The sequence below is a fragment of the Heptranchias perlo genome, chromosome 16, assembly GCF_035084215.1.
Source record: "Heptranchias perlo isolate sHepPer1 chromosome 16, sHepPer1.hap1, whole genome shotgun sequence".
Lineage (NCBI taxonomy): Eukaryota > Metazoa > Chordata > Chondrichthyes > Hexanchiformes > Hexanchidae > Heptranchias > Heptranchias perlo.
In genome coordinates this window covers 61,759,091-61,894,492 of record NC_090340.1, presented here as the reverse complement: position 1 = coordinate 61,894,492, position 135,402 = coordinate 61,759,091, and the positions used below count along the sequence as shown (strand labels likewise).

At 47.7% G+C, this 135,402-nt stretch overlaps 2 protein-coding genes across 2 annotated transcripts; both read right to left on the bottom strand.

Moving 5' to 3' along the window:
• Positions 1-4,445: 4,445 nt before the first annotated feature.
• On the bottom strand, positions 4,446-29,654 carry si:ch211-189a15.5 (uncharacterized). Its single transcript, XM_067998170.1, has 2 exons — positions 29,067-29,654; positions 4,446-9,037 (listed from the first exon to the last, which is right to left on the bottom strand). Exons 1-2 carry the CDS (start codon positions 29,385-29,387, stop codon positions 7,445-7,447), a joined length of 1,914 nt encoding a protein of 637 aa, XP_067854271.1. The 5' UTR covers positions 29,388-29,654; the 3' UTR covers positions 4,446-7,444.
• A 16,862-nt stretch (positions 29,655-46,516) lies between these two features.
• bean1 (brain expressed, associated with NEDD4, 1) lies at positions 46,517-130,918 on the bottom strand. Its single transcript, XM_067997588.1, has 6 exons — positions 130,891-130,918; positions 128,521-128,595; positions 122,552-122,686; positions 75,028-75,237; positions 69,458-69,599; positions 46,517-46,868 (listed from the first exon to the last, which is right to left on the bottom strand). The coding sequence occupies exons 1-6, from the start codon at positions 130,916-130,918 to the stop codon at positions 46,517-46,519; spliced, it is 942 nt and encodes a 313-aa protein (XP_067853689.1).
• Positions 130,919-135,402: the final 4,484 nt, after the last annotated feature.

Sequence of the window (135,402 nt, the reverse complement as noted above, 5' to 3'; positions counted from 1 at the left end):
GTGCGTGCGAGCGTTTGCCGCGTTATAGAAAATGGCTCTGATCTGATGCAGCCCTCCTGAGGTTGAACAACCCGGCTCACCCATGCTTCTAGGCTAGCACGTGACGAATGGCCACCTTGGCGCGGGGTCGAGGTGGGGGGGCGCTCACGGAGGGCCGTCAGCAGCCATCGGACCGTCCCCCGGGAAGAGTCCGTGGCTTGAGGAGAGGGGGGGAAATAACCTCCTGTGCGGGAGTGGCAGCGAGACCACAGGTTCCAGACTCTGACTTGTGCTGCAGTGGAAGGTGTTGCAATTACCCTCGTCTGGGATGCTAGCTGGATGGGCCGTGCGATGGTCACCCCTGCCATCTTGGGTCGGGAATGCCGGGGTGGGGGGAAGACTGGTGGGAAACCATCTCCCCCACCCCCCAAACCATTGCCAATCTGACTAACAGACGGACCCCATTCCTCCAGTGTGGGGTAGTCAGTGCTGAGGATTTGTTGGGGAGCGAGCTGTACCTCTCCTGCAGAACTGGAAGAAGAGCAGGAGCTGGGGGAGATGGAAACAGTGGTCCCTGGTGGGGTGGGAGGTTATTTTTCTAAACATCCCCTTTTGTTGCTCTCGCAGGGACAGCTCGTCTTAAACCGTATCTCAGAATCTCTCCCATGAACGTTGTGCACAAAATGTTGCTAAGATGGAGTGTAAATGTTAAAGATAATTCAGGATTCGTGTGTGGTTTATTTGCCGGTGGCACTGAAGAAATAAATTTGGTGTTGGGATGTTTGGTGGTGGAAATTGATGCAGTGCAACTCTGTGCTTCAGCTCTGGGACTGGGCTTCAAATCCAGCCCATGAGGCTCCTCCTCCTGTTAGCTGCAAGGCCTCTCGGTGAAATGCCAGTCTCACCTCCCTAATGTCTGATCTTCCATTCAATGTAAATAAACTCTAAATAAAAAAAAACAGAAAATGCTGGAAAACACTCAGCAGGTCCAGCAGCATCTGTAGAGAGAGAGAGAGAGAGAGAGATAACGTTTCAGGTCAATGGCCTTTCGTCAGAGCTGGAAGAAGTTGGAGATTTAACAGCTTTTAAGCAAGTGCTAGAGCCAGGAAAAAGTGGGGGAGGGAACAAAAGGGCAGGAGTGATGAAATGACAAAAGGGAAGATGGTGCAATGCAAAAGGGAGCGGTAATGGGACAAGGAACAAAAGATGGGTCTAGAGGATCTGTAAATGACAAAAGCAGAACCATTACCATAAAATGGGAGCAGTGTTTATGATCTGAAATTATTGAAATCAGTGTTGAGTTCGGAAGGTTGTAAAGTGCCTAATCGCAAGGTGAGCTGCTGTTCCTCGAGCTTCTGTTCCTCGAGCTTCTGTTGAGCTTCATTGGAACTGTGTAAGAGGCTGAGGACAGAGTGGGAGAGGGACGGGGAATTAAAATGGCAAGCGACGGGCAGGTCGGGGGTCACGCTTGCGGACTGAGTGGAGGCGTTCAGCAAAGCGATCGCCCAATCTGTGTTGGGTCTCCTCGAAGTAAATAAACCCTAAACTGCTGGTTTTCTGTTTCCACCGGCCATCCTGTGGACTAAGTCACCCCATCGCTGGTGCAGCAGAGACTGCTACTTCTCTGGTTTAGGTTTGAGGGTGAGGCATTGAGTCAGGAGCTTTCCTCTGCGTCTAAATGCCGCTGTGCCCAGAGACGCCAGCTTTCCATATTTACTATGGAGATTCTGAGTTTTTCTAGCAGTTTCTTCGAGTTTGCATTGTGAAATCTTCTGCTTACAGGGAGGGAGTTACATATTCTGACTCACACCAAGCCCCGTTCACCCATCATCCCCTGTGCTCGCTGACCAACATTGACTCCCAGTCCGGCAACGCCTCGATTTTTAAAATTCTCATCCTCATGTTCAAATCCCTCCATGGCCCTCGCCCCTCCCTACCTCTGTAACCTCTGACAACCCTCCGCGATCTCTGCGTTCCTCCAATTCTGGCCTCTTGCACATCCCCGATTTCCATCGCTCCACCATTGGCGGCCGTGCCTTCAGCTGCCGAGGCCCTAAACTCTGGAATTCCCTCCCTAAACCTCTCCGCCCTGCTCTCTTTTAAGACGCTCCTTAAAACCTACCTCACCTGTCCTAATATCCCCTTATGTGGCTCGGTGTCAAATTTTGTCCAATAACGCTCCTGTGAAGCGTGTTGGGACGTTTTACTACGTTAAAGTCGCTATATTAATGCAAGTTTTTGTTGTTAAGTTTGCAATGTGGGACATGCATGGTCCCACCAACCCACAGACCCCCCCCCCCCTCCCCCACTCCGATCCTGGAGCCTTGTGACCAATTCTGGCCCAACTCTATCTGCCCAGGGTCTGTACTGAGGGGAGGAGGCAGAGGGGGCACGTGATCTGGACGAGGACTTTTAACTGTAAATTGAATTTTATTTACTGTGCTGAGATTATTATGGGGTGACTGAATTGTTTGTATTTAGCAATGCGCATCCTCAGCCCAACCACTTTACATAAGAACATAAAAAATAGGAGCAGGAGCAGGCCAAATGGCCCCTCGAGCCTGCTCCGCCCATTCAAATAAGACCATGGCTGATCTTCAACCTCAACTCCACTTTCCCGCCCAATCCCCATATCCCTAGATTCTCCTGGAATCCAAAAATCTATCGATCTCAGCCTTGAATATACTCAATGACTCATTATCCACAGCCCTCTGGGGTAGAGAATTGCAAAGACTCACAGCCCTCTGAGTGAAGAAATTCCTCCTCATCTCAGTCTTAAATGGCCGACCCCTTATCCTGAGACTATGCCCCCTAGTTCTAAACTCTCCAGCCAGGAGAAACAATCTCTCAGCATCTACCCTGGAAAGCCCCCTCAGAATCTTGTATGTTTCAATGAGATCACCTCTCATTCTTCTAAACTCCAGAGGGTATAGGCCCATTCTACTCAATCTCTCCATCATAAGATCAGGAGTGGGACTGTTCGCTGATGATTCCAGTGTTCAGCGCCATCCATAACTCCTCTGAGTTTGGAGCAGCCCATGGACAACATCTAGACTTGGCCTGACAAACGGCAAATAACATTCGTGCCACATAAGTGTCTGGTAATGACCAGCAACAGCACCACCGAGTCCCCCACCATCAACATTGAGCTCATCCAAAATTCTGCTGCCCGTATCCTAACTCGCACCAAGTCCCGTTCACCCATCACCCCCTGTGCTCGCTGACCTACATTGGCTCCCAGTCCGGCAAAGCCTCGATTTTTAACATTTTCATCCTTGTTTTCAAATCCCTCCATGGCCTCGCCTCTCCCTATTTCTGTAACCTCCTCCAGCCTACAACCCTCTGAGATCTCTGAACTCCTCCAATTCTGGCCTCTTGCGCATCCCTGATTTTCATCGCTCCACCATTGGCGGCCGTGCCATCAGCTGCCTAGGCCCTAAGCTCTGGAATTCCCTCCCTAAACCTCTCCACCTCTCCTCCTTTAAGACGCTCCTTAAAACCTACCTCTTTGACCAAGCTTTTAGCCACCTGTCCTAATATCTCATGTGGTTCGGTGTCAAATTTTGTCTGATAATTACTCCTGTGAAGCGCCTTGGGACGTTTTACTACATTAAAGGCGCTGTATAAATGCAAGTCGTTGTTGTGATCATTGACCAGAAGCTTAACTGCAGCAGCCACATCAACCGTAGCTACAAGAGCAGAGTTGAGGTGGGTACCCTGTGACCCCTTAGGCTCACCTCCTGACCCCTAAAACACCATCCAGCATCTACAAGCCTCGAGTCAGGAGTGTGATGGTTCAGGGTGCAGCTGCAATGACACCAACCAGGACAGAGCCGTCTGATCAACATCTCATTCATTGTCACCTCACTGTACAGTAACACGACAGGAGTGAATCGTTCCCTTTTTACCCGGTGTGTACTGTACATGTACAGGAGCTGATACTAAGACACAAGCGGGCTGTAAAGTACCAGACGGGAGTGAATCGTTCCCTTTTACCCACTGTGTGCTGTACATGCACAGGAGCTCACACTGAGACATACACACGAGCCATACAGATCCAGACAGGAGTGAGTCGTTCCTTTTTACCTGGTGCGTACTGTGCATGTACAGGAGCTGATACTAAGACACAAGCGGGCTGTAAAGTACCAGACAGAACTGAATCGTTCCCTTTGACCTGTGTACTGTACATGTACAGGAGCTGGTATTGAGACACATACGGGCCATACAGTACCAGACGGGAGTGAATCGTTCCCTTTTACCTGGTGTGTATGTGCACATACCAGGACCTGACACTGAGACTCTAAGAGGAAATTAATTGTGACCTTTTTACCCATCATTCATCTTGCCTGACGTATGGTATTTGTAAAAATGTTCTATGGGGGGAGGGGTCAGAAACTCTCCCCTCCCTATCCCCCCCCGTCAGACTTTGAAGGACTGCAGGAAGAAACGCTCAGTTAAAGCAAGTATCACTTTTTAATATTTATTAGGCATTATTGAACAAAATCAACAATAAAAACGTACAGAGCATTTCAGCAGAGGTTCAAACCCTTGTGTTGGTTTACACACGCGTGTGAACACAGCCTTACTCGTGTGTGTGCACAACTACCCCCCACACACACACACACTGTCTCAAGCTGACATAACCGGGCAGCAAGTTTGCAAAAATTGAATTACAAGATTGGACAAATTTATTAAATGTTTGAACACACACACACAAAAAAAAGCAAACGGAGCTCTGTGATTTGGGGGGGTCTGCGCTGGTTATCTGGGTACACACTTTATCCATTTCCCAGTCCAGGAATTGACTGGGTGGAGCATTTAAAAAGCGAGAGCTTGCTACATGTACTTCTAAAAGGAAATAAGAGGGATAAATTATGAGGACAGGTTGCATAGACTAGGCTTGTATTCCCTTGAATATAGAAGATTAAGGGGTGATCTAATTGAGGTGTTTAAGATGATTAAAGGAGTTGATAGGGTAGATAGAGAGAAACTATTTCCTCTGGTGGGAGAGTCCAGAACAAGTGGGAATAACCTTAAAATGAGAGCTCGGCCGTTCAGGGGTGATGTCAGGAAGCACTTCTTCACACAAAGGGGAGTGGAAATCTGGAACTCTCTCCCCCAAAAAGCTGTTGAGGCTGGGGGTCAATTGAAAATGTCAAAACTGAGATCGATAGATTTTTGTTAGGCAAGGGTATTAACGGTTACGGAACCAAGGCGGTTAAATGGAGTTAAGATACAGATCAGCCATGATCTAATTGAATGGCGGAACAGGCTCGAGGGGCTGAATGGCCCACTCCTGTTCCTACGTTCCTAAAACTGGGCTGGTGGCTGTGCATAGCCTTGTTTAAAAGGCAGCCCCCCCTGATAACTGGACTTTCTCTGTCACGAGTTTCAATCATCAAAAGGATTCCCAGAATCAGACAGCACGGGTCATCCCGGGAGGGAACAGGTCTGATGATATTCCTGCACTTCTCCCTTGTTTGTAAGGTGCATTTTACAGACAAATCTGTGTGTGGGTTTGACGGCACACTAAGTAGGCAGTATTTAGTATCATTGTCTAGTAAAAAGTCGTGACCCCCAAACCACAAAGCAAATGTCGTTCCTGTGACCCTTAAAAGGGCAACGCCACGAATATTTCCAGGAAGGGCGAGGCACCTATCCAAAATAACTTTTTAAAATTTAAATAACAAAGTAAAATATGGGGGGGGGGGGGGGGGAAAAATCAATAAACTAATATTGCAGGCTGTGCCCATTGGTGACAGGGGGGGTGGGAGGGGGTGGTGGAGTTGGGGGGGGCGCAGTTTCTATGGGATAGGGCACGACAGAGGAATTTTGGATGAGTTGCAGTTTGAGTAGGATGGAGCGGAGGAAAGCAGCGAGAGCACCACTGGAGGTTGAGCTGGAGACGATCAAGGCTTAGGTGAGGCTTTCAGCGAAGGTGAGGGTGGGGGGGGGAGAGGTAGGGGCAGAGGTGGTCACCTCTGTGCCTGGGGACATGGCGATGTTAGTAATTAAGGCTATCGGTGACTTTTCATCAGCAGAGGTGCAGAGGGGAAAGTTTGAGAGACTCTGCTCCCAGTATAGGAGCATCGCTAGATGTGGGGGGGGGGGGGGGGGGTCACAGAATTGGCCCTACAGGGTTATGGCCTCAACTCTGACCCATACTCTGGCCTCGTGAGGGAGCCTGGCTTGGCAAAGAGTCACCATAGAACTCAACCCATGAGACCACCAGCTATCAACCCCAAGTTTATTCTTGCCTCACCCCCCTCCAGACCCCCCTCCCACTTCGCTTTCGCCCATCTGCTCTTGGGCCTGGCAAAAGGTGCTGATCCAATTCACTAAACAGGGGCACTAAACCAGTTGAGGAAAGAGACTCTGCTCTCATGGATGATCCACAGTCCACCTCCATTGCTGTCCTGGTGATGTTACTGGACTATTAATCCAGAGAACGTGAGTTCAAACCCCAGTTTGAGAATTTGAATTCAGTTTTTTAAAAAAAAAATCAGGAAATAAAAAAAGATGGCGTCAGTAAAGGTGACCATGAAGCCGTGGGATTGTCATTAAAAACCACAACTGGTTCATTAATGATCCTTTAGGGAAGGAAACCTGCCGTCCTTACCCGGTCTGGGCCTGTATGTGACTCCAGTCCCCACACCAACGTGGTTGACTCTTAACTGCCCTCTGTAGGGGCCTAGCAAGGCACTCGGTTGTATCAAAAACCACTACCAGCGGTTCAAGGCGGCGGCCCATCACCAACCTCCTCCGGGGCAACTAGGGATGGGCGATAAATGCCGGTCTTTCCAGCGACGCCCACATCAATGAACTAAAAACAAAAGGCTCATCTTCCTCAATGATCAGCAGTTACATCACTTACCTCATCCTTCTCCTCACTCTTTATCATGGCTGCTCCCTATAGCAAGCTGGGACTCAGCCTTTTCTCTGGGTTTCTCAATGAAAACATAAAGGTTGACTAGTTAGCACAAATTGACAGAAGGAATCATTGGGGGCAAAGGATCTATTTTGGCTAAAATGGCCATAAAGGAGGGTCCACTCACTGAGGCATTCAATGGCAATTGGCTGTCATGTTTCGATCAGTATGTTGCTGTTAATTTCTCCCCTCCTCTGCTGAAGGCGATGACCAGGGTATTCCAGCACCCTCAGTACCTCACCCAAATGGCCATTTTTCTTGTGCAGGACTAGGCTATTTGTCTCTAGGGGGCGTCACCTGACAACCACATGCGCGCATTTTCCAAACAGCATTCACTTGTTAGGCAGCAGGAGCAGGAACCCTGGCCGATTTTCCCCTCCCTATCCCAGGGGCCAAATGTAGCCCCTTCTGCAAGCAAGCAGGCCGAGATCAGCTGACTCAGCAGAGTCTGGGAATTGCACCCCTGAGACATTCCCCCAGTCAGTTTGGCTCAGTTACCAGCTCAACCATCAAGGAAGCCCCATCGAGGAGCTGGCTCTAAAGGCCTCCGCCTTTCTTGCAGCGGTTGCATCTTATGGACTCTCCCTCACCGAGATCGACTTTCCTACCCTTCAACTTGCTCACGTAGAGATAGGTGTCGGTGGTATCGCCAACCTCCTGGATTTGAAGACATTCCGTGGTGAGTGTCTGACACTGGCCTGCGGTGAGCTCCGAGTTGCAGTTGGGGCAGATCGGAGTCCCACAAGTATTGCAAGACATGGCCGAGGGTGCCTTCCCCTCCATGCTGCCGGGCGGGATGTAGAAAGACTGCGGGGGCTCCCTGACAATCTTGCCCCCGCTCTCCTGCGTCGAGTTGGCCGCGAGGTGGGGGTGGTCGAGCAGCGGCCGCCCCCCGAGCAGCTCCGCCGGGGAGCACACGCAGCACTCAGGGACGCTGGAGGGTCGGCAAGCTGACAACTGGGGGCCAGCGAGACTCTGCTGGTTCTGAAGAGGTTTGGCAGCAGGTGGCTCAGGGTGACTCAATCGCACACATTGGGAGTCAGGGGCTCTGAAGTGGTCAGTGTGGTGGAAGAGAGCTGGCCCTGCAGTCTCGGCTATTGGGTAGGGCAGTTTATCTGCCTCTATGTTCTTCAGCTCAATTTCAACGGCAGAGACGTAGCCTTTTTTCCGACTGTTGGCATTCCCATTCATGAAGCCCGCATACTTGAGCGAGGAGACGCTGTCCAACAGCTGATAGCTTTTACCAGACCAGTTGTCCTCTGGATACTTCTGGCTGGGAGCATCTAGCAGACCAGGCTTCAGTGGGCACTTCTGGTCCAGGGCCTCCCAGTCTTTATTCTTCGGATTCTTATTTTCCGATGAGGTTGCAACGACGGTCGAGTTGGAGAAGGGGCTCAAGGAGAGAGGCCCAGTTTTCCCCGGGGACAGTTTTACGAGAGATTCCGCTTGGGCTTTTCGCATCAGAGACTCATCCAGGACCAGAAGAGAATTGCCCTGCTCCAATTCTCCACCTGGGCACCCGGCTTCGGACAACTTCTGAGCCAAAGCTTCCGGGTATACTAAGTCGGTGGCGATGGCAATATCGGTGTATTCGCTGTACAGGTCGATGCTGTCCGGTGGCAATCTCGAGGTGGACAGTGGATCGATAGCCGCTTCGGACTCCCCATCCTCGGGGGGAGCAGCCCGCAGCCCGAGGGTTTCTTCGCGCTTGACATCGGCCAGCGGCAAAGGCGCACTCGGCGACTCTGGCTCGGCGGGGCGGTGGTCGGCGGAACGCAGGCCCTCGTTTCCCAGGGCGTCACCTTCGCCTGGCGTTGCTGCTCCGGTTGCCGTGGCGTTCAAGCGTTTCACGCAGTCGGCCTGATTAAGGGGCAGCCTGGACCTTATCTGGACGATCTCCCCACAACCGCTCTGCGTTGCTTGGCCCAGCATTTCCTGCATCACTTCACACTCTGCCCTCGCCAGGAAAAATTCAAAGCCAAGCTGACCAACTTCCTCCTTGTTGACTTGCTTTGACATGACATACTCGCTGGCACCTTTCTGAGTGTATCCCATCTTTTCCAAAATCCCTTGGAGAACGTCATGAGGAAACACAGGTTGGATGAAGTAGACAAAAGCTCCTGTGAAAGTCTGAAGTAAATACCACTGCGTTAGTTTTTCCAAGCAACGATAATCAAAAGTTTTATCTCCTTCTCTTCTGACCCCCAATTTTCTCCCCCTGCCTGCTCTCCTGAAGGCACCAGCTCTGCTGCCCCGTATCCTGACTCGCACCAAGTCCCGTTCACCCATCACCCCCCGTTGCTCGCTGACCTACATCGGCTCCCGGTCCGGCAACGCCTCGATTTAAAAATTTGCCTCCTTGTTTTCGAATCCCTCCATGGCCTCACCCCTTCCCTATCTCTGTAACCTCCTCCAGCCCTACAACCCTCCGAGATCTCTGCGCTCCTCCAACTCTGGCCTCTTGCACATCCCTGATTTCCATCGCTCCACCATTGGCGGCCGTGCCTTCAGCTGTCTAGGCCCTAAGCTCTGGAATTCCCTCCCTTAATCTCTCCACCTCTCTCTCCTCCTTTAAGACGCTCCTTAAAACCTGCCTCTTTGACCAAGCTTTTGGTCACCTGTCCTAATATCTCCTTATGTGGCTCCTTTTGTTTGATAATCGCTCCTATGAAGCACCTTGGGATGTTTCACTACATTAAAGGCGCTATATAAATGCAAGTTGTTGTTGTCAAGAGGCCACTCTTCAAGGGCGAGCCTAGACATCAAAGCCTGGATTTTCCAATCGGGCCTTCCAAATTTGCTGGCGGGAAAATCGGGCGAGCCAATCGGGGCCAAACCCACCTGGGACGACGATGCCACACACTGGGCTGGCACTGTAGGAGTCAGGTGCTGCCTGAGAATTTGGCTCCTCCACCTTGCAAGGGACGGGCGTCGTGGAATGACAGGGAGGGCAACCTTACTTGAGACCACCTCGTGTAGCAACCAGCCCCACCCCAATCGCCATTAAACAGGGAATCAGGTGCCCCTCACTTGCCCCTCACTTCTCAGCTTCACCTCACCCCCCCTCAGCTTTGGGGGGGGGGGCGGGGTGGGGAAGCTAAGAAACGCTCCTAATGGTTTGAGATGTCTTTACAGTCTTTTCAAAGGCTTCCAGGATTTTTGCCACCTTAATGTGACACTCCCCTTTAATTGGCACATTCCCTTTAAATTTTGCTTGAATGCTTTTTTCCTGCTCCCTTTTAATGGTAGGGGTCTATTTAAATGATAGGGGTCTATAAAAATATAAACTAAATGGTACAATTTTACAGGGGGTGCAGGAACAGAGCGACCTGTGGGTGCACATACAGAAATGTTGGAAGGTGGCAGGACAGGTTGAGAAGGCTGTTAAAAAAGCTAATGGGATCCTGGGCTTTATTAATAGAGGCATAGGGTACAAAAGCAAGGAAGTTATGCTCAACCTTTGTAAATCACTGGTTAGGCCACAGCTGAAGTATTGTGTTCAATTCTGGGCACCACACTTTAGGAAGGATGTCAAGGCCGTGGAGAGGGTGCAGAGGAGATTTACCAGAATGGTGCCAGGGATGAGGGACCTCAGTTATGTGGATAGACTGGAGAAGTTGGGATTGTTCTCCTCAGAGCAGAGAAGGTTAAGGGGAGATTTAATAGAGATGTTCAAAATTATGATGGGTTTTGAAACTGTTTCCAGTGGCAGGAGGGTCGGTAACCAGAGGACACAGATTTAAGATAATTGGCAAAAGAACCAGAGGGGAGATGAGGAGAAATAATTTTACGCAGCGAGTTGTTATGATCTGGAATGCGCTGCCCGAAAGGGTGGTGGAAGCAGATTCAATAGTAACTTTCAGAAGGGAATTGGATAAATAGTTGAAAAGGAAAAATTTGCAGGGTTTAAGGGGAAAGAACAGGGGGAGGGGGACCGAGTGGATAGATCTTTCAAAGAGCCGGCACAGGCACGATGGGCCAAATGGCCTCTTTCTGTGCTGTAAGATTCTATGAAATGACAGAAGTCTATTTAAATGATAGACAACTATATAAATGCAGCTCTGTCTTGTGATTGTCCAGTCAGACAAAGTAAATGAACCCAAGTAAATTTGGTAGTTTTACCACTAAACTGAAAGTGTGTCTTTATATAAAGTCTAGTAAAAGGTGGGATAGAATATTGTGGAATTAACCATTTGACAGCACGCTGCTGGAGTGAGCTGCAGGGATCCCCAGAAGCTTTGGGACGCTTCCACTTAAGTGAGTTTGTTACGTACTGACCCAAACGTCCGTGTCAGCAGCGCTCCCTGTGGAACCAGTGTGAGAATCCCAGTTCCCTCTGTGGCTCAGTGGGCAGCACTCTCTCCTGTAAGTCAGCAGGTCGTGGGTTCGAGCCCCACTCCAGGGACTTGAGCAAGTAATCTAGGCCGACACCCCCTGAGGGAGTGCTGCACTGTTGGAGCTGCTGTCTTTCGGATGTGACATTAAAACTGAGGCCCTGTCTGCCCTCTCGGATGTACGTAAAAGATCCCACAGACACTATCTTGAAGAAGAGCAGGGGGAGTTCTCCCCGGTATCCTGGCCAATATTTATCCCTCAACCAACATCACTAAAAAACAAATTATCACATTGCTGTTTGTGGGATCTTGCTGTGTGCAAATTGGCTGCTGCGTTTCCTACATTACAACAGTGACTACACTTCAAAAAGTACTTATAGAATCATAGAAGTTTACAACATGGAAACAGGCCCTTCGGCCCAATATGTCCATGTCGCCCAGTTTATACCACTAAGCTAGTCCCAATTGCCTGCACTTGGCCCATATCCCTCTACACCCATCTTACCCATGTAACTGTCCAAATGCTTTTTAAAAGACAAAATTGTACCCGCCTCTACTACTGCCTCTGGCAGCTCGTTCCAGACACTCACCACCCTTTGAGTGAAAAAATTGCCCCCCTGGACCCTTTTGTATCTCACCCCTCTCACCTTAAATCTATGTCCCCTCGTTATAGACTCCCCTACCTTTGGGAAAAGATTTTGACTATCTACCTTATCTATGCCCCTCATTATTTTATAGACTTCTATAAGATCACCCCTAAACCTCCTACTCTCCAGGGAAAAAAGTCTCAGTCTATCCAACCTCTCCCTATAAGTCAAACCATCAAGTCCCGGTAGCATCCTTAATTGTCTGTGAAGTGCTTTGGGGGCGTTCTCAGGTCATGAAAGGCGTTATAGAAATGCAAGTCTTTCTTTCTTTCACCAGCCATCCTGGAGTGTGGAGAGAGTGATGGAAAGTTTGTGTGGAAAAACCAAAACAGAAAACATTAAAAAGATAAATAAAAAGCAAAATACTGCAGATGCTGGAAATCTGAAACAAAAACAGAAAATGCTGGAAATACTCAGTACATCAGGCAGCAACTTTGGAGAAAGAAACAGAGTTAACGTTTCAGGTCATCAGAACTGGAAGAAGTTGTAGATTAGACTGTTTTTAAGCAAGTACAGAGCCTGAGAAAGGTGTGGGGGAGGGGGAGAGGAGGAAAGAACAAAAGGGAGGGTCTGTGATAGGGTGGAGGGCGGGAGTGATTAAATGACAAAAGGGACGATGGTGCAAGGCGAGGAGGGTGGGAATGGGACAGGTAAAGAAACAAAAGATGAGTCCAGAGGAGGTGTAAATGGTCACATCAGAACCGTTACCAGCACCTGCTGTCCGAAAAAACGGGAGCAGTGGTTCTGATCTGAAGTTATTGAAATCAGTGTTGAGTCCGGAAGGTTGTAAAGTGCCTAATCGAAAGATGAGGTGCTGTTCCTCGAGCTTCCGTTGAGCTCCATTGGAACAGTGTAAGAGGCCGAGGACAGAGAGGTCAGAGTGGGAGAAGGACGGGGGAGTTAAAATGGCAGGTCAGGGTCACCCTCGCGGACTGAGTGGAGGTGTTCAGCAAAGCGATCGCCCAATCTGCGTCTGAGATAAACAGCAAGATAAAAGAAACAGCAAAATATCACAGTTGCTATAAATCCGAAATAAAAGCAGCAAAATGCTGGAAACACTCAGCGGGTCGGGGGAGGAAGGTGGGGATAATGTTTCAGGTTGATGACCTTTTGCGATAAACCAATTCTAGCGAAACATTAACCCCACGTTCCTCTCTCCAGACAAGCTGAACGACTTGCTGAGTGTTTCTGTCCTTACTGGAGAGACAAATAGTTCTGAGTGCGGGGAGAGGGTTCCTGCTGACTCAGGTTCCAGTGTCAGGGGTGCAGTTTATTTGGATTGGACAGTTCACCGGAAGCGGGGGATTGGGGGGGGGGTGGGGTCTTCCGCATCTCCTGGTATTTGAGGCATTCGTTGTAGCGATTCCTCCCCTCCCCTGAGGTACAGAGGGATCTGGGTGTCCGAGTACATGAATCACAAAATGTTAGTATGCAGGTACAGCAAGCGATTAGGGCGGCAAATGGGATGTTGTCATTTATTGCAAGGGGGAATGGAATATAAAAGTCGAGATGTTTTGCTACAGTTGTACAGGGCATTGGTGAGACCACATCTAGAATACTGTGTGCAGTTTTGGTCTCCTTATTTAAGAAAGGACATAATTGGTTTAGAGGCAGTTCAGAGAAGGTTCACTCGACTGATTCGTGGGATGAGGGGATTATCTTATGTGGAAAGATTGGACAAGTTGGGCCTGTATACATTGGAGTTTAGAAGAATGAGAGGTGATCTTATTGAAACATATAAGATCCTGAGGGGACTAGAAGGGGTAGATGCTGAGGGGATGTTTCCTCTTGTGGGAGAGACTAGAACTGGGGGCCACAGTTTAAAAATAAGGGGTCTCCCATTTAAGGCGGAGAGGAGGAGAAATTTTTTCTCTCAGAGGGTCGTGAGTCTGTGGAACTCGCTTCCCCAGAGAGCGGTGGAGGCAGGGTCATTGAATATTTTAAGGCTGAGTTAGATAGATTCCTGATTAACAAGGGAGTCAAAGGTTATAGTGGGTAGACGGGAAAGTAGGGTTAAGGTCGCAATCAGATCAACCATGATCTTATCAAATGGCAGAGCAGGCTCGAGGGGCCGAATGGCCTCCTCCTGCTCTTAATTCGTAAGTTCGTATGTCCCCCGGAGGCCTTTATGTTTGCAAGAGTTGCTCGTAACGTCATGAAACTGAACCTGTTGGTGATTCGCGATGAGGAGGTGGGGAAATTCCCCTCTGCCCTCTGCCCTTTCAATGTCAATGCATTCGTGTGGGCGGAGTTGACTGGATGGTTAACTGGGCCGTCCTGTAACATCAGCGAGCTTCATAAAAACCTTTTAAAAGAAGAGTGACTTTAGCTGAGGAGGAGGAGGAGGAGGGCTGGTTTCTAATCTCCTCTTCCTCCCGTACCCCGTACCCCCACCAACCCCCCCACCACCCCCACCCCCGCCCAGTGTAATGCCCGAGATCTGGATCCGCTCTGTGCACTGACTCTTTCCATGGCAACGGCATGCTGGGATGTAATAACTATTCTATTCTATTGTTGGTACGTATGGCGGCTTTAAAGAGAAACTAATCTCTGTACTGCACCTTATAGAGTTTCTCAGAAATGTCCCACAGCGCTTCCCATGCTATGAATTACTTTGAAGTGCAGTCACCACCATTACGAAGCCAAATAGAATTACATAGAATTTACAGCACAGAAACAGGCCATTCAGCCCAACTGGTCTATGCTGGTGTTTATGCTCCACACGAACCTCCTCCCTCCCTACTTCATCTCACCCTATAAACATATCCTTCACTTCCTTTCTCCCTCGTGTTTATCGAGCTTCCCCTTAAACGAGTCTATGTTAGTCGCTTAAACTACTCCTTGTGGTAGCGAGTGCCAGATTCTCTCTGGGTAAAGAAGTTTCTCCTGAATTCCCCATTGGATTTATTAGTGACTGTCTTATTTTTATGGCCCCCTAGTTTTGAAATACGACAGACATTCGTCACGACTGCCCAAACAGCAATGAGATGATCGGCCCGTTTATCTGTTCCCCATGGATTGGCTTGAGGGACGAATATTGGCCTCAGGACACCGGGGAGAACTCCCCTGCTCTTCTTCAAAATAATGCCACGGGATCTTTTACATCCACCTGAACAGGCAGACAGGGCCTCAGCTTAATGTCTCACCCGACAATGCAGCACTCCCTGGAGTGTCAGCCTAGGTTATGTGCTCAGGTCCTGGAGTGAAGGCTTAAACCCACAACCAACTGAGCTACAGTCGCACTTCATTAGGGTCTAGGGTTGCCAACCCTCCAGGATTGGCCTGGAGTCTCCAGGAATTAAAGACCAATCTCCAGGACAGGGCTGCAAAACAACCCAGAAGAAAAATTCACTGGGGCATTTAAAAAAAAATGGGGTGTTTTTTACGTTTTCTTTGAATACTTTTATTAGTCACAAAAATATCGGTGATGTTTGGCTGTTTGACTGACAGTCAAATACCATCCAATCGGGAAAGGCAGAATCTGTTCACTTTCCAATTGGCCGTGGGATGGGCGGCGCCCTATGAGGATGGACATGTCGGGCGACCAATGGCAGGAGGGTGGGGGTGGGGCGGTTCGAGGCAGGAGGTCATGTGATGAAACTTCCTGGAATACGGCCAACCAGAGTTGGCGACTCTATTGACAGCGAATGATATATTTTTTTTGCACAGCAGGTCAGCTGTATGTTTTGGATACAAGACTTTTATGATGAGGTGAGTACTATTTGGCTCGATGGGGCTGGTGCCTTTCCACCCTAGTTTTTGCCTCCCTCTTCGATAGACGCTCACCGCCCGCAGGAGCCAACCGCCATCCTACACCTCCTCACCTGCGAGCTCGCCAAGGAGTGCGGACTGGCTGCTCGACCACAGGGAGCATCACAGCAGAGACCCAACCCTGTCCTCGCCTAACACGCACTTTCGCACAACCGCCAGCAGTGGGAACCCTGGTTGAATTCTTTTCCCCTCCTCCCGAGCTTGGGGCTGCTGAGGCCCAATTGTAGCGCCTGAATTGTTGGCTCAGTTGCAATCCGCTAACTCTCAAGAGGTTGGAGGTGGGATCTTCCTGCTCTGTATGAGCGTGCTCCACACCGGGTGGTGCTACACAACAACAACGTGCATTTATACAGCGCCTTTAATGTAGTAAAACGTCCCAAGGCGCTTCAGAGGAGTGTAATCAGACAAGATATTAAGGGGAACGGATAGGGTGGATGGAGAGAAACTATTTCCGCTGGTTGGGGATTTTAGGAGTAGGGGGCACAGTCTAAAAATTAGAGCCAGACCTTTCAAGAGTGAGATTAGAAAACATTTCTACACACAAAGGGTTGTAGAAGTTTGGAACTCTCTTCCGCAAACGGCAATTGATACTAGCTCAATTGCTAATTTTAAATGTGAGATAGATAGCTTTTTGGCAACCAAAGGTATTAAGGGATATGGGCCAAAGGCAGGTATATGGAGTTAGATCACAGATCAGCCACGATCTTATCAAATGGCGGAGCAGGCACGAGGGGCTGAATAGCCTACTCCTGTTCCTATAAGGAGATATTAGGACAGGTGACCAAAAGCTTGGTCAAAGTGGTAGGTTTTAAGGAGCATCTTAAAGGAGGAGAGCGAGGCGGAGAGGTTCAGGAAGGGAATTCCAGAGCTTAGGGCCTTGACAGCCAAAGGCACGGCTGCCAATGATGCAGCGATGAAAATCGGGGAATGCAGAGATCCCGGAGGGCTGTAGGAGGTTACAGAGATAGGGAGGGGCGAGGGCCATGGAGGGATTTGAAAACAGGGATGTGAATTTTAAAATTTAGGCTTTGCTGGACTGGCAGCCGATGTAAGTTAGCATAAAGTACTTAACTTTTTTTTCCACATCTCACCCCCGCCATTTCTCTCCCGTCTCCACATTGCCCCCGAAGAGCCAATATTCCGATTCCACAATACTGCTGCACCTGCCCACGATTTTCCGTCTCCATTGATTTTAACGGATGGAAGATTGCAGTAATTCCCCTGCCCGCCAAATGCAAACTCAGAAAATTTGCCCCCAAGTCACCTCTCGAATCCTTCAGCACATGGAACAATTTGCCAGGAACAAATTTGTTAAATTTCCCCTCGTAACCCAGATAGAACAGGTAGGGCAGTGTAGTGATCATGTCACTGACTAATAATCCAGAGGACGCGAGTTCAAATCCCACCGTAACAGTTTCAGAATTTAAATTCAGTTTAAAAATATCTGGGGAATAAAACGCTGGCGTCAGTAAAAGTGACCACAAAACCGTCGGATTATCGTAAAAACTCAACTGGTGCACGGATATCCTTTAGGGAAGGAAACCTGCTGTCCTTACCCAGTCTGGGCCTATACGTGACTCCAGTCCCCACACCAACGTGACTGACTCTTAACCATTCTCTGAAATTGCTCTCTACAGATGGAAAATAGCGTAACTAGTGGGGACAAAAAGAGGTAACTAGGGGCAAGTTTGCAGAGTTTGCATTTAGGAGACTGGGGAATTACCCACAATTTTCCACCCGTTAAGAGCCATTTCAGTCAGCCACTCAGTTATATCAAAGCTCCTACCAGTGGTTCAAGAAGGCGGCCCACCACCAACCTTCTCAGGGGCAACTAGGGATGGGCAATAAATGCCGGCGACAGCCCACATCCCGAGAATGAATGATTAAAAAAAATAATAATGAGCTTCAGCGACTGGGAATTGCTGTAAACATCACATACCTCAGGTTCTATCAGCAGCCTCTGCTCTATTGTGTAAACAGAGAGTTCCAGGCTGTCTGCCAGAGTAAAGACACCGTAAGATGAGCGAGTGGTGCCTCGCCACATCTGTCTGCTTTCAGAATCCATAACTCAACAACAACTTGCATCAACGTAGTTAAAACGTCCCAAGGTGCTTCACAGGAGCGTAATCAGACAAAATCTGACACCGAGCCACATAAGGCGATATTAGGACAGGTGACCAAAAGCTTGGTCAAAGAGGCAGGTTTTAAGGAGCGTCTTAAAGGAGGAGAGAGAGGCGGAGAGGTTTAGGGAGGGAATTCCAGAGCTTAGGGCCGAGAAAGTTGAAGGCACGGCCGCCAATGGTGGAGCGATGAAAATCGGGGATGTGCAAGAGGCCAGAATTGGAGGAGCGCAGAGATCTCGGAGGGTTGTAGGGCTGGAGGAGGTTACAGAGATAGGGAGGGACGAGGGCCATGGAGGGATTTGAACAGAAACACAAGAATTTTAAAATCGAGGTGTTCCCGGACCGGGAGTCAATGTCGGTCAGCGAGCGGAGAGGGTGATGGATGAGTGGGACTTGGTGCCAGTTAGCAGAATTATGGATTTAAAAAAAAATGTTTCTCCTTACCTCAAGGCACAGCCACGTGCTGGGGTACAGTTCTACTGGGACTGGATGCCCTCCAATACCTCGCATGGGTGGCAATTCTTCACTTGCCATCTCATACAGCGAGTGTCAGCAGGCAATTTGACTGTGGTGGGCATCACAACTGAACCTGTTTCTGCCTTTGCATTCCAGGAGGGGTCAGTTGATAGCTGTCTGGAAAGAGAGCTTCAGCTGATCCTCCCCCCTCTGGACCAGTGGCACTGAGGCCAAATGTAGCTCCTTCACTGACGTCCTGGCTGAGATCTGAAAACTCAGCACAGACTTGGGAAGGAACCCGAAACCTTCCTGATCTGTTTGTGCTCAGAATTCACACAACACTTAAAGGTGGCACTCGCCATTATTCTGGGTCTATTTGTCAATGGCACAAGTAGTCTTAACACATGGCAAAGCGTCAATTACACAAGTTTAAGGTCTTGACGTAGATTTACTGTTGGATACAACGGTGCTGGTCACCCTGTAAGTGTTCTGAGCGTCTTATTTTCAGGAGTGTGCCTGCACTACCCAATATCTAACGGCACAATAGCGAATCTCAGGAGCGCGACAGTTTTGATCGCAATCGCTTATCTCAAGTAGTGCAACTCATCTTTGCATAATAATACAAAATAATGAACACGCTACGCTTCCCCACAGCAGTAGGCTGTCTTGCTTGACAAACAAAATAACGTCTAGCTACCCTCCTGCATCCGAACCTTCAGAGTCTGGGTGAAAGCTTGTCCGAGCAGCTTTCTGTTTAACAACCTATCAGTCAGTGCGTCTACGTTTTACTACATTAAAGGCGCTATATAAATGCAATTTGTTGTTGTTCACATTCTCATGCACACACACACTCTCTCGGTGAGCGGCGGGAGAGAGCGAGACCAGAGCGGGGATAAAAACAGCGCGGAGAGAGCGAGAGTTCAGTCGGTGAGCGGCGGGAGAGAGCGAGACCAGAGCGGGGATAAAAACAGCGCGGAGAGAGCGAGAGTTCAGTCGGTGAGCGGCGGGAGAGAGCGAGACCAGAGCGGGGATAAAAACAGCGCGGAGAGAGCGAGAGTTCAGTCGGTGAGCGGCGGGAGAGAGCGAGACCAGAGCTTACTCTGAGAGCGAGACTCTGAGACCAGCGGCAGTTCGGGGTGACGTCACCAGTCAGAAAGTGACGCGGCACAGGGGAGGCAGCTGATTGGTGAGTAGGTTCAGGTGAGTATTTCTACCATTTTACTGTAAGTAAAGTAATAAGAAAGGGAAGATCTGCAGGTTTTATAGCAGGTCGTGTTTTTTTTTTAGTGAACCTAGGTCCCTAGTATAGTTAACATTTTCTAATTTCAACGTAATTTAAAAGGGGTAACTCAGCTAAGGCAAGTCATGGCAGCAGACCTCGCACCCGTGATATGCTCCTCCTGCAAGATGTGGGAAGTCATGGACACTGCCAGTGTCCCTGCCGACCATGTGTGCGGGAAGTGTGTCCACCTGCAGCTACTGACCGATCGTATCTCGGAGCTGGAGCTGCGGGTGGACTCACTGTGGAGCATCCGCGATGCAGAGAAACTCGTGGATAGCACATTTAGCGAGTTGGTCACACCGCAGGTAAAGGGTATACAGGCAGGAAGTGAATGGGTGACCACCAGGAAGAGTAAGAGGTGCAGGCAGGTAGTGCAGGGGTCCCCTGTGGCCATCCCCCTCTCAAACAGATATGCCACTTTGGATGCTGTTGTGGGGGATGACTTATCAGGGGAAGGCAGCAGCAGCCAACTTCCTGGCACCATGGGTAGCTCTGCTGCACAGGCTGGGAGGAAAAAGAGTGAAAGAGATATAGTGATAGGGGACTCAATTGTAAGGGGAATAGACAGGCGTTTCTGCGGCCGCAACCGAGACTCCAGGATGGTGTGTTGCCTCCCTGGTGCAAGGATCAAGGACGTCTCGGAGCGGCTAAAGAACATTTTGGAGGGGGAGGGCGAACAGCCAGCTGTCGTGGTGCACATAGGCACCAACGATATAGGTAAAAAAGGGGATGAGGTCCTAAAAGCAGAATATAGGGAGTTAGGAGTTAAATTAAAAAATAGGACCTCAAAGGTAGTAATCTCAGGATTGCTGCCAGTGCCACGTGCTAGTCAGAGTAGAAATAGGAGGATATTTCAAATGAATACGTGGCTAGAGGAATGGTGCAAGGGGGAGGGATTCAAATTCCTGGGACACTGGAAACGGTTCTGGGGGAGGTGGGACCAGTACAAACCGGACGGTCTGCACCTGGGCAGGGCCGGGACCGCTGTCCTAGGAGGAGTGTTTGCTAGTGCTGTTGGGGAGGGTTTAAACTAAAGTGGCAGGGGGTTGGGAACCTGAGCAGGGAGAGAGAGGAAAGCGTAACAGGAACGGACAGAAGGTATGGAGTAATAGGTAAAGTGTTAAAAAAGGAAAAAGCAGGAACTAAGCGTCACAAAACAGATTTGAAAGTTCTTTATCTGAATGCACGTAGCATTCGTAACAAAATGGACGAGTTAATGGCACAAATAACTACGTATGGGTATGATCTTGTGGCCATTACAGAAACATGGCTGCAGGGTGACAACGACTGGGAATTAAATATGCCAGGGTATTTAACAATCAGGAAGGACAGGCAGGAAGGAAGGGGAGGTGGGGTGGCTATGTTAATAAAGGAAGGAATCACTGTAATACAGATAAATGATATTGGGACAAAGCATCAAGATAATGAAACAGTTTGGGTGGAGATAAGGAATAATAAGGGGAAAAAAACATTAGTGGGCGTAGTATATAGGCCTCCTAATAGTTGCAACTCTGCTGGAAGAAGTATTAATCAGGAAATAGTCGGGGCATGTAATAAGGGAACAGCTATAATTATGGGGGATTTTAATTATCATATTAACTGGACAAATCAAATTGGGCAGAGCAGCCTTGAGGACGAGTTCATTGAGTGCATCAGGGATGGATTTCTTGAGCAGTATGTAACTGATCCTACAAGGGGGCAGGCAACCTTGGACCTGGTCCTGTGTAATGAGTCAGGATTAATTAATAATGTCCTAGTTAAGGATCCCCTTGGAACGAGCGACCACAACATGGTTGAATTCCATATCCAATTAGAGGGTGAGAAGGTTGATTCTCAAACAAGCATACTGAGCTTGAATAAAGGAGACTATGATGGTATGAGAGCGGAATTGATTAAAGTGGACTGGGAAAATAGATTAAAGGGTAAGACGGTACATGAGCAGTGGTGTTCATTTAGGGAGTTATTTTACAACTTTCAAAATAAATATATTCCACTGAGGAAAAAAGGGTGTAAAAGAAATGACAGCCATCCGTGGCTAAGTAAAGAAATCAAGGATAGTATCCGACTAAAAACAAGGACATATAAGGTAGCCAAACTTAGTGGGAGGATAGAAGATTGGGAATTCTTCAAAAGACAGCAAAAAGTAACTAAAGGATTGATTAAAAAAGGGAAGTTAGATTATGAAAAGAAATTAGCAAAAAATATAAAAACAGATAGCAAGAGTTTCTATAGTTATATAAAAAGAAAAAGGGTGGCTAAGGCAAACGTAGGTCCCTTAGAGGATGAGACCGGGAAATTAATGGTGGGAAACATGGAGATGGCAAAAATGCTGAACAAATATTTTGTTTCAGTCTTTACAGTAGAGGACACTAAGAATATCCCAACACTGGACAAACAGGGGACTCTACGGGGGGAGGAGCTAAATACGATTAAAATCACTCAGGAGATGGTACTCAGTAAAATAATGGGACTCAAAGCGGATAAATCCCCTGGACCTGATGGCTTCCATCCTAGGGTCTTGAGGGAAGTGGCAGTAGGGATTGTGGATGCTTTGGTGATAGTTTTCCAAAATTCCCTGGACTCAGGAGAGGTCCCGGCAGATTGGAAAACTGCTAATGTAACACCGTTATTTAAAAAGGGTAGTAGGCAGAAGGCTGGAAATTATAGGCCAGTTAGCTTAACATCTGTGGTGGGTAAAATTTTGGAGTCTATTATTAAGGAGACAGTAACGGAACATTTAGATAAGCATAATTTAATAGGACAAAGTCAGCATGGCTTTATGAAGGGGAAGTCATGTCTGACAAATTTGCTTGAGTTCTTTGAGGATATAACGTACAGGGTGGATAAAAGGGAACCAGTGGACATAGTGTATTTAGACTTCCAGAAGGCATTCGACAAGGTGCCACATAAAAGATTATTACTTAAGATAAAAAATCACGGGATTGGGGGTAACATTCTGGCATGGGTGGAGGATTGGTTATCGAACAGGAAGCAGAGAGTTGGGATAAATGGTTCATTTTCGGACTGGCAACCAGTAACCAGTGGTGTTCCACAGGGGTCGGTGCTGGGTCCCCAACTCTTTACAATCTATATTAACGATTTGGAGGAGGGGACCGAGTGCAACATATCAAAATTTGCAGATGATACAAAGATGGGAGGGAAAGTAGAGAGTGAGGAGGACATAAAAAACCTGCAGGGGGATATAGACAAGCTGGGTGAGTGGGCGGAGATTTGGCAGATGCAATATAATATTGGAAAATGTGAGGTTATGCACTTTGGCAGGAAAAATCAGAGAGCAAGTTATTTTCTTAATGGCGAGAGACTGGAAAGTACTGCAGTACAAAGGGATCTGGGGGTCCTAGTGCAAGAAATTCAAAAAAGTTGGTATGCAGGTGCAGCAGTGATCAAGAAAGCCAACGGAATGTTGGCTTTTATTGCTAGGGGGATAGAATATAAAAACAGGGAGGTATTGCTGCAGTTATATAGGGCATTGGTGAGACCGCACCTGGAATACTGCATACAGTTTTGGTCTCCATACTTAAGAAAAGACATACTTGCTCTCGAGGCAGTACAAAGGTTCACTCGGTTAATCCCGGGGATGAGGGGGCGGACATATGAGGAGAGGTTGAGTCGATTGGGACTCTACTCATTGGAGTTCAGAAGAATGAGAGGCGATCTTATTGAAACATATAAGATTGTGAAGGGGCTTGATCGGGTGGATGCAGTAAGGATGTTCCCAAAGATGGGTGAAACTGGAACTAGGGGGCATAATCTTAGAATAAGGGGCTGCTCTTTCAAAACTGAGATGAGGAGAAACTTCTTCACTCAGAGGGTGGTAGGTCTGTGGAATTTGCTGCCCCAGGAAGCTGTGGAAGCTACATCATTAAATAAATTTAAAACAGAAATAGACAGTTTTCTAGAAGTAAAGGGAATTAGGGGTTATGGGGAGCGGGCAGGAAATTGGACATGAAGCTGAGTTCGGATCGGTCAATGCCCTGTGGGTGGCGGAGAGGGCCCAGGGGCTGTGTGGCCGGGTCCTGCTCCTACTTCTTGTGTTCTTTAGATTTGTGGTTGGGATCAGATCAGCCATGATCTTATTGAATGGCGGAGCAGGCTCGAGGGGCCGATTGGCCTACTCCTGCTCCAATTTCTTATGTTCTTATGTTCTCACACATATTCATGCTCACTCCACACACACACACACACACACACACACACACACGTGCGCTCCCTCTCTCTCATGCTCACAGTCTCTCTCTCTCACATTTTCTCTCTCTAATATCTGGTGGCTGACTGCAGAAAGGACAGTAGAGGGGTGGGGGTGCAGAATCATCAGTCTTGAAACTACGAGTGGATGTGTACACCCTCACAGGAAGTCCAACATACGCAGTTAGAGATCCCACACCTGGAAAGTCCAAATCAGAGGTCTGAACCATCGCTGGACATCTGGATCGCTAGAAAAGGCTCCGACTGGGCTGGGATCCACCCCAACAAAGTCCGTGCCTCTACTCCCTGCCTGGCAGACTTTATCATACCTCTGCTGGTGTCTGATTAAAGTTTATTTGTCACAAGTTTATATTTCAGATCTCTGCTCCTATTTAGGATTGAGATGAGGAGAAATTTCTTCATTCAGAGGGTTGTGAATCATAGAATCATAAAAAGGTTATAGCACAGAAGGAGGCCGTTCGGCCCATCGAGCCCATGCTGGCTCTCTGCAAGAGCAATCCAGCTAGTCCCATTCCCCTGTAGCCCTGCAAATTTTTTTCCCTCCAAGTATTTATCCAGTTCCCTTTTGAAGGCCGTGATTGAATCTGCCTCCACCACCCCCTCGGGCAGTGCATTCCAGATCATAAATCACTCGCTGCGTAAAAAAGTTTTTCCTCATGTCACCTTTGGTTCTTTTGACAATCACCTTAAATCTATGTCCTCTGGTTTTTGACCCTTCCGCCAATGGGAACAGTTTCTCTCTATCTACTCTGTCTAGACCCTTCATGAATCTTTGGAATTCTTTACCCTAGAGAGCTCCGGATGCTCAGTCGTTTAGTGTTTTTGGACACTAAGGGAATCAGGGGGATATGGGGATCGGGCGGGAAAGTGGAGTTGAGGTCGAAGATCAGCCATGATCTGATTGAATGGCGGAGCAGGCTCGAGGGGCCGTGTGGCCTACTCCTGCTCCTATTTCTTATGTTCTATTCCCCCATCTAATTTTAAAGCAGAATTCAGGATTTATCTGATCTAAGCTCTCGCAACACTGTGCAGATCGACCTTTTTTAACCTTTCCTTGTCGCTCAGCACTCTTTCCCTTCCCTCCCCTCCCCCAACACTTGGAAGCAACCCCCTCAATCTTCCCCGTACCCCCTCCAAATGTTTGCACATCCCTTCTTTTTTTTATTATTCGTCCACGGGATGTGGGCGTCGCTGGCGAGGCCGGCATTTATTGCCCATCCCTAATTGCCCTCGAGAAGGTGGTGGTGAGCCGCCTTCTTGAACCGCTGCAGTCCGTGTGGTGACGGTTCTCCCACAGTGCTGTTAGGAAGGGAGTTCCAGGATTTTGACCCAGCGACGATGAAGGAACGGCCGATATATTTCCAAGTCGGGATGGTGTGTGACTTGGAGGGGAACGTGCAGGTGGTGTTGTTCCCATGCGCCTGCTGCCCTTGTCCTTCTAGGTGGTAGAGGTCGCGGGTTTGGGAGGTGCTGTCGAAGAAGCCTTGGCGAGTTGCTGCAGTGCATCCTGTGGATGGTCCACACTGCAGCCACAGTGCGCCGGTGGTGGGACCAGGACTGCACACAGTGAGTGTGGTCTGATGAGTGCGGTCTGAGTACGCTTGCACTATGCTACACCCTGACCTAGGGAGATCCAGGCACTCTGAGGCACAGACTGAGGGGATTTTCCTCCTTTTCTTTTTAAAAGGAGGAATTGTGGATGTGACCGCACCAGATTGTTAAATTCTTTTAAAATGGCTTGTTTAAAAAAAATTCATTCTGGGGATGTGGGCGTCACTGGCAAGGCTGGCATTTATTGCCCTGAGAAGGTGATGGTGGGTCTTCTTCTTGAACCGCTGGTAACGAGCTTGATACAAACTGAGTGACTTACTGGGCCACTTCCGAGGGCAGTTAAGAGTCAACCACGTTGGTGTGGGACTGGAGTCACATATAGGCCCAGGCCGGGGTTTTTTTTAGTTCCAGATTTTTAAAAATTGGATTGTCGTTAAAAACCCAACTGGTTCACTTTAAGGAAGGAAACCTGCCGTCCTTACCCGGTCTGGGCCTACATGTGACTCCAGTCCCCACACCGACATGGTCGACTCTTAACTGCCCTCTGAAGTAGCCTAGCAAGAAGGACGCCCACCGTCAGCTTCTCAGGGCAACTAGGGGTGGGCAATAAACGATGACGCTCACATCCTGATAATGAATGAGATAAAGAACGCACGGTACACGTGGCTGTGATGCCACACACGGTTGAAATTACAGGCAACCCTCACTCTGTCTGGTTCTCACGTAAGGAACGGCCATTTGGCTGCTGTGCTGGAGGCTGCTCAGGGCCTGTAGAATCACGTGTTAGCAACCTCCAGGGGAGGAGGGAGAAAAAAAAACAGGCTCAAAACAAAGCATCCCCAGAGCATCTCAGCGTTTACGGGATGCGATTTTTAAATTTAAACTTCTGAAAACTTGTAGCAACAAAGCACAATGATTGTCCGTGTGATACTTAATTATATTTTGAAGTTTTAAAAAAAGATTAATATTTCCTTTGTGCACTGTTTGTAGAGAGGTTACAGAGGATGTGCTGCATGATATTAGCAATGAAAACCCAACCCAAGGCAAGTCCCTCCATCTGCTATTTAAATAAAGACGTCACGAGGTTTATTTTTTGTTAGTTAATGTTTGTTACTGGGATCGCACAGCTCAATTGCAACCCTTAGAGTGTTTCCCGTGTAGATATAAGCAGTGTCAAGACGAAGCTATATCCTGCACCTGAGATACTGCTACACACGCTGACTGGAGGAATCCTTACTCTGTCCTCACAGTGTCACTGGAGGAATCCTTACCCCGCGCTTACGATTTCACCTCGATGTCAAGAAGCATTCAGGGTGAGATAAGGCAGAAAAAGAAAGCCCATGATAGACACCGGGAACTCAATACTACGGAAAGCTTAGAGGATTATACAAAGTGCAGGGGTGAAGTTAAAAAGGAAATTAGGAAAGCAAAGAGAGGGCATGAAAAAATATTAGCAGGTAAAATCAAAGAAAACCCAAAGATGTTTTATAAATACATTAAGAGCAAGAGGATAACTAAGGAAAGAGGAGGGCCTATTAGAGACCAAAAAGGTAAACTATGTGTGGAGGCGGAAGATGTGGGTATGGTTCTTAATGAATACTTTACATCTGTCTTCACAAAGGAGAGGGATGATACAGAGATTGTAGTTAAGGAGGAGGAGTGTGAAATATTGGATGGGATAAACATAGTGAGAGGGGCAGTATTAAGGGGTTTGGCATCTTTGAAAGTGGATAAATCACCAGGGCCGGATGAAATGTATCCCAGGCTGTTAAAAGAAAACAAGGAGGGAATAGCGGAGGGTTTAACAATCATTTTCCAATCCTCACCAGATACAGGCATAGTGCCGGAGGATTGGAGGACTGCTAACGTTGTATCGTTGTTTAAGAAGGGAGTAGAGGGATAGACTGAGGAATTACAGGCCAGTCAGTCTATCTTCGGTGGTGGGCAAATTATTGGAATCAATTCTTAGGCACAGGATAAACCATCACTTAGAAAGGCACGGACTAATCAAGGACAGTCAGCACGGATTTGTTAAGGGAAGGTTGTGTCTGACTAACTTGATTGAATTTTTCGAGGAGGTGACAAGGAGGGTCGATGAGGGTAGTGCATTTGATGTAGTCTACATGGATTTTAGCAAGGCTTTTGACAAAGTCCCACATGGCAGACTGGTCAAAAAAGTAAAAGCCCATGGGATCCAAGGGAAAGTGGCAAATTGGATCCAAAATTGGCTCAGTGGCAGGAAGCAAAGGGTAATGGTCGAAGGGTGTTTTTGTGACTGGAAGTCTGTTTCCAGTGGGGTTCCGCAGGGTTCAGTACTAGGTCTTTTGCTTTTTGTGGTATATATTAACGATTTGGACTTAAATGTAGGGGGCATGATTAAGAAATTTGTGGATGACACAAAGATAGGCCGTGTGGTTGATAGTGAGGAGGAAAGCTGTAGACTGCAGGAAGATATCAAAGGACTGGTCAGGTGGGCAGAAAGTGGCAAATGGAGTTCAATCCGGAGAAGTGTGAGGTAATGCATTTGGGGAGAGCAAACAAGGCAAGGGAATACACAATAAATGGGAGGGTACTGAGAGGTGTAGAGGAAGTGAGGGACCTTGGAGTGCATGTCCACAAATCCCTGAAGGGAGCAGGACAGGTAGATAAGGTGGTTAAGAAGGCATATGGGATACTTTCCTTTATTAGCAGAGGCATAGAATATAAGAGCAGGGAGGTTATGCTAGAACTGTATAAGACACGAGTTAAGCCACAGCTTGAGTACTGCGTACAGTTCAGGTCACCACATTACAGGAAGGATGTAATTGCACTGGAGAGGGTGAAGAGGAGATTTACGAGGATGTTGCCAGGACTGGAGAATTTTTGCTATGATGACAGATTGGACAGGCTGAGGCTGTTTTCCTTGGAACAGAGGAGGCTGAGGGGAGATTTGATTGAGGGGTACAAAATGATGAGGGGCCCAGATAGAGTGGATAGGAAGGACCTATTTCCCTTAGCGGAGGGGTCAATAACCCAGGGGCATAGATTTAAAGTGATTGGTAGAAGGACTAGAGCGGAAATGAGGAAAAATGTTTTCACCCAGAGGGTGGTGGGGGTCTGGAACTCACTGCCCGAGAGGGTGGTAGAGGCAGAAACCCTCAACTCATTTAAAAAATACCTGGATGTGCACCTGAAGAGCCGCGACCTGTAGGGAAAGTGGGATTAGGCTGGGTGGCTCATTTCTCAGCCGGCGCGGACATGATGGGCTGAATGGCCTCCTTCTGTGCTGTAAATTTTCTATGATTCTAATCCTTACCCTGTGCTTACGATGTCACTAAAGTAATCCTTACCCTGTGCTTACCAGGTCACTAAAGTAATCCTTACCCTGTGCTTACGATGTCACTAAAGGAACCCCTACCCTGTGCTTACGATGTCACTAAAGTAATCCTTACCCTGTGCTTACGATGTCACTAAAGTAATCCTTACCCTGTGCTTACAATGTCACTAAAGTAATCCTTACCCTGTGCTTACGATGTCACTAAAGTAATCCTTATCCCGTGCTTACGATATCACTAAAGGAATCCTTACCCTGTGCTTATGATGTCACTAAAGGAATCCTTACCCTGTGCTTACGATGTCACTAAAGTAATCCTTACCCCGTGTCTACGATGTCACTAAGATAATCCTTACCCTGTGCTTACCAGGTCACTACATATTGCTACCCGAGGAATCCTGACCCTGTGCAGAGACCGCCATCACCACACCATTTCCCCCCCTGAACACACCAACCTTGATTGACTTGATTTCCTTCCGCCAGGGCCACAGATACAGGCTGACGGAAATCAGCTCCAACACTTCGAACGCTTTGCCCAGGACCCGGAAAGCGTCCCTGGGCTCCTGCCTGGGCTTGGGTCCAATAAAGTCCTGGGCGAGGCGGTAGAAATCCAGGAGCTGAAACCTCTGGCACGAGGTGGGGACGGAATCCAGAAAGTCCCTGCCCTGCCGGACCTGATCCTCCCCGGTGCAGGGCGACAGGTTCCCGGAGACGAAAGCCTTGTCGTAGAAACCCAGGAACTTTTGATAAACTTCGTCCTTGCTGCCGGCTCCCATGTTGTTGGAGGCGAGGAGCCGCCGCCAGTCCCGAGAGGGGAGAAGGGATACAATGTGTCAATTTCACGTGTCAATTCCAGCACCCGAAATGTATCTCTTTCTCCCCCCCACCCCGGCAACAATGTATCATTCGGGTCAGTCTCATTCACAAAAAAAATATCTAAAGTTTCCTCTGAATCAAAGGCTGGAGCCGAGGGGAAGTTTTGTTTTAATCCAACTGCGAGGAAATGGGAAAGTGAAAGTGCTCATGCGCAATCCTGCAGTTTGTCTTCGAACGATTGCTTGTTTCACCTGGGGGAAATGGTCGGGGGAAATCGGCCGGGAGGGCACAGATTTTTATTTCCTTCTTTTCTCTCCCCCTCTCTCTCTTCCCCCTCCTGAATGGAACCGGGCTACACACAACAAGCCACCCGGCAGCCTTCCCCCCCCCTGCCTCGCTCGTTCTTCACGAGTCAGCGTCGACGGGATATTCAACCGTGAAGGGCATCGCAGCAACCTTGTGCTCGCTCTAAACCCTTTCCAGGTATCTTGTTCTCTCTCCCACATTTAAAAAAAAAATAAACCTGCTTCGACCAAGCTTTCAATCACCTCATCCACCAAGGCTCTGCTTGTTCTTTTTATCCCCCCCCCCCCCCCCCAATGTGAAGTGCCTATCGGTGTTTTACTTTCTGTGTTAAAGCTTAAATCCAGTATATGAATGCGAGTTGTTCCTGATGTCCTACATTTTCCAGCAGGAATCTCTGGACAGCAGTCAGGAGCAACAATGGTCCCTCGGGCAATGGAACAACGGGCTGGTCCCTCCTTCCCAGCTCAGAGGCAAATTATAGATATCCTAACTAATGCCCTCCTTCTCTAAATTAGGGATCAAAACTGGTATCTTCCTGGTCTGATAAAACCAACTTAACAACAGTGTCCAGCTGTTTGGGGAAGGGGCCTTGCAGCGTCTTCCAACGCCGGGAGAATTGCTGTATTCACTGTGACATTGTAAAAGCCCACCAGAGTAACTCCTTCCCCCCGCTCCCGGTGTTGGCATTGAAGGGCTGCAGTGCCACAACATCGCTGCTGGGGGGCGCTGCTGGGTTGCCCATCCTCTGATTGCACATCAGCGCCACCACTAGGCAAGGAGCTGCTTTGCAGCTTCATAAAATAAACTTATATAAATCATAATAACGCATGAAAATGTCTCAAACTGCTTCACATAACGATTTACTTTGTTGACGGTTGTTGCAGAGGTAGCCATGTCGTGCACAGTAAGATCCCAGGATGGGTAATGTTAATCTGTTTTGGTCAGAGGGGAGGAATGTTGGCCAAGATAGCAGGAGAACTTCCTACTCTCCCGACAGGGTGAATCATAAACTTCTATCTGAACCACTCAGTTGGTTTAAGACCTCATTAAAAAGTTTAAACTGTGCACTCAAACCCTGGGGTGGGGCATGAAGCCATCACCTTCTGAAAGCGAGCCATTCAGGTGCGGCAAGCAGTTAGGAAGGCGAATGGTATGTTGGCCTTCATTGCAAGAGGATTTGAGTACAGGAGCAGGGATGTCTTACTGCAGTTATACAGGGCCTTGGTGAGACCACATCTGGAGTATTGTGTCGAGTTTTGGTCTCCTTATCTGAGGAAGGATGTCCTTGCCATGGAGGGAGTGCAACGAAGGTTTACCAGACTGATTCCTGGGATGGCAGGACTGACATATGAGGAGAGATTGGGTCGACTAGGCCTATATTCAGTAGAGTTTAGAAAAATGAGAGGTGATCTCATCGAAACATATAAAATTCTAACAGGACTAGGCAGACTAGATGCAGGGAGGATGTTCCCGATGGCTGGGGAGTCCAGAACCAGGGGTCACAGTCTCAGGATACGGGGTATGCCATTTAGAACCGAGATGAGGAGAAATTTCTTCACTCAGAGGGTGGTGAACCTTTGGAATTCTCTACCACACAAGGCAGTGGAGGCCAAGTCATTAGATGTATTCAAGAAGGAGATAGATATATTTCTTAATGCTAAAGGGATCAAGGGATATGGGGAAAAAGCGGGAACAGGGTACTGAGTTAGACAATCAGCCATGATCATTTTGAATGGTGGAGCAGGCCCGAAGGGCCAAATGGCCAACTCTTGCTCCTATTTTCTATGTTTCTATGACACAGAGAGGGGGACGTACGAACATACGAATTAAGAGCAGGAGTAGGCCATTCGGCCCCTCGAGCCTGCTCTGCCATTTGATAAGATCATGGCTGATCTGATTGCGACCTTAACCCTACTTTCCCGTCTACCTACTATAACCTTTGACTCCCTTGTTAATCAGGAATCTATCTAACTCAGCCTTAAAAATATTCAATGACCCTGCCTCCACCGCTCTCTGGGGAAGGGAGTTCCACAGACTCACGACCCTCTGAGAGAAGAAGTTTCTCCTCATCTCCGTCTTAAATGGGAGACCCCTTATTTTTAAACTGTGACCCCCAGTTCTAGTCTCTCCCCTCAGCATCTACCCCTTCTAGTCTCCCCAGGATCTTATATGTTCCAATAAGATCACCTCTCATTCCTCTAAACTCCAGTGTATACAGGCCCAACTTGTCCAACCTTTCCTCAGAATCCAATCCGGCCAATTACCGCCCCATCAGTCTACTCTCAATCATCAGCAAAGTGATGGACGGTGTCGTCGACAGTGCTATCAAGCGGCACTTACTCACCAATAACCTGCTCACCGATGCTCAGTTTGGGTTCCGCCAGGACCACTCGGCTCCAGACCTCATTACAGCCTTGGTCCAAACATGGACAAAAGAGCTGAATTCCAGAGGTGAGGTGAGAGTGACTGCCCTTGACATCAAGGCAGCATTTGACCGAGTGTGGCACTAAGGAGCCCTAGTAAAATTGAAGTCAATGGGAATCGGGGGGAAAACTCTTCAGTGGCTGGAATCATACCTAGCACAAAGGAAGATTGTAGTGGTTGTTGGAGGCCAATCATCTCAGCCCCAGGACATTGCTGCAGGAGTTCCTCAGGGCAGTGTCCTCGGCCCAACCATCTTCAGCTGCTTCATCAATGACCTTCCCTCCATCATAAGGTCAGAAATGGGGATGTTCGCTGATGATTGCACAGTGTTCAGTTCCATTCGCAATCCCTCAGATAATGAAGCAGTCCGAGCCCGCATGCAGCAAGACCTGGACAACATCCAGGCTTGGGCTGACAAGTGGCAAGTAACATTCGTGTCAGACAAGTGCCAGGCAATGACCATCTCCAACGAGAGAGAATCTAACCACCTCCCCTTGACATTCAACGGCATTACCATCGCCGAAACCCCCACCATCAACATCCTGGGGGTCACCATTGACCAGAAACTTAACTGGACCATCCTTATAAATACTGTGGCTACAAGAGCAGGTCAGAGGCTGGGTATTCTGCGGCGAGTGACTCACCTCCTGACTCCCCAAAGCCTTTCCACCATCTACAAGGCACAAGTCAGGAGTGTGATGGAATAGTCTCCACTTGCCTGGATGAGTGCAGCTCCAACAACACTCAAGAAGCTCGACACCATCCAGGACAAAGCAGCCCGCTTGATTGGCACCCCATCCACCACCCTAAACATTCACTCCCTTCACCACCGGCGCACTGTGGCTGCAGTGTGTACCATCCACAGGATGCACTGCAGCAGCTCACCAAGGCTTCTTCAACAGCACCTCCCAAACCCGCGACCTCTACCACCTAGAAGGACAAGGGCAGCAGGCACATGGGAACAACACCACCTACACGTTCCCCTCCAAGTCACACACCATCCCGACTTGGAAATATATCGCCGTTCCTTCATCGTCGCTCGGTCAAAATTCTGGAACTCCCTTCCTAACAGCACTGTGGGAGAACCTTCACCACACGGACTGCAGCGGTTCAAGAAGGCGGCTCACCACCACCTTCTCAAGGGCAATTAGGGATAGGCAATAAATGCCGGCCTTGCCAGCGACGCCCACATCCCTTTATCGAATAAAGAAAACTCTCATCCCAGGAATCAGTCGAGTGAACCTTCTCTGAACCGCCTCCAAAACAATTAAATCCTTTCTTAAATAAGGAGACCAAAACTGCACACAGTATTTTAGATGTGGTCTCACCAATGCCCTGTACAACTGTAGCAAAACATCTCGACTTTTATATTCCATTCCCCTTGCAATAAATGACAACATCCCATTTGCCTTCCTAATCACTCGCTGTACCTGCATACTAACATTTTGTGATTCATGTACTAGGACACCCAGATCCCTCTGTACCTCAGAGTTCTGCAATCTCTCTCCATTTAAATAATATATTGCTTTTCTATTCCTCCTGCCAAAGTGGACAAGTTCACATTTTCTCACATTATTCTCCATCTGCCAAATTTTTGCCCACTCACTTAACCTATCTATATCCCTTTGCAGACTCCTTATGTCCTCTTCACAACTTACTTTCCTACCTATCTTTGTGTCATCAGCAAATTTAGCAACTGTACATTCGGTCCCTTCATCCAAGTCATTGGGAGTGCTACCAACTGAGCCAAACTGACTCCTATAGCTGTAGTAAGGAAAGAAATTGCATTTATATAGCACCTTTCATGCCCCAAAGGGCTTCACAGCCAATGAAGTACTTTTGAATTGTAGTCACTGTTGTAATGTAGGGAAATGCAGCAGCCAATTTGCGCACAGCAAGGTTCCAACAACAGCAATGAGATAATCTGTTTAATGAGGGATAAATATCGATCAGGACTCCCCTGCTCTTCTTTGAAATAGTGACCATAGGATATCCCCCTGATAGGGCAGAGAGGGCCTCGGTTTAAAGTCTCATCCAAAATGCAACATTTCTGACAGTGCAGCATTAAGATGTCAGTCCAGATTATGTGCTCAAGTCTCTGGAGTGGGATTTGAACCCATGACCTGCTGAGCTTGTGTTAAGAATGCTACCAGCTGAACCAAGGCTGACATTCCATTAGCAGGTAATGGAAATAAAAATGAACGAACTTAAAATAGCTTGAACTACCTCAGCATGTTAGGAATGGAGCTTTTAAATCACATCCTGTTCATTATGCTTGTTTTTCAGACTGGAGGGAAGTATACAGTGGTGTTCCCCAGGGGTCGGTATTGGAACCACTGCTCTTTTTGATAAATATTAATGAACTGGACCTGTGTATAAAGGGTATAATTTCAAAGTTTTGCAGATGACGTGAAACTCAGAAATGTGGTAAACAATGTGGAGGATAGTAACAGACTTCAGGAGGACGTAGACAGACTGGTGAAATGGGAGGACACACGGCAGATAGAATTTAACGCTAAGAAGTGTGAAATGATACATTTTGGTAAGAAGAATGAGGAGAGGCAATATAAACTAAATGGTAGAATTTTAAAGGGGGTGCAGGAACAGGAAGACCTTGGGGTGCACATACACAAATCTTTGAAAGTGGCAGGACAAGTTGAGAAGGCTGTTAAAAAAGCATATGGGATCCTGGGCTTTATTAATAGAGGCATAGAGTCCAAAAGCAAGGAGGTTATGCTAAACCTTTATAAAACACTGGTTAGGCCTCAGCTGGAGTATTGTGTTCAATTCTGGGTGCCACACTTTAGGAAGGAAGTCAAGGCCTTAGAGAGGGTGCAGAGGAGATTTACTAGAATGGTACCAGGGATGAGGGACTTCAGTTATGTGAGACTGGAGAAGCTGGGGTTGTTCTCCTCAGAGCAGAGAAGGTTAAGAGGAGATTTGATAGAGGTGTTCAAAATCATGAACGGTTTTGCTAAGAGTGAATAAGGAGAAACTGTTTCCATTGGCCGAAAGGTTGGTAACCAGAGGACACAGATTTGAGGTGATCGGCAAAAGAGCCAGAGGTGACATGAGGAAACATTTTTTTTACACAGCGAGATGTTATGATCAGGAATTCACTGCCTGAAAGGGCGGTGGAAGCAGATTCAATAGTAACTTTCAAAAGGGAATTGGATAAATACTTGAAGGGAAAAATTTTAAGAGCTATGAGGAAAGAGCAGGGTTGGTTGAGACTAATTGGATAGCTCTTTCAAAGAGCCGGCACAGGCACGATGGGCTGAATGGCCTCCTTCTGTGCTGTAACATACTATGATAGTCAGCCAGTGAGTGGTGACCAGCACGGAACGCGTGACATTGATCTGAGGCTCCCCTACTAAAAAAGAAAGTGAATTTGTCACTCGGTCTGACACTACTCTGTACAGACCAGGTCGCTTCCAGGTTCAGTCTGTTTTGTTCAGAGGGGAGGAATGTTGGCCGATATACCAGAAAAAACTTCCTACTGTCACTTCAGATAGTCTGTGCCGAGTTACCAGATTAAAGGATTTGTTAGGGTAAAGAGAGAAACTATTTCCTCTGGCGGGGGAGTCCAGAACACGGGGTCACCGTTCAGGGGTGATGTCAGGAAACACTTCTTCACACAAAGGGGAGTGGAAATCTGGAACTCTCTCCCCCAAAAAGCTGTTGAGGCCGGGGGTCAATTGGAGCTTCCAAAACTGAGACCAGTAGATTTTCATTAGGCCAGAGTATTAAGGGATATGGAACCAAGGCGGGCAAATGGAGTTAAGATACAGATAAGCCATGATCTAATTGAATGGCGGAACAGACTCGAGGGGCTGAATGGCCTATTCCTGTTCCTAAGTTCCTTTCTGTAGGAACAGGAGGAGGCCATTCATCCCCTTGAGCCTGTTCCACCATTCAATTAGATCACGGCTGATCTGTATCTTAACATCCATAGACACCCCCTTACGGTGTCGGCCGGGCTACAGGTGAGGCACCACAGTTGGCCTCAGTGCCCTTAGGTGAGGGAGAGCAAACACAGAATCTGCCCAGTGACTGTCGTATGGGTGTTGGGCAAGGACAGGATAGGGAGCGGACCTGAGCCCCCCCTGCTCCCCCATTCTCAACGCCCTCCTTCCCTGCCCAAACACACACACACACACACACACACACTGGTCAATCAGCCTGCTGACACTGACCATCTTGACAAGCACATGGAGAGTGGCTACTTGGTGACACCTGCACAGGGCTGGACAGCTTGGTCCTGCCAGCTTTTAAAAAATGTTTTTCGTCCTTGGAATGTGGGCATCGCTGGCGAGGCCGGCATTTATTGCCCATCCCTAATTGCCCCTTGAGAAGGTGGTGGTGAGCCGCCTTCTTGAACCGCTGCAGTCCGTGCGGTGAAGGTTCTCCCACAGTGCTGTTAGGAAGGGAGTTCCAGGATTTTGACCCAGCGACGATGAAGGAACGGCCGATATCGGGATGGAGGGGAACTTGGAGGTGATGGTGTTCCCAGCCAAAAAAAAAATCCGGGAATTTATCGGGTGGAAATTGGCAAAAACTGATTTTAGAGGCCTGGGCGATTAATCTTCCATTCCTGGAGATTCCAGGACAATCCCGGAGGGTTGGCTCTTAACTGCCCTCTGAAATGGCCGAACAAGCCACTCAGCTGTATCAAACCACTACAAAGTAAACACAGCAGTTCAAGGAGAAGGCCCACCTTCACCCTCTCAGGGCAACCAGGGATGGGCATTAAATGCCGGCCTTATCAGTGACACCCACTTTCCAGGAATTAATAAAAATGCACAGGACACATTCGGGAGAGAGAGGGCAGGCAAGTGGAAAAAATAGTAAAGGACTTTTTTGCTGCAGGGATCTGCACTTGTTTCACCCTACCACTAGAGGGTGACACCAAGTCACCAGCCTCAACAGTGCCTTAGGAACATGGGGGAAAAATTGGACAAGGGCCGTTTTCGGGCAGGGGTAGCGTGATGCGCTAGTACCCCGCGCCCGATGGCCCCGACGCAGGCAGCGCGTGAACTTCGTGCTGCCTGCTAATTATCATGATATTTCAGTGCAGCCAGCACTACCCGCGCTGCTGAGAGGCTGCATGGAGAACAAGGAAGTTGGAAATGGGGCGTGCACAGCGCACGTCATCAGCAGCCTGCACCTCTTAAAGGTGCAGGCGTACATTTCAAATGGCAGGTACACAGTTCGCTAGGATGGCCGCGAGGATGGCAGGACCGGCGCGAGCGAGGGCTCCACGCTTCTCCAACGATGCACTGGAGGCCCCGGTGGAAGGGGTGGACGGAAGGAGGGCCGACATGTACCCGCAGGGTGGCAGGAGACCCTCCAGACTGCAGCTCCGCAGGCATTGGCAGGCTGTGGCGCAGGAAGTTAACGCCAGGAGCATGGCACCACGCACGTGGGTGCAGTGCCGAAAGAAGTTCAATGATTTGACACGAGTGGTCAAGGTGAGTGAATCCAAGTGTCAAATGGCACATCCTACCTACTGCACCACTGCTCCATGCTCGACACTCCCCGTCACCCACCCACCAACAAACACTGCCCATCCATATGCAATGCCGCATTCGGCATGCTGCACCTCACCCGCACACAGTGCCACACTTGCAGGCCTCATAACTACCACTCACAGGTCACTCAAACTGGCAGCTATTCAACCATGACAGGCACATCACTCACACACCTTGCAGGATACTCACTGACACGCTGCCCTCTGTCTTGCAGGAGAAGGTGGCGCATAACCTGAGGGTGAACGGGGACGTTTACACATCCTCACTCTGTTAGAGGAGACAGTGCTTCGGGACATTGGGCGGGCCATCGCTGCAGCCGTCACAACATGCCGCGTTGGAGGTCCCAATGAAGGGGGTCTCTGCATATCTAAAGCTCCTTCTCCTTTCCCCACATCTCCCTCCTCCCATAATCTTTTCTGACTCACGTACTGCACATGCCGTCAGCACACACCTCTTACTTGCTCCTCTCCCCGCTCCACAACTCAACCTGTTTCCCTTTGTCATTGCAGATACCCAAGAACATGTGGTGGCACCTGAGGAGGAGGAGGAGGAGGGGGAGGAGGAGGAGGAGGAGGAAGGGGAGGAGGAGGAGGAAGGGGAGGAGGAGGAGGAGGAGGAAGAGGAGGAGGAGGAGGGGGAGGAGGAGGAGGAGGAGGAGGAAGGGGAGGAGCAGGAGGGGGAGGAGGAGGAGGAGGAAGGGGAGGAGCAGGAGGGGGAGGAGGAGGAGGAGGAGGAGGACACTGAAGCCACACCGTCACTCAATCTGACAGTTGCTTCCACCAGCTCAGAGACTGACACTGCGCGTCCTTTAGAGGCTGGGTTAGAGGAGGGATCTGTACACGGTGAGACGCCGGGGCAGGGGGAACGGGTGCCACAGGTGCCAGCTCGCCGGAGGGCGAGGTCACTCACTAGTTCTGCTGCAGAGGAGTCAGATGAGGACTTTGATGGGCCAGGCTACAGAAGACGGCTGGTGGACGTACACCAACAAATGCTTAGGGCACTGGAAAGCCTGCGCACAATGAGAAGGGGCATGGAGGAGTCCAGCTCCAACTTGGCCCAGGGCTTTGCGCAGAGCTTGGAGCCCATCCTTTCCAACATGGAACGGGTGGTCACCTCCATCAGCGCACCTGTGGAACCCACCATGATGCAGCGTCTGATGACCGATATCACAGCTTCCATTGCAGCACAAACAGCTGCCGTCCAAGGTCTGACTGCTGCCTTGGAAGCTCAGACTGCTGCTATCGTGGCTCTGTGCACCATTGTGGGACAGGGCTCCCAGGGCATCTCAGCACTTCAGCAATCCGTTCTCCAGCTGATCACCAAGGTTGCTGGGGCACCGCCCGGGGAGAGTGGCAGTGGCACCATGGCAGTCGGACCTGCTGTCCTCTCTCAGGATGACAACATTCCTGCCCCCCCCCCGCCACTCCGCCAGTGTCCCTGTTGTTGTCTGTCGGCCAGCCAGGCCAGATTGCTGGAGCCCAGGCTGAGATGATGCAGCCTGAAGCCGGGCCCTCCAGGCCCAGAGATGCTCGAGGTTGTCCTCCAAGGCCATCTGCACGCTCCTCCATTGAAAGCCAGCAGCCTCCCACCACCCATGCTCCAGCCACTGGGGAAGCACCTCGTAGGAGCACTAGGATAGGTAAAGGCACACGGACAAAAGGCAGTGGGCCGATGAATGGCAGATGGAGTTTAATTTAGATAAATGTGAGGTGATGCATTTTGGTAGATCGAATCGGGCCAGGACCTACTCCGTTAATGGTAGGGCGTTGGGGAGAGTTATAGAACAAAGAGATCTGGGAGTACAGGTTCATAGCTCCTTGAAAGAGGAGTCACAGGTGGATAGGGTGGTGAAGAAGGCATTCGGCATGCTTGGTTTCATTGGTCAGAACATTGAATGCAGGAGTTGGGATGTCTTGTTGAAGTTGTACAGGGCATTGGTGAGGCCACACTTGGAGTACTGTGTACAGTTCTGGTCACCCTATTATAGAAAGGATATTATTAAACTAGAAAGAGTGCAGAAAAGATTTACTAGGATGCTACCGGGACTTGATGGTTTGACTTACAGGGAGAGGTTAGACAGACTGGGACTTTTTTCCCTGGAGAGTAGGAGGTTGAGGGGTGATCTTATAGAAGTCTATAAAATAATGAGGGGCATAGATAAGGTCGATAGTCAAAATCTTTTCCCAAAGGTAGGGGAGTCTATAACGAGGGGGCATAGATTTAAGGTGAGAGGGGAGAGATACAAAAGGGTCCAGAGGGGCAATTTTTTCACTCAAAGGGTGGTGAGTGTCTGGAACGAGCTGCCAGAGGCAGTAGTAGAGGCGGGTACAATTTTGTCTTTTAAAAAGCATTTGGACAGTTACATGGGTAAGATGGGTATAGAGGGATATGGGCCAAGTGCAGGCAATTGGGACTAGCTTAGTGGTATAAACTGGGCGACATGGACATGTTGGGCCGAAGGGCCTGTTTCCATGTTGTAACTTCTATGATTCTATGATTCTAAGGGGGAATAGTTCTGTTATAATTTTGCATAATTTCATTTATTCATTGCTAAATGTGACTTTGAATTTGCATTTGGTGGCGGTTTTTATTACTGCGATGAGCTGAGAGAGACACCAATGTGTGATCAGATGGAGGGCGATTTGATTGTCTTGTGGGAGCGGAAAGGTGGGGAGTGTGGGACTGTTGGTGAGTCGGGGGATGTGGTTGACGTTATTGATAGCGGGCACGGATCAGGCGAGCACGCAGAGCCCTTGCAGACATGGCGTGTGGTTCCTTTTGTACCCTTGTATCTTCCTCCACTTCCTCTTCCGGCTCCTCCCCCTCCTCTTCCTCCTCCTCCTCCACCTCTGGCTCAGGGTCTTCTCCAATCATTGTTGGCAAAGACTGGTCCCTCATGATGGCGAGGTTGTGCAGCATGCAGCAGACCACCACAAATCTGCCCACCCGCTCAGGGGAGTACTGCAGGGCTCCTCCAGACTGGTCCAGGCAGTGGAAGTGTTGTTTGAGGAGGCAGCGTGGCTCTCATTATAGGCCTGCTGTGCACGTGTGGGTGGGTCCCTGACCGGAGTCATGAGCCACTATGTGAGGGGATAACCCCTTGTCGCCCAGTAGCCAGCCTTTGACTTGCCGAGTCGGGTGAAAGATAGCTGGCACGTTGGACTGCTGCATGACGAAGGGTAGCGGGCATCGACCTCCATGCATGTGGTCGCACACCAGCTGCACGTTGAGGGAGTGGAAGCCCTTTCGGTTGATGAGGACGGTCGAGTTGATGTGCGGGGCACGCAGGGCAATGTGCGTCCAGTCAATGGCACCCTGCACCGTGGGGAAGCCAGCAATGTGGGCGAACCCCCGTGCTCACTCGTTCTGATTGTCTCTGTGGAGAGAGAAGGTGATGAACCTGTTCCTCGTCTGGTACAGTGCATCTGTCACCTCCCTTATGCAGCAGTGCACTGCATACAGCGAGATGTTGCACATGTCGCCAGCAGAGGCCTGAAATGATCCTGAACCGTAGAACTTCAGCGCCACAATGACCTTCACAGCCACAGGCAATGCTGTCCTCGCCCTGCTGTGGGGCTGCAGTCGTGGCCGCACCAGTTGACAGATCTCGGTGACGGCTTCCTTGGTGAACCTCAGGCGTCGGATGCAATCCTCCTCGGTCATGTTGAGGTAAGAGAATTGATCCTGGAAGGCCCTCATTGGGTAGGGCCTCCTGCTCAGTGCCCTGCACCTCCACATCCTCCATCTCCTCGCAGCTTGACCTGCTGGGCGTGGCCTCTCTGCATGCTCCCAGTCGTGCTCAATGCCCAGCGCGAGCCCAAGCAGACCACCCATGGTTGCCAGGAATGTTGTTCAACCACGGTTGTAACTTCCCAAACCGTAAGGCAGTACCTGACAAACCACTCTCAAATGTACTGTAGGAACTCTCAGTAAGTTTAGTGAGCTTCAAAAAACACTTCCTATTCCACCAGCAGCCAGAAGCAATAATCCAGCAACTAACCTCCAACCTCCTGGCCCCTTTAAATAGTGCCGGTGGGGGGATCCACCAGACACTGTAAGGCACGTTCAGACGGTCGGGGTTAAGACTGTGCGTTAAGTTGAGCGTTAAGGTTCAAAAGGGAATTGGATAAATACTTGAAGGGAAAGAATTTGCAGGGCTATGGGGAAAGAGCTAGCACAGGCATGATGGGCCGATTGGCCTCCTCCTGTGCTGTACCTACTATGATACCCTATCAAATCCTTTAATCATCGTAAATACCTCAATTAGATCGCCCCTTAATCTTCTATAAACAAGGGAATACAAGCTTAGTCTATACAGCCTGTTCCCACTTAATCCGACTTTCTGCTAAAAGCCAACTGCATCAATTCTGTGTCGATTTCTTTTCCCATTCTCTCCAATTTGTTTTGTTTAGTAGGAATGGGATACCTTCCCACAGGCACCGGGCTCCCTCTGCCAACTCACCCAGCCTGTCATTCATCCTGTGTAAGCTGGACAATGGGTATTGGTAGGCTATTCGAACCGCGAAAGGACCCTAAGACCATAAGAGATAGGAACAGGAGTAGGCCATTCGGCCCTTCGAGCCTGCTCCGCCATTTAATGAGATCATGGCTGATCTGATTTTTATCTCAACTCCACTTTCCCGCCTTTTCCCCATATCCTTTGACTCCCTTGCTGATCAAAAATTTGTCTAACTCAGCCTTGAATGTATTCAATGACTCAGCCTGCACAGCTTTTTGGGGTAAAGAATTCCAAAGATTCACAACCCTCTGGGAGAAGAAATTCCTCTTCATTTCCATCTTAAACGGGCGACCCCTTATTCTGAGACTATGCCCCCTAGTTTTAGATTCCCCCATGAGGGTTAACGTCCTCTCAGCATCTACCCTATCGAGTCCTCTCAGAATCTTGTATGTTTCAATAAGATCTCCTCTCTAAACTCCAATGAGTATAGACCCAACCTGTTCAATCTTTCCTCATAAGACAACCCTTCCATACCTGGAATCAACCTAGTGAACCTTCTCTGAACTGCCTCCAATGCAAGTATGTCCTTCCTTAAATAAGGGCACCAGAACTGTACGCAGTACTCCAGGTGTGGTCCAGGAGGGTATCCCAGGCTGCCCTGTCCTCACCTGACGTGTACAAACGCCTCCTGCAGGGATTACTGGACAACAGGAGGATTTTCCCCCTCCCTTAACCCCACTGTAGTGCCCCTACCCTCACCCTCTGTTGTGATCAGCCATCTCAAAATCCAATGGATCCTGGGATCTTCCCATTCTGTACAGTTTCGCTTCACTTAAACCGAGTCAGCGGAGGAATTGAGTTACCTGACTGCTAACTCATCACACATCAGGACTGTCACCTTTAGCTGTCTGTCGTGGCTCAGTTCGTGTCACTTCTCGCCTCTGAGTCAGAAGGTCATGGGTTCAAGTCCCAGTCCAAGAGACTTGAGCACAAAATCTAGGTTGACACTCCCAGTGCAGTCCTGAGGGAGTGCTGCACTGTTGGGGTTGATGTCTTTTGAGTGAGACGTTAAACTGAGGCCCTGACTGCCCTCTCAGATAATAGATCCCATGGCACTATTTTGTATAAGAGCAGGGGGAGTTCTCCCCGGTGTCTTGGCCAATATTTATTCCTCAACCAACATCACTAAAAGACAGATTACCTGGTCATTTATCTCACTGATGTTTGTGGGATCTTGCTGTGCGCAAATTGGCTGCCGCGTTTCCCTACATTACAACAGTGACTACACTTGAAAAGTACTTCATTGTCTGTAAAGTGATTTGGGGTGTCCTGAGGATGTGAAAGGCGCTATATAAATGCAAGTTCACTATGTTTGCACAGGGACTCTGTTATTTGAGATGTGTTGATGATAATTGTGCTGAAATGGATCTCCTTCACTTCCATTTATAGTTGTTCAGGGTTTCCCTGAGGGGAATGAAATATAAAAGGCGGCAAATGAAAGTAAGTCAGCAATTTACCAGGCAAATTACGGGACACATTAGCAGCCGGGTCAGTAATAATGGGAACTGAAGTCTGCGGCAGACCCATAGCCGGATATCACCGTGCGCCACGTCTCTGAAATAGCATTTAAAACTTGTGGCCCTGATGAGTAATATAACCCCCCCTTTCCTTTGAATTATCCCCCCCCCCCACCCCCCCCCCAAACTCCCGCTCTCCTGAAGTGCTGATTCATGCCAGGGTCCCACAGATGCTGCCTGGCCTCCAACACCTCATGCAATCGGCCCGCCTTCCACCCCTGAGCCGAGGCAAACTGTAACACGCACCAGCACCGTCCTTCTGAGATCAGCAAACTCAGTGCAGACAAGTCGTGATACGGAGCCGGAAACCTGGCCGATTCCCACCGCTGCCCACCCCTTAACCCAGGGAGCACTGAGAACTTGCATTTACATCACCCTTCATGACCTCAGGACATCCCAAAGTGCTTCACCGCCAATCAAGTGCAGTCACTATTGCAATGTAGGGAAACGCGGCAGCCGATTTGCGCACAGCAAGATCCCACAGGCGGTGCTCCTGGCAGGGAGCTCTGCTCCCCCCCCCCCCCCCCACCCCCGGAGGTGTATATTGGAAATTCAGGTTTTGGAAAATCATGCACAGCCTCTTACACAGACTCCTGGGACTCTGTCCCTTTTATTCCTGGTTGGCAGTCAGGCAGTCATGCCTCAGGTCCGATTCCCAGTCTGTATTGAGTCAGCTGATCTCAGTCGGGACCAGCTCTGCAATTGGCCTCAGTGCCCTTTCGCTGGGACGGCGGGCAGGAAATCAGGCGGGGAGCCCACTCCCGATCGGCAGCCAGTGATTTTCCCCTTGCGCAAGCGGACGCCGGATGAGGGCGGCGCGGGGCTCAGATGCGAGGCCCCCCCCACGGTTGAGCAGTCCACCAATGTTGCGCGGGACACGGGAGGAGAATGGCCAAATGGACGGAGCATCTTTAGGGCGTCAGCGGTCTCTGCGATCACGCCAAACAGCGAGAAGTCAATGTCTCAAGAGGAGTAGGAGGGGACAAGAACCGAAGAAATAAAATTTGATCCCAGAATTGTTTTTTTAGATTGTCAACCATTTGAAAGAACACCAACAAGCATTGTGTGCACAAATTGTGTTTTATTCTGTCCTATGTACAGCACATATTACAATGCAAGGAACAAACAGTGGATTTATAACTCCGCTTTTCTGCGACACTGGCGACTTCACGAGGAGGAGATATGAGATGTCACAAAAACACCAATGTGAGACCATATAACAAACGTGTCATTAAAAAGAAAGACTTGCATTTATATAGCGCCTTCACGACCTCAGGACGTCCCAAATCACTTTATAGCCAATTATGTGCTTTTTGAAGCGTAGTCACTGTTGTAATGTAGGAAACGAGGCAGCCAATTTGCGCACAGCAAGATCCCACAAACAGCAATGTGGTAAAGACCAGCTCATTTGTTTTAGGTGTTGGATTGAGGGATAAATATTGGCCCCAGGACACCAGGGAGAACTCCCCCTGCTCTTCTTCGAAATAGTGGCCGTGGGATCTTTTACACCCATGTGAGAGGGCAGACAGACGGGGCCTCGGTTTAACGTCCCATCTGAAAGACGGCACCTCTGACAGCGCAGCACTCCCTCAGTACTGGCACCGGGGAGTGTCAGCCTGGATTATGCGCTCAAGTCTCTGGAGTGGGACTCGAACCCACGACTCAGAGGCGAAAGAGCCCACTGTGCCACAGCGGGAAGGTTTAACTCGGTAACTCGTGTCATTCAAGCACCAGCCCAGCGAGTGCTGGGATGTCTCCTCGTTTTAAAAGATGTTAAAATACTTCCAGGATCAAGGTGTAAACCCACTCTTGTGTCACACTGTGTGTGTCTCCCTTGGCCGGTCTCCGGTCACAGGCCGGGTGAGCTTCCTTCAGGGCCCACTGTGTCGGGGGGGTGAGGGGCGGTGGGGAAGGGGGGTGGGAGTGGGGAAGGTAAGGAAGGGGAGGTACTGGGGGAGGGGGTGTTCGGGAAGGGGGAGGGGGTGATGGGGAAGGGGAGAGAGGGGTGGTGGGGGGAGGGGGTGTTGGGGAAGGGGGAGGGGGTGATGGGGAAGGGGAGAGAGGGGTGGTGGGGGGAGGGGGTGTTGGGGAAGGGGGAGGGGGTGATGGGGAAGGGGAGAGGGGTGGTGGGGGAGGGGGTTTGGTGGGGGAGGGGGAAGTGGGGGAGAGGGGTGGTGGGGGAGGGGAAGGCGGGGGACGGGGAAGTGGGGGAGAGGGGTGGTGGGGGAGGGGAGGTGTTGGGGGAGGGGTGTGGTGGGGAGGGGAGATGGTGAGGGGGGTTGGGGGGTGGGGTGGAGGAGGGGCGTTGGGGGAGGGGGAGTGTGGGGTGGGGTGGGGGAGGGGAGATGTTGAGGGAGGGGGGTGGTGGGGGAGGGGAGGTGGTGGGGGAGGGGTGTTGGTGGGGGATGGGGGGTTGGGTGGGGTGGGGGAGGGGAGATGTTGAGGGAGGGGGGTGGTGAGGGAGGGGGGGTGGTGGGGGAGGGGTGTTGGTGGGGGATGGGGGGTGGGTGGGGGGTGGGGAGGGGGGGAGGTGGGGAGGGAGGGGTGTTGGTGGGGGAGGGAAGGTGTTGGGGGATGGGGGGTGGGGTGGGGGAGGGGTGTTGGTGGGGGATGGGGGGTGGGGGGTGGTGGGGTGGGGTGGGGGAGGGGAGATGTTGAGGGGTGGTGGGGGGTGGGGTGGGGTGGGGGAGGGGAGATGTTGAGGGGTGGTGGGGGGTGGGGTGGGGTGGGGGAGGGGAGATGGCGACGCACTACCCTTCCGTGTGTTTTTTTTATTTCCCCGTGCATGCTGTTTACACGATCGTGCGGGAGAAGGGCCAGCATTCCTCGGGGGTGTCCTTCAGCCCGCCGAGCGGGATCATGGGCAGAGCCACCTCCCGTCCGCAATAAACAGCTTGCTCGTAAGGCGGGGCTCGGTCCAGGGGCAGCGAGGGCGTGGAGATGGACCAAACCGTCTGCTGGGAATCGGGCGCTGTGGTCGGACCGCCCATGGGATCCCCGGTCCCCCGAGGGGCGGCTCCTTCCTGGGAGGGGGTCCGGGGAGACCAATCACTCATCTGCCACGGGTCGGTCAGGGAGTAGGGAGGAGGGTCGTCCTCTGGGATGTACAGTTCGGGCGCTCTGGGTCCCACACAGTCTTCATAGCTAAGCACAAAGAGGAAAGAAGAGCACAGTAATTCAGGATAAGGCCCTTGGACCAATATAAACACTTGACCCTATTTCTACCCGTGTCCCCTCACACTCATCGTGTGTTTCAAAGTGTCTTCTAGCCCTTCACATGCAATGAATGAAAGAAAGAACTTTCATGTATGTAGCACCTTTCACATCCTCAGGACGTCCCACAGAGCTTAAAACCGACCTCTTTGACCAAGTTTTTGGTCACCTATCCTAATACCTCAATATGTGGCTCGGAGACAAATTTCTTGTCTGATAACGCTCCTGTGAAGCACCTTGGGACGTTAAAGGCGCAATATAAACACAAGTTGCTGTTGTTCACAGCCTTCTGATGTGCACTAACTGTTGTGATATAGACAAACGCAGCAGCCGATTTGCACACGGCAATATAGGGACAGGAGGAGGCCGTTCAGCCCCTTGAGCCTGTTCCGCCATTCAATTAGATCATGGGAATTTCTGGACGAAGAAAGACCAGGGTCCATCTGGTTCTCCTTCTACCATCCTGGTCGTCGCTGATACAATGATAATGGAGTTGTTGAATAATCACAAAGGATCTCAATCCCACCGACCCCTCCCTCTCACCACCTCTATCTCTTTCCCCTCACAGATCATTGTCTCTCCATCCCCCTTTTATACTTCAGTGGGTTTGCCTGCCTGTTCCACAGCTCTAGCCCCCTGCTTTGAGTGTAGCAGTCCCCCCTAGCCCCTCCACTGCCTTCCCTTCTTACTTCACCCTTTCCCACTTGCACAGATTGAGTTTGTCGATCTCCTTTCTGAGCTGAAAACTTGAATGAGGCAGTGCTGAGGTTTCCTGAGGGTGGAAACGGACCATGAAATGCCGATTGTCTGGAGCGACACTGACTCACATTTATTGAGAGAGGACAACAAGGCTCAGCAATCGTGTCTCATTTGTTAGATACAGAGTGAAGCTCCCTCTATAATGTCCCATCAAACACTCCCAGCGCAGGTACAGCACGGGTTAGATACAGAGTAAAGCTCCCTCTACACAGTCCCATCAAACACTCCCAGGGCAGGTACAGCACGGGTTAGATACAGAGTAAAGCTCCCTCTACACAGTCCCATCAAACACTCCCAGGGCAGATACAGCACGGGTTAGATACAGAGTGAAGCTCCCTCTACACTGTCCCATCAAACACTCCTGGGGCAGGTACAGCACGGGTTAGATACAGAGTAAAGCTCCCTCTACACTGTCCCATCAAACACTCCCAGGGCAGGTACAGCACGGGTTAGATACAGAGTAAAGCTCCCTCTACACTGTCCCATCAAACACTCCCAGGGCAGGTACAGCACGGGTTAGATACAGAGTAAAGCTCCCTCTACACTGTCCCATCAAACACTCCCAGGGCAGGTACAGCACGGGTTAGATACAGAGTAAAGCTCCCTCTACACTGTCCCATCAAACACTCCCAGGGCAGGTACAGCGCGGGTTAGATACAGAGTAAAGCTCCCTCTACACTGTCCCATCAAACACTCCCAGGGCAGGTACAGCACGGGTTAGATACAGAGTAAAGCTCCCTCTACACTGTCCCATCAAACACTCCCAGGGCAGGTACAGCGCGGGTTAGATACAGAGTAAAGCTCTCTCTACACTGTCCCAATCCCAGGCCTGGTGATCGGTGCTGATGTTTACTGCACACATACATATTCCAGGCTACTAATATTTTTCTGACCGAGACTCTTGGGGTTAATTTGTATTTAATAAACGTTCATTAATGCAACGAATTATGAGACCCAGAATTTGCATGAAGATTAATTTTACCCTTGAAGCCTGGTGGATATGAAACAGAAATCCAATTAAAATCCCGACCAGGAACCATAGCCCAGGATCCTCTTATTCCGTACTGCTCATGTAAGCTGGTTCACACACTCTAAATCTGTCAGCTTGTTTCAGTCTCTGTGATTGCCAGGCTCTGTACGAGGGACAAATTGAGTGGTCACGGTTAACAATCTTTTCTCTTGCTAATTCACTTTTGCTCTCCGAGGAATGTGAGACTAAGTGGGATCTGTTTTAAGCAACGCCCGGAGATGGAAGACTCACACTCAAAGAATACGGAACCATATCATCCCCTGCCTCGCTCCAGTTTTGACCAGCAAACCGTTTAAATTGAGGACCCTGTCCCTTTCTCCCGGCCTTCCCTCCTCTCCTGAAGGTGCCACCTCATGCTGTGCACTCGAAAACCCTTTAGGTGTTGCCAACTCTAGTTGGACATATTCCTGGAGGTCTCATCACATGATAGGAACAACAGGAACAGGAGGAGGCCATTCAGCCCCTCGAGCCTGTTCCACCATTCAATAAGATCATGGCTGATCTGTGATCTATCTCCATATACCCACCGTAGCCCCATATCCCTTTGGTTAACAAAAATCTATCAATCTCAGATTTAAAATTGAGCTAGCATGAACTGCTGTTTGCGGAAGAGAGTTCCAAACTTCTACCACCCTTTATGTGTAGAAGTGTTTCCTAACTTCACTCCTGAAAGTCCTGGCGCTAATTTTTAGTCCTAGGCTCCCCAATCAGCGGAAATAGTTTCTCTCTATCTACCCTATCAGTTCCCCTTCTCCTGCCTCCAACTGCACCCCCACCAACCTAAAGGGTTTTCGAGTGCACAGCATGAGGTGGCACCTTCAGGAGAGGAGGGAAGGCCGGGAGAAAGGGACAGGGTCCTCAATTTAAACGGTTTGCTGGTCAAAACTGGAGCGAGTCAGGGGATGATATGGTTCCGTATTCTTTGAGTGTGAGTCTTCCATCTCCGGGCGTTGCTTAAAACAGATCCCACTTAGTCTCATTGGTCGTCCCAACACGTCCATCCTCGTGGCACCCCGCCTTCCCCACGTGGGTAAAGTGCCCAGTGAAATCGGTGGGATCCCCACGTGATCATAAGTAAATTGAAGCCACTTACCTTGGCTTCCGGGTTTCGCGCTGGAAAGCTGCGCAGCGGGCGGACTGCGCGCCCGCATCATAGGCTGTCAGCTGGAGGAGCCCTATTTAAAGGGGCAGTCCTCCACTGACTGATGCTGCAGAAAATAGGCAAAATTACAGCATGGAGCAGCCCAGGGGGAAGGCTGTTCCCTGGTTTAATGATGCCTCATTCCAGGTCTTACTGGATGGGGTGAGGAGGAGGGGGAGGAGGAGGAGGGAGTTCTTCCACCTGGCGGACGGGAGGAAGTGGCCTGCCTCTGCCACCACGAAGGCCTGGCTCGAGGTGGCAGAGGAGGTCACCAGCACCACCAACATATCACGCACCTGTATACAGTGCAGGAGGAGCTTCAATGACCTAACCAGGTCAGCCAAAGTGAGTACTCTTACTCATTCCCCTACACTCCATCTGCCACATCACTGCCCCCAACCCACATCTCCTTTTGCACTGCCAACATTACTCTATCACATCACTCCTCACACCCACTGAACCCTCATCCTCATCTAACCTGCACTTCCTCACCTCGCCAGTACTCATCCCACCACTACCACTCAACCCAATCCTCATACAATCTCATGGCTCTGTCTCATACTCATCCTCACATGCATCTCTTTCACGGTCAGCCTCACCCCACCTGCCACTACCTGTGCTGCAGCCACAGGGCATGCATCATGTATGTGTAGTAGGCAGCGTAAGGCAAACGTGTCGTGAGCATGAAGGGGATGCACAAAGGTGTTTGACGGTTTGTCATGCTTTTTACTTGTATTTGATTTCTGATCAACTCACATTACATATTATCATAGAATCATAGAAGTTCACAACATGGAAACAGGCCCTTCGGCCCAACATGTCCATGTCGCCCAGTTTATACCACTAAGCTAGTCCCAATTGCCTATAGAATCATAGAAGTATTGTTACCATTATATTGTCACCACTACTGCCACGTCTTGGCCATTCTTGACTGGCTTGTGCAATAAGGCCCGTTCATGAGGTTCTCCATGAACACCCTTGATGCCACCCATTGGGTCACCCTACAGTGGGTGTATGTGCAGGTGCCTGTTGTGCAGCACTGTGTTGTGTAGCTCCACGTGGCGGAGGTGGACGGCATGCCTTTTTAAAATTTGTTCATGGGATGTGGGCGTCGCTGGCAAGGCCGGCATTTATTGCCCATCCCTAATTGCCCTTGAGAAGGTGGTGGTGAGCCGCCTTCTTGAACTGCTGCAGTCCGTGTGGTGAAGGTTCTCCCACAGTACTGTTAGGAAGGGAGTTCCAGGATTTTGACCCAGCGACGATAAAGGAACGGTGATATATTTCCAAGTCGGGATGGTGTGTGACTTGGAGGGGAACGTGCAGGTGGTGCTGTTCCCATGTGCCTGCTGCTCTTGTCCTTCTAGGTGGTAGAGGTCGTGGGTTTGGGAGGTGCTGTCGAAGAAGCCTTGGCGAGTTGCTGCAGTGCATCCTGTGGATGGTACACACTACAGCCACTGTGCGCTGGTGGTGAAGGGAGTGAATGTTTAGGGTGGTGGCTGGGGTGCCAATCAAGCGGGCTGCTTTGTCCTGGATGGTGTCGAGCTTCTTGAGCGTTGTTGGAGCTGCACTCATCCAGGCAAGTGGAGAGTATTCCATCACACTCCTGACTTGTGCCTTGTAGGTGGTGGAAAGGCTTTGGGGAGTCAGGAGGTGAGTCACTCACTGCAGAATACCCAGCCTCTGACCTGCTCTTGTAGCCACAGTATTTATATGGCTGGTCCAGTTAAGTTTCTGATCAATGGTGACCCCCCAGGATGTTGATGGTGGGGGATTCGGCGATGGTAATGCCGTTGAATGTCAAGGGGAGGTGGTTAGACTCTCTCTTGTTGGAGATGGTCATTGCCTGGCACTTGTCTGGCGCGAATGTTACTTGCCACTTATGAGCCCAAGCCTGGATGTTGTCCAGGTCTTGCTGCATGCGGGCTCGGACTGCTTCATTATCTGAGGGGTTGCGAATGGAACTGAACACTGGCGAGGCTTGTGATGTTGCTCGTCCTCCAATGGAGTGATAAATGCAGCTTTGGAAGCCCCACCCCCACTATCCTGACGGTGTGAGTGTGAGGGGGTCCGCAAAGTAGGTAAATGTGTTTGGACAGCAGAGTTTAGGGTATGATGTAATAATTTTGAGCGTGGAGACAACGGTGTGGCAGACAAAACTTTGTCTGAGGTGACAGAGTGCCCTGCTGCAATGAATGAGGTATTCCCCCCAACTGTCAAGGAATCCTCTGCATCTCATAGAGTTATACAGCACGGATAGAGGCCCTTCGGCCCATCTCCCAATGGCTGCTGACTGAAACAACAGGGAGTGTTTCCCACAGCACGGGAAACACACTGAGGAGAGTCCAAAATCACATCCCTGCTAAAATCTCTTCCCAATGAGGTCTGTCAACGACCTCAAGTACCTCCCTAACTATCTAAACTGTCATCCCGCCGGCTTTAATTGCCGGTGGGAGTCCCGCATGCGGGGGCTGCGCGCGCACCGATTCGCGTCATTGGGGAACCCAGAAGTGGGCGGGTTAGAGGCGGGCTCCGGACCCATTCCAGGATTCCCCAATTTTAGGAACCCCCCTGTCACGAACGCACCCGCTCGGCCATCCTAAAATTGACCCCTTTGTTACCCAATTGGATGATTCTTGACTGTCAAAGTCAAACAGGCTTTATTTTCCGATATAACTAATAAACAAATGTGTTCGAGGGAAATTTAAAACCATTTTCTTTTATTGACCCTATGATTTTTCTCCTGGCTTTTTGCTCACAGTCGTGTCCTGGAAATTAGTCTTTACTGTCCTGGCAAGTCCAGGGCAACCCTGGAGGGTTGGCAACTCGAATACCCTTGGACGCCGGCTGACTTCCCCAACCTCACCCAAACGTCCTTCCTTCATGTATTAGCCTTCTGGAATGTGCCTTTGCAAGGAAGGTCTGGAGAGAGATGCAGTGGTATCTGTCCAGGTTCGTCCCGAGCAGTTCCGTAACACAGGACTCTGTGCTCTACGGGCTTTTCCCGGGGATGCACACCGAGATGGACATCAACTGCTGCTGGAAGACCATTAACTCGGTGAAAGACGCCCTTTGGTCTGCCCGAAACTTGCTGGTCTTCCAGTGCAAGGAGCTGTCCTCGACCGAGTGTTGCAGACTGGCACATTTCAAGGTCCAGGACTATGTGCTCAGGGATGCACTGAGGCTGGGTGCGGCCGCCGCAAAGGCTCTGTGGGGAAAGGCAACCATTTAGAGCCTTCCCGCCATTGTCTACCGAGGGGCTGCAATCAGGGAAAACCGCCCCCCCCCCCGGGCAGAATGTAAAATTCAAATTGATGTAATGTACCTGTAATGAACCTGTAATGTACCTGTAATGAATCTGTAATCAATAATCTGTATGGAGTATAACGTAACGAGGCACCATAGAGTGTCATGAACTGTAATTATGTACAATGTGTTCACTGAACTGTACTTGATGTAACTTGCAAATTGTATAATCTGTATTGTGTACGTTTGGAATGTGATATGACAACTGTATTGTATGTATTGCTGCAAATTTTATGAATAAAGTATATTTTATGAAAAAAAACGGCTGCATACATCCACGATGGCTTGTGCGGTGGTCTCCGGGAAGCTGTCAAGGTGCTGGACAAACAACAAGCCCGCTTGTGTGTCCTGGCAGGCAACTGTGATGAGGCACAGTATGTCAAGTTGGTGGAGGCACTGTGTGCTGAGCACCAGGTCAACCTGATTAAGGTTGATGACAACAAGAAACTTGGTGAGTGGGTAGGCCTGTGCAAAGTAGACCGAGAAGGGAAACCTCGCAAGGTTGTAGGCTTGAGCTGTGTTGTTGTCAAGGATTATGGCAAAGACTCACAAGCCAAGGATGTCATCGACAACTATTTCAGGGCAAAGTAATAAATTTCATAAATAAAAAAGCGGGGAGATCCCATGATCCAGAAGGCGCCAGATCAAGTAGAATCAGCTATTACCAGTTTAAGCTTTGCTGACGTAGAGGTGGATCCTCATGCTGGCCGGAGACCGGTCTAACATCTCTTTCCAGTAGAGTGAAAACTAAATCGCAGCGGACACGGCTACTCAAGGACCTGGGCACGGGGTGCGAAACACCATTGGGCTGACTGCAAGGACGGGTGAAGGAACCTCGCTGTGGCAACAAAATGTCTTCGTGAAGAAGATTCTTCTTGGAGCCTGTGGTTTCAAGGCCACGGACTTCTTCTGCCTGCAGGACTTCCCGAAGAGTGGATACTTTGACGTGACCTTCAGGAACGTCGCAGGATGCCTAAAAATGCTCCAGGCCTTCAAGTAGAAGGGGAAGGAAACGCCGTTGTTGCTTCTCACTGAGGAGCCGCTCTTCGCGCTCCCGCTGGAGAAGGAACGGACGCTGACGGTCCACATGTTCAACCTGCATGTGCCCGTCGTGGATGTGCTGATGCTCCTGAAGAGGTACGTGGAGGGAGCAGATCGGAGCATCGACATTGAGGACACGTCCGGGATCTAGACCAGCAAGAGGAGCATCAAGGAGTCGCTGAGGGAAACATCGTTCACCTCCCGTCAAGTTTCATGATTGGGACAAGCCATGGGTATGTGGTGTACCAGTGGCAGCTCAGAGTGTGTCGTTCCAGAAGATAGAGTGTGTGACACAAAGGATAATATACAGGATAGAGTGTGTTACGCACAGGGTAACATACAGGATAGAGTGTGTGACACACAGGATTAGATACAATGACTTGTTTCCTCTTTCAGTGATTTCCTATACTTAAAATTAAGGAATGTTGGGTATATTTGCAGCTGAAGTTACAAACCCACGTCCCACTGCACTTTCAGTGTAGTTACTTGCTTTCACATGTCATACCTTTTTATTCAGGGCCATTTTTGAGTGTCAGACTCTTCAAGGGTCTGTCAGTTTCATTGAAGATGCTGGTAAGCCCTTGCTAGTTCCTGAAGTTGGTGTGTCTAAATATGTTCCTGTTGCCACTGGTGCTGTGGGAATCCTGCCATGGGCAATATATAGAGGGCAGATTCCACTGACTCTAGCATATAACCAACTGTACCATTTTGGCTGATTGGTGGGACACTCATCATCAAGTCCTAGAACCCTGGTTAGACCACACTCAGAATCACAAAAAGGTTGCAGGACAGTTTGAGGCCATTCGGCCCATCGAGTCCGCGCCGGCTCAAGCAAGCTAATCCCACTCCCACGCCCTTTCCCCGTAGCCCTGCAAATATTTTCCTTTCAAGTACTTATCCAGTTCCCTTTTGAAGGCCATGATTGAATCTGCCTCTACCACCCGGGCAATGCAGTCCAGATCCTAACCACTCACTGTGTAAAAAAGCTTTTCCTTATGTCACCTTTGGAAGGAAGAGAAAGTCATTCCCTTGGTGAGAAGGAAAGTTCTGAAGGGTTTGGATGGGGTGAACAGGAAAAGGCTATCTCCTCTGGCTGGGGAGTCTATGATGAGAGATCATTATCATTATGGAATCATAGCAAGGTTACAGCATGGAAGGAGGCCCTTCGACCCATTGAGTCTGTGCCGGCTCCATGCAAGAGCAATCCAGCTAGTGCCACTCCCACACCCTAGCCCCGTAGCCCTGCAAATTTTTTCCTTTTCAAGTATTTATCCAGTTCCCTTTTGAAGGCCATGATTGAATCTGCCTCCACCACCCCCTCAGGCAGTGCATTCCAGATCATAACCACTCACTGTGTAAAAATGTTTTTCCTCATGTTGCCTTTGGTTCTTTTGCCAATTACCTTAAATCTATGCCCTCTGGTCCTTGACCCTTCTGCCAATGGGAACAGTTTCTCTCTACCTACTCTGTCTAGACCCTTCATGATTTTGAATACCTCTATCAAATCTCCTCGCAACCTTCTCTGTTCCAAGGAGAAAAACCCCAGCTTCTCCAGTCTATCCACGTGACTGAAGTCCCTCATCCCTGGAATCATTCTAGTAAATCTCTTCTGCACTATTTCTAAGGCCTTCACATCTTTCCTGAAGTGCGGTGCCCAGAACTGGACACAATACTCCAGTTGTGGCCGAATCAGTATTTTATAAAGGTTCATCATGACGTCCATACTTTTGTACTCTCTGCCTCTATTTATAAAGCCCAGGATCCCGTATGCTTTTTTAACCGCTTTCTCAACCTGCCCTGCCACCGTCAACGATTTGTGCACATATACCCCCAGATCTCTCTGTTCCTGTACCCCTTTTAGAATTGTGCCCTCTCGTTTAGATTGCTTCTCCCCATTCTTCCTACCGAAATATATCACTTCGCATTTTTCTGCGTTAAATTTCATCTGCCACGTGTCCGCCCATGCCACCAGCCTGTCTACATCCTCTTGAAGTCTGTCACTATCCTCCTCACTTTATACTAACCTTCCAAGTTTTGTGTCATCTGCAAATTTGGAAATTGTGCCCTGTACACCCAAGTCCAAGTCATTAATATATATCAAGAAAAGCAGTGGTCCTAGTACCGACCCCTGGGGAACACCACTGTACACCTCCCTCCAGTCCGAAAAACAACCGTTCACCACTGCTCTCTGTTTCCTGTCCCTTAGCCAATGCTGTATCCATGTTGCTACTGCCCCCTTTATTCCATGGACCGCAATCTTGATGATAAGCCTACCATGCGGCACTGTATTAAACGCCTTTTGAAAGTCCATATACACCACATCAACTGCATTGCCCTCATCTACCTCTCTGTTACCTCATCAAAAAACTCTATCAAGTTAGTTAAACACGATTTGCCTTTAACAAATCTGTGCTGGCTTTCCCTAATCAATCCAACCTCATCCAAGTGACTTAATTCTGTCCCGGATTATTGTTTCTAAAAGTTTCCCCGCCACTGAGGTTAAACTGACTGGCCAGTACCTCCGCAATTTCCACCCTTACTTCCCTGAGCAACCCGGGATGCATCCCATCCAGACCGGGTGACCTATCTACTTTAAGTTCAGTTAGCCTTTCAAGTACCTCTTCTTTATCAATTTTTAGCCCATCCAGTATCTCAACTATATCTTCCTTTACTGAGACTGTGGCAGCATCTTCTTCGGAGTGCGTCAATCGGAGTACAGTGCACAGTTCTGGTCTCCATATTCTAAAAAGGATGATAGCAGAACTGAGAGGATATACTTATCAGGAAAGGCTGAACAGGCTGGGGCTCTTTTCTCTAGAAAAAAGGAGGAGGGGTGACCTGATAGAGGTCTTTAAGATTATGCAAGGTTTTGATAGGGTAGATGTAGAGAAGATGTTTCCACTTGTGGGGGAGACCAGAACTAGAGGTCATAAATATAAGATAGTCAGTAATAAATCCAATGGGGAATTCAGGAGAAACTTCTTTACCCAGAGAGTGGTGAGAATGTGGAACTTGCTACCACAAGGAGTAGTTGAGGTGAATAATGTAGATACATTTAAGGGGAAGCTCGATAAACACATGAGGGAGAAAGGAATAGAAGGATATGCTGATAGGGTGAGATGAAGTAGGGAGGAGGCTCGTGTGGAGCATAAACACCGGCATAGGCCAGTTGGGCCGAATGGCCTGTTTCTGTGCTGGTCATTCTATGTAATTCTATGTAACTGCCCGCAGGACCTTGCTGTGCACAAATTTATGCTATGTATAATGGTGACTGCACTTCAAAATGGAATTTATTGGTTGTGAAGTGGTTTGTGATAATAAAGCCGAGTATATCAATGCAACTTCTTTCTCCGTTTAAAGTAAGGAGGCCACTAAGAACAGGCCTTCTATTTCCTGGTAAGGAAATGCAAAGTATAATGGCCATTGAGGCCTTTGGTTTAGTTGCAGTGATGAGTAATTTAAAGGCAGCGTGAGTCAGCGTGGATTGGACCTATTACAGTGATTGATGCTGCTGCTCCCTTCAATAAAAGGGCACAGGGTTGAGGCGAGAAGAGCATTGAAAACTTAAGAGCTTATTGTACACAGACCTCCAGAGTTAAAAGCCGGGAGATCACTGTCCCAAAAAAAAATCTAAATTTCGCTCGCTGATCGTTTGATTAACTCCCGGCTCCATCTCCTGCGTCTTTTTTTTTTACTTGATCTGATCATTAAAAAGTAAATTGTGTTGAACGTTAGTTACACAACCAGCAGCAAGGATTGAAATAGATTACTGAAGGACGGAGAGAGTCCAAGAGGCTCCATTTATTCTCATTGGAAATGATGATTAATGCCTGGAAATTAGACCCTTTGAGTATCTCAGCAGGAGCACTCACCACGTTCCTTTGTCTGCTCTTTTGTCTTCAAGGCATAATTGGGACAATATGAGGCAGCTTTATAGAATCATAGCATCTCACAGCACAGAAGGAGGCCGTTTGGCCCATCGTGCCTGTGCTGGCTCTTCGGTAGAGCTTTCCGATTAGCCCCACTCCCCCTGCCCTTTCCCCACAGCCCTGCAAATTTTTGCCCCTTCAAGTATTTATCTGATTCCGTTTTCAAAGTTACTATTGAATCTGCTTCCACTGCCCTTTCAGGCAGCGCGTTCCAGATCATAACAACTCGCTGCGTAAAAAAAAAATCTTCCTCATCTCCCCTCTGGTTCTTCTGCCAATTATCGTAAATCTGTGTCCTCTGGTTACTGACCCTCCTGCCACTGGAAACAGTTTCTCCTTATTTACTCTATCAAAACCCTTCATAATTTTGTAAACAATTTTACAACACCAAGTTATAGTCCAGCAATTTTATTTTAAATTCACAAGCTTTCGGAGGCTACCTCCTTCCTCAGGTGAACGATGTGGAAATGAAATCCTCGAAATGAAATCGCATTTATAATTCACAGAACAATGCTTGGTGATTACAGACAGTTTTTTCAACTGCCCGTTGCCAAGGCAATCAGTGTGCAGACAGACAGGTGTTACCTGCAAGGTCTCAGAATATACAAATCACCAAAAAAAACAACAAACAAAAAAAAAACAGAGATAGAGAGGTAGAAACATAGAAAAGACAGCAACTGACCCGTTATATTAAAAACAGATAACATTTGTTCGCTGGTGGGGTAACGTGTAGCGTGACATGAATTTTGAACACCTCTATCATAATTTTGAACACCTCTATCAAATCTCCCCTTAATCCTTTATATTCTTTAGCGCCCTTCACGACCTGAAACGCTTTACAGCCAATGAAGTACTTTCTGAAGTGTAGTCACTGTTTTAATGTAGGAAATGCGACAGCCAATTTGCGCACAGCAAGATCCCACAAACAGACTTGGTCACAAAGGGTTTACAAAATGGCAACTATGACCCAGACCTCGTGCAGTGAGTGTGCTTTTCTTTTCTTTTCCGATTAATATCTAATTCCTTGAAACTGCAATGGGTGAAACATTTAGGTCAGTGGACAAAAAGTAACAGGCCAGATTTGAATTCCACATCGATAATGTGAAGATTGCTTTTCAGTTGGTTATCAAGATAGAGCATAATTTAAAAAAAATTATTCACACCTTCATTTTTCCATTACTGCTTAATTCAAAGTCTGTTCCATGGCACAGGGACAAGGGCAGATTTAAATGATCACATAATAAGGCTATTATAATCTCTCACTTCGATCAAAGAGTCAGCAGAATCAGGGCCTACACCATAGAATCATAGAATGGTTGCAGCACAGTAGGTGGCCATTCGGCCCGTCAAGCCCGTGCCGGCTCTCTGCCAGAGCAATCCAGCTAGTCCCACACCCTGCCCTTTCCCTGTAGCCCTGCAAATTTTTTCCCTTCAAGTATTTATCCAATTCCCTTTTGAAAGCCACGATTGAATCTGCCTCCACCGCCCTTTCAGGCAGCGCATTCCAGATCCTAACCATTCGCTACGTAAAAAAGCTTTTCCTCATGTTGCCTTTGGTTCTTTTGCCAATTATCTTAAATCTGTAACCTCTGGTTCTCGACTCTTCTGCCAATGGGAACAGTTTCTCTCTATCTACTCTCTCTAGACCCTTCATGATTTTGAATATTTCTATCAAATCTCCTCTCAACCTTCTCTGTTCCAGGGAGAACAACCCCAGTTTCTCCAGTCTGTCCATGTAACTGAAGTCCCTCATCCCTGGAATCATTCTAGTAAATCTCTTCTGCACCCTCTCTAAGGCCTTCACAGCTTTCCTAAAGTGCGGTGCCCGGAACTGGACACAATACTTCAGTTGTGGCCGAGCCAGTGTTTGATAAAGCTTCATCGTGACTTCCTTGCTTTTGTACTCTATGCCTCTATTTATAAAACCCAGTATGCTTTTTTAACCATTTTCTCAACCTGGCTTCAAAACCTTGTCAGTGGTGATGGGAGCAGGGGTGGGGGGGGGGTGTGATTAATTTTACAGGCATCCCCAAAGCACTTTATTTCAGAGGAAGTGCAAAGAAAATGATCGTTAAAAGCAGTAAAATGTTTTTTGGCGGGTGGGGGGAGTGGCGAAAAAATACATCTCCACCTTGTCAGATCATGTTGCAAAGAATAATAAGATAGCCGCGTTGCCATGGTGCCCGGGAGGAAAAAAAAAGAGCCAGTGTAACTGTTGGTCATTCATAAATTAACAGGCCGAGCACTGGGAACGAGGGAGGCAGGAGTTAGGGAGGATGGGGAAGAGGGGAAGAAGATTTGTACAATGTCATTCCTGCGACATACTTTTCGGTCAAAACCCTTGTCGTTCAGGGGTCTAAGTTTCTTTGGTCAGTTGAAAGGAACCCACTGTGGGTTTTAGGTATTGTATTTAATAAGTCTGGGCTCTCCCTTTGACTATTTGGATCATTGCATGGCATGGGAGGGGGACGTAAAGAGGAGGAAGAGTTCACAGGGTATACCTTGCGTGCCCTCAGTCATGGTGTCAGCCGTGGCTAAGGACACGGTAGCACTTCCGCCTCTGAATCAGAAGGTCGTGGGTTCGAGCCCCACTCCAGAGACTTGAGTACATAATCTAGGTCGACACTCTCCAGTGCAGTATCGAGGGAGTGCTGCATTGTCGGGGGTGCCGTCTTTCGGATGAGACGTTAAACCGAGGTCCCGTCTGCCCTCATGGATGGATGTACAAGATCCCTAGGGCATTATTTCGAAGCAGAGCAGAGGAGATTTCCCCAGTGTTCTGGCCAATAATTTGTTCCTTAACCAACATCACTAAAAAACAGATTATCTGATCATTATCACATTGCTGCTTGTGGGATCTTGCTGTGCACAAATTAGCTGCCGCGTTTCCTACATTGCAATAGTGACTACACTTCAAAAAGTACTTCACTGGCTGTGGAGCAATTTGTGATGTCCTGAGGCCGTGAAAGTTTCATAATTTCCTAGTACGATATAGCACAGAAGGAGGCCATTCGGTCCATCATGCCTCGGCCAGCTCTTTGAAAGAGCTATCCAATTAGTGACTTTCCCCATAGGCCTGTAATTTTTTTCTCTTCAAGTATTTATCTAATTCCCTTCTGAAAGTTATTACTGAACCTGCTTCAGCCACCCTTTAAGGCTGTGCATTCCAGATCATCACAACTCGCTGCGTAATAAAATGCTTCCTCATGTCGCCTCTGGCTCTTTTGCTGATCGCCTTAAATCTGTGTCCTCTGGTCACCGACCCTTCCGCCACTGGAAACAGTTCCTCTTTATTTACTCTATCAAAACCGTTCATGATTTTGAACACCTCTACCAAATCTCCCCTTAACCTTCTCTGCTCTAAGGAGAACAACCCCAGCTCCTCCAGTCTCTCCACGTAACTGAAGTCCCTCATTCCTGGTACCATTCTAGTAAATCTTCCCTGTAGACTCTCTAAGGCCTTGACTTCCTTCCTAAAGTGCGGTGCCCAGAATTGAACACAATACTCCAGCTGAGGCCTAACCAGTGATTTATAAAGGTTTAGCATAACTTGCAAAGGTTTGGCATGATGGCACTGTATAAATGCAAGTCCTTTCTTGTTTGTCCTTCCTGACATTTCTGTGAATGAAACTGCGGGCTCCCTGGCAACCAGCTATACTTAGAATTCCTCGCCAACTCTGCTGGTAAGTTCTGTCAACCCAACCGACTCAAAGTGAAATTAGAATCTTTTAACAAGAGGGCACTGAGTCAGACTGGCATTGCTCACAGTTTAGTGAACTGACTCTCAGCATCAGCTGGTAAATTCATGATCTACTGTCAGCCCCCACGCTCCCTCTGCCTGTGTGTCCCAACAACAACAGCAACTTGCATTTATATAGCGCCTTTAACATCGTAAAAACGTCCCAAGGCGCTTCGCAGGAGCGATTATCAAACAAAAATTTGACACTGAGCCACATAAGGAGATATTAGGAGAGGTGACCAAAAGCTTGGTCAAAGAGGTAGGTTTTAAGGAGCATCTTAAAGAAAAGAGAGAGGTGGAGAGATTTAGGGAGGGAATTCCAGAGCTTGGAGGCAGCTGAAGGCACGGCCGCCAATGATGGAGAGAAGAAAATCGGGGACGCGCAAGAGGCCAGAATTGGAGGAGCGCAGAGATCTCGGAGGGTTGTAGGGCTGGAGGAGGTTACAGAGATAGGGAGGGGGCGAGGCCATGGAGGGATTTTAAAACAAGGATGAGAAGTTTGAAATCGAGGATTCGCTGGACTGGGAGCCAATGTTCCACAGGGGCCTCTCCACCCCACTCCCCCCCACTCCAGTATCGAACCCAAGTGGCCAGGCCTCATGTGTGAGTGTAGTCAGTGAGCTTGGTATGCTGCTTGACTATTGGAGGAATCACGTGTGTGCTCACGCGCACATACACAAACACACATACATACACACATGTACATACAGACACATACATGCACACAATCGGGTACGGTAGCATAGTGGTTATGTTACTGGGCTAGTAATCCAGAGGCCTGGACTAAAATCCAGAGTCATGAATTCAAATCACGCCACGGCAGCTGGCGAATTTAAATTTAATTAATTAAATTCAATTAATTAAATAAAAATCTGGAATTAAAATACTAGTATCAGTGATGATGGCCATGAAACTACCGGATTGTCGTAAAAACCCATCTGGTTCACTAATGTCCTTTAGGGAAGGAAGCCTGCTGCCCTTACCCGGTCTGGCCTATATGTGACTCCAGACCCACAGCAATGTGGTTGATTCTTAATTGCCCTCTGAAATGGCCTAGCAAGCCACTCAGTTGTAAAATCTCGCTACGAAAAGTCATAATAAGAATAAAACCGGACGGACCACCCGGCATCGGACCACTGGGCACCGGACACGACAACGGCAAAACACCAAGCCCAGTCGACCCTGCAAGGTCCTCCTTACTAACATCTGGGGACTTGTGCCAAAATTGGGAGAGCTGTCCCACAGACAAGTCAAGCAACAGCCTGACATTGCCATACTTACAGAATCATATCTTTCAGCCAACGTCCCAGACTCTTCCATCACCATCCCTGGGTATGTCCTGTCCCACCGGCAGGACAGACCCACCAGAGGTGGCGGTACAGTGATATACAGTCAGGAGGGAGTGGCCCTGGGAGTCCTCAACATTGACTCTGGACCCCATGAAATCTCATGGCATCAGGTCAAACATGGGCAAGGAAGCCTCCTGCTGATTACCACCTACCGCCCTCCCTCAGCTGATGAATCAGTCCTCCTCCATGTTGAGCACCACTTGGAGGAAGCACTGAGGGTAGCAAGGGCACAGAATGTACTCTGGGTGGGGGACTTCAATGTCCATCACCAAGAGTGGCTCGGTAGCACCACTACTGACCGAGCTGGCCGAGTCCTGAAGGACATAGCTGCTAGACTGGGCCTGCGGCAGGTGGTGAGCGAACCAACACGAGGGAAAAACTTACTTGACCTTGTCCTCACCAATCTCCCTGTCGCAAATGCATCTGTCCATGACAGTATTGGTAGGAGTGACCACCGCACAGTCCTCGTGGAGATGAAGTCCCGTCTTCGCACTGAGGACACCATCCAACGTGTTGTGTGGCACTACCACCGTGCTAAATGGGATAGATTCAGAACGGATCTAGCAGCTCAAAATTGGGCATCCATGAGGCGCTGTGGGCCATCAGCAGCAGCAGAATTGTATTCCACCACAATCTGTAACCTCATGGCCCGGCATATTCCTCACTCTACCATTACCAACAAGCCAGGGGATCAACCCTGGTTCAATGAGGAGTGTAGAAGAGCATGCCAGGAGCAGCACCAGGCGTACCTAAAAATGAGCTACCAACCTGGTGAAGCTACAACTCAGGACTACATGCATGCTAAACAGCGGAAGCAACATGCTATAGACAGAGCTAAGCGATTCCACAACCAACGGATCAGATCAAAGCTCTGCAGTCCTGCCACATCCAGTCGTGAATGGTGGTGGACAATTAAACAACTAACGGGAGGAGGAGGCTCTGCAAACATCCCCATTCTCAATGATGGCGGAGTCCAGCACGTGAGTGCAAAAGACAAGGCTGAAGCGTTTGCAACCATCTTCAGCCAGAAGTGCCGAGTGGATGATCCATCTCAGCCTCCTCCCGATATCCCCACCATCACGGAAGCCAGTCTTCGGCCAATTCGATTCACTCCACGTGATATCAAGAAACGGCTGAGTGCACTGGATACAGCAAAGGCTATGGGCCCCGACAACATCCCAGCTGTAGTGCTGAAGTCTTGTGCTCCAGAACTAGCTGCGCCTCTAGCCAAGCTGTTCCAGTACAGCTACAACACTGGCATCTACCCGACAATGTGGAAAATTGCCCAGGTATGTCCTGTCCACAAAAAGCAGGACAAATCCAATCCGGCCAATTACCGCCCCATCAGTCTACTCTCAATCATCAGCAAAGTGATGGAAGGTGTCGTCGACAGTGCTATCAAGCGGCACTTACTCACCAATAACCTGCTCACCGATGCTCAGTTTGGGTTCCGCCAGGACCACTCGGCTCCAGACGTCATTACAGCCTTGGTCCAAACATGGACAAAAGAGCTGAATTCCAGAGGTGAGGTGAGAGTGACTGCCCTTGACATCAAGGCAGCATTTGACCGAGTGTGGCACCAAGGAGCCCTAGTAAAATTGAAGTCCATGGGAATCAGGGGGAAAACTCTCCAGTGGCTGGAGTCATACCTAGCACAAAGGAAGATGGTAGTGGTTGTTGGAGGCCAATCATCTCAGCCCCAGGGCATTGCTGCAGGAGTTCCTCAGGGCAGTGTCCTAGGCCCAACCATCTTCAGCTGCTTCATCAATGACCTTCCCTCCATCATAAGGTCAGAAATGGGGATGTTCGCTGATGACTGCACAGTGTTCAGTTCCATTCGCAACCCCTCAGATAATGAAGCAGTCCGAGCCCGCATGCAGCAAGACCTGGACAACATCCAGGCTTGGGCTCATAAGTGGCAAGTAACATTCGCGCCAGATAAGTGCCAGGCAATGACCATCTCCAACAAGAGAGAGTCTAACCACCTCCCCTTGACATTCAACGGCATTACCATCGCCGAATCCCCCACCATCAACATCCTGGGGGTCACCATTGACCAGAAACTGAACTGGACCAGCCATATAAATACTGTGGCTACGAGAGCAGGTCAGAGGCTGGGTATTCTGCGGCGAGTGACTCACCTCCTGACTCCCCAAAGCCTTTCCACCATCTACAAGGCACAAGTCAGGAGTGTGATGGAATACTCTCCACTTGCCTGGATGAGTGCAGCTCCAACAACACTCAAGGAGCTCGACACCATCCAAGATAAAGCAGCCCGCTTGATTGGCACCCCATCCATCACCCTAAACATTCACTCCCTTCACCACCGGCGCACTGTGGCTGCAGTGTGTACCATCCACAGGATGCACTGCAGCAACTCGCCAAGGCTTCTTCGACAGCACCTCCCAAACCCGCGACCTCTACCACCTAGAAGGACAAGAGCAGCAGGCACATGGGAACAACACCACCTGCACGTTCCCCTCCAAGTCACACACCATCCCGACTTGGAAATATATCGCCGTTCCTTCATCGTCGCTGGGTCAAAATCCTGGAACTCCCTTCCTAACAGCACTGTGGGAGAACCGTCACCACACGGACTGCAGCGGTTCAAGAAGGCGGCTCACCACCACCTTCTCAAGGGCAATTAGGGATGGGCAATAAATGCCGGCCTCGCCAGCGACGCCCACATCCCATGAACGAATAAAAAAAAAAAATACACAAATATACACATACATGCATACACACGCGCTTTTGGAGGCAGCCATTGGTTAGTGATGAGGAGTGGGAGTGCTGGCTGGGAGCTATGTCACTCTGACTGCTTCGCTGGCTGAGATTAGCTAAAAACATGGACTGGGAACAGTAGGGCGAGTACACACCCCCTTTGTCAATAGAGTCATCCGGAGTGTGTAAGAGTGCCCCTTTACTCTCATCTCTGAGTCAGAAGGTCATGGGTTCAAGCCCCACTCCAGAGGCTTGAGCACGAAATCTAGGCCAACACTCCCGGTGCGGTACTGAGGGAGTGCTGCACTGTCAGAGGTGCCGTCTTTCGGATGAGACTATTAACCAAGGCCCCGTCTGCCCTCTCAGGTGGACGTAAAAGATCCCCTGGCACTATTTCAAAGAGCTGGGGAGTTCTCCCCGGTGTCCTGGCCAATATTTATCCCTCAACCAACACCTAAAAGAGGACACGTTATCTGGCCATTATCACGTTGCTGTTTGTGGGATCTTGCTGTGCGCAAATTAGCTGCCGCGTTTCCTACATTACAACAGTGACTACACTTCAAAGAAGTGTTTCATTGGCTGTAAAGCGCTTTGGGACATCCTGAGGTCGTGAAAGGTGCTATAGAAATGCAAGCCTTTCTTTAAGAGCTGGAAAATAATTGTACAACGAGGCATCCAGAGTGCGAGTCCCTCCCGCTCTCTGACAACTGCACCGACATACAAACCGTTTTTAGGTCAACAGTTACAAATGTTAATTTCATTCTCATTTGGGATTCACTAAGATTTTGTACTAATTCCATTGTGATAATTAGCCCTCAATCACTTTCATTATAGGTTTATGAGGGAGGGAGGGTATAAACAGTCACATTGTATAATAAAGGGGCAAACAGCTCACCATGGCCAGGTTATAGAGGAAAGAACTTGCATTTATATAGCGCCTTTCACAACCTCAGGATGTCCCAAAATGCTTCACAGCCAATGAAGTACTTCTGAAGTGTAGTCACTATTGAAACGCGGCAGCCAATTTGCGCACAGCAAGATCCCACAAACAGCAATGAGATAATGACCAGATAATCTGTTTTGGTGATGTTGGTTGAAGGATAAATATTGGCCCAGGACACTGGGGACAATCCCCCTGCTCTTCTTCGAAATAGTGGCACGGGATCTTTTACGTCCACCTGAGAAGGCAGAAGGGGTCCTCGGTTTAATGTCTCATCCGAAAGACGGCACCTCCGACAGTGCAGCACTCCTGCAGTAGGCGGCCACTACAATGGACCTTAGCGCGCAGGGCTATTGGGGAGGGGGTGTAACGGGAAAAGAAATAGAAAGAAAGAACTTGCATTTATATAGCGCCTTTCACAGCCTCAGGACGTCCCAAAGCACTTTACAGTCAATGAAGTACTTCTGAAGTGAAATCACTGTTGTAATGTAGGAAACACGGCAGCAAATTTGCGCACAGCAAGATCCCACAAATGGGATAAATGGCCACATAATCTGTTTTTAGTGATGTTGGTTGAGGGATAAATATTGGCCCAGGATGCCAGGGAGAACTCGCCTGCTCTTTGATGTAGTGGCCATGGGATACTTTACATCCATCCTGAGAGGGCAGACAGGGCCTTGGTTTAAGGCTGCAGCTGAAAGACAGCACCTCTGAGAGTGCAGCACTCCCCCGGTACGGCACTAGGGAATATCAGCCTTATGCATTTAAGTGTCTGGAGTGGGTCTTGAACCTGCCACCTTCTGGCTCAGAGGTGAGAGTGTGAGCCACAGCTGGTATCTGAGATAAATGAGGAAAACAAGAAGAACTGAAATTCCCAAATAATCTGCGACTGGTGAGAGAATAAAAGACAGTCAGCTGGACACGGGTTTGCTTTTGTCGCTCAGATTATGGTCTGACTTCACAGAAATACAAAAACCACGGCTTCTGGGAGATATCTGCAAAGTGACATTAGTAGGTCACCTGCAAACATATCACTGCTCTCGGCTCTTCATCTGATTGCATCTCATTACACTGTCTGAAACCAGACAGTTGCACAGACTAGCCCAGTGGATAAAGACACTTAACCCTCTCCCCTCTCCCACTCCAAATGGCTCAAAAATGGCTGTCAGATAATTCTTGCATTCACCCCCAGCATGCTATGTTATTTCTTCCTCTTGCCAATTTTCCAACTCCCTCCTTTCTCCTCTCTGACGACAGTTCCATAGGTGCTTTTCCTGCTCTGGTTCCTCACCCATGTCGCCATTATTCATGAGCAGGCCTTCAACAACAACAACAACCTGCATTTATATAGCGCCGTTAATGTGGTAAAACTTCCCAACTTCACAGTTGCGATTATCAAACAAAATGTGATACCGAGCCACATAAGGAGATTTTAGGACAGGTGACCAAAAGCTTGGTCAAAGAGGTAGGTTTTAAGGAGCGTCTTCAAGGAGGAGAGACAGAGGCAGAGAGGCGGAGAGGGTTAGAGAGGGAATTCCAGAGCTTAGGGCCACGCCGTCAATGGTGTGGCAAAGGATATCAGGGATGCACAAGAGGCCAGAATTGGAGGGACGCAGAGATCTCGGAGAGTTGTAGGGCCGGAGGAGGTTACAGAGATGGGGAGGGGGCGAAGCCATGGAGGGATTTGAGCTCGGAGGTGAGAATTTTAAATGTGAAGCATTGCCGGACTGGGAGCCAACGGAGGTCAGCGTGCAACTTTAATAGTGAACGTCAGGTTTTTTTTTGACTGTGGGTGGGGTGGGGGGGTCGACAACAGAACGGACCCTGACCCCACCCTCACCTGACATCAACACAACAGGGGAGTCACAAGGTAGTGATTGGGAATGGACACTGCGGCAGATACTCCCAGTACTGGTGCAGTTGATTTGGGCTCCTTCTCAGGAAGCCTGCACTGTTCATGACATCATCCCCAGCTTTATCCTGTGACATCAACACCGTGTCATCAGACTGCCACATGACCCTGTGATGTCATCGAGCTAAGGGTGAGGGAACTGAGTCGACTGAGTGCCGGACTCGAGGCCGGAAGGTTTTGGGTGCGCTGAGCTTTTTAGTCTTACTGAGGTAGATCGGAAGATAGAGTGAAGGGATAGAGATAGAGAATGGGGAGAAAGAGAGAGAGAGAGAGAGAATGGGGAGAGAAAGAGCGAGAGTGCGAGGGGAGGGAGAAAGAGAGAGAGAGAGAAAACGGGGAGAAAAGGAGAGATAGAGTGAAAGAATGGGAATGAGGTGAGAGAATGGGGAGAAAGAGGAGAGAGAGAGAGAATGAGAGAGAGGGAAAGGAGAGAAGAGAGATCATTTGAAAGGAGGAGAGCAGCCGTAATCTTGGAACAAAAAAAATCAGAGGCTATAGACTTGGAAACATGAACCCGCCAGCACCTTGGTTAAGAAGAGGTTGGAAGCTCATCTAAATTAGACTCCCTGGATATATTCTATTGACTTCCTGTTGTCACTGGCTGCAGGGTCCAACAAGGCCATAGAGGATAGTCACCAGAGTTGGAAGATACTCACTGTGGGGGGGAATCCTGAAACATCACATTGACCTGAGACAGCGTCTCAATGTAGGAGTCAAAATCAAAAGCGGGAGGGTATTCCTCGACACAAGTCGATCTGAGCTCTCCAATGGATCCTCCAAATGAGAAGCCGTCTGGGGCTGTGGGATAGAAAAATGGAGAATTGATCAAGGTGTTTATTACCCATTTTTTAATATATGTACACATCTTGCAATTTAGAGAGGCAGTCGCAAGCCATACAAGGATTATTACATTAGTGATTTGTAGCTCATATTGTAACAGGACTTTGGATTTAACCCGGGACAACTTGAGCTTAGAAGCTGTATACTCGAGTTTCCTCGTCTTCCCCAAAGCGGGAACAGGGTACTGAGTTAGACGATCAGCCATGATCATTTTGAATGGCGGAGCAGGCCCGAAGAGCCGAATGGCCTACTCTTGCTCCTATTTTCTATGTTTCTATGAATCAGGTTCGCTGGGTTTGTAACTATTTAAACCTTATTTAGAGGAATAAACTTTGAACAAGCGAAACTTTGCTTGTGTGCGTATTGTCTTACTGTCATTGAATGAACCCACCCAACGCCCGCTCTCCTCCCCACGGCACCTTCCCGTGCGAGCGCAGGAGATGCAACACCTGCCCTTTCACCTCCTCCCTTCCCACCGTCCAGGGCCCCAAACACTCCTCCCAGATGTAACAGTGATTTACTTGTACTTCTTTCAATTTAGTATTATTAGAGCCAGACCTTTCAGGAGTGAGATTAGAAAACATTTCTACATACAAAGGGTGGTAGAAGTTTGGAACTCTCTTCCGCAAACGGCAATTGATACTAGCTCGATTGCTAAATTTAAATCTGAGATAGATAGCTTTTTGGCAACCAAAGGTATTAGGGGATGTGGGCCAAAGGCAGGTATATGGAGTTAGATCACAGATCAGCCATGATCTTATCAAATGGCGGAGCAGGCACGAGGGGCTGAATGGCCTACTTCTGTTCCTATGTTCCTATGTTCCTATGTTACTGTATTCACTGCTCACGATGCGGTCTCCTCTACACTGGGGAGACCAAATGCAGATTGGGTGATCGCTTTGCTGAACACCTCCGCTCAGTCCGCAAGCGTGACCCTGACCTGCCGGTCACTTGTCATTATAATTCCCCGTCCCACTCCCACTTTGACCTCTCTGCCCTCGGCCTCTTACACTGTTCTAATGAAACTCAACGGAAGCTCGAGGAACAGCACCTCATCTTTCGATTAGGCACTATTGAGTTCAATAACTTCAGATTATAACCACTGCTCCCATTTTTTCGGACAGCAGCTGCTGGTAATGGTTCTGCTTTTGCCATTTACAGCTCCTCTGGGCCCATCTATTGTTTCGTTACTTGTCCCATTACCACCCTCCTTGCCTTGCACCATCATCCCTTAATCACTCCTGCCCTCCACCCTATCACAAACCTTCCCTTTTGTTCTTTCCTCCCCCCTTCTTACCCTGGCTCTGTACTTACTTATAAATTGTTAAATCTAACTTCTTCCAGTTCTGATGAAAAGTCATCGACCTGAAACATTAACTCTGTTTCTCTCTCCACAAATGCTGCCTGACCTGCTGAGTATTTTCCAGCATTTTCTGTTTTTATTTCATCTTAAACTAACTAACTAACGCAACCCTTCCTTTAACCAGTACGCAGGCTCCAGGTAGCACTCTCCCCCGACCCCCCCAACTCCCCACCCCAGAACAATTGTGTCCTGTAGAATATTTGATCAACTCAACGCCACTTAAGAGTGAAAATTGGCACCAATGAATTGCAACATGGAGGAACTGTCAAAACAACAAATAAAGGGACACACCAGTTTTCAAGTCCCGCTGCTGTCAACGTTTCTGTGACAAACAGTGAGCCGAGAACGACTTACGACTGTAATTTAATGGACCAAGCATAATATTAGGACATTTGTGACCACACTTGGAGATTGAATGGTTTCACATCTCACAACTCGTGCTGCTGTGGGACCAAAACTGGTGCAGCAAAAAGGCAGTGTGCTGAAGTTCGTAATCAGGTTTACATCGGAAGATTAATCCAGCCATTAATGGCTTCCAGATCCCCATTGGCCTGTTGCCAGGATTTGCTCCTAGCAGACGCTTCAGATTAACAGTAACCAGAACATTTAACACACAGGGTTAAAAGTAAATGGATTAAAGCAGCAAGGCTCAAAAAGGAATTAGCATAACAAAACCAGACCGTTGTCGTGTGCGATAATTTTGGACGTATTTTTGTGCTGATCAAGTTGAAGAAAATTAGCGCTGGGGAATGGAACAATATCCATTACAGCATGGGTTAGATACAGAGTAAAGCTCCCTCTACACTGTCCCATCAAACACTCCCAGGGCAGGTACAGCACGGGTTAGATACAGAGTAAAGCTCCCTCTACACTGTCCCATCAAACACTCCCAGGGCAGGTACAGCACGGGTTAGACACAGTAGTAAAGCTCCCTCTACACTGTCCCATCAAACACTCCCAGGGCAGGTACAGGGTTAGATACAGAGTAAAGCTCCCTCTACACTGTCCCATCAAACACTCCTAGGGCAGGAACAGCACGGGTTAGATACAGAGTAAAGCTCCCTCTACACTGTCCCATCAAACACTCCCAGGGCAGGTACAGCACGGGTTAGAAACAGAGTAAAGCTCCCTCTACACTGTCCCATCAAACACTCCCAGGGCAGGTACAGCACGGGTTAGATACAGAGTAAAGCTCCCTCTACACTGTCCCATCAAACGCTCCCAGGGCAGGTACAGCACGGGTTAGATACAGAGTAAAGCTCCCTCTACACTGTCCCATCAAACACTGCCAGGGCAGGTACAGCATGGGTTGGATACAGAGTAAAGCTCCCTCTACACGATCCCATCAAACACTCCCAGAGCAGGTACAGCACGGGTTAGATACAGAGTAAAGCTCCCTCTACACGGTCCCATCAAACACTCCCAGAGCAGGTACAGCACGGGTTAGATACAGAGTAAAGCTCCCTCTACACTGTCCCATCAAACACTCCCAGAGCAGGTACAGCACGGGTTAGATACAGAGTAAAGCTCCCTCTACACTGTCCCATCAAACACTCCCAGAGCAGGTACAGCACGGGTTAGATACAGAGTAAAGCTCCCTCTACACTGTCCCATCAAACACTCCCAGGGCAGGTACAGCACGGGTTAGATACAGAGTAAAGCTCCCTCTACACTGTCCCATCAAACACTCCCAGGGCAGGTACAGCACGGGTTAGATACAGAGTAAAGCTCCCTCTACACTGTCCCATCAAACACTCCCAGGGCAGGTACAGCACGGGTTAGATACAGAGTAAAGCTCCCTCTACACTGTCCCAGCAAACACTCCCAGGGCAGGTACAGGACGGGTTAGATACAGAGTAAAGCTCCCTCTACACTGTCCCATCAAACACTCCCAGGGCAGGTACAGCACGGGTTAGATACAGAGTAAAGCTCCCTCTACACTATCCCATCAAACACTCCCAGGGCAGGTACAGCACGGGTTAGATACAGAGTAAAGCTCCCTCTACACTGTCCCATCAAACACTCCCAGGGCAGGTACAGCACGGGTTAGATACAGAGTAAAGCTCTCTTTCCTCTACCCAACAGTACGGCTCAGTTCCAATCTGCGATGGGAAGTCCCTACTCCTCTTATGTGCCATTTTTCAATTTCTTGCACCACTAGACATGTTTATGAAGGGAGCAGTGATCAAGAGGATGGTGAGAAGGCGGGAAGTAGAGAGTGATGTATGCAAAAGGAAAGAGTTTCTTTGGGCCCAGTGACCTTTTCTTGAGGCTAAAGATTGTTCTCTCGTTCCTGCTACACATTAATCAAGAAGCCCATCAATGGAAAGTAGCACAAGCGAAATAAATCACAGGTGTGGTTTTCACAGCACTAATGTCCCAAACAGCACAGGCTGCAGAATAAAAACAATCAGAGCCTTGGCAGAACAGAAAAACCCTCAGAACTCAAAACGACTCCTGTCAGTGACCTTGAACCGTGAGAGGAGAACACGCTTGCAGACGTGACATGCAAAGCAACAGCCCAGGAGCAGGAGCTCAGGGGCGACAGAGTGCGGCCGTTGGAGCTAAATCCAACATGACCTCTGCAAACTCAAATGAGGGTCAACACTGCATATATTACACGGACTGACAGCTCCCCAATGGTTCAACCGGCTTTGTGTTTGTTTTCAACGCTGGTGGTTTGTGGCCAGAGCGAGTGATTCATTGTGGGTCTTCACTCCCTCCGGGGACTTAGGTCAAATTTGCAGAAAACTGAGTTAAACAAGGTTGGTGTAGGATCCCGTGCCTGTCTCACTGTTTGCCCTATTTATGATGTGATTTGAATTCAAGTATTTGAGGCTTTGTAACATGCGGTCAGTGATTGGTCTGCTTCCCTGTAAACCTGGTCAGTGATTAGTTCGTTTGCTTATAATATGCGGTCAGTGATTGGTTGGTTGTAATATGGGTTCCTCCCTTCACTCGTGCAGCAGACCTCTTGCTGGGGTACAGTCCGACTGTTACTGGCTGTTCTCCAATACCACACCCCAATGGCTGTCGGCAGGCTATTTGACCATGGGAGGCCCTCCCTTTGAGCCCAATTCTGTTCTCACTTGACATCCACATACATAGACTTTTGAGCTGGGGAACTGAATCGCGGTCAGGAGCTGGGATCCTGGCTGGCCTTCTCAGGCTGGTACCAGAGTGCAGAGGTCATTGGAAGTATTGTCACCAACAGCAACGGTAACTTACATTTATATACTGCTTTTAGCGTCCAAAAATGTCCCAAGGCACTTCACAGAGGCGCAATCAGATAAAAATGGACGCTGCGCCATAGTTAGTGATATTGGCACAGGTGACAAAAAGCTTGGTCAAAGAGATAGGCTTTAAGGAGTGTCTTAAAGGATGAGAGAGAGGTAGAGAGGTTTAGGGAGGGAATTCCAGCACTTAGGACTTAGACGGCTGAAGGGACAGCCGCCAATGGTGGAGCCATTCTAAAGACTGGAGTACAAATAGCCACCATTTATAGTCATCACTAGCCAACAAGTTAATAAGGCCATAAAAAAAAGCAAGCAAAGCACTAGGGTTCATTTCTAAAGGGATCGAATTGAAAAGCAGAGAAGTTATGTTAAACTTGTATAGAGCCTTGGTTATCTGTACCCCCAGATCCCTCTGCTCCTCTACCCCATTTAGACTCTTATTATCCAAGCAGTATGTGGCCTCCTTATTCTTCCTACCAAAATGTAATTATCTACCCAGAAAGTGGTTAGAATGTGGAACTCACTACCATAAGGAATAGTTGAGGCGAATAGCATGGATGCATTTAAGGGGAAGCCAGATAAATACATGAGGGAGAAAGGAATAAAAGATTAGGGTGAGATGAAGTAGGGTGGGAGAAGGCTCATGTGGAGCATAAATGCTGGCATGGACCTGTTGGGCCGAATGGCCTGTTTCTACGCTGTAAAACACTCTATGCAATTCTATGCAAGGTGATGCGGCTTCTACTCCGAGAGAGCGCCAAGGAGGCTAAACGTGAAAAGGACTCACCGTAACTGGCTTCGGTCCCGAGATGATAGTTCCTTAACCTGCTGTCCTTTCTCAGGCTGCCGACAATGATCGTCATGCAGGAGAGGAAGAGGACCAGTCCGATCACGATGCCCGCCACCACCAGGGGCGACACCAGTAAGTTGGTATCGTTGCCGCTCTCGTTGTAATGAGGGTACTCGTTGTGGGAGCCGTTCTGGTTGGAATGAATCTCTGGATGAGGAGAGAGACAAGTACACGATTGAGCTTCAGTGGGGTGGAGGCTCCACATTAACACATTCAGAGGTTACCCAACATTTTAAGTCCATCGAATGTGATGAGTTAAATTGTACCTCCAGCTGGCATTTGAATTGCGTCTCTGCATTTTGATCTCTTCGAAATCCTGTCATTGACAGAGAGGAAAAAAAACAACAGTGCACTTAACACCAGGGCCTCCAGCTGTGAATCCCACCAGCAACTCTCACTCTCTCGTTTCTAAAAGGTGGCTTGACAGGAGCAGTGAAGTAAAGATAATCCATACAGCAGCCAACAAGAGCAAATGTAGGACAGACAAATCCTAACTGAAAGAAAGAACTTGCATTTATATAGCGCCTTTCACGACCTCAGGACATCCCAAAGTGCTTAACAGCCAATGAGGTACTTTTGATGTGTGGTCACTGTAGTAATGAAGGAAACACGTCAGCCAATTAGCACACAGCAAGATCCCACAAACAGCAATGAGATAAATGACCAGATAATCTGTTTCAGTGGTGTTGGTTGAGGGATAACTATTTGCCAGTACACCGGGGAGAACTCCCCTGTGCGGTGTTCTCATAATCCAGGCTGAGACTCCCTGAGCCAGTACTGAGGGAGTGCTGCACTGTTGGAGGTGCCGTCTTTCCCGTCTGTCCTCTCAGGTGGATGTAAAAGATCCCACAGTCGCTATTTCAAAGAAGAGCAGGAGAGTTTTCCCCGGTGTCCTGGTCAGTATTTATCCCTCAACCAACATCACTAAAAACAGGTGATCTGGTCACTTATCTCATTGCTGTTTGTGGGATCTTCCTGTGCGCAAATTGGCTGCTGCGTTTCCTACGTCACAACAGTGACTACACTTCAAAGTACTTCATTGGCTGTAAAGCGCTTTGGGACGTCCTGAGGACGTGAAAGGCGCTACAGAAATGCAAGTCTTCCGTCTCAATGTGGTCGAACTCTCAACTGCCCTCTGAAGCGGCCCAACAAGTCACTAACAAGTTGTATCAAACTCTGATGGGCAATAAATGCCGGCTTTGCCAGCAACACCCACATGCCGAGAATAAATAAACCAAAATGTGTTGGTATCTGATACCTTAGTAGAGAAATGACACGTGGTTACAACAACAACAACAAACAAACAACAACAACAACCTGCATTTATATAGCGCCTTTAACGTAGTAAAATGTCCCAAGGTGCTTCACAGGAGCGATTATCAAACAAAATTTGACACAGAGCCAACATAAGGAGATATTAGGACAGGTGACCAAAAGCTTAGTCAAAGAGGTAGGTTTTAAGGAGCGTCTTAAAGGAGGAGAGAGAGGCGGAGAGGTTTGGGGAGGGAATTCCAGAGCTTAGGGCCTCGGCAGCTGAAGGTATGGCCGCCAATGGTGGGACGACGAAAATCGGGGATGTGCAAGAGGCCAGAATTGGAGCAGCTTATAGGGCTGGAGGAGGTTACAGTGATAGGGTCGGGCGGGGGGGGGGAAGAGACCATAGAGGGATTTGAAAACGAGGATGAGGATTTTAAAATCGTGGTTTCACCGGGTTTTACATAGCACCTCACCAACTCCCATGAAACATTTCAAATGTTTTCACGTACAATGAATTACTTTGAGATGAGGCCACTGTTACGCTGTCCAATAGGGGAATGTTGACCTGATGTATTCCCTGTTTGTCTTTGAGTAGTGACCCTTTAGAGTCCACCTGAACCATCAAAACAGGCAGACTGAATTTCAGTTTGCTACCTCACCCAGAAGAAAAGCACTTTTAAAAAAAAATTCATTCTCGGGTGATGTGGACAAGGCTGGCATTTATTGCCCGTCCCCAGTTGCCCTGAGAAGGTGATGGGGGACTTCCTGTTTGAACCACTGCGGTTTTTGTGGTGACGGCAGGAGTAGGCCATCCGGCCCCTCGAGCCTGCTCCACCATTCAATAAGATCATGGCTGATCTTCGACCTCAACTCCACTTGCCCGCCCGATCCCCATATCCCTTGGTTCCCTTAGAGTCCAAAAATCTATCGATCTCACCTTTGAATATACTCAATGACTGAGCATCCTCAGGCCTCTGGGGTAGAGAATTCCAAAGATTCACAACCCTCTGAGTGAAGAAATTCCTCCTCATCTCAGTCTTAAATGGCCGACCCCTTATCCTGAGACTATGTCCCCTAGTGCTAGACTCGTCAGCCAGGGGAAACAACCTCTCAGCATCGACCCTGTCAAGCCCCCTTGCATTAAGAATGCAATGCTCCCTCAGTACTTCACCAGAGCGTCAGATTAGATCTCGTACTCAGGTCCTGCAGGAGGGCCTGAACCCACCGCTGTCGGTCTGGTACGAACTGAGGTCAGCTGGAGGCTTTCTCCCATCATGCACTACAGCCATCCTCTGGGCCTATATGTGACTCCAGTCCCACACCAAAGTGGTTGACTCTTAACCACTCTCCGAAGTGGCCCCTCAGTTGTGTCAAACCCGCAACCAGCTGTTCAAGGAGAAGGCTCACCCACGAGCTTCTCAGGGCAACTAGGGATGGGCAATAAATGCCGGCCTTACCAGCGACGCCCACATCCCGAGATTGAACAAATACATTTTAAAACACTGAATTCAAAACCCGGGATATTTTGAACCCTGGCTGCCCTTCAACCAAATATTTTAGATGCTTATCCTTCGTTCACTGTGTCTGATGCTGAGATGGGTACCTGGGATGTAGACATCACAACAGGACTCTAGGATGCTGTGAGATGAGGCAGCCAGCCCACCCTCCTCCTTATTGGAGTATCGGGTGGCTTAATACACCAGTGGCACAAGCCGCCATCCCCAGGGATTCCACAAGTATGCCCATTCCGTAAAGAGGCAAACACCCTCCACACGAGGCTTCCAAGGATCAGGTGGGCCTGCCCACATTGGGGAAATTAGAAGATGTGACAAAATGTTTGAGAAAATTGGCTGAAAATGCCACTCTGTAAATTTAATCTCGTCCAATTATTTGGGTCCTGTACTGGGATCCTATTTGATTATTTATATTTCTTAATAACCTTATTCATCCAGCCCTACCGGAGGAGGAATTGATGCAATTTCTTTTTGGTAGCTCCATAATATAGCTTATGTGGGAGTGTTTGATGGGACAGTGTAGAGGGAGCTTTACTCTGTATCTAACCCGTGCTGTACCTGCCCTGGGAGTGTTTGATGGGACAGTGTAGAGGGAGCTTTACTCTGTATCTAACCCGTGCTGTACCTGCCCTGGGAGTGTTTGATGGGACAGTGTAGAGGGAGCTTTACTCTGTATCTAACCCGTGCTGTACCTGCCCTGGGAGTGTTTGATGGGACAGTGTAGAGGGAGCTTTACTCTGTATCTAACCCGTGCTGTACCTGCCCTGGGAGTGTTTGATGGGACAGTGTAGAGGGAGCTTTACTCTGTATCTAACCCATGCTGTACCTGCTCTGGGAGTGTTTGATGGGACAGTGTAGAGGGAGCTTTACTCTGTATCCAACCCACGCTATTTCTGATTGGGTGTTGCTTGACTGGTTGTCAGGGTGCTAAAACATTCCATTCCCAGTGTTGACATCCATCACTTTGATCAGCACAAAAAGCAAAATAATGAAGAGGCAGCTTGTTTTTTCCTTCCTAGACATTATTGCCACATCACAGGAAGCGTGTGAGCAACATCTCGGCAATGCAACAAAGCTGAGAAAATTACACCCACAGTAGCGAGATTGATTATAGTGATAATGTCATTCTGCTCAGATATTATATTCATTGCTGGCTGTGAATAGACTCATTACCAGCCCGGCACATGGCGTCTGAAATGATGTAATTGCTGTAACAAAATATGGCCAACAAATCCATACTGGGACGGTGCTGGTGAAAGCTTTGTTGGAATGGGATTTTCAAGAGAAAAAGAAAAACTTTCAGACAGCTGAAAATCATTCCGTGACCTTGAGCAGCTCAGTAGAGCTACGTCCGCCTTTTGAGTGAACTGCAGGTTTTTTTCTCTCTCCCTTTCTGTTATCTGATAATCTGATAAAGCACTCCCTGTGTTGCCGTCTTATGATAAGGTTTGAATGAGAGAGACCGGATCAACAACAGCCTGAAAATTGAGTATCGCAGGTCCAGACACTGTGTGCTCAATATTCAATCTTACATTGAGTTACATCAAAACTACACCATAGAAATAGGCCATTCGGCCCAACTGGCCTATGCTGGCATTTATACTGCACACGGGCCTCCTCCCTCCCCTCTTCATCTCACCCTATCAGCATATCCTTCAATTCCTTTCTCCCTCATGTGTTTATCGAGCTTCCCCTTAAATGTATCTACACTATTCACCTCGACTACTCATTGTGGTAGTGAGTTCCACATTCTCACCACTCTCTGGGTAAAGATGTTTCTCCTGAATTCCCTATTGGATTTATTAGCGACTATTTTATATTTATGACCCCTAGTTCTGGTCTTCCCCACAAGTGGAAACATTTTCTCCACGTCTACCCTATCAAACCCTTTCATTATCCTAAAGACCTCTATCAGGACCTCCATCTAGAGAAAAGAGCCCCAGCCTGTTCAGTCTTTCCTGATAGTTATAACCTCTCAGTTCTGGTATCACCCTTGTGAATCTTTTTTGCACCCTCTCCCATGCCTCTATATTCTTTCTATGATATGGAGACCAGAACTGTGCTCAGTAATCCAAATGTGATCTAAACAAGGTTCTATACAAGTTCTATCATTCTTGTGATGAGGGGTGTCAGCTAGAATTTTCCCCCCTATTTTTGCCTCCCCAGGTTGCCCTAACTTGCCATGCACTGCCCCCAGAAATCAGAGCACACATATAGGAACATTGGAATTGCTAAATGAGAAAAGACCAAGGTCCATCTAGTTCTCCTTCTGCCAACAGCTGGGTGAGGTTATCTAACCGGCCTCTCGTGAACCATAGGAGGAGGACGTTCATTAGGTTGAAAGTTACAAAGGATTACAGAGATAAACAAATAAATATAATGAGATGTACAACTTGTGAAATAAGGATATCAACATGTACCTAATGATGTCACGTTGCCATGTCATTGGCCTCCTTAATCCTTTGACACCCGCATTTTACACTCCAATTCTGGCCTCTTACACTTCCCACACTTCTTTTGCTCCTACCATTGGAGGCCATGCCTTCAGCTGTCTAGGCCCTGACCTCCCCAAACTCTGAATTTCCCTCCCTAAACCTCCCACCTCGCTACCTCTCTCTCCTCCATTAAGATGCTCCTTAAATCCTACCTCTTCTTTAGGAAAGATAGAGCAGGAGGTAAGAGAGGAGGGGGAGTTGCGTTCTTGATTAGGGAGCACATCACGGCAGTAGTGAGAGGGGATATATCCGAGGGTTCGCCCACGGAGTCTATATGGGTAGAACTGAAAAATACGAAGGGAGAGATCACTTTGATAGGATTGTACTACAGACCCCCAAATAGTCAACGGGAAATTGAGGAGATTACAGACAGCTGCAAGAAAAATAGGGTGGTAATAGTAGGGGACTTTAACTTTCCCAACATTGACTGGGACAGCCATAGCATTAGGGGCTTGGATGGAGAGAAATTTGTTGAGTGTATTCAGGAGGAATTTCTCATTCAGTATGTGGATGGCCCGACTAGAGAGGGGGCAAAACTTGACCTCCTCTTGGGAAATAAGGAAGGGCAGGTGACAGAAGTGTTAGTGAGGGATCACTTTGGGACCAGTGATCATAATTCCATTAGTTTTATGATAGCTATGGAGAATGATAGGTCTGGCCCAAAAGTTAAAATTCTAAATTGGGGAAAGGCCAATTTTGATGGTATTAGACAGGAACTTTCAGAAGTTGATTGGGAGAGTCCGTTGGCAGGCAAAGGGACGTCTGGTAAGTGGGAGGCTTTCAAAAGTGTGTTAACCAGGGTTCAGGGTAAGCACATTCCTTATAAAGTGAAGGGCAAGGCTGGTAGAAGTAGGGAACCTTGGATGACTCGAGAGATTGAGGCCCTAGTCAAAAAGAAGAAGGAGGCATATGACATGCATAGGCAGCTGGGATCAAGTGGATCCCTTGAAGAGTATAGAGATTGCCGGAGTAGAGATAAGAGAGAAATCAGGAGGGCAAAAAGGGGACATGAGATTGCTTTGGCAGATAAGGCAAAGGAGAATCCAAAGAGCTTCTACAAATACATAAAGGGCAAAAGAGTAACTAGGGAGAGAGTAGGGCCTCTTAAGAATCAACAAGGTCATCTATGTGCGGAACCACAAGAGATGGGTGAGATCCTGAATGAATATTTCACATCGGTATTTACGGTTGAGAAAGGCATGGATGTTAGGGAACTTGGGGAAATAAATAGTGATGTCTTGAGGAGTGTACATATTACAGAGAGGGAGGTGCTGGAAGTCTTAACGCGCATCAAGGTAGATAAATCTCCGGGACCTGATGAAATGTATCCCAGGACGTTATGGGAGGTTAGGGAGGAAATTGCGGGTCCCCTAGCAGAGATATTTGAATCATCGACAGCTACAGGTGAGGTGCCTGAAGATTGGAGGGTAGCAAATGTTGTGCCTTTGTTTAAGAAGGGCGGCAGGGAAAAGCCTGGGAACTACAGACCGGTGAGCCTGACATCTGTAGTGGGTAAGTTGTTAGAGGGTATTCTGAGAGACAGGATCTACAGGCATTTGGAGAGGCAGGGACTGATTAGGAACAGTCAGCATGGTTTTGTGAGAGGAAAATCATGTCTCACGAATTTGATTGAGTTTTTTGAAGGGGTAACCAAGAAGATAGATGAGGGCTGTGCAGTAGACGTGGTCTACATGGACTTCAGCAAAGCCTTTGACAAGGTACCGCATGGTAGGTTGTTACATAAGGTTAAATCTCACGGGATCCAAGGTGAGGTAGCCAATTGGATACAAAATTGGATTGACGACAGAAGACAGAGGGTGGTTGTAGAGGGTTGTTTTTCAAACTGGAGGCCTGTGACCAGCGGTGTGCCTCAGGGATCGGTGCTGGGTCCGCTGTTATTTGTTATTTATATTAATGATTTGGATGAGAATTTAGGAGGCATGGTTAGTAAGTTTGCAGATGACACCAAGATTGGTGGCATTGTGGACAGTGAAGAAGGTTATCTAGGATTGCAACGGGATCTTGATAAATTGGGCCAGTGGGCCGATGAATGGCAGACGGAGTTTAATTTAGATAAATGTGAGGTGATGCATTTTGGTAGATCGAATCAGGCCAGGACCTACTCCGTTAATGGTAGGGCGTTGGGGAGAGTTATAGAACAAAGAGATCTAGGAGTACAGGTTCATAGCTCCTTGAAAGTGGAGTCACAGGTGGATAGGGTGGTGAAGAAGGCATTCAGCATGCTTGGTTTCATTGGTCAGAACATTGAATACAGGAGTTGGGATGTCTTGTTGAAGTTGTACAAGACATTAGTTAGGCCACACTTGGAATACTGTGTACAGTTCTGGTCACCCTATTATAGAAAGGATATTATTAAACTAGAAAGAGTGCAGAAAAGATTTACTAGGATGCTACCGGGACTTGATGGTTTGACTTATAGGGAGAGGTTAGACAGACTGGGACTTTTTTCCCTGGAGAGTAGGAGGTTTATGGGTGATCTTATAGAAGTCTATAAAATAATGAGGGGCACAGATAAGGTAGATAGTCAAAATCTTTTCCCAAAGGTAGGGGAGTCTATAACGAGGGGGCATAGATTTAAGGTGAGAGGGGAGAGATACAAAAGGGTCCAGAGGGGCAATTTTTTCACTCAAAGGGTGGTGAGTGTCTGGAACGAGCTGCCAGAGGCAGTAGTAGAGGCGGGTACAATTTTGTCTTTTAAAAAGCATTTGGACAGTTACATGGGTAAGATGGGTATAGAGGGATATGGGCCAAGTGCAGGCAATTGGGACTAGCTTAGTGGTATAAACTGGGCGACATGGACATGTTGGGCCGAAGGGCCTGTTTCCATGTTGTAAACTTCTATGATTCTATGATTCTAAACTTATGGTCACCTGTCCTAATGCCTCTTTCTTTGGCTTGGTGTCTGATTACGCTCCTGTGAATCGCCTTGGGACGTTTTACTACGTTAAAGTTGCTTTATAAATGTAAGTCCTTGTTGTTGTTGTACTAAATTCTAATTCCCAGAGGCATTTTCTGCAGGGATTCATTTTTTCTCATCCTTCAGACACCGATAAGAACATTCCGCAGCAATCACACCGGCAGAAAGGTCAGAATGCAAGTATTTTTTCCTGTGCCAATTCTGTCTCACTCTTTTGTCTCCTGATGGCATTGACTCCTTGCCCATGGGGTAGCCCTCACCCAAATGGGGCCTTATTCTTGTGCATGTCTAGACGGTGAGTTCAGTAGGGCATGGTGTGCGTTCATGCCGTTGTCGGGAGGATGGAGGTGACGTGCTCACACATCCTCTGGTGAGTTGTGTTGCTCGCGAGGAGCACCTGATACCTGCCTGTTTCCCTGGCGGGTGCTCCAAGCTGCACTGCCAGTTGAGATATTAGGACAGGTGATCAAATGCTTGGTCAAAGGGGTAGGTTTTAAGCCACGTCTTCAAGGAGGAGAGAGAGGTACAGAGGCGAAGAGGTTTTGGGGAGGGAGTTCCAGGATGTAGGGTTGAAAGCATAGCCGCCAATGGTAGGGCGAAGGAAGTGGGGAATACACATGAGGCCAGAGTTGGAGGGACACAGAATTTTTGGAGGGTTGTAGGGCTGGAGTAGGTTACAGAGATAGGGAGGGGTGAGGCCATTGAAGGATTTTAACACAAGAATGAGAATTTTACATTTGAGGCATTGGGGGACCAGGAGCCATTATAGGTCAGGGGTGATGGGTGAAAAGGACTTGGTGCGAGTTAGGACACGGACAGCAGAGTTTTGGATGAGCCCAAGTTTATGAAGGGTGGAAGATGGGAGGCCGGCCAGGAGACCAGGAGGTCTCTAAGCCTGGGCCAAATCTTTCTGGGCTTAGATAAATGGGTTGTGTTCTATTGGGAGAACGTGTGTGTCCTCCATTTTGGGCAAACAAACTCCTTGTGGGTCTCTCAGCTCCTCGGTTGGGAGGCTCCTGCCGAGAGATTTCTGTACGTGTCACAAAACCTGTTTGATGATAAAGAAAAAGATGGTGACCGGGTTGTAGCACTGCCAAGTTCAACCATGTCCTCACATGGTCTCCATGTGCAAATTCACAGGTGATAACCATTAGGAGTGGAGAAGATGGCTGATTTTGCCATCTTGTTAATCCAAGCGCACTGAGGTTAATTGTCAGCACCCCGGGTGAGATTTTCGTTAGGTGAGAGTATCAAGAAATATGGAGCAAAGTGAGGAAATGGGGCTGTAAATGGAGTAGCGTGACGACACCCAGCTCTACCTCACCACCACCTCCCTCAACCCCTCCACTGACTCTGATTTGTCTTGTCTGACATCCAGTACTGGATGAGCAAAAATTTCCTCCAAGTAAATATTGGGAAGACTGAAGCCATTGTCTTTGGTCCCCGCCACAAACTCCGTTCCCTAACCACCGACTCCATCCCTCTCCCTGGCCACTGTCTGAGGCTGAACCAGACCGTTCGCAACCTTGGCGTCTTATCTGATCCTGAGATGAGCTTCCGACCACATATCCGCTCCATCACCAAGACCGCCTGTTTCCACCTCGGGAAACATCACCCGTCTCCGCCCCGCCTCAGCTCATCTGCTGCTAAAACCCTCATCCATGCCTTTGTTACCACTAGACTTAACTATTCCAATGCTCTCCTGGCCGGCCTCCCATCTCCCACCTCCATAAACTTGAGCTCATCCAAAACTCTGCAAGCTTTTTGTCACCTGTCCTAACATCTCCTTATGTGGCTCGGTGTCAAATTTTGTTTGAAAATCGCTCCTGTGAAGCGCCTTGGGACGTTTCACTATGTTAAAGATGCTATATAAATGCAGGTTGTTGTTGTTGTTGTTGTTGTTGTTAAGCTACAGATCAGCCATGATCTAATTGAATGGCGGACAGGCTCCTGTTCCTGTGTTCCTCTATCACGTAACTCAGCACAGGCTCAGGGATCAAACCCTGGTGTCTGTGGCTTGGCAACACAAGGCGGGGGGTGGTGGGGGGGAAAAGGGAAAAGATCGATAAACATTCAGAGCTTCGTAATCAATCAAAGGTTTCAGTTACGACTCACGTAGAATTCCTTCGATATGCATAGGATGCAAAAATGAGACCCTGGGACATAACACAAAGGCCGGGCAATTCCTCGCAGCTGCTCCCGCTCTGCCGATGTTACTTTGCCGAAAGTGCGATGGAAGCCATGTTTATGTGCGTAACCGCGGTTTCCCATCGCACATGCGGGACGGTGAAGTAACGGCGGAGGAGTGGGAGCTGCTCTGAGGAATTTCCCGGCCAAAGTATTCTATTGCTGACCCAAATTTCAGTGAGGATATATTCACACGCTCCTGGGGAACATATCCTGTCTGCCAATTAATTCCGCCATGTAATGCTAACAGAAATTTCCACGTCAGTTTCTGCCTTAGGGCCTGAATTGCTGACAGGGACAATTATCATCCCATGATCAGTCTGTCTTTCCACCACCTACAAGGCACAAGTCAGGAGCGTGATGGAATACTCACCACTTGCCTGGATGAGTGCAGCTCCAACAACACTCAAGAGGCTCGACACCATCCAGGACAAAGCAGCCCACTTGATTGGCACCCCATCCACCACCCTAAACATTCACTCCCTTCACCACCGGCGCACAGTGTCTGCAGTGTGTACCATCCACAGGATGCACTGCAGCAACTCGCCAAGGCTTCTTCGACAGCACCTCCCAAACCCGCGACCTCCATCACCTAGAAGGGCAAGGGCAGCAGGCACATGGGAACAACACCACCTGCACGTTCCCCTCCAAGTCACACACCATCCCGACTTGGAAATATATCGGCCGTTCCTTCATCGTCGCTGGGTCAAAATCCTGGAACTCCCTTCCTAAAAGCACTGTGGGAGAACCTTCACCACACGGACTGCAGCGGTTCAAGAAGACGGCTCACCACCACCTTCTCAAGGGGCAACTAGGGATGGGCAATAAATGACGGCCTCGCCAGCAATGCCCACATCCCCAGAATTTAATGTTTAAAAAGATATTTTGCCACAGAAGTTGACCAGTTTACAATTTTTGTTTTTTGCCTTTTCTCCAATCCTCTTCCTCTTGACGGCACCAGGTTTCTCTGGGATACAGTCCGATGGCTCCCACAAAGCTTTCCCTGAATCACCATTCTCAGGTGACCCTAGACAGGAAGAAGGGCTTTACAAGTTGGGTCATGTCAGCACTTGGATACTGGGCGAGGGTAGGATTGGCGTCAGCTGAGGTGCCCCCTTTACCATCAAGTAGCCTGGCGCCGCTCACTACATAGACTCACACTTAAAAAACCATCAGTTGAGGGTTGTAGAAGTTTGGAACTCTCTTCCGCAAACGGCAATTGATACTAGCTCAATTGCTAAATTTAAATCTGAGATAGATAGCTTTTTGGCAACCAAAGGTATTAAGGGATATGGGCCAAAGGCAGGTATATGGAGTTAGATCACAGATCAGCCATGATCTTATCAAATGGCGGAGCAGGCACGAGGGGCTGAATGGCCTACTCCTGTTCCTATGTTCCTATGAGTGAGGTACCAGAGGGGTTACCGGTATCCCGTGGAACTGTAGAACTGTATCTCCCATGAATCCGGCACGGGGGGAGGGGAGCAGGGGAAGAACAAGAGAAAATTGAAAAAAAAAAGACTGTTTGTGAGGTTACTAAAGAAAGAACTTGCATTTATATAGTACGTTTCATGACCTCAATGCGCTTTACAGCCAATGAAGTACTCTTGAAGTCACTGTTGTAATGTGGGAAATGCAGTGATCAATTTGCACACAGTAAAATCCCACAAACAGCCATGTGATAATGACCGGATAATCTGTCTTTTAGTGATGTTGGTTAAGGGATAAATATTGGTCAGGACACCAGGGAGAACTTTTCAAAATAACACCATGGAGATATTTTAAGCCCACCTGGGAGGGCCAACAGGGCCTTGGTTCAATATCTCATCTGAAAGACAGCACCTCACTCCCAAACTGGGAGTGTTAGCCTAAATTTTGTGCTTGAGTCTCAAACCCATGACTTTCTGGCTTTAGAGACAAGAGTGTTACCCACTGAGCCACAGCGGTATAAATATCTGAGGTTATCAATCTTATAATCCCATGCCGCTGTGTTTCAGGGCTACTGCTCAGGCCTTGCAACAACAGTGGAGCAAATCATTCTGCATCAAGACACTGAACAAAAAAAATTGGTTGACATAAACTTCAGTGATGTGGAGAGACTCGAGAAGCCGGGTTTGTTCCCCTCACGGCAAAGAATGTTAAGATTTAATAGAGCTTCTCAAAATCATAAAGGGTTTCGATGAAAGTAAATAAGGAGAAACTGTTTCCACTGACTGGAGGGTCAGTAACCAGAGGACACAGATTTAAGGTATTTGGCAAAAGAACCAGAGGGGGAGATGTGGAGAATTTTTTTACACAGTGAGTTGTTCTGATCTGGAATGCGCTGCCTGAAAGGGCGGTGGAAGCAGATTCAATAATAACTTTCAAAAGGGAATCGGATAAATACTTGAAGGGGAAAAAATTGCAGGGCTCTGGGGAAAGAGCAGGGGAGTGGGACTAATTGGATAACTCTTTCAAAGAGCTGGCACAGGCAAGATGGGCTGAATGGCCTCCTTCTGCGCTGTAACATACTATGATTCTATGATTTGTTCTGAAGCTAAATTGATGACTGGAAGGCAAATTGACTCCACTGGGAGCTTACAACAGTTTCTCATTCATTCCAGTTTCTATACTGTCGACAGTGAGGATGTGATGGTTGGGTGGGCTGGAGAGGGGAGGGGACAAGGAAGGCAAGTGTCAACATCGTACTAAGGAAAATCTGAGTAAATGAAAATGACAGAAATATTCAACCTAATCTCGAGGAGAAAGGAACAAAATAGCTTCCGTTTGGCATTTCAGTATGCATCTAATGAGCCATTAGCAGGGTACACAGGCAAATCAGAAACACTCCAGTCCACTACAATACCAAGAAGCCAATTACATATCCATTAATGCCATGCTGTGATGTCTGAGATCTACAGCTGACGTCACCAGTCACCATGGAGATGAATTGTTGGAAAGCATCTTTGAGAGGAAACCATCTTTGTGAGGGGCACCATCCTGACGTTGGTTGATTGATGTGACATCCAAGAGCACCGTGCAAGTCCGCTGAGCATGCCTCCCCCCTCCCCCCCAGGGTTGCCAACCTGGTTGGGCGTATTCCTGGAGGTTTCATCACAACACCTCCCACCCCCGATCAACCCATGCCCCCCAGCACGCTCCTGCCATTGGTCGTCCGACATGTCAATCCTCATGGTGCCCCGCCTTCCCTACGGCCAATTGGAAAGCGAGCAGAATCTTAGTCACCCGATTGGATGATTCTTGACTGTCAAAGTCAAACAGCCTTTTCTCTCATCTCCGGTAGTTTTTGTCATAGTAAGGTACGGCAAAGGAGTTCATATCTCTGCCGCTTCTGGATCTTACAGTGACCTCCAGCTTCACCACCCTTTTCCTGCCCCGTGATCGATTGTGTACATCTCATGGCTCTTCATTCCCGCGGAAATACCTCCAGCAGCGCGTCCTCCGATACTGTACCCTTCAAATAGCTTCTGGACTCACTGGCCCTCCAAACCCATCTCCGAACCTGGACATCAGTTCGCCAATGCTCCAAGTAGATTCCACCCTAAATCTACGTCAACTTTATCCCACCATGGGACCTCTGACTTTAACCATGGACTCCCTCCTGTTGTCTCCTCTCTATTCCCTGTTTATTACCAGGACATATTTATCCCAATCTTGCTATGTAACCACGCCCATGTAACTTGAGTTTCCCTGTGTCCATTCGCAGGTTTGCTTTGGCTGCCGCTCCAGACCCGAACCCATTTATTCTATTTCTCCTTTTTTCACTTTTTTTTCTTCTTTTCTTTTTACCCCATCCCAAGCCCCTCTCTCCTGACCTCATGACCTCTTTCATTTCTCCCCCTCTCAGGTTCTCTGCCCGCCCAAAACCCTTCAGCACTCCTCGACCTTCCTACTCTCCTGCCGCTGACCCAGGCTTGACTTCCTCTTAGATAAGTCCACAGCTTCCCCTCTGTGCTTCCCTTGGCGTCCTCCGAAGGGCCCATCGAGGGTCCCGTCACTGCCTCCTTACGAGCAGCAACCCCAACTGCCCCATCCCTACTCTCTCATCCCGACTTTCCCGCCCAGCGTGCCTGCTGTAGGCTAATCTTCTCAATCTCCTTCCCGTTCCCACTCACCCCTCCCAGCACTGACCCTGTGGACTCTGCCAGCGGACCGGCTAGTACCTCCCCTCTCTGCATCTCCCTCCAGAATGTCCGTTCACTTGTGAACAAGGCCCTTGCCATCCATGAGCTCATTGTGGATGATTGCGTCAACATCATGGTCTTGATGGAAACCTGGCTGTCGGGTGGTGACACCTTCCCCCTTAATGAAGTCTCCCCCTCTGGCTATACCTTCCACCACTTGCCCCGCCCAGACAGCCACGGTGGTGGTGTGGCTCTTATCACCAAATCACAGTTTGGTCTGTCCCCCTACTCCTCTGGCACCTTTTCCTCCTTTGAGCATCTCACCTTGTTCCACCCCTCTCACCTCGCCTTTAAAATCCTCGTTTTCTACCACCCTCCCAAGTACCACGCCAAGTTTCTCACCGAGATATCTTCACTGCTTTCCTCCCTCAGCCTCTGCACCGAGCGACTTCTCATCCTCCGTGATGTCAACCTCCATCTCAACTCATCATGCCCTCTCTCCTCTGAGTTCACTGACCTCCCACCCTCCCTTAATCTCTCCATCGATATAAGCTTCCCGACCCATATTCACAGCCACCCCCTCCACCCTGCCATCTCATGTGGCCTCTCTACTCCCATCATGTCAAGCACGGGATAAGGCCATCTCTGATCACTTCCGTGTATTCCTCTCCAACCACATGTCCCTTCCCCCTCCCAATCCCACTTCCTTCTGTGTCCGCCTCTGGAAAAAGCTTTCCCCCAAGTCACTTACAATTGCACTTTCAACTCCCCAATTGTCTAGCCTTTGGCCCTCCATTCACCACGACATTTCTGCAGCTACCGATCTGCTCAATCACACCCTCACCTCCACCTTTGATGCCCTTGTCCCCATTGAAACCATTACTCTCTCACACCCTGGTCATTCCCCTGGTAAGGCGCTCATCTCCACTCCCTTAAGTCCAAGGGGCGCAGGCTTGAACGTTTATGGTGGACAACTGGTGTAGCCATTCATCGCCAGATCTGGCTGGATCACATAAAGCTCTATCGGGTCCTGCTCTCCTCTGCCAAAACTGCTCACTGTTCCAGGATCATCCTGGAATGCAAAGATAACCTCCGGCTTCTCTTCTCTACTACAAACCGTCTTCTAAAACCCCTTTCCCCTGTCCCCTCCACCCTCACCTCCAACAAGTGCGAGGAGCTCATGGACTTCTTTGTCACTAAGATTGAGACCATCTGTTCAGCTGCCTCTGCCACTTCCCTCCCTTCCCCTAGCCCATCAAGCCAAACTTCCCCCATGGTTCCCCCCTGCCCTAGCCCTGAACTCACATCTTTCTCTAGTTTCTCTCCTATCTCCCCTCATGCCCTCTCCGAGCTCATCTTGACCATGAGACCCACCTCCTGCTCCCTCCTGCTGACCACCCAACTTCGCTTGCTGGCCCCCACGTTAGCTGATATTGTTAACGGTTCCCTCTCCTCAGGCACTGTCCCCCTCCCCTTCAAATCTGTCATCATCACCCCCCTTAAAAAACCCACCCTTGACCCCTCTGTCCTTGCAAACTACTGCCCCATCTCCAACCTCCCTTTCCTCTCCAAAGTCCTTGAACGTGTTGTCGCCTCCCAAATTCGTGCCCATCTTTCCCGCAACTCCATCTTTGAACTGCTCCAATCAGGTGTCTGCCCCTGCCACAGTACTGAAACGGCCCTTATCAAAGTCCCAAATGACATCCTATGTGACTGTGACTGTTGTAAACTATCTCTCCTCATCCTTCTCCACCTGTCTGCAGCCTTTGACACTGTTGACCACACCATCCTCCTCCAATGCCTCTCCTCCGTCGTCCAGCTGGGTGGGACTGCCCTCGCCTGGTTCCGTTCTTATCTATCCAGTCGTAGCCAGAGAATCACCTGCAATGGCTTCTCTTCCCGCTCCCGCACCGTTACCTCTGGAGTCCCCCAGGGATCTATCCTTGGCCCCCCCTCCTATTTCTCATCGACATCATCCAAAAACACAATGTCAGATTCCACCCGTACGCTGACGACACCCAGCTCTACCTCACCACCACCTCCCTCGACCCCTCCACTGTCTCTCATTTCTCACACTGTTTGTCCGACATCCAGTACCGGATGAGCAAAAATTTCCTCCAACTAAATATTGGGAAGACCGAAGCCATTGTCTTTGGTCGCCCCTGCAAACTCCGTTCCCTAGCCACCGAGTCAATCCCTCAGCCTGTCTGAGGCTGAACCAGACCGTTCGCAACCTTGGCGTCTTATTTGACCCTGAAATGAGCATCATCACCAAGACCGCCTATTTCTACCTTGGTAATGTCGCCCATCTCCGTCCCTACCTCAGTTCATCTGCTGCTGAAACCCTCATTCATGCCTTTGTTACCTCTAGACTGGGCTATTCCAATGCTCTCCTGCTGTCCTCCCATCTTCCACCCTCCATAAACTTGAGCTCATCCAAAACTCTACTGCCCGTATCCTAACTCGCACCAAGTCCCGTTCGCCAGTCATCCCCTGTGTTCGCTGACCTACATTGGCTCCCAGTCAAGGAACGCCTCGATTTTAAAATTCTCATCCTTGTTTTCAAATCCCTCCATGGCCTCGCCCCTCCCTATCTCTGTAACCTCCTCCAGCCCTACAACCCTCCGAGATCTCTGCGCTCCTCCAATTCTGGCCTCTTGTGCATCCCCGATTTTAATCGCTCCACCATTGGCGGCCGTACCTTCAGTTGCCTAGGCCCTAAGCTCTGGAATTCCCTCCCTAAACCTCTCTGCCTCTTTACCTCTCTCTCCTCCTCTAAGACGTTCCTTATAATCTACCTCTTTGACCAAGCTTTTGGTCACCTGTCCTAATACCTCCTGTGTGGCTCGGTGTCAAATTTTGTTTGATAATCGCACCTGTGAAGCATCTTGGGAAGTTTTATGACGTTAAAGGCGCGAAATAAATGCAAGTTGTTGTTGTTGTTGAGGAGGCCATTCAGCCCATTGTGCCTATGCCAGCTCTTTGAAAGAGCTATCCAATTAATCCCATTGCCTATATCTTTCCCCAATGCCCTGTAATTTTTTTCCCTTTAAGTATTTATCGAATTCCCTTTTGAAAGTTATTATTGAATCTGCTTCCACTGCCCTTTCAGGCAGTGCGTTCCAGACCATTACGACTTGCTGTGTAAAAAAATGTTTCTTCATGTCACCTCTGGCTCTTTTGCCGATCACCTTAAATCCGTGTCCTCTGGTTACCGTCCCTTCTGCCGCTGGAAACAGTTTCTCCTTATTTACTCTATCAAAATCTTTCATGATTTTGAACACCTCTATCAAATCTCCCCTTAACCTTCTCCGCTCTAAGGAGAACAACCCCAGCTTCTCCAGTCTCTCCACATAACTGAAGTCCCTCATCCCTGGTACCATTCTAGTAAATCTCTTCTGCACCCTCTCTAAGGCCTAGATATCCTTCCTAAAGTGTGCTGTCCAGAATTGGCCACAATATTTCAGCTGGAGCCTAACCAGTGATTTATAAAGGTTTAGCATAACTTCCTTGCTTTTGTACTCTATGCCTCTATTAATAAAGCTCAGGATCCCATATGATTTTTGAACAGCCTTCTCAACTTGTCCTGCCATCTTCAAAGATTTGTGTATGTGCACCCCAAGTCTCTCTTCCTGCACCCACTTTAAAATGGTACCATTTATATTGCCTCTCCTCATTCTCACAAACAAAAGTGTTACATAAGAACATAAGAAATAGGAGCAGGAGTAGGCCAATCGGCCCCTCGAGCCTGCTCCGCCATTCAATAAGATCATGGCTGATCTGATCCTAACCTCAAATCTAAATTCATGTCCAATTTCCTGCCCGCTCCCCGTAACCTCTAATTCCCTTTACTTCTAGGAAACTGTCTATTTCTGTTTTAAATTTATTTAATGATGTAGCTTCCACAGCTTCCTGGGGCAGCAAATTCCACAGACCTACTACCCTCTGAGTGAAGAAGTTTCTCCTCATCTCAGTTTTGAAAGAGCAGCCCCTTATTCTAAGATTATGCCCCCTAGTTCTAGTTTCACCCATCCTTGGGACCATCCTTACCGCATCCACCCGATCAAGCCCCTTCACAATCTTATATGTTTCAATAAGATCGCCTCTCATTCTTCTGAACTCCAATGAGTAGAGTCCCAATCTACTCAACCTCTCCTCATATGTCCACCCCCTTATCCCCGGGATTAACCGAGTGAACCTTCTTTGTACTGCCTCGAGAGCAAGTATGTCTTTTCTTAAGTATGGACACCAAAACTGTATGCAGTATTCCAGGTGCGGTCTCACCAATACCTTATATAACTGCAGCAATACCTCCCTGTTTTTATATTCTATCCCCCTAGCAATAAAAGCCAACATTCCGTTGGCCTTCTTGATCACCTGCTGCACCTGCATACTAACTTTTTGATTTTCTTGCACTAGGACCCCCAGATCCCTTTGTACTGCAGTACTTTCCAGTTTCTCGCCATTAAGATAATAACTTGCTCTCCGATTTTTCCTGCCAAGGTGCATAACCTCACATTTTCCAATATTGTATTGGAATATGTTCAAAGGAAATTAATTAGAAACTCACAATTTTTTTCAATGCTCCCTATGATATTTCTCCCGGGTTTTGTTTTTGCTTGTAGCAATGTCCTGGAGATTAATCGTTAATTCCTGGAGACTCCAGGACAATCCTGGAGGATTGGCAACCCTGCCTCAAGCTGTTACCAGACAGTAAAAGTATTGTTCCCAGGGCTAGTGATAAGCTCTTTCTCTACTCACGAATGACTAAGCTTTGGTCTTCGTGAGTACCTTGAGAGCATAGGATGAAGCCTTGTGGTCACAAACTACGTTTAAATATACTCTCCCATATATACGTACGAACATTAAGTTGCCAATACAAATAGATCTTGGAGTTCTGATTGAGGATTTATTCACAAATAAAGAAAGACTTGCATTTCTGCAGCACCATTCAGGACCTCCCTAAGCGCTTTACAGCCAATGAAGTACTTTTAAAGTTTAGTCACTGTTGTAATGTAGGAAACGTGGCAGTCAATTTGAGAACAGCAAGATCCCAAAAACAGCAATGAGACAATGACCAGATCAACTTTTAGCTTTTTATGACTAGATCATTTTTTTAGTGATATTGGTTGAGGGATACATATTGGCCCAGGACACCGGGGAGGACACCCTGCTCTTCTTCGAAATAGCACCATGGGATCTTTTACGTCCACCTGAGAGGGCAGACGGGGCCTCGGTTTAACCTCTCACGTGAAAGGCAGCACCTCCGACAGTATAGCGTTCCCTCAGTAGCACACTGGGAGTGCCAGCCTGGATTTTGCGCTCAAATCTCTGGAGCAGGACTTGAACCCATGAAGTTCTGACGCAAAAGCAAGACTGCACTACCACTGAGCCATGGCTGGCACCACTGAGACAACAGTGCCAAGAGCAGCCCTTTCCAGTCCCATCGATTTCAAACACGTCAAACAAGGGACAAAGAAATATAACTGGTAGGACTGAGTCACTGGGACCCGTGGATTGGCAGCATTCAGGGGGCCAGAGGTGGCCCGTGGGTTGTAATTTGGACAACCCCTACTCCAAACCCAAGCCTACTCGCCTGCTCGTATTTTTGGACTGGAGGGATTTCACTGTTTCATGTGCCTGCTGTACCTTGAAGAGGTTACTGTGGATGAAGCAGAGTTACCTTACTGAGCAACACAGAGAGAAGCGATTGAAAGAGGCCTCGTTATATCTGCCACCGTGCTTGATTTCAGTCTAGCAGCTGGTCACAGCTGTGCCCAACAATAACCTGCTTTTTAATATCTCCATAAACTGGGTCAACTGTACCCAGCCCACTGTCCCTGTTGGTTGATGAAAAGGGGATTAGGAAAGGCTGTGGAAGAGTTGAACTGTTAGTCCCCGAGGAGCACGGTACAGAGACACTGTTCCCCTCCTTGATATCTCCTCTTGCTGCTTTACATTAAAAAAAATTTAAATTGAGAAATTGTATGTTGAAAGAAAGAAAGAATGTGCATTTATATAGCGCCTTTCACGGCCTCAGGACGTCTCAAAGCGCTTTACAGCCAATGAAGTACTTTTGAAGTGTAGCCACTGTTGTAATGTAGGAAATGTGGCAGCCAATTTGCACACAGCAAGATCCCACAAACAGCAATGTGACAAAACCCCCGAGCCCCTTGATTGTAACTCACTCCCGGGTATCTGTTATTCTATATATAAATCACCCGAACCCCTCGATTAGATTCCAGTCTGTAACTCACTCCCGGGTATCTGTTATTCTATATATAAATCACCCGAACCCCTCGATTAGATTCCAGCCTGTAACTCACTCCCGGGTATCTGTTATTCTATATATAAATTACCCGAACCCCTCGATTAGATTCCAGCCTGTAAGTGACTCCCGGATATCTGTTATTCTATATATAAACCCCCCCGAACCCCTCGATTAGATTCCAGCCTGTAACTCACTCCCGGGTATCTGTTATTCTATATATAAATTACCCGAACCCCTCGATTAGATTCCAGCCTGTAACTCACTCCCGAGTATCTGTTATTCTATATATAAATCACCCGAACCCCTCGATTAGATTCCAGCCTGTAACTCACTCCCGGGTATCTGTTATTCTATATATAAATCACCCAAACCCCTCGATTAGATTCCAGCCTGTAACTCACTCCCAGGTATCTGTTATTCTATATATAAATCACCCAAACCCCTCGATTAGATTCCAGCCTGTAGCTCACTCCCGGGTATCTGTTATTCTATATATAAACCCCCCCGAACCCCTCGATTAGATTCCAGCCTGTAACTCACTCCTGGGTATCCGTTATGCTTTACTTATGTATAGGGTTATTAGTGCTCCTGGTGCAGAGCTTTGAGTGACAGGTGCAGGTATCGGTCATTCTGGTGTGAACTGACCAGGCCCTGCTAATCCGATGATGGACTGTGTAACATGCTGGGATCAGTGACTCCCCCACCGCTACACGCTCGTGTCTGTCTAAGCTTTACGCCTAGTGTGCCAATTTGCAGGACATACCTTGAAGGCATGGAGTGGTTCAACGACTTTATTCTAAGAACACCAACTATGTAATAGTAGCAGTCCAAAGGGGATTTCTCAAATTAAGTTTATTTCTTCTGATCCAATTAATCTGAGCTTGTAATTGTTCCTTTTTGCTCAGTAACAGAAGATTGCAATCAATGAATGCAGACTCACCTCTTGCAATGTCACTTTTCTCTTCGCCTGACTTTATCTCCTGCGGAGATTGGCTGCAAGCTTCCCCATTTGATCAATAATTTAATCTCATGCTGTGCGAGGGCAATGCATATACTTTCAGAGTTCAATTTATTCTCGTTTTATCCTATTAAATGTTCTGCGTAAGATTCAGCACCGGTGCTGCACTGTTGGAGGTGCCGTCTTTTGGATGAGACGTTAAACCGAGGCCCCGTCTGCCCTCTCTGGTGGGCGTAAAAGATCCCATCGCACTATTTTGAAGAAGAGAAGGAGAGTTCTCCCCGGTGTCCTAGGCCAATATTTATCCCTCAACCACCATCACTAAAACAGATTATCTGGTTATTTATCTCATTGCTGTTTGTGGGATCTTGCTGTGTGCAAATTGGCTGCCACGTTTCCCACATTTCAACAGTGACTACACTTCAAAAAAGTGCTTTGCTGGCATTAAAGCTCTTTGGAACATCCTGAGGTCATGAAAGGCGCTATATAAATGCAAGTTCTTTCTTATTGTACACCCAGCACTCACACCAAGGAGCGAATGCTAAAAATCCTGTTGATTTTACTTTGTGTTTTATTTGTCCTTTTGAGGTTGGGAATGCAGAGAGATGGTTGCAATGCAAACATGTTTTAGAATGAGATGAGTCTGCAGTGAGTAATCCAATGTCCCTAAATACACAGATAACCATAATCAGCTCGCAACCTGCCGAGTATCTCCAACTGAGTACAGGCAGCCCATCAAGCTACCTCCTGTGATAGCAAAATCAGGACAAAGGAAGAGTGAAAAGCCTTTTCCCCACCCTCAGGATTTTGGTATCAAACCCCACCTGCCCCGAAAACTAGAATCATAGCACAGTTACAGTGCAGAAGGAGGCCATTCGGCCCATCGAGCCCATGCCGGCTCTTTGTAAGAGCAATCCAATTAGTCCTATCCCCCTGCTCATTACCCGTAGCCCTCCAAATTTTTCCCTTCAAGTATTTATCCAATTCCTTTTCGAATGCCATGATTGAATCTGCTTCCACCACCCTTTCAGGCAGCGCATTCCAGATCATAAACCACTCGCTGCGTAAAAAAGTTTTTCCTCATGTCGCCTTTGGTTCTTTTGCCAATCACCTTAAATCTGTGTCCTCTGGTTCTTGACCCTTTTGCCAATGGCAACAGTTTCTCTTTATTTACTTTATCTAAACCCTTCATGATTTTGAACTCCTCTATTAAATCTCCCTTTAACCTTCTCTGCTCTAAGGAGAACAATCCCAGCTTCTCCAGTCTCTCCACATAACTGAAGTTCCTCATCCCTGGAACCATTCTAGTAAATCTTTTCTGCACCCCTTCTCACTATGTTTATCCCATCCAATTTTTCACATTACTCCTTCTCCTTAACTACAATCTCTGCATCATCCCCTCTTTTGTGAAGATGGATGCAAAGTATTCATTAAGAATCATACCCACATCTTTTGCCTCCACACGTTACCTTTTTGGTGTCTAATAGGCCCTACTCTTTCCTTAGTTATCCTCTTGCTCTTTATGTATTTATAAAGCATTTTTGGGTTTTCCTTAATTTTACTTGCCGGTATTTTTTCATGCGTTGTATTTTTTAGTGTGAATTTGGCAGCATCTTCTTCCTTGGTAAAGATAGATGCAAAGTACTCATTTAGTACCTCGGCCATGCCCTCTGCCTCCGTGCATAGATCTCCTTTTTGGTCCCTAATCGGCCCCACCCCTCCTCTTACTATCCGTTTACTATTTTTTTCCCCAAAGAAGACATTTTGGATTCCCTTTTATGTTAGCCGCCAGTTTATTCTCATACTCTCTCTTTGACCTTCTTATTTCCTTTTTCACTTCTCTTCTGTACTTTCCATATACAGTCTCGTTCTCACCCGTATTATCAACCTGACATCTGTCCTATGCCCCCTTTTTCTGCTTCATCTTACTCTCTATCTCTTTCGTCATCCAGAGAGCTCTGGCTTTAGTTGCCCTACCTTTCCCCCTCGTGGGAATGTACCTAGACTGTACCCGAACCATCTCCTCTTTAAAGACCGCCCATTGTTTGATTACAGTTTTGCCTGCCAATCTTTAATTCCAATTTACCTGGGCCAGATCCGTCTCAACCCACTGAAATTGGCCCTCCTCCAATTGAGTATTTTTACTCTGGATTGCTCCTTGTCCTTTTCCATAGCTATTCTAAACCTTATGATACTATGATCACTGATCCCTAAATCTTCCCCCACTGACACTTGCTCCACTTGACCCACCTCATTCCCCAGAACCAGATCCAGCAATGCCTCTTTCTTCATTGGGCCGGAAACATACTGATCAAGAACGTTCTCCTGAACGCACTTCAGAAATTCCTCCCTCTCTTTGCCCTTTACACTATTACTATCCCAGTCTATATTAGGATAGTTGAAGTCCCCCATTATCACTACTCTATGGTTCTTGCACCTCTCTGTAATTTCCCTGCAAATTTGCTCCTCTATGTACTTTTTTGATGTTTGGAACAACAACAACTTGCATTTATATGGCGCCATTAATGTAGTAAAACGTCCCAAGGCGTTTCACAGGAGCGATTATCAAACAAAAACTGACACCGAGCCACATAAGGAGATATTAGGACAGGTGACCAAATGCTTGGTCAAAGAATTACATAGAATTACACTGAATGTAGGAGCACAGAAACAGGCCATTCGGCCCATCAAGTCCGTGCCGGTGTTTATGCTCCACATGAACCTTCTCCCTCTCTACTTCACCTCAGCCAATCAGCATATCCTTCTACTCCTTTCTCCCTCATGTGTTTATCTAGCTTCATGTCAGTCACCTCAACTACTCCTTGTGGTAGCGAGTTCCACATTCTCACCACTCTCTGGGTAAAGAAGTTTCTCCTGAATTCCCTATTTGATTTATTAGTGACTATCTTATATTTGTGGCCCCTAGTTCCGGTCTCTCCCACAAGTGGAAACATCTCCTCTACGTCTACCCTATCAAACCCTTTCATAATCTTAAAGACCTCTATCAGGTCACCCCTCAGTCTTCTCTTTTCTTGAGAAAAGAGTCACAGCCTGCTCAATCTTTCCTTATAGGTATAACCTCTCAGTTCTGGTATCATCCTAGTAAATCTTTTTTGCACCTTCTCCATACCCTTTTTATAATATGGAGACCAGAACTATTCACAGTGCTCCAAGTGTGGTCTAACCAACGTCCTATACAAGTTCAACATAACTTCTCTGCTTTTCAATTCTATCCCTCTAGAAATGAACCCCAGTGATTGGTTTGCTTTTTTCTGGCCTTATGAACCTGCGTCACTACTTTTAGTGATTTCTGTCTCTGTGCTCCCAGATCCCTCTGCTCCTCTATCCCATTTAGATTTTTATTATCCAAGCAGTATGTGGCCCCCTTTATCTTCCTACTAAAATGTAATATCTCACACTTGTCTATACTGAAATTCATTTGCCAATTACACACCCATTCGGCAATTTTATTAATGTCTTCCTGTATTTTGTCGAGGTCCTTCTCGGTATTAACTATTGGCGTCGTCCGCAAATTTTGAAATTGTACTTCTGATTTCCGAGTCCAAATCATTGATGTAAATGCTTTTTTTCCCCTATGCTTTCCTATGTAAATGGTAAACATTAGTGGTCCCAGCACCGATCTTTTGTGGAACACCACCTCCCACCTTTTGCCGGTCTGAGTAACTACCTTTAACCCCTACTCTCTGTTTTTTGTTTTGTAGCCAGATTGCTGGTGGGTTTTAAGGAGCGTCTTAAAGGAGGAGAGAGAGGTAGGGAGCCAGAGAGTTTTAGGGAGGGAATTCCAGAGCTTAGGGCCTAGACAGCTGACGGCAGGGCCGCCAATGGTGGAGCCAAGAAAGTGGGGGATGCACAAGAGGCCAGAATATGAGGAACGCAGAGATCTCGGAGGGTTGTAGGGCTGGAGGAGGTTACAGAGATAGAGAGGGGGGGTGAGGCCGTGGAGGGATTTGAACACGAGGTTGAGAATTTTAAAATCGAGGGGCGTTGCCGGACCGGGAGCCAATGTAGGTCAGTGAGCACAGTGGGTGATGGGTGAACGGGACATGGTGCAAGTTAGGATACCGGGCAGCAGAGTTTTGAATGAGCTCAAGTTTATGGAGGGTGGAAGGTGGGAGGCCGGCCAGGAGAGCAGTGGAATAGTCGAGTCTAGAGGTAACAAGAGCACGGATGAGGGTTTCAGCAGCAGATGAGCTGAGGCAGGGGCGGAGACAGAACCCATATAATGTTCTATATCCTCCTTCTGCCTTTTTTTTTCTTTCTCCCATCCTCTCCTAAGACATTGACTCCTGCTGGGCTGGGGTTCCACAAATATTGACCATTCTTCATGAATGCTCCTTAAAAGAATCAGCACTTTATTTAACACCAGTCTGTCAGGTCAGAGTACTGCAGGGTAGATATATGTATCTGTGTCTCTTTATATGTGACTTGGGACAATGAGCGTTGATAGACTATTCGACTGCAGTGGGCATCACACATAGGCCTGTTTCCCCCCCCCCTGCCCCCATCCAAAGTCCAACATACAAGCACCTTCTGGCTGGAGCTACTGGATAGTGATCAGGAGCAAGGATCCTGGCTGATTTTCCTCTCTCTCTTACTCCTGAGCCAACTGTAACAGCCCTAACGCTGCCCCGGCTGAGATTGGCTAAGATATCAGGGACGTGTCCGATTCCAGGCATCGCACTTTAGGAAAAGTGTCAAGCCTTGGAGAGGGTGCAGAGGAGGTTGGCCAGAATGGTACCAGGGGTGAAGGACTTCAGTTATGTGCACAGCCTAGAGAAGCTGGGATTGTTCTCCTTAGAGCAGAGAAGGTTAAGGGGAGATTTAATAGAGGTGTTCAAAATTATAAGGGGTTTTGATAGAGTATATAAGGAGAAACTGTTTCCAGTGACAGAAGGGTCGGTAACCAGAGGACGCAGATTTAAGGTAATCGGCAAAAGAACCAGAGGGGAGATGAGGAAATTTTTTTTTTACGCAGCGAGTTGTTATGATCTGGAATGCGCTGCCTGAAAGGGCGGTGGAAGCAGATTCAATAATAACTTTCAAAAGGGAATTGGATAAATAATTGAAATGGAAAAAATTGCCCGGCTACGGGGAAAGAGCAGGGGAGTGGGACTAATTGGGCAGCTCTTTCAAAAAGCCGGCACAGGCACGATGGGCTGAATGGCCTCCTCCTGTGCTGTAAGATTCTATGCTTCCTGGTCTAACGGGCTCAGTTCCACACCCTGCACTACTCACTGATCCATCAGGGGACTTCCCCAGGACTGTGCTGATGAACCTCCCCTAACCCCTACGTCTAAAAGTGGTGTGTTTGGAACTATCAGTGGGGTGAAGTCCGTAGGCAAGAGAGTGTGACCTGCAAAAATAGCTCAAGCTTCTTTGGAACCAATTAAGCAATTGTCCGAGGCCAGATCGAGGTTAGATGTCAGGAGGTGGTTCCTTTTCCCAGAGAATAGTGGGCCTCTGGAACAGGCTGCCGGCTCGTACGGTGGACGCAGATTCGCTGAATTCCTTCAAGCGAGAGCTGGACCTGTTCCTGGCTGGGGCCGAGATCACTTTGTACAAGAGGTAGGTACTGAATAACATTAATCAGGGCCGGAGTGATCTCCTGGACCAGTATCGATCGCCTAAGGGCGTCAGAGAGGAATTTCCCAGTTTTTCTTCCTCTCCAAATTGGCCTGGGTTTGTATCTGGTTTCTTGCCTTTCTCAGGAGATCACACGGCTTCCGAGTGGCGTGGGGAGTGTAAAATTGTGATACACATGACACCGCATGTGTGTGGGACAGGCTGGATGGACCAGAGGGCCTTTTCCTCTCCGTCATCGTTCTTGTGTTTCGTCTGTTCTCAAAGAAACTCTAATATTGTCCAGTTTTCCTGACTGTGTTAAATTTAACACAATCAAAAAGCACTCTTCACTTATCCTGATTGTTTCCTGGAAAATTTGAGTGAGGAATAGTTCATGACAGCAAGAACTGTACTGCGCACGTACAATCAGTGCCTTTCATGCCATTACGCAATGATCAGCCTTCGAAGGCACTGGTGTTGGTTGCAATAGAGCCGTGTCCTTTTGTGCCAGCATAAAGCCACTTCAGATTAGTCACACATTGTTATGGCTTTATGAAATCGCCTTGCTCAAACAAAGACCAGCCTTCAGTAGTCTGGAGTGACGCAATGAGTTTTGAACCCAGGTTACCGATGGCCAGGGTAAGTTTGGATCCTCTACAGTTCTTTAGGCAGAGACTTGACGAGTGAAAAGGAAGGGACTTGCATTTCTATAGCGCCTTTCACAACCTCAGGACATCCTAAAGTGCTTCACAGTCGATGAGGAGCTTTTGAAGTGTGGTCACTGTTATAATGTAGGAAACGCAGCGGCCAATTTGAGCACAGCAAGATCCCACAAACAGCAACGTGTTAATGACCGGATCATTTTTTTTCAGGTGTTCGTTAAGGGATAAGTATTAGCCAGGTCACCAGGGCGAGCTCCCCTGCTGTTCTTCAGAATAGTGTCATGGGATCTTTTATGTCCGCCTGAGAGGGCAGACTGGGCCTCGGTTTAACGTCTGCATCCGAAAGATGGCACCTCCGACAGTGCAGCACTCCCTCAGTACTGACCCTCCGACAGTGCAGTACTCCCTCAGTACTGACCCTCCGACAGTGCAGTACTCCCTCAGTACTGACCCTCCGACAGTGCAGTACTCCCTCAGTACTGACCCTCCGACAGTGCAGTGCTCCCTCAGTACTGACCCTCCGACAGTGCAGTACTCCCTCAGTACTGACCCTCCGACAGTGCAGCACTCCCTCAGTACTGACCCTCCGACAGTGCAGTACTCCCTCAGTACTGACCCTCCGACAGTGCAGCACTCCCTCAGTACTGACCCTCCGACAGTGCAGTACTCCCTCAGTACTGACCCTCCGACAGTGCAGTACTCCCTCAGTACTGACCCTCCGACAGTGCAGTACTCCCTCAGTACTGACCCTCCGACAGTGCAGTACTCCCTCAGTACTGACCCTCCGACAGTGCAGTACTCCCTCAGTACTGACCCTCCGACAGTGCAGTACTCCCTCAGTACTGACCCTCCGACAGTGCAGTACTCCCTCAGTACTGACCCTCCGACAGTGCAGTACTCCCTCAGTACTGACCCTCCGACAGTGCAGTACTCCCTCAGTACTGACCCTCCGACAGTGCAGTACTCCCTCAGTACTGACCCTCCGACAGTGCAGTACTCCCTCAGTACTGCACTGTGAGTGTCAGCCTAGTTATTGTGCTCATGTCCCTGGAGTGGGGCTTGGAACCCACAACCTCTGACTCAGAGGCAAGAGTACCAGCCACTGAGCCATGGCTGAGCACCCAAGTGAAAGAGGCATATTGGGGTACACTTGGGCCTGTGATGCACTATCTGTTCAGCTACCTGTGCTGCTTCTCTTCCTTCCTCTTCACCACCAAGCAAAAAAAACCGTCCCAGGTCCACCTTCTCTTACCCAAGTCCTGGATCACTGTCTCTCACTCTCTCTCTAGTTTCTGCGCCATCTCCCCCCCCATTTCCTTTCCAAGCTCTTATTTTTTTCTTGCAGTTTTCTGGTGCAAAGCTTCACCTGTCAGGATCACCAGTCAGAAAATCAGGCCTAAACTGCTCACCGTTTTCTGTTCATTTATTTTAGTGGATAGAAAACTTAGGGCAGTGTGAGCCCAGGCTTTCGATTGGTACGCCCAGCGGGGAACGTTCCGAAACACCAAAGATGAAAGTCTAGGCCTGTGCCTTTAGGTGCAAGACCAAAAATTCAGTTTGCCTTTTTTGTGGCCTAAGCTATTTGTGCTGCCACCTTTAATAACCTTCTCCTCGTCATTAAAGATGACTGACGTCTAGCTGAAAGCAACAAACGTCATAATGTTTTAGCCAAGGGTTGGCATGGGGATGGGTGGAGTGAAAGATGAAATCAAGAGCTCCACACTTCACAATCAAATGAGAAGTGTACGTGCGTGTGCGTGTGCACACGTGTGTTTGCGAGTGCATCTGTGTGTTTAATATGCATGCGTGGTTATGTGTCTGTGTGTGTGTTTGCGTGCACAGATATCTAGGAACGTAGGAACAGGAGGAGGTCATCCAACCCCTCGAGCCTGTTCCGCCAATCAATTAGATCATGACGGGAGAAGACACAAAAAAACCTCCCAGAAATACTAGAGAACCAAGGGTCTGGCGAGAATGAGGAACTGAAAGAAATTAGTGAAAAAATAATACTAGAGAAATTAATGGGAGTGAAAGTCGATAAATCCCAAGGACCTGATGATCTAGGTTGGCACACTGTGACTAGTGGGGTACCGCAGGGATCGGTGCTTGGGCCCCAGCTATTCACAATCTATATCAATGATTTGGATGAGGGGACCAAATGTAATATTTCCAAGTTTGCTGATGACACAAAACTAGGTGGGAATGTGAGTTGTGAGGAGGATGCAAAGAGGCTTCAAGGGGATATAGACAGGCTAAGTGAGTGGGCAAGAATATGGCAGATGGAATATAATGTGGAAAAATGTGAAATGCAGAGTATTTTTTAAACGGTGAGAGATTGGGAAATGTTGATGTTCAAAGGGATCTGGGTGTCCTTGTACATGAGTCACTGAAAGCTAAGCAAGCAATTAGGAAGGCAAATGGTATGTTGGCCTTTATTACAAGAGGATTTGAGTACAGAAGATGTCTTACTACAGAAGATGTCTTACTGCAAAAGACCCGTTTATTCCTACTCTTTTTTTCTGTCTGTTAACTAATGCTTAATCCATGCCAGTATATTACCCCCAATTCCCTGTGCTCTAACTTTGTGCACCAACCTCCTGTGTGGGACCTTATCGAAAGCCTTCTGAAAATCCTAATACACCACATCCACTGGTTGCCCCTTATCTATTCTACTTGTTACATCCTCAAAGAACTCCAATAGGTTTGTCAAACATGATTTCCCTTTCATAAATCCATGTTGACTCTGCCAAATCCTGAAAAATTAATTTAAACATTCTTTTAAATTACATTACAGTGAAGGCAGCAAAAGATATCTTACTGCAATTATATAGGGCCTTGGTGAGACCTCACCTGGAGTATTGTGTACAATTTTACTCTCCTTACCTAAGAAAGGATATACTTGCCATAGAGGGAGTGCAACAAAGGTTTACCAGACTGATTCCTGGGTTGGTGGGATTGTCGTATGAGGAGAGATTGAGTAGACTAGGCCTGTATTCTCTAGAGTTTAGAAGAATGAGAGGTGATCTCATTGAAACATGCAAAATTCTTACAGGGCTCGACAGAGGAGTTGCAGGGAGGATGTTTCCCCTGGCTGGGGAGTCTAGAACCAGGAGTCACAGTCTCAGAATAAGGGGTAGACCATTTAGGACTGAGATGAAGAGAAATTTCTTCACTCAGAGGGTGGTGGATCTTTGGAATTCTCTACCCCAGGGGGCTGTGGAGGCTCAGTCATTGAGTACATTCAAAACAGAGATCGATAGATTTCTAGATATTAAAGGCATCAAGAGATATGATGTGGAGATGCCGGTGATGGACTGGGGTTGACAATTGTAAACAATTTTACAACACCAAGTTATAGTCCAGCAATTTTATTTTAAATTCACAAGCTTTCGGAGGCTTCCTCCTTCGTCAGGTAAATGTTCAGGAGCTCCTATAACTTGGTGTTGTAAAATTATCAAGAGATATGAGGATGGTGCAGGAAAATGGCGTTGAGGTAGAAGATCAGCCATGATCTGATTGAATGGCGGAGCAGGCTCGAGGGGCCGGATGGCCCACTCCTGCTCCTATTTCTTATGTTCTTATGATCTGTACCTCAAATCCATTTACCTGCGTTGGTTCTGTATCGCTCCATACCATTACTCAACAAAAATCTATCATACACAGTTTTGAAATTTTCAATTCCACATTTCCACAACCCTTTGTGTGAAGAAGTGCTTCCTGACATCACCCCTGAATGCCCTAGCTCTAATTTTAAGGTTATGCCCCCTTGTTCTGGACTCCCCTAATCCGTGTATCTGCGTGTATGTACGTATGTACGCCTGTGTGTGTGCACATATATCTGTGTATGTATGTGGGTGTGCATGTGGACATATATTTTTGTGTGTGCTCACATATACGTGTGAGAGAGAGAGAGAGAGAGAGAGACGCATGTATGCAGTCTTGTGGCAAACTGAGGGACTAAAAGACTGACTTTGTTGACTTTCAGTCTCGACCTTCAGATGACTGAGCCAGTTGATGGTTTGAGAAGACAGCAGGCAGATGCAGCAGCTGATACTGAAAGGAATGAAGGAGATGTCCATCAAGCGGGTAATCTGAAAGTTTCAAACCTTGAGCAGACCCTGAACTTCACAGTCATCAATTAATAATCACTCCCATAAACCGACTGTCGCTATTACTCAGCATTTCAATAACCAGCATTGGTCAACAGGTCAATACAAAATCCATCAGGCAATTATTATTTTTGGAAATAAACTGATAGATGGGGCTAATTCACATTTAATGACGGGGCTCAGCTCAGCACACTGAGTCTATATCCCAAAGCATCAAACTATTACTGGAATGACATCTGTATAAATCACTCTACCATTCTACAGTTTTTATTTCCTGTAAATTAAGCTCCTATCTTTGTTGGTTGGGGGAGGGGAGGATTCTTTCTCAGGATTGACAGCAATTGAACTTTGTTGCATAAGAGAGGCCACCTTAAACACAGCTCCACCTTAACAGCACAATACCGCTGTATGTTACATGGCAGAACACTCACGCGAATATAAAACGTGCAAATCATCGGGCTCCCCATGAGAAATTCCACTGGAGAGCAACCAGAATATATTTTAAAAATGGGAGTTTTGAGTAGTTGTTACTGTAGTGGTGTCTTTTTTTTATTCGTTCATGGGATGTGGGTATTGCTGGCGATATTGCCCATCCCTAATTACCCTTGAGAAGGTGGTGGTGAGCCGCCTTCTTGAACCGTTCCAGTCCGTGTGGTGAAGGTTCTCCCACAGTGCTGTTAGGAAGGGAGTTCCAGGATTTTGACCCAGCGACAATGAAGGAACGGCGATATATTTCCAAGTCGGGATGGTGTGTGACTTGGAGGGGAACGTGCAGGTGGTGTTGTTCCCATGTACCTGCTGCTCTTGTCCGCCTAGGTGGTAGAGGTCGCGGGTTTGGGAGGTGCAGTCGAAGAAGCCTTGGCGAGTTGCTGCAGTGCATCCTGTGGATGGTGCACACTGCAGCCACAGTGCGCCAGTGGTGAAGGGAGTGAATGTTTAGGGTGGTGGATGGGGTGCCAATCAAGCGGGCTGCTTTGTCCTGGATGGTGTCGAGCTTCTTGAGTGTTGTTGGAGCTGCACTCATCCGGGCAAGTGGAGACTATTCCATCACACTCCTGACTTGTGCCTTGTAGATGGTGGAAAGGCTTTTGGGAGTCAGGAGGTGAGTCACTCGCCGCAGAATACCCAGCCTCTGACCTGCTCTTGTAGCCACAGTATTTATATGGCTGGTCCAGTTAAGTTTCTGGTCAATGGTGACCCCCAGGATGTTGATGGTGGGGGATTTGGCGATGGTAATGCCGTTGAATGTCAAGGGGAGGTGGTTAGACTCTCTCTTGTTGGAGATGGTCATTGCCTGGCACTTGTCTGGCACGAATGTTACTTGCCACTTATGAGCCCAAGCCTGGATGTTGTCCAGGTCTTGCTGCATGCAGGCTCGGACTGCTTCATTATTTGAGGGGTTGCGAATGGAACTGAACACTGTGCAATCATCAGCGAACATCCCCATTTCTGACCTTATGATGGAGGGAAGGTCATTGATGAAGCAGCTGAAGATGGTTGGGCCTAGGACACTGCCCTGAGGAACTCCTGCAGCAATGTCCTGGGGCTGAGATGATTGGCCTCCAACAACCACTACCATCTTCCTTTGTGCTAGGTATGACTCCAGCCACTGGACAGTTTTCCCCCTGATTCCCATTGACTTCAGTTTTACTAGGGCTCCTTGGTGCCACACTCGGTCAAATGCTGCCTTGATGTCAAGGGTAGTCACTCTCACCTCACCTCTGGAATTCAGCTCTTTTGTCCATGTTTGGACCAAGGCTGTAATGAGGTCTGGAGCTGAGTGGTTCTGGCGGAACCCAAACTGAGCATCGGTGAGCAGGTTATTGGTGAGTAAGTGCCGCTTGATAGCACTGTCGATGACACCTTCCATCACTTTGCTGATGATTGAGAGTAGACTGATGGGGCGGTAATTGGTTGGATTAGATTTGTCCTGCTTTTTGTGGACAGGACATACCTGGGCATTTTTCCACATTGTCGGGTAGATGCCAGTGTTGTAGCTGTATTGGAACAGCTTGGCTAGAGGCGCAGCTAGTTCTGGAGCACAAGTCTTCAGCCGGGATGTTGTCGGGGCCCATAGCCTTTGCTGTATCCAGTACACTCAGCCATTTTTTGATATCACGTGGAGTGAATTGATTTGGCTGAAGACTGGCCTCTGTGATTGTGGGGATATCGGGAGGAGGCCGACATGGATCATCCACTCGGCCCTTCTGGCTGCAAACGCTTCAGCCTTGTCTTTTGCACTCACGTGCTGGACTCCGCCATCATTGAGGATGGAGATGTTTACAGAGCCTCCTCCTCCCGTTAATTGTTTAATTGTCCACCACCATTCACGACTGGATGTGGCAGGACTGCAGAGCTTTGATCTAATCCGTTGGTTGTGGAATCGCTTAGCTCTGTCTATAGCATGTTGCTTCCGCTGTAGTCCTGAGTTGTAGCTTCACCAGGTTGGCACCTCATTTTTAGGTACGCCTGGTGCTGCTCCTGGCACTTCCAGTGCAGTACTGAGGGAGTGCTGCACTGTCAGAGGTGCCGTCTTTTGGATGAGATGTTAAACCAAGGCTCTGTCTGCCCTCTCAGGTGGAAGTAAAAGATCCCATGGCACTATTTCGAAGAAGAGCAGGGGAGTTCTCCCTGGTGTAAAGGGAATTAGGGGTTACGGGGAGCGGGCAGGAAATTGGACATGAATTTAGATTTGAGGTTAGGATCAGATCAGCCATAATCTTATTGAATGGCGGAGCAGGCTCAAGGGGCCAATTGGCCTACTCCTGCTCCTATTTCTTATGTTCTTATGTGTCCTGGCCAATATCTATCCCTGAACCAACATCACTAAAAGCAGATTATCTGATCATTATCACATTGCTGTTTGTGGGATCTTGCTGTGCGCAAATTGGCTGCCGTGTTTCCTATATTACAACAGTGACAACACTTAAAAAAAATGTATTTCATTGGCTATAAAGCACTTTGGAACGTCCTGAGGTTGCGAAAGGCTCTATAAAATGCAAGTCTTTCTTTGTACTACTGCAACAGCTAGCCGCTTAATATTTAAGCATTTTTCATGCTTTTAATCACTTGTATTTTCGTTGTGTGCAGATTGGTGAATGAATGTTATCTGCACTGGTATTAAATTCATTAATCCACAATTATAACGGAGGCAGTTGCGTATTTAAAATAAACAAGTTTAACGCTTCCCCTTAAACAGGAGGCTAATGGATTTAATATGAAATCATTAAACACTCTTACACCAATCTTTGCTCATTTAATTTACTCTCTCTCTGCTGACCAAAGATCTAATGTAATGTTCTCTCCTGATTCCCCTTCCTCCCCTATTGCTTCATGTCTTATCTGATCATAGCATCTGATTATCTGATCATAGACACAGAACGACACATAAACAGATGAGGTTGGGGCGTTTTAATAGTTTTCTGGCCCATCTAACAACAACTAAAAGACCAAAATTAAAATAAAAAACAGCGAGAGGAAAAAAACGCACCGGGATTAAAGCCGCTGAATACTTTACCGGTGTTTATGAAGGGCACTTTTCTCCTCAGTGCCCTCTCACCTCAGATCAGCAGTCACCCTCAATGGTAATTAAAGGCGCCCATTAAAAGAGAGAGCCACTAATTACAAAGAAAATTGGGTTTCTTTTGAAGAGCGCGGAGAGAATTTAAGTGACATCTGGCGTCTGCATCAAGCCAGCTGCGACATCACTAATTGCTTGGTAGCGGGGAGGAAGGACTGGCCCGAGTGTCTTGTCTTTCAGGAAACTTTGAACATATTTGCTGAAATCAATTGTGTTATTTTTTTTTTTGCAGTTTGTTTGTTGCTGTGCATCATCCATCAGGGCTTTTAATTACCCGAAAAGGATTAATTAAAATTCTGAAAATCAATATAGACCATCTCCCCTTAATTTCAGAGAAGCTGTGGAGCTGATTCCCCAATTGGGTCAATCAAACCATCAAGTTTATTGTTCAATGGAGCATGGCTGTATTGGGGTAAGCGTTATGACAGAGAAGAAAATAAATTTAAGAACTTGTCTTTTTATATTGCCTTTCGTGACGTCAGGGCCTCCCAAAGCACTTTACAGTCAATGAAGTACTTTTATTGAAGTGTAGTCACTGTTGTAATGTAGGAAACACAACAGCCTATTTGCGCACAGCAAGGTCCCACAAACAGCAATGTGATAATGACCAGATAATCTGTATTTTAATGATGTTGGTTGAGGGATAAATATTGGCCCAGGACACGCGAGGGAGAACTCCCCCTGCTCTTCTTCAAAATAGTGCCATGGAATCTTTTACGTCCACCTGAGAGGGCAGACGGGGCCTCGGTTTAACACCTCATTCAAAAGACGGCACCTCCGACAGGGCAGCACTCCCTCAGTACCGCACTGGAGTGACAGCCTAGATTATGTGCTCAAGTCTCTGGAGTGGGACTAAGTGATCTAATTGAGGTGTTTAAGATGATAGGATTCTATAGGATCGATAGAGAGAAACTATTTCCTCTGGAGGGGGGTCCAGAACAAGGGATCATAACCTTAAAATTAGAGCCAGGCCGTTCAGGGGTGATGTCAGGAAGCACTTCTTCACACAAAGGGGAGTGGAAATCTGGAACTCTCTCTCCCAAAAAAGCTGTTGAGGCTGGGGGTCAATTGGAAATTTCAAAACTGAGATTGATCGATTTTTGTTGGGTGAGGGTATTAAGGGTTACAGAACCAAGGCAGGTGAATGGAGTTAAGATACAGATCAGCAATGGTGTAATTTTATGGCGGAACAGGCCCAAGGGGCTGAATGGCCTACTCCTGTTCCTATATGAGGGGGGTACTTCCTAGCTTGGAGTCCTGTTCACGTACGGGGTGTAAACATTAAACCAGAGACATCGTGGAGAAAAAAAACTCACATGGGAATCATAGAATCATACAGCACAGAAGGAAGGAGCCCATTCGGCCCATCGTGCCTATGCCAGCTCTTTTGAAAGAGCTATCCAATTAGTCCCACTCCCCCCTGCTCTTTCCCCATTGGCCTGCAAATTTCTCCTGTTCAAGTATTTATCCAATTTGAAAGTTACTATTGAATCTGCTTCCACCGCCCTCTCGGGCAGCGCATTCCAGATCATAACAACTCGCTGCGTAAAAAAAATTTTCTTCATCTCCCCCCTGGTTCTTTTGCCACTTACCTTAAATCTGTATCCTCTGGTTACCGACCCTCCTGCCAGTGGAAACAGTTTCTCCTTATTTACTCTATCAAAATCCCTCATAATTTGGAACACCACTATTAAATCTCTCCGTAACCTTCTCTGCTCTAAGGAGAACAACCCCAGCTTCTCCAGTCTCTCCACAAAACTGAAGTGCCTCATCCCTGGTACCATTCTGGTAAATCTTCTCTGCACCCTCTCCGAGCCTTTAAATGGTGCTGAATATGTCAAATGAGCAAACAGTATCCCTGGGTTGTCATCCCTTTCGTTAAAAGAATTCTCTACCTCTTAGCTTACCAACAGCACTGGGAATTTTCAGTTGAAAAAAAATCAGCTCACATACCGTAATATTTAAAGTCCCAAGGATGCCTGTCCTTGTGGGTACAATTTTTGTCAGTTCCTAGCTGGACCATTATTAGATGGCGCACCCATCTCCAAGGATGGGAACTCTGTGCATGGCGTTCTTGCTCTGTCAAAAGTCCACCATAACTAGAGTTGCCAACTCTGGTTGGACGCATTCCTGGAGGTTTCTTCACCTGCCCTCCTGCCTCCAAACGCCCCACCCGGTCAAACAACCTTTCTTCCCCCGTCTCCGGTGTTTGTAATAGACGAAAGGGTTCAAAGAAAATGAAAAAAAACATACAATTTTAAAAAAAAAACGTCCCTATGATTTTTCTCCCTCGGTTTTTGCTCGCTGCAGTTGTCCGTGAGATTAATCACTAATTCCTGGAAACTCCAGGACAATCCTGGAGGGTTGGCAACCCTGACTGTATCCAGGTCGATGACTGCACCCTTCAATATGAAGCCTGAGGGCTACACTCTGTACATCCACATTTCCATGGAAATTATTGACCTGAAAGAGGTCTATAAAATAATGAAAGGGCTGGACAGGGTCCCTATTGATAGACTATTCCAGTTTAACAGATTGGGGAGGACCAGGAGACATGAGTTTAGACTATGGGAGAGTGGGAATAGACTGGGAGTTGGGCGGTTCCTCTTTTCCCAGAGAGCAGTGAGCCTCTGGAATGTGTTGCCCGGCTGGTGCGGTGGGTGCCGACTCTCTGCCTTCGAGAGGGAGCTGGACCAGTTCCTGACTGGGGCAGAGATCGCATCATACAGAAGGTCAGTGTCTTTATAGATAACACTCGGGCCGTGTGATCCCCTGGACTGGTTTCCATTGCCTGACGAAGAGGAATTTTCCAGAGTATTTTTTTCCCCTTATTGGCCCTGGGTTTTTTTCTCTGTTTTTTTTATCTCCCCGAGGAGATTACACGGCTGCGGGCGGTGGGGGAGGGGGAGAAAGTGTGTCTAGACATGATACTCCAGCCAACATTGTGTGGGGCAGGCTTGATGGACCAGCTGGTGTTTTCCTGCCCATTAATTTTGTATGTTCCTATGTTCGTATATGGCTTAACAGAGACCTGGCTCGAATCTCAAAGAACTGAAATAAAGGCAGGTGCCATATACATATATATATATATATATATATTTTAAAAATTGGAAAACCCAGGAGAGGGATTGAATTACTTACAAGGAAACGAGAAAGAATAAATGAACAGAAATTTGATTGAATGGTGTATTAGAAGCTTATGAATATGATTAATAAATAAGCTTATAACAAATCATATTAAATATAAATAAATTCTCAGAGAATCCAATACAAAATTATCTTAACCCACTTTTAGTGGCATTTTAACTAAAGCTTTTTAATCATTTGGGAAAGCTGTTGTATTGTCAGGTCAAATACCATTGGAAGTGGGTTAATTAAATGCGCAGTGCTGCACCCATTAAAACAAGAAAGGATGAGAGAATCTAAAATTAATTTGCTTCATTAATATCTATATACACGTGCAGTAGAGCGCTGTTCTATGCTGTGCATCTGGGAACAAAGAGATAGATACAGTCAGACAAACTATGCCAGTGCTACTCACCAACTTCCTGGTAAGGGCCACATTGCCAGGCAGCCCTACACCCTCCGAGATCTCTGCGCTCCTCCAATTCTGGCATTTTACGCATCTCCGATTTTAATCGCTCCACCATTGGCGGCCGTGCCTTCAGCTGCCTGGGCCCTAAGGTTTGGAATTCCCTCCCTAAACCTCTCCGCCTCTCCATCTCTCTCTCCTCCTTTAAGACGCTCCTTAAAACCTACCTCTTTGACCGAGCTTTTGCTCATCTGTCCTAATATCTCCCTCTTTGGCACAGCGTCTAATTTTGTCTGATAATCGCTCCTGTGAAGCGCCTTGGGACGTTTTACTACGTTAAAGGTGCTGTATAAATGCAAGTTGTTGCTGTTGAAGAGGGGGCCCTCAGGTCACTCTGTGATATGCTGCACCTTGGGCGGAATAGGACCCAGGCCTGTACCTGTGATTCCCCCGCACACAGGGCTCCTAATTTCAATTGTACCACTCTGGGCAGTTGTCTACGGAGGTCAGGGTAAGACGAACAGGCTTTTAGAACTCAAGCTGGTTTCATCTAACTGCTACTCCTCGGTTTATCTCTACTTCTTGCCTATTATTTTCAGACTCTGGTGATGTCCTCTGCTATAGACTTCGCCCCTTCACCTTGATTTATCAATGAACCGGCACGGACCTGTTGGGCTGAATGGCCTGTTTCTGTGCTGTACTTTCTAGGTAACATGGGATTTACTCAGAGAAAGAGGCAAGGGGAAAAAAATAACCAAAATATGTGCAGGACATCAACTAAATTGGAAAAAAAAGTAAAAATTATAGACACATATGAAGATATTGTAATCCCAACCCATGACCTGGTCTTGTCAACACTGTCATGGGCCATAAGGGGAGCAACGAGGCTGAACCCCAGAGTTAGAGGGAAGTGCAACAAAAACATTTATATAGCGCCTTTAATGTAGTAAAACGTCCCAAGGTGCTTCACAGGAGCGATTATCAAACAAAATTTGACACCGAGCCACATAAGGAGATATTAGGAGAGGTGACCAAAAGCTTGGTCAAAGAGGTAGGTTTTGAAAAGCGTCTTAAAGAAGAAGAGAGAGGTAGAGAGGTTTAGGGAGGGAATTCTAGAGTTTAGGGCCTAGGCAGCTGAAGATACGGCCGCCAATGGTGGGGAGCAGGAAATTGGGGATGCGCAAGAGGCCAGAATTAGAGGAACACAGTGTTCTCGGAAGGTTGTCGGGCTGAAAGAGGTTACATGGAGGCCATGGAGGGATTTGAAAACAAAGATGAGAATTTTAAATCGAGGTGTCCCCAGACTGGGAGCCAATGTAGGTCAGTGAGCACAGGGATGTTGGGTGAATGGGACTTGGTGGGAGTTAGGATACGGGCAGTCGAGTTTTGAATGAGTTCAAGTTTACGAAGGATGCAAGGTAGGAGGCTGGCCAGAAGAGCATTGAAATAGTTGAGTCTAGAGGTAACAAAGGCATAGATGGTGCAGTGAGAAATAAGTGATCAGCTGGGGCTTTTAAGGTTCAAAAAGAATGTCACAGGGAGGACCTTCTAGAGTTTTCTAAGACATAGGAACATGGAAACAGGAGTAGGCTATTCAGCCCCTCGTGTCTGTTCCGCCATTCAATTAGATCATGGCCGATCTGTATGTTAACTCCATCTACCTGCCTTGGTTCCATAACCCTTAATACCCTTGCCTAGCAAAAATCTATCGATCCCAGTTTTGAAATTTTCAATTGACCCCCAGCCTCAACAGCTTTTTGGGGGACAGAGTTCCAGATTTCCACTCCCCTTTGTGCGAAGAAGTGCTTCCTGACATCATCCCTGAACTGCCTAGCTCTCATTTTAAGGTTATGCCTCCTTGTTCTGGACTCTCCCATCAGAGGAAATAGTTTCTCTCCAACTGCTATATCAAATCCTTTAATCAGCTTAAACACCTCAATTAGATCACCCCCTAACCTTCTATATTCAAGGGAATACAAGCCTAGTCTATGCAACCTGTCCTCGTAATTTAACCCTTTTAGCCCCGGTATCATTCTGGTGAATCTGCGCTGCACCCCCTCCAAGGCCAATATATCCTTCCTGAGATGCGGTGCCCAGAACTGAACACAGTATCTCCAGATAGGGTCTAACCAGAGCTTTATATAACTTGGTATATAGGGACTGGGTTCACGGTCCGACCTGAAAGCTTCTCCAAGAATGCCGTCCTCCCTCATTACCACGTGTGGTGTGGACTTGAAACCTGTAACCTTCTGACTCAGAGCTCCAACTGAGTGAAGCTGACAATTAGGGTGTTAGTGTCTTGCGACATTCTGTTGTACTTCTCTTAGTCTGTATATACTTAGAGGATCCACGAGGTCTGAGAGTGGGGATTTATGCATCCCACAAGTAATCACTGGAAATCATTTCATGGTGCAAACACCACTCATCGAACAGAAAACACGCTATTGATGCAACCATAAAAACAACAAATGCACACCAGGTTAACAAAGCCATAAAAAATGCAAACAAAGAAGTGGGGTTCATTTCTAGAAGAACAGAATTGAAAAGCAGAGAGGTTATGTTAAACTTGTATAGGACCTTGGTTAGACCACACTTGGAGTATTGTGCACAGTTCTGGTCTCCATATTATGAAAAGGACATAGAGACATTGGAGAAGGTGCCCAAAAGATTTACAAGGATGATACCAGAACTGAGAGGTTATACTTATCAGGAAAGACTGAACAGGCTGGGGCTCTTTTCTCCAGAAAAAGGAAGGCAGAGAATGACCTGATAGAGGTCTTTAAAATTATGAAGGGGTTCGATAGGGTAGACGTAGAGAACATGTTTCTACTTGTGGAGGAGACCAAAACTAGAGGCCATAAATATAAATATAGTTAGGGATACGGTAGCATGGTGATTATGTTACGGGGCTAGTAATCCAGAGGCCTGGACTAATAATCTGGAGTCATGAGTTCAAATCCCGCCATGGCAGCTGGGGAATTTAAATTCAATTAAATAAAATCTGGAATTAAAAAAAACCGAATATCAGTAATGATGGTCATGAAACTACCGGATTGTCGTAAACACCCATCTGGTTCACCAATGCCCTTTAGGGAAGGAAACCTGCCGTCCTTACCCGGTCTGGCCTATATGTGACTCCAGACCCACAGCAATGTGGTTGATTCTTAATTGCCCTCTGAAATGGCCTAGCAAGCCACTCAGTTGTAAAATCTCGCTTAAAAAAGTCATAATAAAAATAAAACCGGATGGACCACCTGACATCGGACCACTAGGCACCGGACACGACAAAGGCAAACCAAGTCCAGTCGACCCTGCAAAGTCCTCCTCATGAACATCTGGGGACTTGTGCCAAAATTGGGAGAGCTGTCCCACAGACTAGTCAAGCAACAGCCTGACATAGCCATACTCACAGAATCATACCTTTCAACCAACGTCCCAGACTCTTCCATCACCATCCCTGGGTATGTCCTGTCCCACCGGCAGGACAGACCCACCAGAGGTGGCAGTACAATGATATACAGTCAGGAGGGAGTGGCCCTGGGGAGTTCTCAACATTAATTCCGGACCCCATGAAATCTCTTGGCATCAGGTCAAACATGGGTAAGGAAACCTCCTGCTGATTACCACCTACCATCCTCCCTCAGCTGATGAATCAGTCCTCCTCCATGTTGAGAAACACTGAGGGGAGCAAGGGCACAGAATGAACTCTGGGTGGGGGACTTAAATGTCCATCACCAAGAGTGGCTCGGTAGCACCACTACTGACCGAGCTGGCCGAGTCCTGAAGGACATAACTGCCAGACTAGGCCTGCGGCAGGTGGTGAACATGAGGGAAAAACCTACTTGTCCTCGTCCTCACCAATCTACCTGTCCATGACAGTATTGGTAGGGGTGACCACCGCACAGTCCTCGTGGAGATGAAGTCCTGTCTTCGCACTGAGGACACCATCCAACGTGTTGTTTGGCACTATCACCGTGCTAAATGGAATAGATCTAGCAGCTCAAAACTGGGCATCCATGAGGCACTGTGGGCCATCAGCAGCAGCAGAATTGTATTCCAGCACAATCTGTAACCTCATGGCCCTGCATATTCCTCACTCTACCATTACCAACAAGCCAGGGGATCAACCCTGGTTCAATGAGGAGTGTAGAAGAGCATGCCAGGAGCAGCACCAGGCGTACCTAAAAATGAGGTGCCAACCTGGTGAAGCTACAACTCAGGACTACATGCATGCTAAACAGCGGAAGCAACATGCTATAGACAGAGCTAAGCGATTCCACAACCAACGGATCAGATCAAAGCTCTGCAGTCGTGAATGGTGGTGGACAATTAAACAACTAACGGGAGAAGGAGGCTCTGCAAACACCCCCACCCTCAATGATGGCGGAGTCCAGCACGTGAGTGCAAAAGACAAGGCTGAAGCGTTTGCAACCATCATCAGCCAGAAGTGCCGAGTGGATGATCCATCTCGGCCTCCTCCCAATATCCCCACCATCACAGAAGCCAGTCTTCAGCCAAATCGATTCACTCCATGTGATATCATAGAAGCGGCTGAGTGCACTGAATACAGCAAAGGCTATGGGCCCGACAACATCCCGGCTGCAGTGCTGAAGACTTGTGCTCCAGAACTAGCTGCACATCTAGCCAAACTGTTCCAGTACAGCTACCCGACAAAGTGGAAAATTGCCCAGGTATGTCCTGTCCACAAAAAGCAGGACAAATCCAATCAGCCAATTATCGCCCTATCAGTCTACTCTCAATCATCAGCAAAGTGATGGAAGGTGTCGTCGACAGTGCTATCAAGCGGCACTTACTCACCAATAACCTGCTCACCGATGATGTTTGGGTTCCTCCAGGACCACTCGGCTCCAGACCTCATTACAGCCTTGGTCCAAACATGGACAAAAGAGCTGAATTCCAGTGGTGAGGTGAGAGTGACTACCCTTGACATCAAGGCAGCATTTGACTGAGTGTGGCACCAAGGAGCCCTAGTAAAATTGAAGTCAATGGGAATCAGGGGGAAAACTCTCCAGTGGCTGGAGTCATACCTAGCACAAAGGAAGATGGTAGTGGTTGTTGGAGGCCAATCATCTCAGCCCCAGGACATTGCTGCAGGAGTTCCTCAGGGCAGTGTCCTAGGCCCAATCATCTTCATAAATGACCTTCCCTCCATCATAAGGTCAGAAATGGAGATGTTCGCTGATGATTGCACAGTGTTCAGTTCCATTTGCAACCCCTCAAATAATGAAGCAGTCCATGCCCGCCTGCAGCAAGACCTGGACAACGTCCAGGCTTGGGCTCATAAGTGGCAAGTAACATTCCCGCCAGACAAGTACCAGGCAATGACCATCTCCAACAAGAGAGAGTCTAACCACCTCCCCATGACATTCAACGGCATTACCATCGCCGAATCCCCCACAATCAACATCCTGGGGGTCACCATTGACCAGAAACTTAACTTGACCAGCCACATAAATACTGTGGCTACAAGAGCATGTCAGAGGCTGGGTATTCTGTGGTGAGTGACTCACCTCCTGACTCCCCAAAGCCTTTCCACCATCTACAAGGCACAGTCAGGAGTGTGATGGAATACTCTCCACTTGCCTGGATGAGTGCAGCTCCAACAACACTCAAGAAGCTCGACACCATTTGATTGAGTTTTTTTGAAGGGGTAACCAAGAAGATAGATGAGGGCTGTGCAGTAGATGTGGTCTACATGGACTTCAGCAAAGCCTTTGACAAGGTACCGCATGGTAGGTTGTTACATAAGGTTAAATCTCACGGGATCCAAGGTGAGGTAGCCAATTGGATACAAAATTGGCTTGACGACAGAAGACAGAGGGTGGTTGTAGAGGGTTGTTTTTCAAACTGGAGGCCTGTGACCAGCGGTGTGCCTCAGGGATCGGTGCTGGGTCCACTGTTATTTGTTATTTATATTAATGATTTGGATGAGAATTTAGGAGGCATGGTTAGTAAGTTTGCAGATGACACCAAGATTGGTGGCATTGTGGACAGTGAAGAAGGTTATCTAGGATTGCAACGGGATCTTGATAAATTGGGCCAGTGGGCCGATGAATGGCAGACGGAGTTTAATTTAGATAAATGTGAGGTGATGCATTTTGGTAGATCGAATCGGGCCAGGACCTACTCCGTTAATGGTAGGGCGTTGGGGAGAGTTATAGAAGAAAGAGATCTAGGAGTACAGGTTCATAGCTCCTTGAAAGTGGAGTCACAGGTGGATAGGGTGGTGAAGAAGGCATTCGGCATGCTTGGTTTCATTGGTCAGAACATTGAATACAGGAGTTGGGATGTCTTGTTGAAGTTGTACAGGACATTGGTAAGGCCACACTTGGAATACTGTGTACAGTTCTGGTCACCCTATTATAGAAAGGATATTATTAAACTAGAAAGAGTGCAGAAAAGATTTACTAGGATGCTACCGGGACTTGATGGTTTGACTTATAGGGAGAGGTTAGATAGACTGGGACTTTTTTCCCTGGAGAGTAGGAGGTTAAGGGGTGATCTTATAGAAGTCTATAAAATAATGAGGGGCATAGATGAGGTAGATAGTCAAAATCTTTTCCCAAAGGTAGGGGAGTCTATAACGAGGGGACATAGATTTAAGGTGAGAGGGGAGAGATACAAAAGGGTCCAGAGAGGCAATTTTTTCACTCAAAGGGTAGTGAGTGTCTGGAAAGAGCTGCCAGAGGCAGTAGTAGAGGCGGGTACAATTTTGTCTTTTAAAAAGCATTTGGACAGTTACATGGGTAAGATGGGTATAGAGGGATATGGGCCAAGTGCAGGCAACTGGGACTAGCTTAGTGGTATAAACTGGGCGACATGGACATGTTGGGCCGAAGGGCCTGTTTCCATGTTGTAAACTTCTATGACTCTATGACTCAATGACCATCCAGGACAAAGCAGCCTGCTTGATTGGCACCCCATCCACCACCCTAAACATTCACTCCCTTCACCACCGGCGCACTGTGGCTGCAGTGTGTACCATCCACAGGATGCACTGCAGCAACTCACCAAGGCTTCTTCGACAGCACCTCCCAAACCCGCGACCTCTACGACCTGGAAGGACAAGAGCAGCAGGTCCATGGGAACAACACCACCTGCACGTTCCCCTCCAAGTCACACACCATCCTGACTTCGAAATATATATCGCCGTTCCTTCATTGTCGCTGGGTTAAAATCCTGGAACTCCCTTCCTAACTGCACAATGGGGGAACCTTCACCAAACGAACTGCAGCGGTTCAAGAAGGCGGCTCACCACCACCTTCTCAAGGGCAATTAGGTATGGGAAATAAATGCCGGCCTCGCCAGCGACGCCCACATCCCATGGAAGAATAAAAAAATATATAAGATGGTCACTAATAAATCCAATAGGGAATTCAGGAGAAACTTCTTTACCCAAAGAGTGGTGAGAATGTGGAACTCACTACCACAAGGAGTAGTTGAGGCGAATAGCTGCACTGAAGCATGAGGGAGAAAGGAATAGAAGGATGTGCTGATAGGGTTAGATGAGGAGGGGTGGGAAGAGGCTCGTGTGGAGCATAAACGCCGGCATGGACCAGTTTGGCCGAATGGCCTGTTTCTGTGCTGGACATTCTATGTCTATGTAAACCTCTCACCCAATTAAAATCTAGATTTTCCCCATGTTACGTTCATCGTGTGATCTCAGCCTCCGACCTTCTGCTTGAAACCGAAACTTGAAAAATAAAACTGTGGGGCACCACATTGGCAGATGAAAACATGGTGACAGTCCACGGCCAGAATATCAGGGACAGCCATTTTAAACCCTCTCTCAGGCAGAGCAGTAGTACAAGCAGGAAATTGGCTTCAGCAACTCTGGGTCACGAGGGTTAAAATATAATCGACCAAGGGGTTTAACTGCTGTCCAGTGATTCCTGCTGGACGATTTACATGCATCGGTGATCAGGGAGGACGGGATGAGGCTCGGCTACAAGTCCGCAGCCCTACGGTTGAACAGCCTGCCTGCACGCACTAGACTTGAGGGTGAAGAATGGCCACAATACTGACTGCAAGTGGGACCCGGGTGGATCCCATCCCAGCAAAACCTCTGCCCCTTTTCAGGAGAGGATTGGGGGGCCGAACAGGAAAAGACAAGACGGAGTTCTTTGAGCCAATGAGGAAAGTGGGAAGAGGGATAGGATGAGAAAGAATTGGCCCGATTCAGTGTTTATTTTACCAAGGATGATTCCCACTACACAATGCATGAACCTACTTGAACATATTAACTTGATCGAGGTGTACTCTCGGCCGCAATCCTTCCTGTAGTGACAGCGCAGCCAGTTGAGGAGACAAAGTCCATTCCCGCACTGCAGCTCCTCCTTCTTGCATGGCAGTATGTTTTGCTCATCTGATTAAATCAAAGGGTGCGGACATTAGTTACACTGCAGGCGAGCCAAAGTCAACTCCTGATAAACACATGCTGAAAGAAGTGTGACAATCCCATCCCATTCACTCCCACTGCACAGAATCCCAATAAACCAAACCCCTTCCCATTCACTCCCACTGTACAGAATCCCAATAAACCAAACCCCATCCCATTCACTCCCACTGTACAGAATCGCAATGGAGCAAACCCCATCCCATTCACTCCCATTGTACAGAATCGCAATGGAGCAAACCCCATCCCTTTCACTCCCACTGTACAGAATCCCAATAAACCAAGCCCCATCCCATTCACTCCCACTGTACAGAATCCCAATAAACCAAAGCCCTTCACATTCACTCCCATTGTACAGAATCCCAATAAACCAAACCCCTTCCCATTCACTCCCATTGTACAGAATCGCAATGGAGCAAACCCCATCCCATTCACTCCCACTGTACAGAATCCCAATAAACCAACCCCATCCCATTCACTCCCACTGTACAGAATCCCAATAAACCAAACCCCTTCCCATTCACTCCCATTGTACAGAATCGCAATGGAGCAAACCCCTTCCCATTCACACCCATTGTACAGAATCCCAATAAACCAAGCCTCTCCCCATTCAATATCATTGTACAGGATCCCAATGGACCAAACCCCATCCCATTCACTCCCACTGTACAGAATCCCAATAAACCAAACCCCTTCCCATTCACTCCCATTGTACAGAATCCCAATAAACCAAACCCCTTCCCATTCACTCCCATTATACAGAATCCCAATAAACCAAACCCCTTCCCATTCACTCCCATTGTACAGAATCCCAATAAACCAAACCCCTTCCCATTCACTCCCATTGTACAGAATCCCAATAAACCAAACCCTTTCCCATTCACTCCCATCGTACAGAATCCCAATAAACCAACCCCCTTCCCATTCACTCCCATTGTACAGAATCCTAATAAACCAAACCCTTTCCCATTCACTTCCATTGTACAGAATCCCAATAAACCAACCCCCTTCCCATTCACTCCCATTATACAGAATCCCAATAAACCAAACCCCTTCCCATTCACTCCCATTGTACAGAATCCCAATAAACCAAATCCCTTCCCATTCACTCCCATTGTACAGAATCCCAATAAACCAACCCCCTTCCCATTCACTCCCATTGTACAGAATCCCAATAAACCAAACCCCTTCCCATTCACTCCCATTGTACAGAATCCCAATAAACCAAACCCCTTCCCATTCACTCCCATTGTACAGAATCCCAATAAACCAAACCCTTTCCCATTCACTCCCATTGTACAGAATCCCAATAAACCAACCCCCTTCCCATTCACTCCCATTATACAGAATCCCAATAAACCAAACCCCTTCCCATTCACTCCCATTGTACAGAATCCCAATAAACCAAATCCCTTCCCATTCACTCCCATTGTACAGAATCCCAATAAACCAACCCCCTTCCCATTCACTCCCATTGTACAGAATCCCAATAAACCAAACCCCTTCCCATTCACTCCCATTGTACAGAATCCCAATAAACCAAACCCTTTCCCATTCACTCCCATTGTACAGAATCCCAATAAACCAACCCCCTTCCCATTCACTCCCATTGTACAGAATCCCAATAAACCAAACCCCTTCCCATTCACTCCCATTGTACAGAATGCCAACAAACCAAAACCCTTCCCATTCGCTCCCATTGTACAGAATCCCAATGGACCAACCCCCTTCCCATTCATTCTCATTGTATAGAATCCCAATGGATCAAACCCTTTTCCATTCACGCCCATTGCATATATTCCCAATGGACCAAAACTCCTTCCCATTCACTCTCATTGAATAGAAACCAATGGACCAAACCACTCCCTCCTTAACTGCCATTGTACAGAATCCCAATGGACCAAACCATTCACTCCCATTGTATAGAATCCTAATGGATCAACCACTTCCCATTCACTCCATTGTGCAAAATTCCAATGGACCAAACCCCTTCCCATTCACTCTTATTGTGTAGAATCCCAACGATGCAAAGCCCTTCCCATTCACTCCCATTATACAGAATCCCCATGGACCAAACCCCTTTCCATTCACTCCTATTGTGTAGAATTGTTGATATAAGTACACAGCAAACCTCATTATCTGGTTTGTAAAGTTCAGCTCACTACCAAGTCCCACCCGGAGGCGACACCATATGTTAGGAATATGATAACCTTTGTCTAAAATACCTTTTGTTTAGATTGAGCCACTGTACATCTGGACAGAAATTTGCATTTTCAGCTGGAAATTCTAAAACCTGATCAAAGTAGGTATTTTCTTGAGGTTGTGAAAGGTGCTATATAAATGCAAATCTTTCTTTCTAAAATCAGGATGCTATGTATGTTGCAGGACCCCGAATTGTATCTTAAAAAGGGGCTTACCACCTGAACCAGGCAGGATCTTCAGTCGCCCAGCCGTGGGCCCGTTTCAAGATGGCGGTGGCTGCGTTGTTGGTTTTAACGGGACGGTTAGGGCTTTTGACCCCACTTTTGAGGCCTTTACTGCTCTGTTAATGCCGATTTTACCGTGAAAATCGGCTCTCCCATGTGGTAAGAGTGTATTTCAGTTTTATATGTGTTCACGTACAGTAATTAATTGTGAGGCTTTTTTTTTTCTGGTGAGAATGTAGATGAGTCTTATGGTAATAATCGGTGTGTTGCTTCCTTCAGTTAACTTACAATCCTGATCTCTAACAGTCCAAGCAATTAATTAAGGGCTCCCTGAGTGTAACTGTGACAGAGGTTAATCCGATGAGAACAGGTGGAATCTGGTTGTTTGTGTGCTACTTATGTGTCTTTTAATTCCCAATTCCCACCAGTCTCCTGAAGGTAGTGACTCCTGGGGTGGGAATGGTTCTGCCCCACACTTATCTCACCTATATAACTATTCTTTTTATGTATGAGTCTAGAAACAGAGCATTGGCAGGCTTTTCAACCGTAGAGAGCATCACGGCCAAATTTGGCCTTGTCCTGATGAACACGTGTTGCTCTTTCCAGCATCGCTGGACTGCGATCAGGACCGGGAAGCCTGGCTGACTATTTTCCGCCCTCTCCAGTTTACTGGTCTAAAGCCAATTGTGGTGCAAACACTTGCTGATATCTTGAAATCGAATTGCTTGGCAGTTATAGGAAAACAAGAATCAATTGGAAAATCAATTGATTCTTTTTGGACCCCTGTGGAGTAGCCCTGACCGTTCCATTGCAGGGGTCCTGAATATTAGTCCCAGGCTTATTGACTTATAAAAGAAAGAACTTGCATTTATATAGTGCCTTTCATGAGCTCAGGACGTCTCAAAGCACTTTACAGCCAATGAAGTACTTTGGAAGTGCAGTCACTCTTGTAATGTCGGAAACACGGCAGCCAATCAGTGCACAGCAAGATCCCACAAACAGCAATGCAATAATGACCAGACAATCTGTTTTAGTGATGTTGGTTGAGGGATGAATGTTGGCCAGGACACTGGAGAGAACTCCCCTGCTCTTCTTTGAAACAGTGGCCGTGAGATCTTTTACGTCCACCTGAGAGAACAGAAGGGGCTTTGGTTTAACATCTCATCTGACAGACGGCACCTCCGACAGTGCAGCACTCCCTCAGTACTGAACTGAAGTGTCAGCCTGGATTTTGTGCTCAAGTCTCTGGAGTGGGACTTGAACCCATGACCTTCTGACTCAGAGGTAAGTCACTCGCCCTGATACTAACCATTAAATGGTGGGGGGAAGGGGAGGGTTGTTTAAATGTATTGGGCTATCACTTTATATTAGAAATGTAACATTGATCTTCCTGACTCGTATGTATCCTATGGTGAGAAGGTAATGATGGGAGGGCTGCATAGCATCGGGATATCTGAAACGGCTGAATTATCCCAGGTATCATATACAACTGTTAAACCACCTCTATGGAGTTTAACAGTGCTAGGGATAGAGGGCTATATCTTCTCCATCAGAGACTTCCTACTTCCACCTCAACAATATCACCCATCTCCCTTCCCATCTCAGCTCTTCAGCTGCTGAAACCCTCATCCATGCCCTTGTCACTTCCAGACTCGACTATTCCAATGCTCTCCCATCCTCCGTAAACTTCAGCTCATCCAAAACTCTGCTGCCCGTATCCTGTCCCGTAACAAATCCAGCTCACCCATCACCACTTGCTCCTACATTGGCTTCCAGTCGCCCAACACCTCCAATTTAAAATTCTCATCCTTGTGTTTAAATACTCCACTCCCTTGTGTTTAAATCATTCCTCTCTATATCTATAACCTTCTCCAGCCCTACAACTCTTCCAGACCTCCCTGCTCTGGAATTTCCTCCGTAAACCCCTTCGCATCTCCATCTCCCTCTCCTCCTTTAAGACTCTCCTTAAAACCCAATGCTTTGACCAAGCTTTTGGTCACCCCTCCTAATCTCTCCTTCTTTAGTCTATATTTTCGATTACTCCTCTGTGAAGTGCCTTGGGACATTTTTGTACGTCAAAGGCACTATACAAATGCAAGTCATTGTCATTGTTGTTGTTGGTGACACACCACTCATGTTTTGCTCTCAAAACTATGATGGGATCTCAACTCAATTTGGGGGCTTGTTCTCACTGGGCTCAAAAACATGTGTGGAAGTCCCTGGAAATCCAGTGGGGATCTTATTCACTGAATCCCCGCTCCATAATGCAGCATGATCTTCCAGTCAGTCTTATCGTTGTACAAAAATATCCTTGCACAAAGTGTGTGAGAGCTTCATTTTAATATGATAATGGATTATCAATGACCTTAATGTGATTTCCCGCTCACCCATCTGGAACGGGCAAACAGGAAAAGCCCATGTGCAAAGGAGGGAGGTGGCTCAAATATCAGAAGGTCATGGGTTCAAGCTCCCACTCCAGAGACTTAAGCACACAATCCAGGCTGATATTCCCAATGTGGCACTGAGGGAGTGCTGCACTGTTGAATGGTACCGTCTTTCAGATGAGACATTAAATCAAGGCCCCGTCTGCCTCTGAGGTAGACTCTGAGGAGAGCGTGCTACCACTGGACCAAGGCTGACACATTAAGGGACTGGTCAGACTCCATTTGGAGTACTGTGTACAGTTTTGATTCACCTAATCACAGGAAGGAAAACACTGCCCCTGGGAGGGAGCAACAAATATGATTCTAAGTGTAAGAAGTTTAAGTAATGTGGAAAAGTTGGGCTTATTTTGTTTGAAAAAAAATGGAATTCTCCAAGATAATGAAAGGAGATTGGCAAAGCTAAACCAAGGCAAGTTGGTCACTGCGTTGAAGGGTTCAAATCCCAAGGGACACAAGTTTAAAAATGAGGATGTTAAGAGTAAGAAGGGGAGTCAAGGGGAACTATTCCACCCAAAAGAATTGGGGAATAACTTCCTGGGCATTGCAGCATGCATTATCATTGGGTTCAAAGGTCAACTGGCTATGTTTCTGGAGAGAGGAGAGTGAGGGAATGTGTTGAGAAAGTAGGTGGGTTGGGTTGTTCCATCCAAGAGGGACGGGCTTGTTATGTGTAATGGTCTCTTCTTGTTGCCTAACATTCTTATGTTCAGTGGGGACTCCCTTCCTTTCACCACTCAAACCGGCCACCCCCCCCACCCCCCCACCCCACCCCCCCCACCCCCCCCCACCCCACCCCCACCCCCCGCCCCCCCGCCCCACCCCGCCCCACCCCACCCCCCCGCCCCACCCCACCCCCACCCCCCCGCCCCACCCCACCCCCACCCCACCCCACCCACCCCCCAATAACATTGCTCAGATGACCAGAGTCACTCACAGAGCTTGGAGTAGTTCCCTCCTAGACCGATCCGAATGGAGCTCCCGAGAATGAGAGGAAGATAGAAAAGACTGGCTGGAAAACAAAGAAAAGAACAAGAAAATCACAAACTGCTTCAGAAAACAGAAATGCATCTCAAAACACTCTAAAATCCTGCGGCACTGAGGGGATATACAGCATGGAAATTCTGGGATATTGCAGTTTGTGCCAGAAATCTACCAAAAAGAAACTTGTATTTATATAGCGCCTTTCACTACCTCAAGACATCCCAAAGTGCTTTACAGCCAATGAAGTACTTTTGAAGTGTAGTCACTGTTGTAATGTGGGAAACGCAGTAGCCAATTTGTGCACAGCAAGATCCCACAAACAGCAATGCATCAACGACCAGATAATCTGTCCTTAGTGATGTTGGTTGAGGGATAAATATTGGCCCAGGAGAGCTTCCCTGCCCTTCTTCGAAATAATGGCCGTGGGATCTTTGACGTCCACTTGAGAGGGCAGATGGGATCGCGGTGCACTTAACAAAAAATAGTATGAAGCAAGAAAGCCAAATACAGCCTGACCTTTAATTGGCCTCAGGATCTGCCTTGCAACAATTAGCCTCTAACTGATCTCAGGAAGCCAGAGCTGGTATACACGTTACATGTGGCTACACTTTAGCAGCACAATATTACATTGTGCGTCATCCTGTTTAATGCATCCTGTCCTTATAAAAAGATTCGAGAGCAACATCGCAGCGGGCTCCCTGTTATGCTATTGATTTTCTGTTAAAATTCTGGTGCAAACAATATTACTATAGTTGTCACATTTTTCAATACAAGATTCCAATGTGTTCATTCTCAGAGAGATTGACAAAGAGGAATAGATTAAAGGCCACAGTATTCCTAAAGAACCTTCTTACCCACCTGAAGCAGCCAAACACACATGTAATGGCGGGAACTGCACGCGTTATGTGACCTGCATGTGACACTATTGTGACAAAAGAATGAACTTCTGCCTCAGGACGTCTCAAAGCGCTTTACAGCCAATGAAGTACTTTTTGAAGTCCAGTCACTGTTGTAATGTCGGAAGTGTGGCAGCCAATTTTCGCACAGCAAGATCCCACAAACAGCAATGTGATAATGACCAGATAATCTGTTTTCAGTGATGTTGGTTGAGGGATAAATATCGGCCAGGACACCAGGGAGAACCCCCTCCCGCTCTTCTTCAAAATAGTGGCCATGGGATCTTTTACATCCACCTGAGAGGGCAGACGGGGCCTTGGTTTAACGTCTCATCTGAAAGACGGCACCTCCGACAGTGCAGCACTCCCTCAGTACAAGGCACGGTCCTCATCTTCCTCTCTAAACCATAGGCTCCCCGAACACATCCAAAAGGACAGTGTCGCTTTAAAAATATTAATAAAACCGTAAGTCCCAGTGGCGAGAGGCAAGCAGTCTGGTAACACCCCAGGGATACTTGGGCGTTTCTGACTGTCTGAACTAATCCTTTACTCCCATCTCAAATAAAAACATGACTTTTCCAAAAATGAAACCCGTTTATTTGAGATATTTTATGAGTGTGATTTGCAGGACTTTTACCACTTGATTTATTTTTTTGGTTGCTATGCCTAGAAAGAACATTTTTTTAAAAAAAAAGCTGTGTTTACACAACAGCTGCTGAAAGCATTCTGTAAACACAGAGTTAGATCAGTGATTCCATTACACTTCACCACTGGACAGTGATCCTAAGGGTCTCGGAGCTGAGCTGAACAATCCCTTTAACCAGACTGTAAAATAATTCGGTCCCACTTCCCTGTGCTTGGTGCGAATACACCTTTAAAAACTTCTTCAAGTGCATCGAAAAATGCTATATAAATATTTAAAGAAAAATAAACAGTGTGATCCTCGGGACAATAATTGGGGAAAAGGGTCAGACATATGGTCCAGACATTTTGATAATCCGAATCAAGAGGATAATTCACAATAGCAAGCATCCCACAATCAACCCTGGTCCAGGATTACATTCATGAAATAATCTGGATTCAATTCGATTTGAAATTTTTAAAAAGATATACAATTCATTTTTTTTAAATGAACAGGTGGAGATAAAACACCTTCACATTAAAAAATTTTTTTAAAAAAAAGAAATATTTTATTGTAAAACTGTGACCAATTACTCTCTTGAATGTTTTTAAAAATCAGGATTTATTACATAATTATTAAAAAAAAACCTTTTAGATAATTAGAGCAGGGAAATAATCTCTCATTAGAAATTAATTCCTGTTTAAGGGCGGGGGGGGGGGAGTTTGAGGAATCAGTTTAAGAGCCACAGTTAGTTGTTGATCAGTCCAGAAAATAAATAATATTTATTTGTAATTTGCCCGCTTACCTGAGCAGATATATACGATTATCTCCATGCGCCAGCTCTCTACCCATAAGACTGCATTTGGTAGAGAAATTATATATTTAAATAATCGCTTTATTTTGCTTTAGATATATTTGTCTCTTTGTCTCTCCCTCTCTCTCTGGTCTTTCCTTCGGTCCTGGATGGTTGGCTCACTCCAATTCTTGTAGCCCGGGGTAGAGATGATGGATTTTTTTTTTAAAAGGGCGTTTAAACACCATCCCTTCCAGACTCGGGTCGGCCAGGCTTCTCCATCGGTTGCAATTCTCAGAGTTTCCTGTTCGATTCACCACCTCCTCCTCCTCTCTCTCTATCTATCTATCTATCTATCAAGAGATGCCCCTTGGTTTCATAACCATTCCCACAACAGCTGCAATTGCAACAAATACTCTTCACCTCCAACACCCAGGAACCTGCCCTATCTAAATCATTTTCTCAACATCGAACGCGTGTGGTACAAAGACAAGCAGTTATTTCTTTTGAAGAGAGGACTGCGCCACTATCCAAATGCTGAGGACACTAACATCTCTCCCCCACCCCCCCCGGGTGGGTGTCTGTGCCTCGAAGGGAGGGAGGGTTTTCTTTTGTTGCTTGTATCTACGTGTACCTTGAAGAAAAGTGCACGGAGCAACACACTTATGCATCCACGTTTGAAATAACTCCATGTGGATACATGATCTAAATATATCTGATTACATAAAGGCTACTTTCTAACTTCTAGTTTTTAAAGGGGCACCCTACCCTATTCAGGGGAAAAAAAAAACGCTCATGAAAAACCTTTATCTGGTTTCTTTGTCGTGCAAAACAGCATGTTGAAACAAAATGCATCGAAGGGGAAATTAGATAAGTTCTTAAGGAGGAAAGGAATAGAAGGTTATGCTGACAGGGTGAGATGAAGCTCGTGTGGAGCATTAAAACCGGGCATAGTCCAGTTGGGCCGAATGGCCTGTTTCTATGCGCCTTAAAGGAGGGGAGCGAGGTAGAGAGGCAGGGAGGGTTAGGGAAGGAATTTCAGAGCTTAGTGCCTAGGCAGCTGAAGGCACGGCCGCCTACGGAGGAGCGAAGGAATTTGGGCGCGCGCGGGAGGCAAGAATTGGAGGAGCGCAGAGATCTCGGAGGGTTGCAGGGCTGGAGGATGTGACAGAGATAGGGAGGGGGGGCGAGGCCAGGGAGGGATTTGAACACGAGGGTGAGAATTTTAAAATCGAGGCGTTGCCGTGACCGGGAACCAATGTAGGTCAGCGAGCGCAGGGGGTGATGGGTGAGCGGGACTTGGTGCCAGTCAGGATACGGGAAGCAACGACACGAGGAATTTGCTTGCAATATATTAAAAACTGTGACATCTAGCGCTTAAGACGTCACAGTCTGGGCATCACAGATGCAAAACAATCTTAAAATGCTTGGTGCTTCCACATCTGTAATTTCTGACCTGCAGCCTGAAGTATATATATATAAGGTATTGGTGAGACCGCACCTGGAATACTGCGTACAGTTTTGGTCTCCATACTTAAGAAAAGACATACTTGCTCTCGAAGCAGTACAAAGAAGGTTCACTCGGCTAATCCCGGGGATGAGGGGGCGGACATATGAGGAGAGGTTGAGTAGATTGGGACTCTACTCATTGGAGTTCAGAAGAATGAGAGGCGATCTTATTGAAACATATAAGATTGTGAAGGGTCTTGATCGGGTGGATGCGGTAAGGATGTTCTCAAGGATGGGTGAAACTAGAACTCGGGGGCATAATCTTAGAATAAGGGGCTGCTCTTTCAAAACTGAGATGAGGAGAAACTTCTTCACTCAGAGGGTAGTAGGTCTGTGGAATTTGCTGCCCCAGGAAGCTGTGGAAGCTACATCATTAAATAAATTAAAAACAGAAATAGACAGTTTCCTAGAAGTAAAGGGAATTAGGGGTTACGGGGAGCGGGCAGGAAATTGGACATGAATTTAGATTTGATGTTAGGATCAGATCAGCCATGATCTTATTGAATGCGGAGCAGGCTCGAGGGGCTGATTGGCCTACTCCTGCTCCTATTTCTTATGTTCTTATGTTCTTATAAGTAACAATCGCATTCCGAATTGCAAAACCTCCTCACCAAAAAGAAACAATTGAATGATTTTTGATGTAAGCCTCAGTTTTTTTCCCCAAAACAGTTAGACCTTATGGCCTTGAAGGACCGTATAGAATCGTAGAATCATAGAATCATAGAAGTTACAACATGGAAACAGGCCCTTCGGCCCAACATGTCCATGTCGCCCAGTTTATACCACTAAGCTAGTCCCAATTGCCTGCACTTGGCCCATATCCCTCTATACCCATCTTACCCATGTAACTGTCCAAATGCTTTTTAAAAGACAAAATTGTACCCGCCTCTACTACTGCCTCTGGCAGCTCGTTCCAGACACTCACCACCCTTTGAGTGAAAAAATTGCCCCTCTGGACCCTTTTGTATCTCTCCCCTCTCACCTTAAATCTATGCCCCCTCGTTATAGACTCCCCTACCTTTGGGAAAAGATTTTGACTATCGACCTTATCTATGCCCCTCATTATTTTATAGACTTCTATAAGATCACCCCTTAACCTCCTACTCTCCAGGGAAAAAAGTCCCAGTCTGTCTAACCTCTCCCTGTAAGTCAAACCATCAAGACCCGGTAGCATCCTAGTAAATCTTTTCTGCACTCTTTCTAGTTTAATAATATCCTTTCTATAATAGGGTGACCAGAACTGTACACAGTACTCCAAGTGTGGCCTCACCAATGCCCTGTACAACTTCAACAAGACATCCCAACTCCTGCATTCAATGTTCTGACCAATGAAACCAAGCATGCCAAATGCCTTCTTCACCACCCTATCCACCTGTGACTCCACTTTCAAGGAGCTATGAATCTGTACTCCTAGATCTCTTTGTTCTATAACTCTCCCCAACGCCCTACCATTAACGGAGTAGGTCCTGGCCCGATTCGATCTACCAAAATGCATCACCTCACATTTATCTAAATTAAACTCCATCTGCCATTCATCGGCCCACTGGCCCAATTTATCAAGATCCCGTTGCAATCCCAGATAACCTTCTTCACTGTCCACAATGCCACCAATCTTGGTGTCATCTGCAAACTTACTAACCATGCCTCCTAAATTCTCATCCAAATCATTAATATAAATAACAAATAACAGCGGACCCAGCACCGATCCCTGAGGCACACCGCTGGACACAGGCATCCAGTTTGAAAAACAACCCTCTACAACCACCCTCTGTCTTCTGTCGTCAAGCCAATTTTGTATCCAATTGGCTACCTCACCTTGGATCCCATGAGATTTAACCTTATGTAACAACCTACCATGCGGTACCTTGTCAAATGCTTTGCTGAAGTCCATGTAGACCACGTCTACTGCACAGCCCTCATCTATCTTCTTGGTTACCCCTTCAAAAAACTCAATCAAATTCGTGAGACATGATTTTCCTCTCACAAAACCATGCTGACTGTTCCTAATTAGTCCCTGCCTCTCCAAATGCCTGTAGATCCTGTCCCTCAGAATACCCTCTAACAACTTACCCACTACAGATGTCAGGCTCACTGGTCTGTAGTTCCCAGGCTTTTCCCTGCCGCCCTTCTTAAACAAAGGCACAACATTTGCTACCCTCCAATCTTCAGGCACCTCACCTGTAGCGGTGGATGATTTAAATATCTCTGCTAGGGGACCCGCAATTTCCTCCCTAACCTCCCATAACGTCCTGGGATACATTTCATCAGGTCCCGGAGATTTATCTACCTTGATGCGCGTTAAGACTTCCAGCACCTCCCTCTCTGTAATATGTACACTCCTCAAGACATCACTATTTATTTCCCCAAGTTCCCTAACATCCATGCCTTTCTCAACCGTAAATACCGATGTGAAATATTCATTCAGGATCTCACCCATTTCTTGTGGTTCCGCACATAGATGACCTTGTTGATCCTTAAGAGGCCCTACTCTCTCCCTAGTTACCCTAGTTACCGTAGTTCCATCTTAACACCAGAACAATACATTATGCATTAGATTTCTGTCATTATAAAACCATGTGTTGTCCAACTCACTTAATTTGAAATGTATCCTTCATACTTAAGATTTCTGTGTCATACTTAAAAAATTAAAACGAAAGCCAATGTTCCGTTCAACTTGTCACAATTCATGCATTTAAGGGCAAGCTAGACAAGTACATGGGGGAGAAAGGAAAAGAAGGATATGCTGATAGGGTGAGATGAAGTAGGGAGGGAGGAGGCTCGTGTGGAGCATAAACACCGGCATAGACCAGTTGGGCCGAATGGCCTGTTTCTGTGCTGTAATTTCTATGTTATTCTCTGTGACCTGAAAATAGTTTCAGTCACACTCAAAAGAAAACTATTTGACTTTAAAAAGATTTGAGAAATCCGCTAAAAACAATCAGCCTCTAACTGTCTTCCGTCGTTGCACTTAGAGACGATTCCGACCTTTAATTGACTGGAAGATATTCCTAGGAA

What these genes read in the sequence shown, in the direction of transcription:
- si:ch211-189a15.5 (XM_067998170.1), bottom strand. Translation starts at nt 29,387, where the DNA reads ATGGGAGCCGGCAGCAAGGACGAAGTTTATCAAAAGTTCCTGGGTTTC. An exon ending in AGGAAATCAAGTCAATCAAG is followed by an intron (nt 9,038 to 29,066) that starts GTTGGTGTGTTC and finishes TATTTACTTCAG; the next exon opens with ACTTTCACAGGAGCTTTTGT.
- bean1 (XM_067997588.1), bottom strand. Translation starts at nt 130,918, where the DNA reads ATGGAGATAATCGTATATATCTGCTCAG. An exon ending in AATCGTATATATCTGCTCAG is followed by an intron (nt 128,596 to 130,890) that starts GTAAGCGGGCAA and finishes TTTGTTTTCCAG; the next exon opens with CCAGTCTTTTCTATCTTCCT. An exon ending in CGGGACCGAAGCCAGTTACG is followed by an intron (nt 69,600 to 75,027) that starts GTGAGTCCTTTT and finishes TCTATCCCACAG; the next exon opens with CCCCAGACGGCTTCTCATTT.